The following is a 140,529-nucleotide window of genomic DNA, read 5'->3' on the forward strand; positions in this document are numbered from 1 at the left end:
CTGCCCAATAAAATCCAAAACGTATAAAATAAGAGGGATATGATATGATTCTGTATTTCCAAAATATGAATTTTTACGTTACACCAAGCAAAATGCTAAATAATAATTTTTTTAAAAAAATTAGGTGTATTTGAATGATTATTATTGTGATTATTATCATTTGTTTTGTTGTTTGACCACGTGATGGGTAAAGAAAAGAAAAAAAAAAACCCCATTAATAGATGGTCAAAAATTACACACAAACAGCCCTGGCAGCAAAGAAAGGAAACCAAATCTCAAGTTTAGGAATGGGACCCATGAAAGGAAAAGTATCATTGCCACGTTTACGAATTTTGTTTTGGGTAAAATTTTCATAATTTACAAACCTTGATTGTTCTGCAGTGGTGGAATTAGAGAGTTTAAAGGAAAGGAGAAGGAAGAAGAAGAATAAGAAGGAAGTGGGGTTGAAGGTATCCATGGCGGACATTGGGGGGCGGGTGTTTTAGTTTTAATATTCAGTAATTTTGTTGCGTGTTTAGTGTTTTCTCTTTTAAGGGTTTTTAACAAAGATGGAGACTTTTGAACATGAGGTCTGAGCCATTTGGTAAGCGGCCCAACAGGACACACACTTTTATTCTCTTTTCTTTTCTTTTCTTTTTTTTTCTTTTCGTTTTTTTTTTTTTTCTTTTTTGGTTGTTTTTATCTCTCAATTTTATTAAATTCTCTGTCTGAAGATGGGAACGCCTTGGCTTTGCCCTTCTGGCTATGGATGGACTGTTTACTCTAATCTCTCCTCTCTCTCTCTCTCTCTCCTTTTTAATATTTTTGTTCTGGGTTAATTCTTAAAATTAAAGATTACTACCCTTTTAATCTTGGACATGGTCTTTTGTCTACCTCACATCCCCCACCTTTCCCTCACCCATTACTCGGTGGGTTTTGTTACCTCCCACTTTCATCTTGTGGGAGATTGTCAAACTTAAACCTTTTCTTCTCCTTCACTTCCCATTTACGGATTACTTCTTGGGTTTTCTTCTCAGATCCTTCTTCATAGATCGACCCCTTTTTTTCCCCTTTTCAAATTTCAAATTTCCCCATCTCTTTTGGTAAGTTTTTCTTTTCTTTTCTTCCTTCTTCTTAGGTTGATCGGTTCTTGTTGATGGATGATTCAATAATCGAATGTTTGATCTTTGAGGTTTTCGTTTCTTTTTCGCCTGAGGTTTTTTAATGCGTTAATAGAATTAGAGGATAATATGAATACTGTTCAGACATCATATATGATATGTTCTTACGTTTTTTTAAAAAGAAATTTTAAAATTATATATCTTTTTTTTTTTTTGGATTTTGTTAAAGGGTATATCAAAGGGTGAAAGGGTTTGGCTTTGACTTCTTCAATCTGAATTTTGAACTAATCTTATCGGTGACTTCGGCGATGATGGTTCTTCTAACCACGCCAAAGTTTATGGACATAAGTTGAGCGCCTTTGATTTCTCCGCCTTCATCAGTGCTATTTTCTAGGTTGTTTTTGGTGTTGAAAGTTCTCATTTTTCAGTTTTTTATTTTATTTTATTATATATATAATATTGAGGCTGGGGTTAAGCTGTTTGCCTAATCTGTGAGCCCGATTTTTATTGATTCTGGGATTTAGTTCTGTAGCGTTCGATGCCTTTTCGTTTCTCCTCTTGTGGGTGGGATATGTTTTAGATGCTTTGTTGAGTTCTAAAACCACAATTTTTGGTTTCATTTCCTCCTTTGACATTTGAGCCAGTTACAGGACTTGATGAGATTTTGTACTGTTTCATGATGTCAATGTGACAATGTCGCCATTGTTGCCAGCCCTCTTCTACGGATAGGAATCTGTAAATGTGTAATTTAATCTGCAATTGATTGCATGTTAGAAATGTTTCGTTTGAAGTGAACATTCTGCACCACGTTATAACACCTCTGTCATTGGTCATTCTCACAAGTCGTTTCTGGGTGCTTACATTCTTAATTTGAATGGTTTCTCCACTTCATCTCATTTTCTTTATTTCGGTGATGAATTGTTGTATGCATTTCTATGCATGATATGGGACTGCGATTTCTCCAGGTATTAGAGATTTCTTCCAGTGTTACATTGTTACCAAATGCCAAAATCAGCATTTCTTTGGCATCTCTAAGTTCTAGCTGTTGATTTCTCCTTATAATTTAGAAGTTTCCTTGTTCTGATTAGGTTTCATCTCTAGCTGATATCACTCAAAGGAATTAGAGGTTTCAAAATATGTTAAATTTTGTAATAATCTTATTACATTTAGTTGTTTGTATGGGAAATGTATCGAAGGTTGATTTATAGGAAGCAAGTGTTGTTTAGTAGTATTAAGCTCTTAGCTTGCATTGTTGTTGCTAGCCATTAAACTGGATTAGAGAAAACGAGTACTGTTTGGGGTTCGGTTGTGCAGATTTTGTGATTTATTGTCAGTTTGGAATCTTTTCTTTTACCTTCATCTATTCTTGTTCCACATTCCTATACTCGTCTAGAAATTGCTTTGAATGCTGGCAAATAGTACTTGATACTTTGGTTTAAGTATCAAGAGTCTTTGTGCCAATAAAAATATTGTGTTCGATCATGGAGTTTATTTGTTTGACAGATCTAGCATGCTAACTTGTAATGTTGTATGAAGCTCTTTAACTTCTTGTTCTAATTGGCTTTTTGTTTCATTGGTTTCAGATTCAATCAAGTGTATGTGGCTTCGTTTGTTGTCTGGAAAACTTTTTTGACCTGGCTCATATTTGATAGAGAAATTTACATTTTCTCTAATGCAAGGGCAAAGGAGTAGTATTGGTTCTTTGTCAGAAACAATAAACTTTGAACATGGATCTTCATCAAATAATCCTGGTAACCAACCAGTATACTGGAATAATGTGTGGAATCCAGCAGAGAACCGAATACCAGATTATTTATTACCTACTTCTGATGTAAATTCTGGATATGTAAGCTCTGTGAGCCATGAGCAACGAAGTTTGAGCAGATGGAGCTTGGGTGAACCTAGCTCTTGTGATATGCAAACTGAGATGCTGCCTGATGAGCAGAAAGCTGAAATTGGATGGTCTTCAATGGCTCGTGATGCAGATGGTCCTGTTACTGAAAACCGACTCTGTGAGCCATCAAATAATCCTTCACTGGGTCATGTGAATCTGAGCCCACTGATTATACAAAATTCTAATTCTAATTCTAATGCTATTCCTCATAATCTCAACTTAAATTCAAGTTTTGTTAGTCATGGAGGTGACAATAGCAGAGTTAATGAAGGTACTAACGTGTATAAATCTAGTGGACCAGAGGAAGGGAGGATTTTATGTTCTAATGCGTCTGATCCTCTTCTACTTCCTTCTGGAAATAGTGGACTTCCGGTGGTTGGAAATGATGGTAGACCAGGCTCTTCCTTGGATGGCCGGCGAGCACCCTGCAAAAGAAAATCTATTGAAGGAAATGTTGCACAGTCCTCCCTAAGTGGAAGCAGCAACTACTCACAACATATTGAAAGTGGATCAGAAGCCCATCTTCCAGTGTTCCCTGGTCGCTACAACACAGGCAGTAGGTTAAGCATACCTCCTCCACCAGCACGAATGAATCAGGCCCCTGTACGAGGTGCAGGTGAACTAACTTCCAACAGCTTCTCTGAGTCAATTGTTGCTGAAAGCTCAGACAGTTCTCAAAGAAACTACCGTATAAGGATTAGTTCATCAAATGCACCAGATTCTTTTGCATCGGCAGGAACTGCTGTTAGGCATCCTGGGCCACCATCTTCCCAGCTGCCAGGTAGACTTCTACCTGCTGAGCATATACTAGACTTGAGGCCAGCACCAGCTGTAGACAATGTATCAGCTCAAGGTCAGCCAATTATGATACATGTGCCTGCTTTACCTCGAAGTTTGCAACCATATAGGTGGAATGGAAGCTCTTCTTCCAGAAGTGGCAGTTCATCAAGCTCTGCAGGGGAGAGGCAGGTGGTGCAACGTGAAGAGGTGAGACCAAGCAGCATGGGAAGAAACGTATCCGAACATCCTATGTTTGTCCCGGCAAATGAGCTGAGGGGTTTGGTTCGGAGTCCATCAAGTAGAGCTTTAGCATCTTCGAACTTGTCCATTCCTGGAAATGTTGCTTCTACATCCAGGGTTGGTTCAAGTTCAGGGGTACATCCCTCTTCTGGACCTTGGATTCCTCCTGAGAGTTCTCCTACACAGTTTCCCAGGAGGTTAACAGAATATGTTCGTAGGCAGTTATTTGCTTCTGCTACAAATGAGTCTGGAGGAAGGACAAGTAATTATTCACAGCGTTCAGGTTCTACTTCTGCCCAGGAGATGGTCCTTTCATCTGGATCTGGCCGCCGGGGGCACCATTTATTGCAACCGAGGTCTGCATTATGGATGGAAAGAAGAGGTGACAGTGGACTTGGTCTTCCATATTCATTACGAACTTTGGCTACTTCTGCTGAAGGAAGTGACAATAACAGACTTGTATCTGAGGTATGTTGAATTTTTTAATGGATTAACTGAATGATGACCCTAGGTTCATATGTGTTATATATGCATGCCTGTCTGCATCTGCAGAGATGTTCATTTTGATTGTTGAATCTTGTGAACATCTTTGCTTCCTGAATTCTTTTTAATGCCAATCCCTCCCGTTGTTTAATCGATCAATTTTTTTATTATATTGTCTCTTAAAAGTTGCAATACTTTCATGTCTACTGGAGAAACTTTAGATGTTGTGGGTGTCACGACTTTTATGCTTGGGACTGCATATCCGTGAATTACATATGCTAGTGTGATCAACTTTGCTCCTTCAAAAGCATGATGGGAATTTTTAAAATAAATTCCCATGTTCACCAACTCTGATGCCCTGTCAACAAGAAAGAGAGGGGGGAAGTCAGGGTGAGGGAGGAACTACTGTATGACTATCTAAGTACCTTCCTCATTTAATGCAAGCCCTTATGAATTGAAAATTGCTATTCTGAAATTGCTGGATAAAATTTTTCTGGGACCGCAAGCTTTTCTATATGACTATCTAAGTAACTTTCTGGAGATTGCGTCCACTAGGATGGTGTTTGCTGGACTACAAACTGCAGTCAAATTCTTTGGGAAATCCTTCTCAGCATAAGTTACCTTTTATTAACAATTTTTTTTTCCTCCAATTCTAAGTAATCTTACATTACAAGTATGTTGGGTTGTGCTGTAAACAAGATTTGATGGATTATGATGCTGTCTTCAACAGTTCAGTTTTCTGTTGGTATTCAAACTTTGGTTGATTCTTAGAAGCTCACATGCTATTGTTTTGTCTGCAGCACCTTCGTAATGTCTTGGGCCTTGTTCGCAGGGGTGAAAGCTTACGAGTTGAGGTAGGAACCTTATTGGTGCTGTATCATGGTCAGTTGATGGCAAAGTTGCATGATTGTATTGAGATACAGGCAGTCGTTTAGTTACATGTTTCATTTTTGTTTAGATTGGTTACAATGTGTAAATGGTGGTGAACAGCTACTTTGTTTTGTTCACATTCAGTTGCATTTGGGATAAAGCTAAATGGTTCACTTAGTTGATATGAAATAGACTTGATTTGATGATGGTCTAGGACAGGATCTTGTATTTCTCCCCTCCATGGCTTTGGACTTTCTCTAGGGCTTTTGATTTTACAATGTACCAATGTTATTGTAGCAATACATTTTTTATTATTATTGTTATTATTTGTTTGGAGTGGGGGGGGTGGGGGATTCTGGTGGCACCGACTGATACATAGTTTCGTGAGATTTCCCATATTCAAAAGTCCTTGAATTAATAATCGTGAATATTCTCTAAATTTACATGGCGGGGAGGAGGATTTGTGTCAAATTTGAGGAAATTGTGTTCTTCATGGAGACAACTTAGTTTTGTCAACGAGACTTAGTTGAAGTCATTGACTCGACATTTTTAACTCTTGTTTTATAATTATGGTCATCAATACTAATGTTGCTTTATAATTTCTCTTCTGTCAGGATGTGATGATCCTGGACCAATCACTATTTTTTGGGATGGCTGATATTTATGATAGGCACAGGGACATGCGTCTAGACGTTGACAACATGTCGTATGAGGTTTGTCTAAAATACAAACCAACCAACCGATGTATTTTGCACCTTTTTCGTGTTGCCTTGTTCGCGTTTTAACTATGTGAAAGTGCAGGAATTGTTGGCATTGGAAGAGCGTATTGGGAATGTCAACACAGGACTAAACGAAGAGACAATAGTTGCTCGACTGAAACAAAAGAAGCGGGTGAATGCTGTTGACTCACAGGTGGAGGAAGAACCATGCTGTGTTTGTCAGGTTGTAACAGATGTATCTTTTGAGCTGTTATCATTCTTGAAACTGCACAACTTTGTAATGTCTGTCTCCTTCCCTCATTAGCATCCGACTAACAACCCAGCTGATGATTTCCAGGAGGAATACGTGGACGGAGAAGACATTGGAACGCTGGAATGCGGGCATGACTTTCACACAGCATGTATTAAGCAGTGGCTGATGCAAAAGAATCTGTGTCCCATATGCAAAACAACTGGTTTAGCAAGCCGAGAATGAATGAACCTTGGTGTGGTGGTTGCTGCTTAAGAGACAAGGAGTTAAAAAAAAGCAAAGCAACTATGGAATGGAATCAAGGAAGGAAATGCTAGGATGTTGCTTGCCAGTTATCTACCTCTGAAGAACCACATTCAAGTTTCTCTATATACAAGTAGTAGTAAAATTTTTATATAATGCAAGCAATCATTTTTTTAAAAAAAATTTGTTTTGGAAGGGAAGGAAAAGGAAAAAAAAGAAAAAAGAAGAAAAATTCAAGGGTTGTAATTGGCAAGGAATTGTTAGCTTTAAGGTTATGATGGTGATGATGATGATGATGGTCGGTCAAACTAATTAATGTTTACTCCCATTGACATTAGAGATTGTTGGTCTTAATATATCATCGGATTTTTCCATATATTTATTTTATACCTCGCAAAACTTAGTGGTAGTAAGTAGTGAGTATTATTATTGTTGATTTCCAAATTGGAAAAATGGTTTATTATTCCTTCTTCTTTTCGGTAAATATAATGTGTTTGATTTAATTTTGTATTCAGACGCTATGTCCAAAGTCTCCAAAAGGCAACAGAAAAAGAGTAGAATATTTGGTGTTGGTTATATTATGGTTTTGTGTAATAAATTGGAAATAGCCAAACGGTGACGTTTTTGGTTAGGGATAAGACGGTGAATGATACATCATTATTATATCTTTGACTTTATGAATCTGCCATCCTCTCATTTACTTCTCTTTCCTCATCCAATCACTTTTATTGCTCTTTTATTCTCTTCTCTCTCTCTTTTTTCTTTTTAATTCAAATATACTATTACCTTCCCTTTAATTTTATTTTTTATTTCTTCTTTTTTCTTACAAAGAAAATATGTTTCTCCTTTCACTTTAAAGTTATTTGATGATTTCAAATGGAGAGTCCATTATTCACATGTATTCAATAACATCCAATATAGTCATTTTCCCATCAAATATGTATTTGTATACTGATCATATATATATATATATAGGATAATTGTTATGGATGCCAAAAATATTAAAATTATTTACAATTTATAGCAAAAGAAAAAAACATGAATATAAGAGTTTGATTAATTTTGTTACATTTGTAAATTGTTTTAATATTTTGCTATTTTTAGAAATATATATATATATATAACAAAACGATAATAAGATAACTATCCGGAAAATAAACAAAATCTTCTCATACAACAATGCCCAATTTATAGTTGAGGTAATGTTTTCAGTTTTTATTTTTAAATAGTCTACAAGATAACAATAAAAAAATCTCGTAAGTACTTTAAAATTCAACAAAATAAGTGAAAATAAAATGTTGTTTTTTTTGGTTAAATGGTAAATTTATTCATTTCACTGAACTAAAATTTAATTTATAATTTTTAGTTTAACATGAAAATATTGTCATTTGAATTTTGCAGAAGTAACACTTGAAGTCATAAATATAATACTTAAAATAATAAGTCCAATAAATAAGTTAAATTTGTTAATAATATTTATGACAATCATGTGAGAAAAATACAATTAAATGTTTTTTAAAATTCTACTTAAAAAAAATGAAAAATTCTTACAATAAAAACGAACACATGTAAAATTTTCAAAAACAGCTACCCATCCAAAAGTTTAAAACTCAAATAAGGTGATTAACTTCAAATTTAATTTAATCCCTATACGTTGAAGTTTACAGGTACGTGACTTAGCGTCTTAGGTTGGGTGAGGTAACACATCATTTGGTTCATACAACACTTTTATACAGTAATCAATATTGAGAATATCTTCTTGTTTGTCTGAAGAATGGGGTGAGAGAGTTTTGAGTTGTGTAGATTCTAATATTATTTTGTTTAAAAGAAAATTAGGTTTAGTTTTAACTTTCTAATTTGATGTCTATAATGTTTATTCAATAACATTTGAAAATTAGGAGGTGTAGGTACTGAAATGAAACACTTGGTTACGTGAATGAAAATGGTGATGAATGAAAGAAAATGTGAATTTGCATAAAAAAAGGAAGCAGTGAGATTAATTAGATTATTATTAAAAAGAAGACAAAAAGGGAAATTAGGTAAAAGACAAATCCTCTATTTTTGGAAAAGATTGTAAATAAAAGAAAGAATAGGGGAAGTTTTGAAAAAGAAGTAACTGATGGGTTTCTGTAAAGTATAAAAAGAAAGAGAAAAAAGGAAACGACAAAAAGATTAAGGCGGGAGGGGTGGGATTAAGAAGGAAGACGATAAGTTGAACCTCGGGACGCAGACCAGAAGTCAGCAACTTCACAAAAACACCATTAATGACAATCCTTAATCCTTGTTTTTGCTTTCTACCCAACAAAACTAATCATCCAACGCTAAAAGATAAGACGGAATCCAAGAAAAAGTACACACAAACTCAGACCAATACCATACAAATATATAATTCCTTCCACCCCAAACCGTTTCTGCACACAAAGCCAACATACCCAACGTAATCCTTCATTTTTCATCCTTACTTTCAACCCCTTTTGATCCTCAATCATGGCGGATCTCTACGGAACTTCCCCTTCTTCCGATGTTGTGGGTTTGCCCCATGACCCTGAAGATTTCTCTTCTTTCATCAATCACCACCTTCAAACCACTACTTCTTCTGCTTCTTCCCCTTCTTGCGTTTCCTTCAAGAACAAGTTCATGCCCTTGTTGCATTCTCAACCTCCTTGGCACTCTTCGCCGATGTTTTCTCGCCGGCCCGATTCCACCTCTGTTCCCGGTATGTCCTGCATGCTCGATTTTCCCGAGGATCGGCTTCAGTCCAGTCGTGTTTTGAACCACGCTTTGTCGGATTGTAATGTTAGGGATGTGAGATTTGCTGATGCTTCGTATTTGGCTGTGAACTCAACTTGCGGCGGCGTGAAATTGTCGGATCCTGGTGACTTTCTCAAAGAAAGTTCCGACAACGCCTTTTCTTCCTCCGGCGCTGTTGATTCCGATACGAATGCACCGTTGAAGAGAAGGGGTCTTTCGTCTGAAAATGATCTTGGGGATTTCAGTTGCGATAGCGAGGTAACTTCCTGTTTCCTCAAATTTCACCGTTTGAAACTTTTGCTTATCTTGAGTTAATTCGATTCTCTCAGGGTGGGGATTTGCCTGAAGTTCCATCTAGTACTAATCTGCCTCGAAATTCATCGAAGAGAAGTAGAAGCGCTGAGGTCCATAATATGTCGGAGAAGGTCAGTTTCATATTGGGTCCCCGATTTCTAAGCATTCTTGTCTTTAAGTTTAGACTAAGAGCGATTGATTGCTGATATTTTTGCTAATGGTTTCGGTGAGTGGGCCAGAGACGAAGAAGGAGGATCAATGAGAAAATGAAAGCTCTTCAGAACTTAATTCCCAATTCAAACAAGGTATATTTGTCAAATTCAAGACTATGGCGGTTTTGATTACTTTTTAAGTATTTAGAGTTACAATCAGATTGTGGTTTGACAGACGGACAAAGCTTCAATGTTGGATGAAGCAATTGAGTATTTGAAGCAGCTTCAACTTCAAGTCCAGGTGGGTGTCCTTTTTTTTTTGTTTTGTTTTGTTTTGTATGGTTATGTGCCTGAGAATTTGATCACGTTTTTTCACTTTTGTTTGCTATGGAATTATCTCTCTTTATACGTGTACTCGTTCATTTTTATTGGTTTCTAATTACAAATAGTCCATGAATTTGGGCCACAGAATCTTATGTGCTGATATATCAAAAAGTAATGTTCCTTTTGTCCTCATGATATGAGTCAAACGTGCCTGCACTTCGATTTCTGGTTGCATTTCAATCAGAGAACTTTGAATATTCAAACAGTTTCATCCTAATTTTATTTCTGGCCAAACCTTACTAGAGAAAAGCCAATTGATAGTGAAATTTTTTGAGTCTTGAGTGTTGATTATTTTCCAAACCCATGGTTCTGTAGGAGTTCTGTTACTCATTCTGAGAATTATTGGGACATTTTCAGCTGAAAAAGGCTGAAGATCTCCTCCTCCTACCGCCGATTAACACTGTGTGTTTGATTACTTTTCACTCTATCACTATAAGATTATGCTTCGTTTGAGCTTTTCCTAACATAACCAAAATTTTACTTCTTAAGAGAAGATGGTTCACGAAATAGAGGTTTTTTCTTAGCTAACTTACGTTTGAGACAATGATGTCAAAATAATAGATTTCTAGGACCTCATATTCTTTCTTATCACGAATTTGATGGGTGCTTATGAGGAGCAGGAATAATACCTCTCTTGATCATTGTTTTGTCGAAAATTTTCCCTGTTTTAGTTGCTCTTTTTGGGCTATACTAAATCTGATATTGAACTATAAACGAAAACGAAATTACAAGATAATTCAAGAGTCCAAGGTACTTGGACCCTCCGAATCTTGGCAGTACTCTCAGGCCGTAGTAGACTTCACCAAATATTGCCTATCTCCCATCTTCTCCACTCGCTGTATTTACTTAAAACATTCATAACAATCCCTTAATACTCTAATTATTTCCTTAAAACGTTCATAACAATCCCTTAATACTCTAATTATTTACTTAAAACATTCATTTCAAATAATGAGGTTTGGAGCAACTAACAGCTTGTTCCATTTTTTTCTCTCTAGTTGACAGAAATGGTCATAGTTTGATGAACATATTTAAACTTGTTATCAATGACGTTTGGCTTTGCAGATGTTATCAATGAGAAATGGCTTGAGTTTGCAACCAATGTGCTTGCCAGGAATGCTGCAGCCAATTCAACTACCTCAGATGGGGTTGGACTACGATGTAGGAAATGCATTTCTAACATCCCGAAGAGGAATAGATACATCGTCTACTAGGAACGAAGGATGTCCCATGCAATCTACATTCAATCTTACCAACAAATGTAACCTTTCAGATCAGTCAATTGCCATCCCTTCTGTACCAAACACCACAACCTCAGAAACTGCATTCGGTTTTGAACCCACAATTCAGGGTTATGATGGGGAGTTTAACCTGTCCTCCGATTTCAAGGTAACAAACAATATTAACCAGCTTCTTTCTAGGTTAGTGAAATTGGGACCAAATATTTTCTTGGAAATATGCAGGATGGGGAACCAGCCGCACAGTTAGATTGCGCTCAGACGGGGAACGAGTCAACAGACGCTTCTTAGCTGTAGTCCTTTGCAGGATGCTGGTCACTAGAGTATGGCCTTTTTAATGAAGCAATTTCTTTACTTTCCTTGTGGATTTTCAACAACAAACATTATAGAAACTACAAAAAGTTCTATTTTCACACTTACCAGAAAATCTATTGTAGAATAGGTTAACAACATAATCTTGATATTTATGCCTTTGACTCTATATTTTTAAGAAAAAAAACTTCAAGTATTAGTTAGGCAAACATAGAAATGCAGAAATCTACCTGATCTGCTTTGTTTGAAAAGAAAGAGGATAGAAGCTGCCAAATGTTTTTGGGGAGAAGCAAGAAAAAGAAAAAGAAAAAGAATACGGTGGTCCTTCCTTACCTTTACCAATTAGATGCTCTCTATCTGGACTCATTGATGTGAAGTAGATCAATTATTTTGCCTTGTAATGCTGTCAAGAAATGAAAACAAAAAATATGTTGTCTCTTTGCAGGATATTTTTGAGATAAATACCCATTCATAATATACGATAATATCAATTTAACTTTGTTCATATGCTGTTTGATTTTGGTTTAGATTGAAAACTGACCCAAAATAGGGACAAATTGGGCCAAGTTGATATGAAGCCATTTGGCAGAGGGAATATGTCTCATATGATATAATAACAAATCATATGAAATGATTAAAGATGAATTCGAAAGAAAAAGAAGGGAAAAGAAAAGTTTGGGGGTGCCCTTAAAAAAAGGGGAGGGTCTGAAACTTGTTCAGTGGTCAAACTCTATTTTATGGGGAGAGGTAATTAATTATGTAACATTGACTGACACTTCTAATTATTAATTATTACTTAACTAATGAGCTACCCATCCATTATTTTTAGTTAAAGCAGGCGCTGCAGTCAGGCAGACAAGCAGAGTTCTTTAATCAACAATAATATTGTTGGAATAATTTCTTCTCAAGTCTTTTTTTAAAGTTAAAGTTTGTGTTTAATAGGCCATCAACTTAATTTCTCAAGAATGACATTATGTCTATTGTTCAACAGGGTTCTTAGTTTTTATATTTGTCTATAATGAATATGTTGGGGTTCACAATTGAAAGTTTAAGGAATCTTTGATGTTCTGAGGACTAGTTGGACATTTTGCAAAGTTCAGGAACATCAAATAAAAAAATTTCAATTTAGGATCTACACACAAAGATGAGGGTTAAGGGCTAAACTGTCACTAAACATTTTTTAATGATTTCTTTTTTTGGGTGAATTTGATGGCAGCTAAATTATTAATCAGCAGGTTTCTCCTAAAATTCAAGATTATGTTCGTGTGTGTATTTGTATCGATCACATATCATACAAAGAAACAACAATAAGTCTAAAGAAAAAGGAAAGACAACAGCTATAAAGGTCGTATATTTATGTATGAGTCAAATAAACACTAATTCTGGGTTTAGAAAGTTGTTCTTTTACTATTACTGTTGTTATTATTTTACATGATTTTTAAGAAAAATTATCAATCTTGTTAAACTTTTTTTTGGACAAGGCAACTTTAAGTTATGAATGATAACATGGTTTGTCAACAAATTTTGAATTATTTACTTAGAATGTAGAAATCAATTCTTGGATGTAATAATTTCGTTCTGTGAAAATGAATTCTTGGATAGATAAATATATACGTACACACACAAATAAATGGAAGAAACTTTTCTTTTTGGAAAGGAAGTATAAAATAATTATAAACAAGGAAAGTGGTAGGAACACCTTGGGATGATTCTTCCCCCCAACTTTTATTTTTTTTATTGGGTTTTTGTTTGAATAATGTCTACTCTTTTTTTAGAAAATAAGAAAAACACAGATGATAATTCATGTTTTTAAATAGAAAAGGGGAAAAATTTTATTATTCAATGTGATCAAATATGTATCATATCTAACAACCAATTCTTTCTATATTGTATAATTAAAAGAAAAAAAATCGATTATTCTTTATGATCACAAAATAAAAAAAGAAAAAAAAAAGACAATTTATGAATAATTAAAAAATTGAACGCGTAAAAAGCAATAAAGGTATTACCAATTTTCCCCAAAAATCTAAACTCAAAATTTTAGAATATTTCTGTAAAGCCAAATAAAAAGAGGAATATGAATAAATAACTTAACATAGATATCTATTTTTCTAATGAAAAATGCTTTTGGGTACATGCCGACTTGTATTCATCTTGAGTTATCCATTCGAAACTCTATCACAAATTAGAGCAAAATTTATCTAATTCTCTAGAGTTCATTTAATTTTTTTTTTTTTGATATATTTTGTAAATTATTGTTATTATTATGAGAAAGAAAAAAAAGCAAGTTGGTTGTTAGATTTTGAGTCCAACACCTAAAAGAGAAAGAAAAGAAAATTAGAAATGAATAATGGTACTTTGGAAGTAATTATGTAGAGTCTATACTACAATTAATTAAACTCTAGATTTTTGGATTTATCCTTTTCTATTTTCTATTTTTTTTTAATACAAAGTCCGTGATGACTATATTTATATATATGAACAAATTACTTTCAATTAAAAGCTTTACCAATTACACTATCATTATTGTATTGTAGCAATAAGAATCATATACTATAAAAAGAGTATTTGTCACTCTATGTTGTCTTAAGAATTGGGTTAGTTGATTTGCATATTTTATATTATAAGGCTAATGATCTAACAAAGACAATTCAAGCAGTTTACTTACTGAAAACAGTGTATATAAAATAATTGTGGAGAAAGAATCTGCAACGAAAATGGATTTTAGTGAATAAAAATGAAAGAAGGTCGTCTCAAATTCAGAAATCATTTGTAGCTTACCGTGGAATTTCAGATAAAGGCTCACCGGGGAAGAGGGTTCAATAAATGGATGGGCTTTTGTAGGGTTGATTTTTCTTTCTTCTCTTCTCTTCTTCACCATTGTTGAAGATGGAAGTCCCATCATGCCAGCTCTTTCTTTCTCTCTCGCTGTGAACCCCACTGAATGAGTGGAATTTGCAGTTTAGTTTCTTGTCTTCATTTTCGAGATTTATTGTATCCTTTGCTTTTGCCACTCAGCTAATTGTCCTCCTTCTTCTGTGGTTGTCTCCGCCACAAAAACAGTCTTGAAAGGTTTGTAGAACAAGGGGAAGAGGAAAAATGTCTAATTATGCCTTCTTGAATGACCAGCTCTCGAAGCGGACCTCCATTTTCGGTTTGCGTTTGTGGGTTGTTTTGGGTATTTGTGTTGGTGCTGCCATTGTTATTGTTCTCTTCCTCATTTCCTTATGGTTCACTTCCAGGCGTAACAGTTCCAATAAATCTAAACCCTCTTTGAACCCCATTATCCCAAATGTGTCTAAGGAAATCCAGGAAATACGAATTGACCATTCTCGGAACACTACTCATTCTGACCCCAAAGTTCAGTTGGCTTCTAACCCTGAGCCTTTGCCGGAGGCAGAGCCTTTAGCGACGCTGCTTCAGACGGAAGAAGGAAGCCCACCTAGTGGACGCCATAGAATTCACATTGAAATTGGGAAGGACCATCGGATTTCTTACCCAGAGAGAGGTGGCGGTTCGTCCCACGGAAGTGGAGAGGCTCGGTCTGGTGATCAGGCGCCAATGACTGTGCCGGAGGTTTCGCATTTGGGTTGGGGCCATTGGTATACTCTCAGAGAGCTTGAGTATTCTACTAATAGTTTTGCGGATGAAAATGTAATTGGTGAAGGCGGATATGGTATTGTGTACCGTGGGGTTCTTGAGGACAACACCGTGGTTGCCATCAAGAATTTGCTCAATAACAGGTTCTTCTTCTCATTTTATTTCTTTTTTCACATGGATCTTTGTAATTTATCGCAGTTATGTCAATGCAGTACGAGCATTTATCTTATGTTACAAGAATCCACAACTGCAATTGATACATTATGTTGTTCCGCTGGAAGAAATTTTATGCACTATTTCTTGTGTTCAGAGGACAAGCTGAGAAGGAGTTTAAGGTTGAAGTGGAAGCAATTGGACGTGTTCGCCACAAGAATCTGGTGCGTTTGCTTGGCTATTGTGCTGAAGGAGCTCACAGGTATTCTGATTTTCCTCCAAAGTAATCCTGTAGAAGCTTAAGAAACTGTAAACACTCTCTTCTCTAGTTAATTTGAGAACGTGTGTGCATTCTGCTTGTCTTGTTGTAGGATACTTGTCTACGAGTACATTGATAATGGAAACTTGGAACAGTGGCTTCATGGAGAAGTTGGACCTTGTAGCCCTCTAACATGGGACATTCGAATGAATATAATTGTTGGAACAGCGAAAGGGTATGTTCTAAATTGAGTTTGCGTTCACTATTTTGGTTGTAGATAAGTAATATTCTTCAACATCTTGCCATAGTTTTGAGTTTGACTTCATAAAATCACAGGTTAACATACCTCCACGAGGGACTCGAGCCTAAGGTTGTTCACCGTGATATCAAGTCAAGTAACATTTTGCTTGACAAGCAGTGGAATCCAAAGGTCTCTGACTTCGGCCTAGCAAAGCTTTTAGGCTCAGAAAGGAGTTATGTAACAACTCGTGTGATGGGAACTTTCGGGTCAGTCTAAGTTGTAGAGTGAAATGTATTACTTGATTTCTAATTTTGAATTCATGAACTTGACGGAGTAACTTACACAATGCCGACTGGGGTTGTTTTGTAGATACGTAGCTCCAGAATATGCAAGTACTGGCATGTTAAATGAAAAAAGTGATGTATATAGTTTTGGTATCCTCATTATGGAGATAATTTCAGGGAGAAATCCAGTAGATTATAGCCGCCCTTCAGGAGAGGTGTGTTTCTCATCCAGATTATTTGTCATTGCATAACTTGGCCTATACAGGCCTCTGCTTTCACCATTAACTTTTCATGGTTGATTGGTGGATCAAACTTTCAGGTCAACCTAGTTGAGTGGCTTAAAACAATGGTTAGTAATCGAAATGCTGAGGGCGTTCTGGATCCTAAGTTGCCTGAAAAGCCTTCAACAAGGGCACTGAAGCGTGCTCTGTTAGTAGCTTTACGGTGTGTGGATCCTAATGTTCAGAAGAGGCCAAAAATGGGGCATGTAATTCATATGCTTGAAGCAGACGAGTTTCCTTTCCGAGATGTGAGTTAGCAGCATTTCAACTATTACTTAGACCAACTTGATGTGTGGGAATATTTATCTTCATTCCATAAAATTAGTTGCCTCTATAGTCTTGTCTTAAAAGTATTTTACAAAGAATAAGTTAATGAGTTACTTAAGTTAGAAATCTGGTTTATTTGCTTTAAACTATGTATCCGGTTTTTCCTCCTTCCATATCTCATGATCCATCATTGTCTCTCCTCAATATCTCAGGATCGTAGAGTGGGACGAGAACCAGGACGATCACTACTGAAGGAAAAGCTCATGGAAAGGCTTGTGAGTGAATCCGGAGAAAGCAGCGGATATGAAAGTGGAGCAACACAAGCAAGCCGACATCTATGGAGAAAGCAAGAACTTGAAGAACAACAGCCTCGCGAACCTCACACTTTAAGGTGATCTTGTATACCCAACCCACATTATTATCAATCAGGCTACACTCTAAAATGTAAGGATTATTTCTGCAGCCTCTCCCCCTTGCTGTACTGTATCAAACAATCTGTATAATGTTTTGTATCAATCTTTCTCAGTTTTGGGATTCATTCTAATGGTTTATAATCACCAAAATTAGATACCTGTAACTGTAAGTACAACATTTGGAAGGAAAGTTTTTAGTTAAATCTGAAATGCCCTGAATTAAGGATGGTAAAGAGTGAAGATGAGTACTTTTTAGGTTGAAGTTTGGTGGGTGTGATTAGAATCAAATCGGGTCCTACTGAAGTTTTGGTGGGTGTGATTAGAATTAATTGGGGTCCTAGTCTTTCACGAGCATTACTGTTGGGGTGGGGACTTGGGTTTGTGAAGTAGAAGGAAGGAGAACCTTTATTTTTCAGGTTTACAGTAAAGGAACTGTTGTGTGTTTGGATTTTAGAATCTTGGACCACTCTCTTTAAAGTTCTTCGGGTATTGTTACTTGTCAAAAAGTCATTAGATTTCTTTTTTGCTTATTACTTTTGGCATTTCTGTTTTCTACTTCTAAAACTCTGAGTTCTGGTCACTGTTTTACTCTCTCTCTCTCTCTCTCTCTCTCTCGACACACACATGGCATTTCCTATCTTGAATCTTGTTTTTCATTGGTTATGAATTTTGCATGTGCTGAGCATTTATGCTAGTAGGGCAGAAGGCTTATGCCACTTTCCCCTTCAATTGACTCGATGATTGTTCTTTCACTTTCTTAAAGGTTGTTAATTTAATTTTAAACATTTAAGAATGGAAAAGATGATAATTTTACTATATATAGTTTCCCTCTCTACTTTTGATAGTTAAACTCTTGTTAGAAGTAGGAATCACAAATGCACCTTTGATCTCTTTCTAAGACTTTGTTAGAAATAAGAATTGCTTAGCATCATTAAACTCACTTTTCTTATATTCAAAATCAACTATTTCAAAAATTACTCTTAAAAACATTAATATTGTCATAATTTAGACTTTTGCTTACAAATTGTATTCGAAAAGAGATTCGTACAATCTTAGATATGTTTGGTAGGCAAAATTCAAATATGCATTGGTAGGTACTCAAGATTTTGGAAACGATGTTTAAATTCAAATTTACATTTTTCTTTTGAGTTTATTGCAGAGTTAGGGCCTATATCTTAATTTGTTGGGAGGTGTGTGAATGAGCAATGAACAAGGATGCTCTTTTGGGTGAAAAATGAGAACTTAATCCTTATACTTCATCACATTGTCCATACAAAAGATTTTGATGATTCAAGAAAATTGTGAATTATATTGAAAAATTAATAGACTTGAGATGATGCAGAAACGATCTTTTAGAAAATACATCAAGTAAGAATAGCAGTGATAAATAAAACATAGTGAATAATCATCAATAAATAAAGTAAGAATAGAGTTATGAGTAGAAGTAGATATCAAGATATCATGATGAATTAAGCCAAAAAGGTGTATGACATAACATGAATATGAAAAAAATTTAGGGAAGATAAAAGCAAGTTGTTTCACAAGCTTACAAATGATACATCATGGTAGCAGTTTTGTTTTTTCTTTTTAGTATCTTTTTTCCCTTGAGAAATACCTCATGGTAGAGTTTTCATCAAGAAGTCAATAAAAATATTTCTCATGAGCCTCTAATGAATTATAAGGCATATATATCGCTATGAAATTTATATGATCTAGGCAAGAATTTGAGTTTTTTTTAAAGAGTATTTGTGCATTATTGAAATTTAATTGTGTAAAACGTGACAATAATTTTTTTTTTTTTAGAATATAGGCTTTATTATTACAACTTTTCTTTAATTAAAACGAGTTATTAAAGTTTTTATATATTATTAATTTTAAGGTTAAAACATGTGAGTGAATTAGTAAATCTCTGAATAAAAGACAAATATATCAGGTATGCTTTAAATGTTAAAATTGATTCAACTTGTCGAATTTAGATGTAAAAATGGATGCTTTCCAAACTATATTTAGAGTTGCAAATTACTCAAGATGGCCTCAATGTTTTTATTTAACTAGGTTCATTATTTTCTTCACTGTATACGAGCATACTCGTAATTTCATATTTAAGAAAAAACCAATTTACTCGGAATGTTAAAGGTAAAACTACAAAATTCAAACCATAATAAGCAATCAATTCAAATATACCTTTTTCTTTAAGGACGATTCCAATAAGAGAAAAAAAAACAAAGAGAGAAATTGGTTTCATATTTTAATACAAACACAAATGAGCATCCTGAGTTGCAAGTAATTGAAAGTTTAAATTGCGTAAATAAACATAATACAATTCAATCAAAATTACCCGAGAAGTTATTTTGAGATTCTAAAGGGGGTTCAATGTGAAACACATCTAAAAACTCTGCATCTCAGTCCAAAACTAAATTATATCCTTTAAAATGATAATTAATGTTCGGGAATTACTCCCTTCAAAACTAAATTATTGAAGGAAAAAAAATCGCCAGAACCAAGTCTAAAACTCTGGAGACATTTTCATCAACATCTGAAAAATGAATTAACCTTTGCGGTGAGGTTAACCACCTCAGCTTAAGCGCCACCAGATCCGTATTTCTTCCCGAAGACGATCACCTGCAACTTATCGTAACCGGCAAGCACACCAGCACCAGCAACGGCACGGAGAATGTTAGCACCAGCACCCTTGAAGAGAGACTTGGCACCTTCGTTCTTCAAGATCTGAGAGAAGGCATCCATTGAGCTCTTGTACTTCACTGCTTCACCAGATGTCATCATCATTCTTCTACGAACAGTGTCAATTGGGTAGGATGCAAGACCGGCACCGTTGGTGATGAGCCAACCAAGAGCAAAGCTAGCGAAGAAACTATCCTGCTCTCACATAAAAGGTAGAATATAATCAGAACATAGCAATTCAAACATTGGCATTCATTAATGAACTCAATTTATATAATCCCCACAGCAAACAACTAAAACCACTAGCAAACTGACCTGCATCTTCCCGGTCAACAAAACAGGCTTTAGAGAATCGTACATTCCGAAGTATAAACCACGGTACACAATGATACCAACGCAAGAAATGTTAAACCCACGATATAAACCAGCAACACCATCAGACTGCAATGTCTTCCTGTAGACATCAACCAGTCCATTGAATTGCCTTTCTCCACCCTTCTTGGCAGCTTTGGCATCATTTGCCAATCGGGTACGCGCATAGTCAAGAGAGTAAACAAAAAGAAGGGATGAAGCACCGGCTGCACCTCCGGATGCAAGGTTACCAGCAAACCATTTCCAGTAACCATCCCTGTCTTTCTTGAAGTTGAAAAGTCTCTTGAAGTAATCCTTAAAAGCAAAGTTCAATGCCTGGAGCATGTAACCATAAAACAATTAGCTCAAGAAAGTTTAAAAAAATGGAGAGATAAAATTATACAACAGAAGAAAACCACACACTTGAGTGGGGAAATAACGGATGACATTGGCAGTGTTTCCTCTCCACAATGAACCGAAACCCTCCTCTTGCATTGTGCGCTTAAAACAATCACCAATACCCTTGTATGGCTCAGACAAACGTCCAGATTTAATCATCTCATCTTGATTTTGAATTAAGAGTTTGACACGCTCAATCGGGGCAGCAGCTGTTTTGGACACAGCAGCAGACACACCACCCATAAGAAAGTCAAGCATAAAGTTTCCTTTCTCAGCAGGGGCAGCAACAAAAATGGGGGAAGCGGTTGAGGAAACCCTAGAAAGGTCAGTTGTAGCTACACAGGATTGCACAGCAGGATATTGAAAAGCAGCATTGGAATAATTGGTAATCGGTGCACGTCTCTGATAGAGTGCAGGATTTCTAAAGCCATCATCACAAGCCCGGAAACCCGAAGCAACCCTCGACTGAAGGGAGAGCTGACCAGCAACCTTCTGATAGATAGTGGGATGTTGAACCTGATCAGCCATGGCTACTTCTTCCCTGCAATAATTCCCAATGATTTCATCAGATGAGAAATACTCGTTTCAAATTTAGAACAAGAGATGACATTGAGACACCAATACGACAGTAGTGGGCCAGAAGTACAGTTTAGGTAAGGCAGATAGCTATTCAAGGAAAATGAGATCAATAAAGAATCGAAGAACAAAGTTAATATTTTATAAGCATCGTTCAATGTAGCAAATCAAGTACTATAAGTCTTCGTTGAAAACAGAGCTGTAATAACAAATGCCAAGGGTTGAAAAGTAGCAACATGGTCAAGAGTAAAGATCATTTACTAAAACATATAAACCTTAATTCTGTTTTATGAAATATCTAATCGCAATAACAATAACATAAGAAAAAAAAACGTACACAAACACACCAATTTAAGGGTCGGCTCCAAACACTTAAAAGTAAAGAGTAAATGCATCCGTAAGAGCGCAGATTCATAACAAAAAATTCGCTGATCCACAGTAAAACAATAGGAGACAACCAGTACGATAAGAGGTCTCATCAGTCATCGCTAAGAGGCCACACAGTCAGTACATGATGATAATATGCGAGTTTTATAAAAATACAACAAATGAGATTAGATCGGAAAAAATGGGAACACAACAAACCCAAACAGAAACTAGAAAATTCACATCAAAGATTCCGTTCAGAAACTTCAACAGCAGAACTTCGGAAATAGTTAAGGTGAACAGTAAACACTATAAGAGATATATTTAGGAAGAACAGATCTCAATCTAGAAGTAAATATGAGAAAACCAACAGACAAATCCGACAATCTGAAGTCTGTGCGATCAGAAATTTAAGAAATAGCCAAGGATCAGACCCCAGAAGTTTAAAAAATAAAAAATAAAAAAGGAAGCAGAATAAAGACGAATAAGGATCGTTTTTACCAAAGACGAACCGAGAAGAAAGTGAAAGTATGAAGAACTGCCGGATCTGAAGGTGAAATTGAAAGTGATCGGTAGAAGAATTGTGGATCTAAAAGAGAGAAAGAGGAGTATACCTTAGGAGAAAACTGATGGCCGCGAGGGAAACTGGGAGGAGTCTGCCGCGGCTACAATGTCGCGTAGGACGAATGCGAAAACTTCAGGAGAAGAGAGGGTTTCCCGCTGCACCATGGGTCAGTATTAAGGGTTTAAAATGGGCCCTTATTGGGCCTTTATTACCAAAGCCTTTACCATAAGATTTTATGTTCTCCTTTATTTTTAAAAAATCATATTTAAAATAATTACAAATATAAACCAATATTAATGTTACAAATCTATTATTAATAAACAAATATTCACTCATACATAAATTCTACCAAAATATAAATCTATCACTAATACATGCAAAACATAATAAAAATAAAAAATTTAGTGTGTTATTACTCAATAACTTCTTGAACATGTTTTTATTTTTCAAGGTTAGATGGAAGGTTTAAACTTGAATTTTAATTCTTCACATGTCACTTGGACATAGCACTAGAAATAAACTAAAAATTATTGACATAGATATTGATTTTATTCATTAATTAGTGTTGACACATTATTGTGTTTACGTGTCTGATTTTATTGATAAAGTATTATTAATAAAAAATGGTACAAACTTTCATTAACGACTTAGTATAAAGTTGAGAAAATTGAAAAATGGAAGGCCAAATTGATAATTAACTACAAAATTAAGGTTTATATTATATACTTTAAATAATAACAACAATAACAAAGTTGAATAAAATCGTGCTCACTTCTGCACGCCTTTTTTCTTTTTTTATTTTTTATATATTGGTCATAGATTAAACGAAAAGGCATTTCTATAACTAGCCATATGTTAAATTACAATATTAACAACTAGTGTCATAATCCATAATTTAATCAATATATAGTATGTGTTTTCATTATACATAAAAAGGCATTATCAGTTAAACTATAAAATATGTTAAGTTACAATATCAATCTCTAATTTTGTGTTAAGTTACAATATCAATCTCTAATTTTGGTTATTGGTATAATAAATTACCATTGAGATCTCTAAAATTTTGAAACATTTAATATGTTTATGAGCTTTTAATTTCATAACAGTAATGTATTTTTTTTCTAATTACACCAAATACGTATGACTCGTTAGACACCAGTTTTAAACTTTTTTTTTCTTTTTACTTTTTGCTTTTCTGTATAGACATTCACTTTGGACAATATCCATCCCTTTAGTTTCGCCCTCTCTCCCATCATCACTGCTCTTCCATTACACAAACAAACAAACATGAAAGCGAAATTACATATCCATCTTTATTTTGAAATTTGGGCATCACATTCCTCGGAGTAGGTGCAAGACGGACTCAACCCAACTCTAACAGATGCTGGAATTCCTTCGGCCCTTCATCGATTTTCCTCGCAAAAAAGTTGTCTTCATTTGCATTAGAGAGGCCTCCAGCTTAGACCGTGTACAATTCTCACTCCATCCTCATCCAATCCTTCTTAACTGCCACTTTGTTCCAATATTTTCCCATTATGTTTGGGTATTGTTTTGTAATTGAATGTTAAGCAATATGATTCATGATTTAGGGGAAAATATACATTTTTGTCTCTCGCTTTAGATTGAAATACATATATGATTTAGTTATGATTTTTGGAAGAAAAATAGGACACGGCAGAGAGTTTTATTCAATGTGACATAAAAGGGTTCTCATGGGCCGCTGATGAACTATAAAGCATATGTTTGGTATGAAAGTCAGAATTTAGGCGAGAATTTGAGGGGTTTGGCCACTTATTTGATGTGTTCATTGTAGAGCTTGAATGGTCTATTTTGTGCAAATTTGACTTTTATTCAAGTGGTGGCCGGTGGGTTGTTGAAGTTCTTATATATTATTTCTTTTGAAGTTCCAACTAAGTGGGCGAATTAGAAAATTCTGAATAAAATATAAATATTAGTACACTTGAACTATTCATGTTGCCAAATTTAGTGGTGAGAATGGATTAGTTGATTCGAACATTTATTTACATACATAATAATGTTACTTACCAGATTTATACATCTTTTTCGACGTGTTTGAGGATTGTGAAAATGGAATAGAGCTAGAGAATAACAAGGCAAACACAATACTTGTTTGAATGAAAAAAATCAATCATTTGTGCATCTAAATCATATATCTTTGCATTCATTTGCTAACAATTGTTACGTAAAATGCTAATTCTTGATCTCCTCATGCGTACTGAAAGCTGAATAAACTTTGTTGTATGGCTATTCTAAGAACTAAAAAAACAGAGTTAAAAGATTTAAAGGTAGATTGGTTTGATTTTGGAATTTCTAGATCGTAAAACATTCCGTCTACTACAAGCCCCCAGATGAACATCCTCAGTTGTAAAGTAAGTGAAAGTTTCACTTAAATAAACAGAATACAATTAAATCAAAATATCTGAGAAATTATTTTGAGATTCTAATGGGTGATCCCAATGTGAAACACTTCTAAAAGCTCTGCATCTCAGTCGAAAACTAAAGTATAGCCTTTTAATAACTGAAAAGTTTGGGAATTACTCCCTTCAAAACTAAATTATTGAAGGAAAAAAAATGGCCGGAACAAAGTCCAAAACTCTGGAGACATTTTCATCAACATCTGAAAAATGAATAAACCTTTAAGGTGAGGTTAACTACCTCAGCTTATGCGCCACCAGATCCGTATTTCTTCCCGAAGACGATCACCTGCAACTTATCGTAACCGGCAAGCACACCAGCACCAGCAACGGCACGGAGAATGTTAGCACCAGCACCCTTGAAGAGAGACTTGGCACCTTCGTTCTTCAAGATCTGAGAGAAGGCATCCATTGAGCTCTTGTACTTCACTGCTTCACCAGACGTCATCATCATTCTTCTACGAACAGTGTCAATTGGGTAGGATGCGAGACCGGCACCATTGGTGATGAGCCAACCAAGGGCAAAGCTAGCGAAGAAACTATCCTGCACTCACAAAAAAAGTAGAATATAATCAGAACATAGCAATTCAAACATTGGCATCCACTGATGAACCCAATTTATATAATCCCCACAGCAAACAACTAACACCACTAGCAAACTGACCTGCATCTTCCCGGTCAACAAAACAGGCTTTAGAGAATCGTACATTCCGAAGTATAAACCTCGGTACACGATGATACCAACGCAAGAAATGTTAAACCCACGATATAGACCAGCAACACCATCAGACTGCAATGTCTTCCTGTAGACATCAACCAGTCCATTGAATTGCCTTTCTCCACCCTTCTTGGCAGCTTTGGCATCATTTGCCAATCGGGTACGAGCATAGTCAAGAGAGTAAACAAAAAGAAGAGATGAAGCACCAGCTGCACCACCGGATGCCAGGTTACCGGCAAACCATTTCCAGTAACCATCCCTGTCTTTCTTGAAGTTGAAAAGTCTCTTGAAGTAATCCTTAAAAGCAAAGTTCAATGCCTGGAGCAAAAAACCGTAAAACAATTAGCTCAAGAAAGTTGAGAAAATGGAGAGATAAAATTAGCTCAAGAAACAATTAGCTCAACAGAAGAAAACCACTCACTTGAGTGGGGAAATAACGGATGACATTGGCAGTGTTTCCTCTCCACAATGAACCGAAACCCTCCTCTTGCATTGTGCGCTTAAAACAATCACCAATACCCTTGTATGGCTCAGACAAACGTCCGGATTTAATCATCTCATCCTGATTTTGAATTAAGAGTTTGACACGCTCAATGGGGGCAGCAGCTGTCTTGGACACAGCAGCAGACACACCACCCATAAGAAAGTCAAGCATAAAGTTTCCTTTCTCAGCAGGGGCAGCAACAAAAATGGGGGAAGCGGTTGAGGCAACCCTAGAAAGATCAGTTGTAGCTACACAGGATTGCACAGCAGGATATTGAAAAGCAACATTGGAATAATTGGTGATCGGTGCACGTCTCTGATAGAGAGCAGGATTCCTAAGGCCATCATCACTGGCACGAAAACCCGAAGCAACCCTCGACTGAAGAGAGAGCTGACCAGCAACCTTCTGATAGATAGTGGGATGTTGAACCTGATCAGCCATGGCTACTTCTTCCCTGCAATAATTTCCAAAATCCACGTCACATGAGAAATTCTATTTCAAGTTTAGAACAGAAATTAAAGAAAAACTATCCCGACAATAGGCCAAAAGTAGAGATTTTGAAAGGCATAGATAGCTATTAAAGAAAAATGAGATCCTGCAAACCGTGGACACTACTATAAATCTTCGTTGAAAACAGATCTAAAATGACGAATGCCAAGAACGGTTGAAAAATAGCAAGATGGACAAGTATTTAGAGATCGTTTGCAACATAACATATGAACCTTTAATGATTCATCGAAGCCCAATTCGGCAGAACGCAAAATGATTAATAAGATAAGAAAATAAAAACGTATACAAACACATCATTTTAGTCTCCGAATCAAAGCATATAAACCAATGAGGAAATACATCCACAAGAATACAGATTCATAACTAGAAATTTGCTGATCCAGAGTGAAACAACAGGAGACAATCACTATGAGAAGAGGTTTGCTCATCCCTTAGAGTCCACATATTCAATCTATCATGACAATATAAGAGGTGAAAAAAAATACAACGCATGAAAACAGATCGAAAAGAATGTAAACATAACGAAACCGAACCGATACCAGAAAATTCACATAAAATAAAAACAAAAAATAAACTCGTAGTTAAGGTGAACAGTAAACAACAACAGGTAATATATTTCGGAAAAAACAGTATAACAACCATAAATAAATAAACTTGATTTACAGATCTCGATCTAGAAATTAATACGATAAGACCAAGGCACAAATCCGACAAACTGAAGTCCATGGAATCAAAAATTAATGGACTAGCGACGGATCAGATCCCAGAAAAGAGGAGAAGAAAGACGAATAAGGATCGGTTTTACGAAAGACGAACCGGTAAGAAGGTGAAGCTATGAAGAACTAACGGATCTGAGAATGAAATTGAGAGTGATCTGAGAGAGGAGTGGTGTATCTAAAAGAGAGAAAGAAGATTATACCTTAGGAGAAAACTGATGGCCGGGAGGGAATTTTGGAGGAGTCCGCCGCGGCTACAATGTCGCGTTGGAATAAGGCGAATATTTCAGGCGGGGAAAGGCTTTCGCGCTGCAATATAATGTCGGGATTAGGGGTCTAAAATGGGCCGCTATTGGACAACGTTGGGCCTCTATAGGAAAGCCCTTACCCATGAGATTTTGATTATCGACTTTTATGGTTAATTAACGTGTGGACATCTTCTTTGAACATACCGTTAGAAGTTGTGTTAATTAGTATTTAAATATTAGGTTGTGTGTCTAATTCTGTTGATTAAGTGATAATTAAGAATGTTACTATGTTTTTATTAAGTTTTAAAATGTGATAACTAACTATAAGGTTCGGGTTTGTTTTTCATACTTTAAAAAAAACAAGATATTTTTTTCGTAACTAACAGAAAAAAATATAAAGTGAAAAACAACTATCATCTTTTAAAAGATGGTCCACTCATAGAGGATGATCTTCAAGCCAAATGAATATCAATTAATGTGTGTGACATGTGCAACAAAATCGAACAACTGAAGTGACATTGCAATTAATAAAGGCGAAACCTTTGATTTATCTACTCGAATGTAGCTCATATAAGAAGTCAGTAAAATACCTAATATTGTTACCATAGCATGGAATGTAGTCAATAGATTCCAAGTTGAACGAATCACACCATGGTGATAATAATATAAATCTTGCTCGTCCTTGCACACCAACTTTTAGAGCTTTTTTCCTTTCTAGTGATAGGTTAAACAAAATGACTTTTTTTTCTAGTAAAGATAAACATGTTAAATTACCTGTTTTGAGAATAGATATTCAATTTCTATTCCTTTTAAATGGTTTGATTTATCGTTTGCATTTGAATCTCTCACTATTATTCTACTTATGAAAATGCTTATTTTTATATTACAAGTTTAAGTCGATTATTGGACCGAATTATACTTTTGTTAACCGTATCAATATTTAATATTTTATGCAGCTATAAATATGTTGAATTACTATTTAGATGTCTAGAATTTTAAAATATATAACTTTACTTACTAAATACTGTTTAGAAAAAAATGTTAAATCATGCACAACCAAAAGAACTTACAAATGCTATAAGCACTAGCATGGAACTTCTAACATTCTGCTACTCGGTTGATTTCCAACATCGATGATTATAAGGCCATACTGCGACCTAAAAGTTGAGTTTTGTAACACTTGAATACTTTTTTCTTTTAATTTTTTCTTTGGTGGAGAATCAAATTCTTGCCATTTTTATCGAGTATATAAAGTCTCAATCAACTTAGTTGTACTCGTGTTGACTTTTAACATTTATGAGATATATGTCACTAGGACATGGATCAAACGCATAAAAATTAGAAACCTAATAATCAATATGCATGTAAAATCGAAGGTTGTAAAATATTATTGACCCTACTAAAAATAACACGTGAATTACTGTTTGATGCCTAAAAAGTCGTATTGTTAAGTTTTAAGTTAGAATCAAAATTAGTCACTAAATTTAAAAACGTAAATACTAATATACCAATAAAATGTGCACAATTGTAATGAAACTCAATTAATTGATCATCATAACATATTTCAACCATGAAGGTAATTGAACTATTTTTGTTAACACAGTTACATAAAATTATAAACTATCAAATCCAGTATTATCCATAACAATAATGACAGTAACAACAATAACCATGACAAAAAGCGAATTCATATAATTATATATAGAAAGGACATTTGGTTAATGATATAAAAAAAAAAGAGTTGAATTAGTAATAAGTATAGGAAAGTAAATGTGAAAATTGATACAAATAAGGGATAAAAAAAATGTATGTGTTTTAGTAAAAAATGTGAATGAGTGCAAATAATGGAGTAATGTAGGTAGTAAGAAAAAAAAGGAAAAGCAATATTAAAAGGCCGCCAAATAACATAAACGTTTTGATTTAAAAAGAACAGAAAAGAAAAAAAGGATTTTGGCAGCAGCCCACGCACATGGATTGGTTACACTTCACATGCTCCGTTTGCCCCCCTCTTACCACCGACGCAACCTAACGTTTAACATTAACTCCATAAATCCCAATTCTCAATTGCTTAACAACTCACTATCACAATATCGCAAACAATAATGATAATCTCTCTTCTATATATATATTTTTTTACTTATTTATACACACACATATATAATTATAAATTGTGAAGTGTCTGATTTATTACCAAAATCTATTCTATTTTAATTTTGTATTTTTTAATATTATTGTTTGTTTAATTATATATATATATAAAAAAAAAATGGAAGGGTTTAGGCTTTAGCGTGTTCAATAATGAAGATTCGTGTTGGCGGTGCCAACTGTAATCTAGCTGTCAGTAACTAAAATTCCATTGCCCAGAAATCTCTCCTTCTTCAGCCTTACGCCAAAATTTCATCTCCCATTCCCCTTTTTACCCTTTTCTTCCTTTTCTGTTTTTAATACTCACTTCACAAAACCGCGTCTCCCCTTCTTCAATGGCGTTACTCTTTACACTTTCACTCTCTTGAGTCTTGATCTCCATTCCAAACTCAAATCAACGCTCTACAATCTTCCATTCTACCTTAACCCAACTCCCATTTCTTCAACACCCCAATAACTCCCACAATGCACGCTAAAACCGACTCCGAAGTCACCAGTATCGCCCCTTCTTCTCCGACCAGATCTCCTCGCCGTCCTGTCTACTTCGTTCAGAGCCCTTCCAGAGACTCACACGATGGGGAGAAGACTGCCACCTCCTTTCACTCTACTCCTGTTCTCACTAGTCCCATGGACTCCCCTCCCCATTCTCGCTCCTCCGTCGGCCGTCACTCTAGAGAATCTTCCTCCAGTAGGTTTTCTGGATCTCTTAAACCTGGATCCAGGAAGATCACTCCTAATGACGTCTCTCGCGGCGCACATCGGAAGGGTCAGAAGCCATGGAAGGAATGCGATGTGATCGAAGAGGAAGGTCTTCTTGAAGACGAAGATCGGGGAAAATCTCTTCCTCGTCGCTGTTATGTTCTCGCTTTCATTTTGGGATTTGTTGTTCTTTTCTCTATGTTTGCTTTGATTCTTTGGGGTGCTAGTAGGCCGATGAAGCCCAAGATCACTATGAAGGTAAAACCACAATAGCAATGCAATACATTTTCTATATTAGGGATTTTTTTTTTCTTGTTTCTTGTTCGTTGAATTTCCGAATTTTTTACAGAGCATTACATTCGAGCAATTCAAAATCCAAGCCGGTTCCGATTTTACGGGCGTCGCCACTGATATGGCTTCCGTAAATTCTACTGTGAAACTCATTTTTCGAAACACCGGATCATTCTTCGGCGTCCACGTCTCTCCTACTCCCGTCGATTTATCATATTCCGAAATCACAGTCGCATCAGGAACCGTAAGCTCCCAAAACCCTAACCCCCAAATTTCTTCTCATTCAATCTCTAACAAATTGTCGGAATTTTCAGGTTAAAAAGTTCTATCAATCACGGAAGAGTCATAGATCTATGACAATCAATGTAATCGGTACCAGAGTCCCACTGTACGGAAGTGGAGCAAGTCTGAGCGGTTCCACTGGAACCCCCGAAACACCATTGCCGTTGAAACTGAGATTCGTGATCAGATCCAGAGCCTACGTGCTGGGCCAATTAGTGAAGCCAAAATTCTACAGACACATCGATTGCCCCATAATTTTCGATTCCAAGAAACTCAATGTCCCCATGTCGCTCAAGAATTGCACAGTCGTTTGAAAACGAAAACGAAAACGAAATCGAGAATCACTTGAACATTTATTAAGATCAGTACTTGTTTTTTTGTTCTTGAGGTGTCTAGGAAATGGCGGACTGCGACAACTGGAACAGAAACGGGGGACGCCAGAACGGGAAGGGTAAAAGTGGAATAAGCGACAGAAACGGGGTTTCGATTGGCTGCCCGTTTGCCCGACTAGTGCAATACAGGTCGGTTTCCGGGCAGCGACATGTGAATGAATGTTGGCTTTTATTTTAATTTTTTTTCGATTTTTAATTATCTCATTCTTTTAATTACCATATGTGTGAGTGATGATAATCATAATATATATAAAATCAAATTTTAGTTTACATATTTTTGCTCCATCATTGTACTATTTATTATTCTTAATAATGCTTTACTTAATACTTTTAGAGTTTGATTTGTTCATAATGGACGGTGGCTGATTGGTAAAATAATTGCGTCTGGAAGGCTGTGTTTGTCTTTTGGATGTTTGTTTGTTTATTGCAATTAAAAGTCAAACTTGATAACAATTCTTTATATATTCATATGCATTTCTTTAATCCATATTGCAAGGGATGCATGTGAAGTGATGTTCTTCATTTTATAATTAGTATCAATAAACCGACTTCCCAGTTTTATTTGTTTGTTTGATTGGGAACAAAATCTAAATTGGATCTTTGGTTAGTAGTAAAATTTATACTTACCATTCGAATTATGATGTTAAGTTTGATTAATACAGAAATCCTATAACATACCTCTTTGTTTGATAATCCGTTTTTGTTGGGGTTTGGTAAGAGCAGAGTAAGAGTGAAAGGAGTAAGGATGTTTTGATTTTGTTATTAGAGAACCCTTTTGACATGTCCTTAATTAATCAAACTCCTCTGTAATGTATTATAATTGTAAATGTAAATTAAGTTGCTCTAGGATTAGGCTCCTATAAATGGATCATTTGTACCTTGATCATATCCAATGTGTGAAAATTACACCCATTATATACTCAATCACTCTCTCGCTTTGAATCTCATAGTCTCTTGTGTCGATCCTTTAGGTTCATCAAATATAATTCACAATCCTATAAATATTGTATCTGATATTCAAAATTTATGAAGCCTAAGACTTTGATATACCAAACGAACAACTAATATAAGCTATCTCCTGACATAACTCTGATTCCACACAAATTTAAAATGGAAAAATTCCTTGTGTTACCTAATATCTTTAATCAATGTACTAATTATGCATATAAATAATGATATTGTACACCTTCAATTTAAACTCTTGTTATTTGATTTTGGAACCACAAAAAAAGTCGTATAGTTAGAAAATATACTTGTTCTCACTTTTATATACGAGTTTTCTCCTCAGCCAACATGAAACTGTGGTAGGGACAACGTATACTCTCTAAAGTCTAACATATCTATCTACAATAGTATTGTATTGTCTACTTTGAGCACAACTCTTGTAACTCCCTTCTTTTTTTTTCATTTTACGTAAAATTTCTTATACTTCTAGAGATAATTGTCATCTCACTGTATATCTACGAAGGTGGAACTAGCGATAAACAGCTATTTCAGCCAAGATTTGAAGAGTAGAGTTAAGATCTTCCTTCATTCTTCAAAAGCTTGTATACTCTAATCTCAACTTTGTTTTCTTTGTTCTTTTTGGGCCTTTCTAGCTCAAACTGAGATCACATCGTTCCTATCACTTTTGGGGGAAGATGAAACTGTGCCACTTTAATGTACAATGATCCCAGGGCCCAAAAATTGAGCCCATTTGTACCGAACCCATGAAATGGGTCCAACCCACACTAATCCCAAGTGTCTTAATGCTTAGGAAGCACAAGGCCCAACTGCACTGAAGAAGGTATCAACAGTTTAACGAGAGTATGAATTAATTCTGCTTTAATCTATCATATAATAATACTAATCTTCACTCTATGTATATTCCAATCATACATTAATGATAATACAGTACTACTAACCAATAATAACATAACGTGGGTGTAATTTCAAAGTTCCATAGCTCCATCATTCAAACAAAGAAAAAAAAAATGGAGAAATTGCTGAATGGGTTTTGGAATTAGAAGAAAAGTGAAGAGAGTGAGGGAGATAGATTTTAATGAACTTTGTTTGGCTTATGTAATGATGGGTTCGAAAGTGATGACAAAGAGGAAAAAATGAAAAATGGTTGTGCCATGATTATAAACTATATGTATAATTAGTGTTACATTAATTATTGAATCTCCACTTCCACTTTCACCACCGCAAATCTCAGCCCATACAAGTCCTGTCATACTCATACCTCTTTGCCTTTTTCTTTTTTCGACCTCTCTCTCACACACACACACAGTCTCTCTCTCTCTCTCTCTCTCTCTCTCTCTCTCTAAATAATAATAAGAAGAAGAAAAAGAAAAGAAGTGAAAAAATGTTGTTTTTTGTAATGTAAATCTGTAGTGGACAGACTGAAATTCCATTAAGGAATAAGGAGTGGGACTTTGGTTTCACTTCAATCATCGATCCAACACTCCTTATTCCCTATAAAGCTGCTTCTCTCATTTCCTTTCCTATCCTTTTTTTTCTTTCTTTTACTAACTTTCTTTTATTTTTATTATTTTTTTCCGTTCCTTCGTTCTTTGTCTTTGTGGGGTCTTTTGTGCCTTTCTTCCACTTTGTATCTATTTGTTTTTCCTCATAGATTTTATGCATCATTCATCTCTTTCAAAAAAAGAAACAAAGGGAAAAATTAAAATCTTCAAATCCCACTTTCCTTCTTCACTCATTCCTCCTTTTCTCTTCTTTCTCACACACAGAAACAGTCTACAAAAAAGACAAAAAATAAAGAATGATAAGTTTATGATCAAATGGAATAAAGAATATTTATATATATTAAGGTGTGTGTGTTCTGTGTGAGTGTGTGTGATATATATATAGGGTGTTGAAAAGACATTATGTTGTATGGTGATAATGTTCTGAAGTTTGTTATGTTTTATAGTTTTGAAGGAGAAATTATAAGGAGGAACTGATAAATGATGGGATTGGGAATTGATGGATAAGAAATGTGTGTATTTGTTATTATTTTTATTTTTTACTTTTTGGGGGATGGATCGTGAAAACAGCTTAGAGTTTCTTTAATTAAAGCCAACATCAGAAAAAAGCACCAGCATTGTAAGTTTTGGTTCCACTTTTGGTAACAGTAGACGTGATGCTATAAAGGGCAAAAATTTAAAAAACAAAAACTCAGATTTCAAGTCTCTACTCCTATAATCTAATTTACTAACTTTCAAGCTCTTTTCTTTCTTTAAAATAAATATATATCTATATATAATAAAAGTTTGATCATATGGAATTTAAACCAATTATTTCCTTTTCTTTTCAAAATGAATATAATTGATAACACAAGCACACACAACTCTTTTGTTGTGTTTTGTTTTTTTCTCTTGGAAAAATACTTTTTTTTTTTTTTTCATATTTAAAAATTCTACATTTTAAACTTTTTTCATTACATCTTCACTCTCAACCACTAACATAAATATCTAATAATTGATTTAAAAAGAATTATGAAGTGGAAATTTGAATTTAATTTTAATAACAGTGAAAAATAGTTAAACTTAATTAATTATAATTATTTTTAATTAATCAACACTAAGGATGAAAAATGAACCTTTAATGAAAATCTTAAACCTACACACAAAACTGAATGATTGAATGGGTAGCATTTTGAAAACATGTAAACCAAATGAAAACTATACTTAAAAATCAAAGTGAAATCAAAGTGTGTGTGTGTGTATAATGTTAAAGGAAATATTAAGGTCCCATAAGATTGGAATAGAAATAATGTGTAAAATGTAATATAAGATGGGGGGGACAGAGGTGAAGGGGAAAGGGTGTGTTAGTGTTACCCCAGAAAAGGGACCGGGGAAATTCTATGGCTTTAGCTGAACGATCTGCATCTGATGACTCAACATGCAATCCCCTTTTCTTATTGACGTGATTGAGCAGCCAAAAGTTTTTTTGTTTCCTAAGTGGATAATTAGGTGGTGGGTTTTATAAGGAAAGGAAAACACATATGATTAATTATTTTTTTACAAAGACATTCATACCCCTTATATATATTCATCTCACACACCCAAAACCAAAACCAAAAAATAAAAATAACTATCCTTCAAATCATTCATACATGATTCTATGACCAAGTTGAGGTTAACTTTGGCAGAATTATTAACACACACACACATATCTATATTCTTTTGTAAACTGGAAAAAAATGGCATAATTGACAATCATTTAGGGCAAAAAAGACAGAAAAGATTGAAACTTTAAGCATGAGGATAGAAAATGGAGGGACCCAAATGAATATTTAGGTTTTTGATATGGATCATATATACGACATTAATTACTCTGAATCCCTTGGATTGGGGGAAGAAGGGTTTTGGGTGCAAAGGCTATGTTATGGTATTAGGGCAAAGGGCAAAAATGAATGGGACCCTCTCTTTTTCAATCTATATATCCTTTTTCATTTTTAACATTGATTACATATATATATACACACACACACACATAGGTAAGTCATATAGTATAAAAAGAAGAGAAGAGGAAGAGAAGAAAAAGAATGTGATATCCATGTGATCTAACAGCCTTTATGTTCCCCTCTTCCATCCACATTCTAAAACATCTCTTCCTTTCTTTTTCTTCCCCTTCTTAATCTTTGATCATATTTGAATAATCAATGCACATGTGTGTTCATGTTTTGTACTAAAGAAAAAGAAGAAAAAAACCATTGCTAGGCCCCCATTGATTTTGCAAGCCTAGGGGTCGGCCATTACCTGGTCATTTCACCCATTTAAAGCATGTCATTAGTGGAATTCCAAGGCCCAATATCACATCAACTTGTCAGTTTTGATCATTCTAACCTTCCATCTCAACTTTGTGTTTTCTCTAAATCTACTCCTATCTTTTTTTTTTGGTTGTTGTAACATGTATAAGTCATTCCTGTGAAATCAACTATGATAAAAAAAAAATTAATGTGTAATTAAACTAATAGATAATATAATTACGTTCGTGAGTAGTTGAAGAAAACAATTTACCTATTAGAAAGACTAATTCAAATTATAGATCAAAGATGTCTTCATGGTCTAGAGAATTTATAGAGTCCACTCTTTAGACCCCTATACTCGACCGTTTGTGCACAACATAATATGTATACGTTAATACGAGAGAGTCGAGTATGAAAATGTATTTTGCAATATTAATGTGTCTAAAATATATAGGTTGGAGCTCAATTTAAAAAAAATATATTTTAATAACATATTTGGATTGGGTGGATCCATGAAGTGGAAGCAAAAAAACATGGAGTAAGCTCATTTCATATTCAAGTGATGTCCTACAATAGGTTCTAATGCTCACGGAAAATAATGAAGAAGAAAACATGCCTTTTCTATTATTATTTGTAGAAGGGTTTGTGGTTGGTGTCTTAGCTCTAGGGCTTCTTTAGTAAAAAGAAAAGGTAGAGAGGAAAAGGAAAGATAATGTGGGGGAAAGACATGAGACATTTATTGTATTTTCTATCCTTTTGATGATATACTCTTTGTAAAGTGACCTAAAATTAGCTTTATTTGTTGATAAGAAACCATTGGTCATATGAAAGTTCAATTTTTTAAATGAAAGTTTCTTTTGAATTAATTAGAGGGAGTGTATAGGTCTCAATTTGGTGGAAGTCTTATTTTCCTATTTTTTAATGTCTTTTGTTGGAGAAAATCAACTTTTGCATGGAAGTATATATATAGTCTAACCCCCTTTTTCTAAAGAGAAAATTTTAAATTGGCCTAACCTTCCTTTAAGTTAGGGTATTATCAACTTCCAATTATAAAATCAATTAGCATTACTAAAAAAAGATACCAAATCTTTTTTTGTATATACAAAAAAAAAAGATCTTAATATAAAAAAAAACAACGAATGTCATGTTAGTTTTTTTTTTATTAGTGATTAATAAAAAACTAATTGTGTGGATAAAAATACTTCCAAATCAAATTTTATGATTAAACTTAAAATTTTAGATACTAAAATACTATATATCGTACTCAAACTTTAATTTACAAAAAGTATAAATTTCTCTATTTAATTTTAGCACCTATGTATCTACGCCTATTGACCCTTGTTACTCCTGTGACTTGTTAAAAAATAAAACTATACACATGTAAGTCAATATTTGAGCCACTAGTCATAAAGTTAGAAAGTTAAGATTCTATTGGTTATCATTGCCATTGAAATTTTACTTGCACACTTCAATATATTTAATAATGGTTCAAAAAGAAAGATTTAAAAATGCCTACTAGTTTTTATATGGAAACAAGTCTATTAGTCAAATTAAGATAGTCATGTTGTGATAAGAAATAATACTCAAAAGCTTTAGTAGGTGAAATTATTGAACCTAGCATGTTTGAAGAATGCGACCGAAAGAATTCACCTTTAATTAAACGGTGAATCTAGAAAAATTATTGAATGATTGAAATGGTACTACGATTCTTGAAGCTTGGTGTCAAGGGAAGTTTAGAGGTAATGAGGTGGTCTTACCTATACATCTAGTGGGAATAAAACCTCATTATTTAAATTACAATGAAGCCAAAAATAATAATGAAGCGAAAGGGTTGTAAATTGATTCATGTCACGTTGGGAATACCATATTTTTTTGGAAGGGACATTTGATTGATAGCATACAATAAATATATAAGAAGAAATTATGTGTTCCCAAAAGGTAAGGTAAGTCTTCGATTTGCCTTCGAATTACAACCCGTCATTACGTTCTAAAAACCAAATATTCGGAAGGAGGTGAAGAAGTATATATACATAGTGGTTAATTAACATAAGATTTATATGCTTTCAACCAAAAGGCTAAAGTTACGTTTGAACCCACCTCTTCCAAATTTTTGTACTAAGAAAACCATTCATGGTTAATCAGCTTTCTTATACTTTATTTGTACAACATTTTTTTAAAATAAATTTTCTTATATATGTTTAAAGAATAATATAGTAGATTAATTTTCTTAAAGAAAGAAAAAAGAAAAAAGAAAAAGAAAAAAAGTTGAAGGTTTGAATATGGTAAAGGTGGTATGAATGGTGTCAACGTACGGGTACATTTGGTTTATCCTTTGATACTAATTTCTTGGAATCGTGAAATTGTAAAATATTTGTGAAGGAAATCCATACACCAAACCAAGCAAAAGAGTACTAAAAAAGATATATATATAGGAATAGGAAGAAAAACAAAGGGTGTGTGTGTGTGTATGTATGACTGTATGTGTGTTGTTGAATCAATTAGGCATTAATTAGGGAGTGTGAATTCTTTGTAGGATCCATATACCCCTCGTGACCCTTTAATTCATCTCTCTCTCTCTCTCTCTCTCTCCTTAAATATACACTTAAATATTACTCTCTTTTTCTTTTATTTTACCCTTTCTTAAGACATACCCTCCACAAAAATGCTTCTTCTTTTCTTTCAAAAAAGTAATTGATTATAAAAAGCTTTAAACTTTGTTAATTTCTTTAGACCAAACTATTTCCAATGAAGAAAACAACCTTTTTCTTTTCTTTTCTTTTCTTTTTTTCCTAAATGGTTTAAAAAGGTTTTGTCGGAATAAAATTATATAAAAAAAATTAGTGTTAAAAGACGTAACTTTCTTCCATGGTTTGATTAAAGTGTTCATATAATATAATATAATAATAAAACAATGGACATTATTGAAAACTTATTGTTGGAATAAGAAGAGGAATTTGGGAGTTGCATCTTTTAAAGAAAATAAAAGGAGTTTTGACGCAGATTGAGGTTCATATGATAATATATAATAATGATATTTGAAAAAGAGAGTGTATATGTGTGTGTGTGTGTGTGTATATATATATAGGAATGGTAGCATTGTTGGTCGCCGTTGACAGATATGGATATAAAGAGACAAAATAGTTAGGGCTTTTCTTTCTATAAAATTGCATAAAATGTGAAATTTTATTTCTTTATCTTTTACTACTATGGACCAAAGACAGCCAAGAAAAATAGAAAAAATAACACCTTTTTTTACCTCAGATTTTGGATTTACTTTCCGTTTCATTTATAAATTACAAAAACTTACCCATTTAATTTTACTCACTTTTGTTTCAATTTAATTTATAGAGTTTAACACTTACAATTTAAAATTTAAAATTCCATCAAATACTCAAATAATATACATTAATACTTAACACGAAAAATAAACGTTTAGTAAAAAATTAAGATTAAAAGTAAGAATCAAATTGAAACAAAAATACAAATTTTTGTACCAATAGGAATCCAATCACAATTATTATATTAAAAAAGCGTAAGTGAATATACATGTAACAAAAATGGTACAGAAATAGGTAGGTGCAATAATTTAAATGGAGCACATAAAAGGGAAGAAGAGTAAGTTTTTTTCTTTTTCTTTTGTGGTAAGGTGTTTTTAGGGTTGAATATAAAAATGGGAGATGGTGTAGAGAAGAGAGTGGGGGAATGGGTTAAAGAAATTAGAATAGAATCTTCTTAGGGTTGCATATTGCAAGAACAATATATATAAGAGAGAGACATTTTGGTAGAGTTTTTCATATATATATATGTATGTATGTATGTTTATTGGTACTGGTGGGCTCAGTACGATCATCTCCCATCATTTTTATTCATAGATAGATAGAGAGATGAGTGGTGGTGTTGGTTTGATTTTATCATACACATTTTATTATTTACTTACACACTTTTTTCTTATGGACCCATTTCCAACCTTTTTCTAGTGAACAATTCTGTCTTATATGATAATTCTAACCAAAAAAATTCCCCTTCCTAACACAATTATATATCTATATGTCTTGGTTTCGCTCGTTTTTTCTTACTACTTTGATTAGTAACTTCAAACGGTGTTTAAATTAAACCAGTATGACAAATGTTTCTTTTCTTATGCTCTTGCATTTCTCTTTCATACTTGTCAAAACGATAATAGAAAGTACTATATAAAATATTTCATGTTCTAACAAGTAAAAGAAATTTTTTAGTGGAACAAATTTTTTTATCACTGATACAATGTAGTACTACGAACGGTTTGGTTTCTTCTTAAAGAAAATGTGGTACTACGAGCTCTTTCCATTCACTGTTTTAACAATAGATATGTTTGGTTGTTACATAATTTTAGAAAGAATAGAAAAAAATTTAAACTAGTAAGAAACCATTTTTGGGATCTTTTGAGCCTCTTTTAACAAATTGTTGAATAAATGTTAAGAACTCAAAAATCCAAAATTGGAAAGATATATTTTAAAAATTCAATTATCTAACACCTGTATTCTTCAAATTTGAATGACAAGAAATGTAAATTTTCTTTATTATTTTATCTCATATTTTTTTAAAGAAAACATACTAGGTACACCATGACATTTTCACTAACTAGACACATGTTTAGCACCCTTATCATTTTTGTTTCATTAATAATAGATCGGTACAAAAGCAAGGAATACAAACAATATTATCTTCTTCATTATTATTTTATTTTATGAGTCCTACATAATTTTTAGATGTTTCTTTTTACGCCAACCGAATAAATGAAAAGTAATGCTACCTTCATTCATTGCGTTGAAAAATGCAACAAAAGTTTATGTGTTTAAGGGATGAAAACTATTCCCTAAATGGAATCGGACCTTATTGCGTGAAATAAAAAAATTCAAAATAGTTACACAAATAAAAAAAAATGGTTGTTTACAACATACAGCAACCACATTTGAATGTTTTTCATCAATAAATTTTTTAAAAAATTATGTAAATTAGTACATTATTACAATGATATATAAAAATTCACCTATTAAATGTAGTAATAAAGAATGACATAGTAGTTTTATTGAGAATAAGGAGAAGGTACTTGCAAGTTAATCAAGACACTTGTATAAATGGAGAGTCCCACCATAGGATTAACAACTCATATAGTATTGATTGAGTGTATGATCGAGAGAAAGAAAAAGGGTTGATTAATTATGTAACGTAAGATTTAGCTAATCCAATCCTTTCTCGTCTGTAGTGGAGATAATATTATTGCCATGTTTACGTTAAACCTTAAAAGGGGAATAGTTTTAATTGGTGTTCTTGGTTTTTTTTTATATATAAAAAAATGATGATGAATAGGGTTAAAAGAGTGGGTGAAAATAGGGAAGATTAAATAGTCACACGTACACCAGATGGAAGAAAAAAAAAAAGGAAGACAAACAAAAAATCACGAGAATGGTATACAGAGAAAAGAAAGCAGAAAGAAAGTTATAAAATTTTAAAAACATTGTCGTCATCCTCATTCATTAATTCATATATATCTTTACAAATATATAAATATACATAACAATGTCAGTCTTCTCTGAAATGGTTCAGACAGTAAAAACGTCAGAAATGGAAGAAGAAGAAGGAGAAATATATTTGTGTGTGTGTATATATATGTATAAAATTTATATTTGTAATAAATTACGACATTAGAAATTTAGAACACAAGAAGAAACAAGAAAAATTGTATCATGAGCTCCTCCCATTTTCCATTGCACTTCTCGGGAATTGAAATTTTCTTATGGCTTTATCTTCTCCCAAATCACATTTCAAGAAAAATTATGTATGTTTTCTCAACATAAATCAATGAAAAATATGTTTTTCAAATGCATCTCATTCCCAAAGGTTTTTCATAAAACTCTCATTCTCTTTTTTCAATAACAAAAAAACATAGAAACTTGGGTTTTCTCTCCCTTCTTTCTAGAGAAAAAACACTACATCGTTTAACTTAAGTAATAAGAAGGGAGTCCATTCAAACCTTTGCAGTGTCAAATGCTTAATTTTCTCTAATATATATGACTTGAAATCATTCTTACATTAATATGCATACTGTACACATACTCAAATTTATATCGTTAATTTATTATTTTATTTTAAAATAATGTAAGGATAAAATTGATTATTTTTTAAAATTCATTTTAGATTTTCAAAGTTCAAAATAAATATTTTAAAAGTTTAAGAGAAAAAATAGAATAACTGAGGGAGAAAAAAAAGATTTAAACAAAAATTAAAATCACTAGGCCAGTAAGTTATCAAGGAATAATTTAAGTTTTTCAATGTAATTTTAAATAAAATGTTGGATGAGCTAATTTATTAAAAAATTAAACACTTAACTTTTGGGTATGTAATCATGTAAGTATTAACACAAAAATATAAAAGAGGATCCTAAATGATGGATGGAAAAAAAGAAAAATTAGTAAGAACTAAAGTATGAGAGGATATGGTGTTTTTTCTTTTTCTTTTAAAAAGTATTATTTATTTGATGAAAGATTTGTTTTTCGTTTTCCAATAATGATAGAATCGTAGAGATAATCAGGATTATAATCATTTTGAGTATCTAATTGAAATAATTAGGCATTATCGTTTTTGAAGCTAATATCTCTATTCACTTTGGGTTGCCTTTTATGTATTGAAATGATATGATCTCCCACTTTTACTTTGCATAGTCATTCATCATAACAAAATATGAAACCTTTTTTTCTGGAGGATATTGATCTCTCAGTTTGTTCATAATTAATATCCACTAATTAATTCATTATTTAATTAGATGGAAGATTTTCCATGCAATCTTTGTGCTAATTATCACATTGGAGATTTTGCATGGGTGCCCTTCACTCTTTGTTCCTTTTCCAATTATGTTGTCTTACTCTAATTTTGCTTTTGATTTTTTTTTTTTCCTTAGTCAAGTGAAATGAAAATTGTTATATTTGAGAATTATGAAGTTGTGGAAAAACTTTTGGGGCTAATAATTCACTCACTTGGGCAATTCATAGAAGGAGAGACATCAAATAAAATATATGCATGGCATTTAATTTTTGAAAGGATTACATTATTATACATATGGTCATAATTAATCAAATTGTAAAGAAGCTTTTTTTTTTTTTTGTTCTAGCTTGATCAATTAATTAAAAGAGCTATCTCACTGTATGTATTAAATTTATTGCACATACATTTTAGTTGGAAAAATTATATAAAAATGAATAAATATGAATCAACAGTTTTTATAATAGGAAAAAAATCACCAAAAAAAAAGTATGTAAAAAAGGGTTACATCAATTATGTCACAAAGTTGATGTATCATAATTTTAAACAAACAATTAATCAATTAAGCAGATAAAAGAGAAGAGAAATGAGTTGATGAATTGACCACGTTGATATTCAAAATAAAAATATATAAAATAAACCTTTTTGGTGGCTAATTTTTGTTTCCTCGAACCACTAAATGAAGAAAGCAACACTCTCCTTCCTTCCTTTCTTCCTTCCTTCCCTCTTGACGTAATAATTCCACTCTTAGATTATTTGATTTATTTTTTCTTGCTTGCAACTATTTTACAACAATTTCTTTAACATAAAACAATCAATTAAAAGAACACACAACAACAACAGAACGTTGTTGTTTTTATGTCAAATAACTGTCCTGCAACGAAGAGAAAAAAAGGAATCCATCTCACCATTTCATTGGAGATTATATGAAGAAAGAAAAAAAAGAAAAGCTTCCATTCCCATGATTGAACTCCTCTTCAAAATAACAAACTGATAAACAAAAAAAAAAAAAAACTTTTTTTTTAAAAAAATAGAAATCATGGTATAGACATTTCTTCAATATACAAATTAAGAAGCAACCATTCTTTACTGTGCCCAACTTTAAGTAAGTGTGAGAGAGTTCAATGTCAGAAAGAGGAAAAGAGAGAGAGAGAGAGAGAGAGAGAGAGAGAAAGAAAGTGAGAGTCACGGGTTTGTCTTGAAATGCCCTTATTTCCACAGTTCTATACAGACAGACACATATTCTCTCTCTCACTAACCGAGGAGAGAGAATTTCATTTTTAAAAAAAACAATAGGAGTTTAACACACTGATTATTCCAGCAATAATACCAACAAACTACACATATCTTTATGCATATTTCTCAATCACAAAACAAAAGAAAAAGAAGTATTAAAAAGATACTTTGTGTTTTAAAAAAAATTAAAATGTTTGCTAAACATTTAATATAGATACTTGAAGATGAGTGGAATCGAAGTGTTTTTCTAATAACTATAAAGTAAAAAAGAAAAACATATATGTTGAGATTACAGTTAGAGATTTCCACAATAACGTCACATCCTTTTTCTCTTCTATGTGTTACCAAAATTCATTTATTTTATTCCACACACTCAGTCCCTCTCATTCCTTAACTTTTGTTTTTGTTTCTTAGAAGAAATTGCAAAAGTTAGAGTTTCCATTCCAACTTCTTTCTTCTTCTTCTTCTTCCTTCATCAAACTATGTCTGTAATGCTTGACAATTGTGAAGGCATCTTACTTTCTTTGGACTCTCACAAGTCTGTACCTGCCCCTTTCCTCTCCAAAACCTATCAATTAGTCGACGACCCCTCCACCGATCACATTGTCTCCTGGGGCGAAGACGACACCACTTTCGTAGTCTGGCGTCCTCCCGAGTTCGCTCGCGATCTCCTTCCTAACTACTTCAAACACAACAACTTCTCTAGCTTCGTTCGTCAGCTCAACACCTACGTATGTAATTCACAACTTCACATTCTTCTTCTTATTTTTTTTATTAGATGAAAGAGAATATCTTGACTGAGTTGATACATATTTAACACCCACGTCGTGCCTCGTAGCTCAACAGATCATACAACGAACATTGCTCAATTTTGGACTGTTTCTTAACATGTTCTGTTTATTATTATTTTTTTTTTTGGATTAGGGTTTTAGAAAGATTGTGCCAGACAGATGGGAGTTTGCAAATGAGTTCTTCAGAAAAGGAGAAAAACATTTGTTATGCGAGATTCATAGACGAAAAACTGCTCAGCCACAACTGCCTTACACCCATCACCATCTTGGAAACATTAACGGTCCTAGTTTTTTCCCATTTTCGACACGAGTTAGCATCTCGCCGTCCGATTCAGATGAGCAAATCAATTGGTGCGACTCACCGCCAGTGCCACCGAGGGCTACGGGGACAGGTGGATATTCGGTTATGGGAAGTGGAATTATTAGTAACAATAGTAGTACGAGTAATTACAATATGATGAGTTCGGTGACAGCTTTGTCTGAGGATAATGAGAGGTTAAGAAGGAATAACTCTATGCTGATTTCGGAGCTTAGTCATATGAGGAAACTTTATAATGATATTATCTATTTTGTTCAAAACCATGTGAAGCCTGTTTCTCCTAGCAATTCTTTCCCTTCTTTACTTCTCTCTCATCATCCTTCTACTACTAATTCCCAAAAACCCCTTAATCATTTTCTTGGGATCTCTCCTCCTAATACTACTTCAACTACTACAAATCACTTTTCCGTTCCTGGTACTATTGTTACAACTCACTTTGTGAGCTCTCCAACTGCAACGTCTAAGAGTGCAGTTACGGAGCTTGACGTTGGAGAAGCTGATAACAATAGTTGCAAAACCAAGCTGTTCGGAGTGGCGATTTCATCATCTAAAAAGAGGATGCATCCTGATACTACTACTAATTATGTTTCTATTTGTTCCAATGTCTCAGATACCAACAAGAATTCTCGCTTGATCTTGGAAAAAGGTGACAATTTGGGGCTCAATCTTATGCCTCCTTCCACCTCCTAGTTGTTCCTCATCCTATCCAATACTCTCTTTTTTATCTTTCTTCAATTCTCTCTTAAGATTATTCAATTTTTTATTATCTTTTTTTATTATTCCCTTTCTTTTTTGTTATTTTTGAGCGGATCATATCGGTTCGATTTGAGAACTGTTGGAGTATTTCGTGTGGGGGAACTTGTGAATGGTGTATGTGATTATCTTGTACATCTCAATCTTTGTTATTCTAATGCTCACGAAAGATAATTAATTAAATTTGTGGGTGGGTTTTTTCAGTACAGAAAGTGAGATCAAACTTTTGACTTTTAGAAAATAAGGTTACAGTAGGATATGGAATTCTTTTGAGTGAACTAACAAAAGGAAAACACAAAAAAAGTCGAACTAAATTATTTAAGCTGCAGTGGTTTAAAGCACAAATTAGAAAATTGGGATAATAATCAATTTTGATTCCTTTTTCTTTTGTTAACATAATTTCTTGATTTCATTCTGTGGTCTTCCTGATACAATCTCTGAAAGTTTCAGTTTTCCATTAGTAGGGAAAGAGAGAAAAAAGAAAAATAGTGGAGATTTCATACAATTCTTAATTACCTTTTGTTTCTCTGATGGAAAAAAAAGATACATTACAGAAGAATTAATGATTTAATAAGTATAATATCCTTAAGTAGTAAAGATATGTGACCTCAAGGAGATTTGTTTATAAAGCACATGCGGCTCACACCTAATTTTCATCACTATTTTTTATGAGTTATATATATATATATTGGGATTTAAATATATACACAACAATAATATTAATAAATCACGATACATACATCATATGCTCATTATTGTAAAATAAAAAATGGGAAAGTTTTACTTGGAAAAGAAAAGTGTTATGATAATTGTTAGTAGCTATGATTTTCTTCCAAAAAAAAGGAGCAAATTGGATGAAAGTGAAAGGAAGAAAGAAAAAAAAGGGTAAAATGGGAAGTGAAATAAATGTTAGAGATCGGGGTTTGTGTATCTTTCAAATTGTTCTTATTCTTCTTAGCTTCCTCAGGGACCAAGAACTTCTGTGTCTTTTACTTATACTTTTCAAGTATATATTGTTTGTACCAAATAGATATCTGAGTAATGGACCAATATGTCCTATTTTTTGGTCCCTCCTTATTCTTTCACAAATTTCAATAGCCTCACTCTTCTCCTCCAGGTTCTCTTCTTCCCATATTTTGAACCACCTAAAAAGGAATCATTGACTGTTAGATGAGTAAATTTAACATAATCAAACTCTACCTACTTTATAGTATTTCAGTAATATATATCATAGGATGATGGGTTTTATATATATATATATATATATATATATAATTCGTGCCCTATAGTTTATTTTCATTTTTCTATTTGTCTAGTATATGGATGCTACTAGGAAAACAAAGGATTTATGGCCAGTGATGGTTTGAAAACCCACATGGAAAGAAAAATCGTTTTAGTAATTACCACAAAAAGTTTGTTTTTAAATTTCTTTTTCAGCAATAGGTTTGATAAAATCGTACATCATGTTCAACTTCTTCATCTACTTTTTTGAAGTTGAATACTAATATAGGAAGTTTAAATCTTTGATTTCTAGATCAAAACTATATGTATTATTCGTTTGACTTTACCCTTATTTTGTTGATATAATTATCACATTTCCTTGAGGTTAAAAACATGCATGTTCATGTAGACAAATTTTATTGAAACAAAAAAGTAACTTTACCATAATACGTTAATAATCTTATAAAGCAGATTATAGACGTACTTTTTTGTTACCGAAATATTCCTTTTTAATATATAAATAAAACAAAACATTTGTATAGTATAAGAAGGCATCTAGCTTCTGAAGAAGATGCTGAGAGAAGGCAGAGATTTAAAGATGATGTCAACAAAGTATCTACAACCCTTAACTATCAACATTAAAGAAAAGAAGAAAAAAAAGGCCATCATTGGGAAGTATGATTAAAATTAAGCTGATTAAGTTGGCCTTTCAAATTATTTTTAATAAACAAGTCATGAGAAACAACAAACTAAATTAAACAATGCTTAACTCCAATGGAAATAGTGATCGAGCATAAGTAAAATATATTTAACTGTTTCTCATGATATAGGGATTATTTTATATATGAGAGCATTTGAAGGAGCAGTGTATGGTATTAAAAATGAAATGATAAAATTGTAAAGGAAAAGAGAGGGTATAGTTTGAAAGGATGTGAGGGGAAGTAAGAAGAAGATGAGATGAGTATGGAGGTGCAGAGAAAGTGAGAGGAGACAGTGTGTGGTGAAGAAAGGTAAAGTCAAAAAAAAGATCCAATTTTATTTTTTATTTATTTTTTTGAAATTTTGATATGAAGAAAGACATAAAAACAAAACGAAAAGAAAAGAAAAAGAAAAAGGAAAGAAAATAAAAAGAAAAAGGGTTAAGTTTCAGAATATCTTTGTCGTGCAATCATTTCATTTCGTACTATAAATCCCTAACCTTTTTCCAATAAAACCCACCATCTTATATTCTTCTTTTCTTTTTATTTTTTCCTCTCTCTCAAACACTCTCCCACGTGACTCCTTTTCTACATACGTGTGAACTATTAACCCACCCGTGTGGTGCGTGTGGTAACTCTCTTTTTCTCTTTCTTTCACTCTTTTAAAACAAATAAATCAATTATAAAAAACCCTTTTCTTTCTTTCCACTTTGCTTTTTTTTTTTCCTTCTCTTCTTTCTTTTTGCTTTCTTCCATTTTTTTCTTTTTTTGTGGAACCACTTCATCACAAATCAAATTTAATCACTTTTCTATTTTAATTCCACCTAATCATTATCAATCTAAATTTCACATTATCATCCTCCTACTCTTTTCTAACTCTTATTTCTAAACTTTTCTCCTCTTTTATTTTACTATACTTTGTTTTAATTGCATGAACGATTTCAATTTCATATACACTGTGTTAACAGTTAATTAAACACTAGTTGTTTCTTTTACTATTTTGTTATGTAAATCATTTTGTATTCCAATTAAAGTCAATTGTATATTCAATAACATATAAGAAGTTCACCATTATATATTAGTCCAAATTAATATACTAACCTAAATTAAAATTTAAACTAATTTTATTATTTGCAAACTAAGTTTGCACTAACTCTCAATACAATTTCAAAACTTTGCCTAAACATAGCCAACTATCTTTTTAAAACTATAAAGTAAATGGTCTTGAAACAAAACTTCAACACTTCAAATTATATATATATATAATTTTGTCCTTTTTTGAGATGATAAAATATAAGTATTTCCATAAAAATGATTACCTAGTGATAGTGGATGAAAGGTAGAAAAGAAAAAGAGAAAGGAAAAAGAATGGATTAGACACATCTTTTACGATAGTAATTTTTTTTAAAAAAATGATTTTAAAATAATTTGATATAGTTTTTTTTTTTTTTAAATACTTTTTATGAAGGCAATTTCTGATCTCAGTCAACGGATTCCTGAACCTCACTTTAGTTTCCTCATGAATAATAAAGAAGATATATGATAATGGTAATAATGTTGTATGTGTGTGTGTTTGTATACACACATATATGCATATATTGCACATTACATAAATAATTATGTGCTATTAATTAATTATATTCTTCATGAATATTCAAAAAAGTATGACATCGTGGACAGTAGATGATTATTAAAAATTGAAAGGTATAGAAGAATGGTCTTTTCTATTTCATAATCAAAACAAACATCTATCAAATATTTTTACAAAAAGTATGTATAGTGGTGTTTTTTTTATATTGTAGTTTATAATCATGAAAATTTTCAAGTTTTATCTCTAACCTTTTACAATTTTAATTCAATTTTTTTGTAGACTAATTTTTTTTCTTCCAATTAAGCCTATGTTGTATCAAAATATCAATTTGATGTCGAAAGACTTTGATAGAGTTGAAATAATTATATAAATCTTCTCGTCTGAAGAAAGAGAGAAAGGATTTATGAGCCTTCAACTTTGAAGGAAAGCCCACAGGGCCCAATACAGGAAAGACCCTTTTTTGCATGTGGGTTTGTAGCCCAACTCTTTTTTTTTGTTTTAGAAATTATAATTATTAGGGTTATTGTATATATTCAACATATATGTATATATATGAAAGATTAGGTATATTAGGTATTCTAGATATTCAATTAAATAGACAATCAAATGAAAATGTAGCTTTAATTTGATACATTTGAGAGTTTATTGAAATTTCGACGGTGAAAAATAAAACATTCAATGACCGAAAAATACAAAACTTATTCGACAGAATCTAGCTAGAAATTTCGTGCTTAATATTATATATATTCAAAACAAATGAAACATTTGGTATATTAGGTATATTTTAGATTATATTCAAAACATATGAAACATTTGGTATATTATGTACATTTTAAATATTCGATTAAATAGACAAACAAACGAAAATCTAGTTTTGAATGTGATACATTATAGAGTTTATTAAGAATTCAACGTTGAAGAAGAACGATCACCCTATAAAAAAAATTAATAGAATTATATGTCAGTATATTTTATTATTGCATATAATATGGAGTATATATATACTAAAACATAGAACATATAATATAAGATATATATACTAAATAACATATATAAATTCTGTGTATATTTTATTAGTGAAAGGTTCTTATATCAATTTGTTTATGTATTTTATTTAAATATTCATATCTTATGTGGTAAATAATACGTTATGTTTAAAATAATATTGATTATGTATTAAAGTTGTTTATGGCTACAGGAACATGAATGAGAAATAATTATGACGAGTATATGTAATATATGTCATTAAAACATTAATTGTTTTATAGTATATGTAATGTTGAGAAAACTTAATATGGTTGTAACGTAGGGAGTTTGATGAAAGAATTGAAAATCTAAGGAATTGTATGGAAAAAAAATGAATTATTCAGTAATATACATGTAAGAAATATCATCAGCGTTAAATGCAGTAAAAAAACACATAACATAAAAGAAAAAGAGTTTATTATTGAATATATGCAGTGATATATATGTAACGAATCACAAAACATAAATGAATTATTCAGAAACATATGCGTAAGAAATATAAAAAAGATAAGGAATGAATATATAATCCGTGTATATATTAGTATAAAATTACTCATATTATAATATATTTTGATTTAGAGTTAATTGAAAAGATAATTAAAAATTATTATTATATTAATCAATCACATTAAATTAAGGAAGTTATAAAATTTATATTAAATTCAAATATTTTCAAAAAGGAAATATTTCAAATAATCACATTAAATTAAGGAAGTTATAAAATTTATATTAAATTTAAATATTTTCAAAAAGGAAATATTTCAAATAATATTATGAATCAAAATATCTAATTAATAATTATTGAAAGGTTTGAATTTGTCCTTAAATAATATCTTTTCAATTTAAAAAAATAATTTTTAAATTATGACATTTGTCAAACTTTTTATTGACAAATCTTTCCAATTATTATTATATATAGACGTGTTTATTTATGTATGCATGTAATGTGAGAAATTAATAAATGGATAAATTATTTTTTGGTTCTACCTAGAGGCAAAAAAAAAAAAAAAAAAAATTTCAGAATTGATTTTCCAACGACTTTGTGAAAGATTCTTACATATACCATAATACTTAGGTTTAAAATTAAATTTCTTTCGTTTTAATACCTAAATTTCTAATTATATATATTATAACTTTATTATGCATTCCTCTATGATATCCATTAACTTCAGAAGTGAAAAATAAATCAATTAGAACAACTAAACCCACCAAAAAAAAACATAAACATATTCTCACCATGATTCCAAGTCAGAAAATTATTTTGTTTGACTTAATTTTTTTATAAAAAAAACTATATTTGAGATGGTTCAACACCATCAACAGACTACCAGAGCTTAATTTAATGGTAAAGAAAATATATGATCTCTAAAACAAAGTAAGAAATCATGAGTCTAATTTGTACGGTAAACATCTACTCTAGAATTAATTATTTACGAGTTCATTTTACATTTGATTTTGCAGTCAAATTAGACGAAAAATTTGAAACCCTCGTATGAATGTTTAAATGAAAGTATAAAAAGACCATGCATTAAAACAAAGAGATATGAAATAGTGTTAGAAAAGAATTAGATGTATGGAGATATATATTCTGTATCTTCTTCAAGTTTATTCACCTCCACCCCAAGCCAAAGCACAAAAGCTGGTCATTAATGGCCGCTTCTCTTTACTTTGACTATCTGTTTCAATGCATTAAAACATAAATAAATAAAAACATAAAAATGCTTTTATATATATATATATATATATATATATATATATATATAAAATGAGAAATTGAAGAAGATGATGCAAAGAAGGGAAGAGAGGGGCCGTTTGTGTTAGTAAAAGAGTGGACAAACCAATTGTTTAATCTGAACCGTACCTGCACCAATTTGGATGTGCCAATGGAAAAATCACTATATTATTTTTTTAATCTCAATAACCCTTTCCCCAATTCATTGTATATTTCATTATTAATCATTTATAACGCACACTCTTCGTTTATTTTATTTTTAAAATTTTTGAAAGAACAATACAAGTGGGGTGTGGGGGATGAAAAAGATAAGGTTCTGTAAGTGATAATGTTACGTGTTGTTACTTGTTAGAAAGAAAAAAGAAAATAGGAAAATGGGTTTTTCCAACAGCAAAATTTATAAAATTGCAGTTTCTTTTTCTTTGTTTTTTCTTTTGGAAAAAGGTTTGATTTCAATTGGTTATGTATTGCATTTAGAGATTGATGAAGTGTTGAAGAACATATGTCTGTTTATTCACGTCTTGTTGTTGCTTAAAATGTCTGTGTTAACTATATTATATTATTCTAGAGGCATTTTTGGGATAGGCTGTAAATTTTAAATTAGGTAAAGCCCAAAGTGATATGAGACAAAGGCAACTTGGGAAAATCTATGTTAGATTGTAATAATAAATGTATTGTCTTTTAGTTAGCCTAGAGTGTCTACTGCTGCCTTACTACCCAACTAAAAACAATCTTCAGGACTAAACCCCCAACCTTAACCATCTCAGCAATTTTGTAAGTAACATTACAGTTTCTATCATAACAATTACAAGAATAATAATCACAAAACACCCCCACCTAATGTATAATGTTTTAACTTTTTGGTAATTTTAATTTATTTTTATTATTCTTCTAACTATGCATGCATGTTGACAGAGGTTTCAACATCCTACTCCAAGAGAATAAACGTTATTAGCTTTAACTATATAAATGAGTTATGTACTCTCATTTTTTGTTAAATCATTACACTTTATTTTACCATTAATGACATATTATATACGCGGTAAGGTGTGTCGGTATAATTACATTTATAATAATCTATTGGTTTCAAGTTTTAGGTCAGTTAATGACTTAATTAACTTGGTATTAGAAATGCTATCAAACAAATGCTACACTTTGTTGTGAACAAAGTCTAAACTCCTTTTGTAATTGTCATATGCTTCTCCTTATCTCTTGAATTGGAAAGGTTTTCTTTACTTAGCCTTCTTTTCTTTATGTTTTCTTGCTATATCAGCGGAGTTACTGAAGAATGATCTCTTAGAAAAGTAACTATAATAATAATAAAGTAAACTTTAAGAGTACATGATATTATGAATGATATTAATTACACAGATTTTTTGGAAATGTGGTCTCCAGTTCTCCAACCTATTTTAGTTCATCTTCTAAGGGGAATTAGTAGGCATAGCAAATTGATGCATTCCATTTTTCTTACAAACTTGCATAAACTATGATTACATTTTTAAAGTTTTAATTTGATCAATTAACCTCCTAGACTTTATTAGGTGTTGCAATAAGCACTTGTGTGAATTGATGTGTAATTTCATACCTAGTATTTCTCGAGAGTGTACACCTAACGAAGATGTTCTAATGTTATCTTCTTATTAAAAAAGGTAGTGTTCATTCTATTTACTTATATATATATATATGATATTATTTGTACCTTATTAACTTTACCTCCTAAGCTATACTTGAAGTTGCAAAATAATACGGGATAATGTTTTAGGATTTAACGCCAAACTTAACACAAACCCATTATATAGCACTGAATTGAAGCAAATTATAAAAAAAAAAAAGAGAGAGAGAGAGAGAAGAAATGTATATAATAACCCATAAACCATGAACAAAATCTTAATCCATTCATTAAGTTATTTCCATAATGTTCTAATTAAACTTATGAAGTTAAATCAATACCATTTTGGGTGGTGGTGGGGGGAAAATATAATCAAAAGTGATGATAGAGAAGAAGAAAAAGTAGGGTTTGTTTCAGAAGAAGCTAATCCTTCTCGAATGGCGTTCCAATGAAAGCAACCAAGAAAGAAAAGGATGCATGAAATTTAATGATTCAAACTGCAAAAGAAAGCACACACCATAATAAAATGAAATGATGAGGATAAATTATAATACAAACTCCCTGATATTTCTGACCCTTTTCATGTGGGTGTCACCCCTAATTTAATTTTACCCTTCTAACCTATTTCTTCGTCCAAACATATATTTAAACCCCCTTCTCTCTCCTCATATTCCTTCTTATTTTTATTATCCATATCCCTATCCCTTCAATTAATTTTCTTCTCAAATCCAATTCCCATTCATTTAATTAAAAGGATGTTTGTGAATTAAATTCAACATGTCACCAAATAGTACTTAATATTGGCTAACTAAAAGGATGTTTGTGAACACATTTCTTAGTATGAGACACTTTCAAATGAAATTAAAAATGTAGTTAGATCGTTTGTTGTTCTTAACGATCGTTTCCTAATTATCTTAAGAATAGTGGTTTTTTTAAAGATTATATGAGAATAAAATTTCTTAAAAATTAAAATAAAACAAGTTTTATTTAATACATGTATATGTAAAGTGGAGGACGCAAAGATAACTGTGGGGGAAAAGTATGTGTCTTCCCTTAACCATCTCTTAATTGTTATTTTTAGTAAAGAGAATAATTGCTGTATATTAGTTCGTACATTATTATCGATGTTTGGGAATTAAATAGCCATTGTTTGCATTACGAAGAATTTAATGAGGTATAAAAATTAATTGATCACTAAATGAATACCGTTAAGTGCATTTATGAGATGTTTAAAGAAAGAACAATTGCATTTATGAGAGAGAAGAGCACCTTCCAAACATCCTTAAACACCACGACCACGATAGCCTTAAATATAATTTAGAACACATTTATGATATTCAACAATCAAAGGTTAAATAATATTAATCACTAATGAGGAGTAATATCTTTAGAACATACTACAACCATCAACCGTTCGGGTTTTAATTTCAATTCCTCTAGAAAAGTTACACACAAATCACCATTTCCTTCAATGCACTAGCGTCTAATACATGTAAAAATCAGATCGGGAAACAAACAAATATAAAAGGTTTTTTTTCTTAAGAATCTCATTGTTTATTCATATTATGTTGGTTATTTGAGTGTGAATCATTGGAAATTTGAAAAAGATTTGGAATATTATTGAGAGAGAGAGATTTAAAATAGTTTTGAAAATTAAAAATGCCAATGAATTTCCAGCAAATTGTTTTCTCTCAATCATTTCAGCTGAATGCAATGTCAACAATCTCTTTATCTTCGATTTTTTGATACATCCAATAATTTAGAAACAACAAGTACAAAACCGGATATTATTGTTAAATATCCCAAATTATTGGTCAATTAATCAAATTAAAAAAAAAGAAGAAAAAACCCTTAGATATATGACACATGTCTCAACATTACATTATTGCATATATATATTATATGATATTAAATTAATATATAAATAAGGTTTCACAAGAAAAATAATATTGGTGTGTTCCCCCCACCGATACCAACCTTCTTTCTCCTTCTTCTCCTTCTGAAAATTTCTATAAAATTGGAGCCTTTTGTACTTGTTTAATTGACTTTTTTTTTTTTTTTGGTAATAATTAATTGAGAGAGGGATTTAGTGATGGATATTGAGGAGATGGGAAAGTTTGGAGAGAATTTTGAATGTAATGAAATTGCAACTAGTTTGGATTTTGGTTTTGGTAGTTCCAATATTACTTCCACTTCACATCCTATTTTTCCGTCTTTTAACAATATCCCACCAACCACTCTTTCTATGAATAACGCCACTCACGCTGTTGCACCGCCGTCTTTTCCGCCCTATTCCGCCGCTGCCCGGTGGAGATCCCATTTTCCAGCCACCCGAAATTCCCGCATGGTATGTATCATATATAACTCTTGTATACTTTGAGTACTTTTTAATCACTTTTGGTACTGTATAACTAAATAACCTAATATTCCATGGAGTGAGGATTTGTTTGATTTTTAGTTCTTTGTTTTTCTCGTTTATGTTAAAAGTCTTAGAATTTCTAATTAAATTTTAACGACAAAACATATAGAAGTAAGTGTAGTATTTTGTAAAATGAAGGTAGAAATTTAAAAAATAGGAGTGAGGGTTAGTGGCCGATTTATGAAAATGTTTTTAAGAAGGCAGGGGAGGAGGAAGTGGAAGGATCAGAATCAGAATCAATGGGGGGAGGGATGAGAGAGATGATATACAGAATAGCAGCAATGCAGCCAATAGAGATAGACCCAGAAGCAGTGAAGGCACCAAAGCGACGGAATGTTAAGATTTCAAAAGATCCACAGAGCGTAGCGGCAAGGCATAGACGAGAGAGAATTAGCGAAAGAATCAGAATTCTTCAAAGAATAGTCCCAGGTGGCACCAAAATGGACACCGCTTCCATGTTAGACGAAGCCATTCATTACCTTAAGTTTTTGAAAAACCAACTCCATTCACTCCAAATCGCCGCCGCCTCCTCCTCCTCCTCCTCCTCCTCATCCTCCGCCTACGCCTTTCCCACCATCGCTCATTATAATAATAAACAACAACACTTGATCCACTTTCCTCAATTGCCAACCCATCCACATCACCACCTGAACCAAGATGCCTGATTTTCTTTTTTCGATCATGATGATTGGCCGGTAGAGTTCCAAAATTTGATAAAAATTGTAAGATGGTCACTCACATGCAGTGCGAAGGTTTTATGAAAGAGACATCTCTTGTACTCTACTGTTTGAGGAACTTTTATGTCTCATGACAATTTTTGTTTCGCTTTCCTTAATTCTTTCATCGATGGACAAAGTAGTTGTTGTGCTTATTACTTCTTCAACCTAATAGTATTAATTATTAATTGCTTTAATCAAAAGCCAAAATGAGTTTGATTTCGGTTTATTACGTGAGTTAGCCATAACTAAAATTCCTATACAATCAATATATTTCCCACCAAATATATCGTAAAAAAATACGCATAATATTTTACAACAATAATATTAGAATGGATTTATTGGGTATGTTAGAGCTATGAAGGGGTTGCAGCGATTCAATTTTATAAATAATGTGACACCTGGAACATTATACATACAAATATTAAATTGAAGAAAGAAGCACGTGAAGTGCACATGAATAGTCTGACAAGGAGGGGTGGGTGGCTTACGGCTACTTTTACTTTTTTTGGTTTACAATGATGACGTCGTCTCACCTGAAAGCCATTCCTCCCAACACGTGTACGGCGTTTTCCGACGCTCCGACGTCTAATCATCCAAGAAGCTTTCTCACACCTCACTTAATTGCCCACGTGGCACTGCCATTCAACGCATTTCATTTAACACCGCTCTCTGTGTGACTTTCCACTTTCCAGTGTGGAAAATATAATTACATGCCCAACTTTATTCATCTTTTCTTTTTTCATGTCATTAAAGACCTTTTAAGTAGTCGAAATTTATTAAGTAAATTAAACTATCATATGAATCCTAACATATTCCCATACTATATTGTTATTATTAGGATGAAAATTAACAAATTGGATGTTGTTGAGAATGGTATTAGTAAAATACATAGATTAGATGGTATTTAAAGATAGAGTAATAAAGTCACATATATTTCAATTCTATTTTAAATGAAATGACATATATTTGGTTATATTTTAATTTATTTTTGTTATATTTAAAATGCTTTTTATATGTAATAAACTTCTAAATGAATATATACAAACTTTAGAGGAAAATTAGGAAGTGAGTAAAAACTAGATAGAAAAAGAAGAGAGTAATACAAATTTTATGGATATTATAGGGATAAATAAAGTGAAATCGGATGAAACCAACCTCAAGTAATCAACCAATAATCACTTTCTTGTCAGGGCCAAAAATCATTAGAAGGAAAGTGATTTTATTTTTAGGAATGTAAAAAAAACAATTTTGATCATTTTAACCTATTGGATACAATTTTTTCCAATGAATTTCAAATTGTAAAAGATTGTTGCTTAAATCTTCTCTCATATGCATAGTTAAAGTCAATACACTACTTTCAAAAGTACTTATTTGCATATTGAGAGTTACCCATCTTTGTGGTGACAATTTTTGTATTTTGTTTTCTTTTTAAAAGTATTATAATATTTTACATTCAAGTATATGTTCTTTCTCTCCCTTTTGGAAAAGATCTCAACGTTTCTTACTTTTTAATGTTCCATATTTGAAAATGTACATCAGAGGGAATAATAAATGGTGAGGCTAAAAGCGTAGTAATATGCTCTAAAGTCAAATCTACTAAAAAAAAAAAAAAAAAGGACGCACCGACGCTAAAATGGATATTTGCATTAAACCACAAATCATCATCTCAACAATTGAAACTTCAATATCTGCCACATTATAATTATTGAATTAAAATATAAGATTGTATCTCTCCCAAAATTAGTAGCTTATACCAATTATGGAAGCTACAAAAAACTTGCCAATCTCTGGGACTGTTTAAGATTTGCTTTTGCACGGATTATAAACAATTATAGGATGATTTAAATGTATCATGTAAATAACCTAATATAATTATCAAACCAATTTAAATCAGACAACTTCAGTATAATTATCTTGTAACAAATTAGTATAAAGAATCAAACTAACGTTTAATTTGTTCACTATATATCACTGTGACCCTTCAACAACTGAGATGTACACAGCCAGCAGTTATTCGATAATTTTTTTGTGCATATAACACCATCAAGCCTTAGACAATATAGTTTAGTAGAAAACAAAACCTGTTGAGAATTAAACAGATTAGAGAAAAGGGGTTACTTTAGTTACAAACATTGCACCAAATCTCGAACTTTTGTCTACATGGAAGTTGGCTACAGAAAGTTTCTGATATTTCACCTCCCATGAAGTTGGTTATGAATGTTTTACAAGCTCATTACGAATCTCTAGTAGAATAATTAACCACACCACGAGAAAACTGCATCGACGCCACATTCGAGTGGAAGTGGCAGCATCTCTTCATCTATACAATGTTGTTCCATGTTCTTAAACGCCAATTATCAGTAAATATAAACTCTATCTGTCAAAACAAGATCCATGACTGCCTTGATCAACATTAACGCTAAATTTTTATGAAAACGAAACTTTTGTTCCAGAACAAACTGCAGACATAGGGAGGCCCAGCACTTCAAGTATTCCTGTGATAAAATCTTAAACCTATCAGTACAAAAGATTGTGATTTCAAGTAGGCAGATCTTCTCAAGAGCACAAATGAAATCTATTCCGACGAGTAAGAAAATTAGACAGTGAAAGTCTAATCACCTGGTTGAACGGCCATATCAGGGAATTGGTAATCAACGGAGCACTAAAAAGCATGGCAGGTGAAACAACCACTTAGGGAACCCATAGGACGGGCTCGATAAAAAGATAGAGACTTGATAGATGTCCTGTTATCTTGGGGGGACTGGTTTGCCATCACTGAGCTCCTCATTTCTTGGGCTCTCTTCTGAGCAGATTTAAGTTTATTCATGATCTTATCCATTGACGTTGCTCTCTTCTTTTCCAGCTTCATCTGATGCATGAGTCTCAGTGAGTAGGAGCAAAAGGAAAAACTATATATTGTATCTATTATCCATCATTTACCAAATGTTAAAAATCATAAGAAATGCTAATTATGAAAAAGAAAAGTATGAAATGACGTATCAAGAACTATATAAGGCCAGAACCTCTAGTTTCCGTATAGCTGCATCAGCTTTTGCTTTCTGTAGATTTTCCCATGCAGTTATTTTGGCTTCCTCACGCTTAACCCTGCAAGAGTCAGAGTTGGAAAAGAACACCAAGTCAGCGAGTTAACTGCTGGCATAATTTTTCATTCAATGTGCATCTTTCCTTGGACTGGTAATGAATTGTAGGATTTATTACAAATCAGATGCATGTGACATGAGCAGGACGAACGTACTTTGAAATACTTTTTCCTATGTGAGGAATGTCTAGATCCGAACATCGAGAAACCGCATCAACATCTTTCTTCCTCCTGTCATCAAGAGAGTCTTTCCAAGGAAACGAGCCTTTATGTTTCTTAGACCATCTTGTCATAGTAACTTGATTATCAACTTGTACATCCCTGATCTCCAACTTAGAAGTGACAGCTCCCAGCTCAAACATATGCATAGCAGATGAACTTGAGGCAGAGATTGACGGTCTCGTCTTGGGAGATGAATGGACACTACTCTCTGGGCTCATTTGTGTAGCCATGTCCCTTCTTGAAACAACACGAGAAACATCCGTCCCTGAATCCTTGACTCTAGTTAGAATGTCGCCTGATTCTGCAAAGAATTTTAACACAAACTCTTTAGTGCTACAACTGTGTAATTGGTAGTCTGCTCAATTACAGACCATTTTCTCAAGCAAGATATCATATTTTCGTATATATCAATAGGTCCAAAGCAGTCTTATGTAGTTGATACAAAATATGCGATAGCTATTATATAACCCTGCGCTAGAATCAGGATCCATTATAAAATTGCTAAAAATATGAACAGAATGATTAAAGTGCAATAACGAAGGACCAATGATCCTTCTTTAAATTTATGAAGCAACTCATGTTTAAGCAAAGAAGAATAACTCAGAGCGGCCTTTACCTTCTTGTAAGCCTGTTGTTGATGACAATTGACCCAACATTTCAGAGCATCCATGAACACTAAGTGATCGCGCCATGGAGGGCTCTGTTTGTCCATGAAAGGCCACTTCATGCCCACCGGAATGAATCCCCAAGCTATTAGCTGATATCACTCCAGCTGAAAATGGTGACCCTGTAATGAAATTCCCAAAACTCCCACCTTCGTAGGCCGGAACTGCTGGCGAATATAGTGAATAGTATGCAGAACCAGGAGGGCCAAGTGGCCCACTCTTTGACTTCGGTCGCCGTTGAGGAAGTGGAACTGAGTTCCTCACAACCCCATCACCGGATATGGGACTAAAGATCCACCTTTCAGCATCTTCCCACTTTGATGGCAATGTTCTGCCGCTATTAAGAGTCAGCAATGCAGGGTTATTAGCATGTTTCCGACCACCATTGTTGTGCAATGGCACACGCTCTGAGCTCCACCCCTTTTGCATACCAAAGCTATTGTGCCGATAATTCGGCGTCCCAGGGCTTGGAAATGTTCCAGTTTTGCGCGTTGATACAACAGGGTTCTTCTTTACAGCTGCCAAACGAGGTGAGGAAGTTGTGGTAGCGTTATTTAGATCCAATGAAGCAGGTCTCCTTCTGTCCAGTTTCCTGGATTGAGCTTCAGATCTGGATCTATGATCTTGACACTCTGTAAAACCAACCCCAATTCAAGTAAATATTGCTGATAAAGACTTAGAAAATGAAATGGAGCTGGTTCTGTAATACCTTTCAGGGCAAGAGAAAAGGAATTCCTCGCTGAATCGACGGTTCTATTCTCATCTTCTAAATCGACATTGCTGTCATCCTTTTGATTTGCTGAGCATTAAGTGTGAGAAAAAACAATTAGAATCAAATTTGAAGTATGCAAAAATTTCTGTGGGTGTTTCTTTGTGAGATTCTACTTTTTTTCCCCTTTCTTTTTATTCTTATGCCACGGAGCTTAAAATCTAGCTGTACCTTTCGCTTTTTCTCCCTTTGTATAGAGACGACTGTGTTTGTTGCTTAGTGCAGGTTTGTTTGGATCTGGATCTGGACCACCGCAACTCTCGTGGTTTCCTTCATCATGCCCTGCCAAATGCTGCAATCAAAATCACAAAACAAAAAATTTCAATCCCAGCACCCTTTTTTCCATCTGATCAATCATCTTCACAGCCCTGTACTCGCCTCCAAATCCCCTATTTCATTACAGTGTTTAGACAAGGAGACTTCCCGAATTCGTTGCCAATATTTGGTATGTAACTCAAGAAAGTAAAAAAAAAAAAAACCCACGAAAACAAACTACGAAATGAACAACCCCAATTTTCCAATTCGTCTCTAATCTCTAACATTACTACACAAAATCCCCATTGAAACAATGCACGAAATAAACAACCCCATTTTACCAGTTCACCGCTAATCTTTGATACCATTCAGAAAAACGAAAACCCCACAAAAACAAACTAGAAAATAATCAATCCCATTTGAGTCAATGCGACAAGAAAACAGAGAGAAGTGAGATTTACAAGTGAGATTTCAGAGATGAGAGAATCGCGGTCGTGTGCCTCCGACGCAAAAGAGCAGCGCTCCACACTGGCAGAAGCAGAAGAAAAGAGACTGAAACTCGACTCAAGAGCGTAAATGACAGAATCGGGGCTGGAATCACGAGCTCTAAAGCCTGGCCTGGACGACGCAGTTTGGTCCTGAAACCCCATCTCCGGCACCTTTCTCCCTCTACTTCCCTGCATACATTACAGTAACACAGTCCCTAGAGAAATAGAAAAAGGATAATGGTTGAAATGGCGGGCAGTGGAGGGAATCGCTAAGAGCCTTATGATTTGCCAGGACAATCCGTCCAAAGTTCTACTTCCTTAGAAGAGAAATTAAATTAATAAAATGTTCTATTTCTGGGGATAATGAGATTCCTTCCTTGGAAGCAACCTTATTTATTTAAGAACTTCACCGTAAAAAAAGACAGAACAACCACTCTGTTTCAATCGACAAGAGACATATTTGTTAACGCCTGTAAGAATACAGAGTTGATAGTTGTTTGAAATGAAAAAGTTTGGATCAATAGAATAGAAACGGTAAAACTATAATGGGGTTAGAGAGATTTGTAGGTTTAATTTTTTTTGTAAGTGTTGAGGTTCCTTCGAGCTCCCCGTTTGAACGGCGAGCAAAACTGCATCACCCACATATCAATCACTGCCATTGCAGCACTGCCACCGTTTCTGTCCCACTTGTCTACTTCTTACTAGTCTAAGCTAATTTGATTCCTTCTTTCTTTTTTCTCTCCTTCAATAAAAAAGTTTTACCCAATCATTTTACTATTAAAAACCTTACAATTTTACAACTTTGTTTCATTTTTGTTCTTTATTTAATATCGTTTAAGGAAAGGATTAAAATACAAATTATAAGAAACAATATTGATAGTATAATAATGAATTAAAAAAAGGAAAGCTCGTGGGTGGTGCATGTGATGGGGGGCAGATTAAACAAATGTAAATCTGCAAAATAACATAAAATTGTTAGTAAATCTGACCAAAGAATCAACCAAATGCATGCCAAGAGATTGACCTTGAAAATGTGAAGCCCTCTTTCATTTTCCCTCTTCTATAATAATTGTCATGATATCTATTTTCAATGTCTGACTCTGACCTCTCATTTATGAACATCAACTCAGGGTTCCACCTAAATTTTCTACATTTACCCCCCCAAAAAACAACAATAATAGAGTACAACTCAACATACAAAAGTACAAATTTCACATAACGATATAAACATAACTTAAGAGTAATTAGCATGTAGTTTTTAGATTTCAAAAGGTTAATTAAAATATGTGTTTTATGACCAAGGTTTTTGTTCCAACTCTTACAATCTCAAAGATAATAATTAGTGTGATAATATATAGTTAGATAAATATTATAAATTTTAACTATTGACTTAATAGAAGTTTGTAACACCTCTACTCATTATACAAATACAAGAGAATGTTAGTAAGAACATATAGAATATGTGAAAGAATTGATTAGTTGTATTGACACCAAATAAAATAATAACTACAATTTAAAAATGTTATTCATATGAGATCTACGAGAAAGCATCGGATAAAAGTTGGAGAAAAGAAAAAAGTGAACCCCTAAAAAGAGGAGATCACATGCATTTAAAAACAATCATAATCTTGAAATAGTGATATTCAATTGATTGCACTAATAAGCTTTAAAAGAAACAAAAATCAACACAACCCTATTTTTCCACTACCTTTTATTGAAGCATCGTTTTCCTATACCCTTACTTTGCTAATTTGCTATATGCATTAGCCTTCCCCCCTATGAAAATTTACCTCTTAATTGCCTATTTTAATGCACTTCAATTGAATAGGGGTATGACTATGGAATGCTACAACCACTCTTATCATTCTCGAAATTCATTGAAAATAAAGGAAAATGACAATTATTAGATGATATATATCTCTCTCTATGTGCTTCAAAACAAATAAAGGGAGAAGTCCATTGTCGGTGAAGGGTAGAGAATTAGGATATGAGATTTTGGAAGGGAAAGGACCACAAGAACACAAGAAATAAAAAGGGTTGGTTTTGGTTTCCTTCTCTCAAATTTCACACTTCACCAATCTGTCGGTTTGGATGATTATTGATGAACAACCCCTAACAAATTCTAAATTTTAATTTCATATTTTTCCACCTAAAATTGATTCATTTTGAATAAAATAAGTTGTAGTCAATGGAATAATTGGGTTTCATTATGACGTTTTTATAAATTTTGTGTATACGTAATAGATAGGTTGGATATATATTGTGTAATAAGTGAGAGAGAGTGGGTATGAGCATATGAATATATAAGTGTACCTCTTTGCGTAATCGTGAAACTAAGTACAATATCCTCATTAATGTCATACCTGGATCAACATTTTTCTTGTAAGTCATGTATCTTATTAATTTCTCTATGTAAAGCATTGTGATGTGCTAGTGTTTGAAAATACTCATTATTGATACGTGACCGTCGTCTATATTATGATTATTTTTTTAAAAAAAGTTCATTTGAGAGTTTTGATGTCAATTGATGCAACATTTAGAGGTATTAATATGAATCACGCTTGAACGAAGAGAAAAATTGTCCTTGTATCAAGTTGAGAGAGAGTATTCTAGAAATTAAAAAAAAAAAAAATCATGTATATATTCAAATATTCAAATTGATTCAACAAGTTTCTTCATAATTTTGAATGATTTTTTATATAGCATTACAAGGAATAAGACGTTGATTTAATTATTAATTTCAAATTATGACTAAACAAATATTAACTAAATTATGTATGTCAATAAGTAGTGCATTGACAAGTAAACAATTTATTTACTACGAGAAAGGGGTCTTGTAGTGATGGGACCCAACTTCTTGCATAACACTTCAACTAAGTTCTTCAACTAAGTTCTTCAACATCCAACTCTTCATAAACCATACTCATCACTCATCCATTTATGTTTGGGACGGACTTAATTTTGATGGTCTGAGAAATGTATATACAAGCGTGATTTTTAAAAATGATTTTGACAATTTCAAACACCCTCGTCAACATTCTAAATCTATAATATTATGAATTTACTCTTTGAAAGAAAAAAAATGTCCTAAAGATTTACAACCCGTGGCTTGTGGCAAAAGGAGTTTGATGCATTACAAATAAACGCGTCTCGAATTCTTGATGGGGAACCAAAATAAGAGGGTGAGAAAGAGTCAAAAAGTGGGGCATTCCAGTAAGAGAATCAAGATTTTTATAAAATAACGGATATGTATGTTTTTAGTTTGGCTAATCTAAACCTAACAACTTAAGAGGCAGAAGTCAAAACTGAAAAAGAAAAAAAAAAAAACGCATCAAGATTCAAACAAAGGAAAATCAAACGGCATTTTCAGCCATTGACATGCCAATGAATTGAACCTGATGAATCCTGCATTTAGGATTGGCATTTACTCACAACAACCCCAGCAGCAGCAGTAGGGCCACATCAGGAAATGCCACAAAAAGAACTTATTTCTCTCTCCATGGCAGGAGGGTGGAGGAGGAGCTGTATGAAGTAGTATTTCAAGAAAACGAATCGATCTTTATGTGCTTTGCTTCCACTTAAAAGCTACTGAACTACTGATGATCCACTTCGAAGCCAATACAATACCCAGCAAGCAAGACACCCCAAGATATATGCTACCACAGCACCTACAGCAGAACAATTATATGTACACCTCCATTTATGACGTTAGTTTTTTGGTCTGATATCAGATTAACGTCCTCCGAAATCACCATGGGCCAGTCTGCGTTCGTCTTAAACATCGCTTCTTGATTCCTTGTTGCTTATCCATTACTTCCAATGCCTATAACCAAATCCCATCAAGAAAATATAAACCAGACATTGCCAAAAAGAGAAGATTGCGGTATCAAAGGGATGTGGTCATCAATAATCATTGGGAATCAAAGATAGAAAAATGGTTTGATGAGGGGAGGCAGAGAGAATGTTTTCACAATGAATTAACCAGCAGTCCTCACCAGTTAAAAGACCAATATGAAAATGTAAAGAGCTTAAGGCGAGGTGCAAAATGAGCATGCATGACTTCACAAAAAATACAATGTTAGAAAAAAGTTCCATCACCATCGAGGTATTATAATATACAGCTGAGGAAAAAAAAAACTTGAGAAATAAAAGATACAAGAAAACTGTGATGTCTTTGAGTTGTGTATAGATCTACCCTTAAAACAAGAATGACTCGTAAGAAAAGATTGTTTTAAGAAAAGTTCTTTTTATTTAAACTCTTGGTAAAATAACTGTTTAAAAGAAACTTTAAAAGTGATCCAAAAGCTATGTTAAATGATTGTCAAACACTCCAATTTTTTTTCAAAATGATTTATTTTCAAAATTAAACACGTGAAAAGTTTAACCAGAAACACCCTAAGAAAATTCCACAGTGATGGTAAAATGCACAGACAGCCATCTAGTTCATAAAATTATCAATCAGGGAAGCATACCCGGTTCTTCTGCATTTCCATGATTTCTGCCTGCAGCAACCACACAAAATAATGATTGAGAATTGGTGATCCCCTTCATTTGATAAACAAGCTCACTGTTTTGAGCTAGAGACACTTATTTACCTGTTTCTGCCGGAGTTCTTGGTTCTCCTCTTTTAGCTTTGCAACTTCTGCTTCCAATTCCATTGTGTAAGCCTAGTGGTAGCGAAGAAAAAGTCATGGACCAATGAATATCCATCAAATATAAAACTAGCATCAATCTCGAGTTACAAATTTCAGCATGATGTGTGGTTCAAAAAATTGTATCATAGCTCAAAACATCATATAGACTCGGTGAAATTTGGTAATGTAGCACTCACGAAGAAATAATCTAGGGGCAGAAGGTTAGAGTCTTGCAGATTCATTTTTTCATAACCACAGGCATTTGACCAGTTTGCATACACATCTCAACTAAACGGGCATACAAAGTATTTAGTATTTTTGATAGATGGCCACTAGTTTAAACTTACAAGTTAAAAGACAGTCCTAAACACCTTGTATTGTAACAAAACTATGTGGCCCAGTTTTTCCTCTTAGGATGCCTTCAGATATCAAATGCTTTTAATCCTATATTTATAATATTTAGCAGCAATAAAATATCACCCGAGTTTCAAGGAGAACCATTCGGAAATGTGTAATGGCAGATGTGCTTTTCTTCATGGTCATAACTACATTTGTAAAATGGGACGGCCAGAACTAATAGAGAGATATAAACCATGGTTTAGGTTTATTATACCATTTACGAGCGCATCTAATAAAGAATAGATCAGCACATGGATAAAGCATATTGTATGACATGCTTAAGTAATTGAGGATACAAATGCATCAAACAGTTGGTTTCACACAATGTTTTTTAGTGTAACTAAGCATTTTTCACAATCCAGGTGCACATGACAACATAGAAGCAAGTCAACAAGAACTCAAGTTATATGGTTTAGAACAGTTAACGCAGTTAGGGTGAACATCAGATCACCTGCTTTCGCGCCCGAGATCTTGCAGCGGACTCTCTGTTTTTAATCATTCTCCGTTGCCTCCTCTCAACAACTTTGTCGACAATCCCATTACCTCTCCTCCCCCTGATTCCACCATTAAGGGCGTAAGGCACAGGAGACACTGAAGAGGTATCACCATTGCTCTTTCCGATTCCATCAGAGGATAGTTGGTTCCCTGGCGATTCTGTGGCAATAGGTAACGGAGCAGCTGCTATATTGACCACTCCCATTCTTCCACCCTGCAGTGCGGTGCCTTGCATCAAATTTGTATTCAGCCCTTGATCTGCAATCCCCATAATTCCACCTCTAATTCCTGGACTAGCCAGCTGAGCATCACTGGGTAAAGTCAACTGAGATCCATATGTCAAAGTCGCCTGCTTTGGAAATATTGGCTGCGGCTGATGTGCTCGAACTCCATTGGCATTCAGCGATAAGTTGGACGATTGAATCTGAATGTGATTGTTATTCTCAGGAACTTTCGGCTGCCGCTGAAAAGCAATTCCAAAACCGGTGTTATTGCCGAAGAACCCTCCATTGTTGGGGTTTGCAGTTACTTGAGTATCCTCTCTCACCACTCCAGCTCTGAATAAAAACTCTTCGAGGGTCACCTCCCCGAGAGTTTGCTGCCTCTGTTGCAAATTAGGAGCAAGGGTAGCCCCGTCTTTAGCACTAGCATGTTCATTGATTATGTCCTTCCATACCTCATCCACCTTCTTCTGGCTGAGTGTTCGAGGCAGCGTCAAAGACCCCTGTCTCTGCAAATAACCACTACTACCACCAGCACTACCACCCCCTTCTTTACCAACAGCAGCAGCAGAAGATGCCATTGTTTGCATTTCTTCAGCGCTCCAAATGTTCTTCAACAGCTCATCCATGTTCATTGACCCAAAATCCTTTCCTATACTCCCCATGCTCTGAAACTCATCGAAGGTCATTGAGTAGATCGACGATTGTCGCGCTAATGGATAGTTCGCCGGAGGTCTTCCACCTCCGCCTCCGTTCCCGCCAGATGGGTCATTCCCAAAATCTTTGAAATTCATCTCCTCCCAAGTACCAAGGAATCTGATTCAATAAGAACCAGTATCGGATCCAACCACCAAAATATCACTCCAAATTCAAGATCATTCGACCTTGGAAACAAAAACCAATCACTACAAGACGACTTCAAAAAACCTCACGCGCAAAGATAACTCAAAATCCGTAGAGTTTAGCTTGGCTATTCCATTCAAACCAAAGTGTTCCCCCAATTAAGAGCTCATACGAATAGAACTCCTCAAAACAGATTCCATCAAACCAGAGAACACAGAGATTTCAAAACCCAACAAAAAAAAAAAAAAAAAACCCACTGCTAAAATTCAAGTTCCCACAAAATTTACACAGAAAACTCCATAAACAACAAATTCAGAAAGCAAGAAGTGATCGAAATGCAATCCAAACAACAGAAATCAAGCAAGAAAAATTGATGAAAAACGCAATCCAAAAAGAAAAAAAAAAAAAAACAAAAGAACAAAGGGGACCCGAAATTGACGTATATAATACTTTAAAAATTGTTTATAAAAATTCCTGCTGTGAATTACACTTAAAATAATTTTGTTTGTTGTTCTTGTTTTTATTTCTGGTGGCTAATTTGGCTGCGTACCTTCTTCTTCTCTATATTAGGGCTTTGTGAAGGCGCCAAGTGTCGGCTGTCGCTTCCCATCTATCTCCATATTTTATTATTATTATTATTATTATTCATTTTCTTTTCTCACTGATTTTCTTTTCTTTTAAATATTAGGTTTGAAGACAATGAACGATCTTTGCGTTTAAATTACTTTAAATACTTTGAATATGGATTTAAAATAAATGGAAAAGTGGGCCACCTCTCCTCCAAGATGATGAGCCTTGACGTGAAAATCATCCAATTGTTTCTCGCAACGTGTGTTCATATCCACCGTCCACGTTTTTTGGCATTGCAATCCCTCTCCCCCTTTTTTCTTTCTTTCTCAGTGGGTATGCTTCGTACAGTGCACATGATCCACTCGAGAATAAATCCCCTACTCCTCACACCACTCCATGACTTTCATGCTCCCCACCCACACCCACTCTTTCACTCTCCTTTTTAACTTTATCCTTTCTTTTATTCATTTTATGCCCTAAATTTCCCTCTCTTTAATCTCAACAAAATATATGTCTAACTAAACTACTCCAATTAATGCGTGGAGTTTATGATACAAACGAAAGAGATTGATTGTATTTATAAAATAATGAATAAGTTATTTCATTGTACTAATTCAAATCAACATTTTGAATGGTTGCCAACGCATTTTATTTTTTGAGATGGGAAATTGAAATTGTGTGCACCCATAAAGTAGTGTTAAAAAGTATAGTTAAAAGAATAAAATATAGAAAAGAAAGGTTGATGGTAATAGTATATATAATTCAAATGTGGGGTTTTAATGTTGCGTGGAAGAGTATGGTTGGTTAAAATATAATAATGGGAAAGGGAAGGGAATGGTGTGTGTTAGTTTACGTGATTATTTTTGTCCATTTGTGCGTTTGGAGATCCCGATAAGCTTAAAAACCCTAAATAAATAAAAACCCACGCAGTAACGCACACTTTCCTCTAAATTCCAAATCCTTTAAATCTTCTCCTCTCTTTCTTTATATATACTTTCTCGTTCACATACAAAAATACTTACTTTCAAATTCATTAAATTTGTATACAGATAATATGAAATTATTAATTCTATAAATTAATTTCACTTTATCATAAATTTCATTAGTATTTTGTTGCAACTCAAACAAATTTCTATGACATTAGAGGAAGAGCTCTCCAACTATTTTATTGAATGAATATGTTTTAGTTGTGACTTAATTTGGCTAACAATCTCATAATATCCATCAAACATGCAGTTGATGAACTTGACAACTATACTATATATAGTAAAAAATGTCAACCATTATTTTTTCATATTAAATTCTTTAGTTTAAATCATACATTCATTTTTATATTTGTAAGTTTATATCATTTTAACTACTTTTCCTCTTAAAACATCAAATTTGGATTTTTTTTTTTATCAAATTTTAAAAAATTACAAATTTGGTATGTTTTCTCTTAAGAACCTACCTTCAAGTCCTTCATATTCTTCTTCACCCCATTTATGTCTCTCGTAGAAATTAAATTTGGATTGAAACATGTTTTAATCGAACAAAGAACCATGTCAGTGTTTAGAAACATAGCAAATTAAAATGGATGAAAACAAAAACAAAAGCCTCCATTTTAGCTAAATAAAAACTTGGTATTAGATCTCCCAAAATTGATAATTGTTTTTGTAGAATATTACAAATTTATGCATTAAATAAGTTATACAGTGGGAATTAGAAGATTTAGTTTATATTTTATTTTGATATGTAAACCTCCATAAGGTAAAAGTTAATGATACGTAGAATAATTAAACTAAAAACCATCCATCCATCTTGATTCTAATATAGATATAGCTAAAAGAAACTATCCTACTGTACTACATTAATTGTGAATATATAATGAGTTTGATACTTATGACAAACCATTACATTACTATAGACATATTGAAAACAATATATTATGTATTTGTTTGTTTAAATAATTAACAACACTAACCAATAGTGAATTATGAGTTAAAACAAAAAAGAAGGGGGTTAGTGGGTTGAAGCATAGGAGTAGGAAAGTGAAATTAATTAGTTGGGAAAACTAGAATTAGGAATGAGATTAATAATAAAAAGAGTGATAAGTTAATGATTGGATGAATGGGAAAGATGATATATATATATATATATAAAGAAAGGGTTTGAAGGGAAGAAAAAATAAATTAAAAAGAAAGAAGCATCTTCCAACCTAACTTCTATCTGTAAATGTGCATTGGGTCCTACCTCCCACCTATTAATTAAATATTTATTCAATTACTCTTTTTCTTTTTTCTTTTTTCCTTTTCTAAATAGTAATAATAATAAAGAAAAAAAGGATTCATAATGAATGGATTAAGTTGTTACTTACACGACAGTGAATTGGGGGAAAAGAAAGCAACGTGGCAGGCATTAATTGGTCTGTGAGGCTGTCTACATTTGGTATGAAAAGGGAAAGTAATAAGAAGTCAAATATTTATAAGTATTTGCTAAAAAACCCTCTAATGCTCTTTCACCTTTCCATTCCATTCCCACCCTTTATTTTCTAATTAACAAATTAATTTATTATTATTATATATATAAATATATATTTGTGTGTGGTAATAAATTACTGTTTATTAAATGGTGAAAATATTCTTATTATTATCTTGTTTATTTAATACAATCAATAAATTAATAAGTTAAACATAAGATTGTGACACATATTTTGATTAGTGTCAAAATCATTATGCAAAGGTATATAATAACAACCACCATTTCAACTAATATGTGTTTCTTTTTTTAATGAGGAAAAAGGCAAACTTTTCTCTCTAAAAGGAAGATTTTCGAAATTCCGTTGGTTAACGGAACCAACAAAACGGGATATTTCAGTTTTACCGAACAATTCGGCCTGCTTTTAATTGGATTACCATTTATTTAAAAACTTTTGGGCTTTTATGGGCCTCTCTATTCATAACGGAAATTGACACCAATACTATCAAAAATTCACAATATCATCCATCCTTTGTTCTTAATAATTTGTATATACACCTAATAAGTTCTCTCTGTGTAACAAAAATTAATAGGTTTTAGATTATATGTGATTTGTCAATTAATAGGATTCACCTATTCTGATTATTCATCGTGTAGCTGTTAAATTAAAGTTAATAATAGCTTAATTATTAACGATTGAAAAACTATTTAGTCAAATGAACGTTACATTTTCTGAATTGGTGGGATGAGATTATATCAATTAACAACAAAATGCAACAATTTCCATGCATGCATGTCTACTTTTGGCAATCTTAACTACATAAAATATATTGAAAGCTTTGATTAGTTGTAATTAATTAATTTAATCAAATCTTCCACAGCTCAAACAATAATACTTGTACCTCGAACTCACCATCAACGAAAGACCAACATATATAGAACGAGAAGAACGAATTAATTTCTACGTAACCTTTTTTAAATTACAAAAAAACTTTATAATTATTATAATTCGTATTTTCTGGCATGACTTTTCACTTATTATTTAGATATAGTTGCTGAGATTTGTGTCTTGGAGCCCTTTGTATTATTCCTTAACCCAAATTTGAAGGCATGCATGGCTAATTTGAGCAAGAAAATAAAATTTAAAACATTGGTTGAGAAGCTCTCATAGTTTACTTCCCTTTCTTTAATTACAAGAAATAAATCGTAAGCAATCTTAGCGTAGGTTATTTTGTTCGGTATTCTTTTCCATGTAAATATATTTGTATATTTTGTGTGTCAATCACATAGGCTTAATTATTATTATTTTCAAGCCTCAAATAGAGCTTACATTAATTAATGGACAATGATTGATTGACTGACTTGAAAAGCTTTATTCTGGCTAAGTCAAATATGTGAAATATGTAACTTTTCATTAAGATTCTAATGTATGAGAAAAATACTAGAACAAAAATTACAAAAAAGATTAATTAAGAGTAATAGAAAAGGAGCTGTTGTAATAATGCATGAGAGGATGACCATAAAAACAGCTAACATCTTTCCAAATCTTGGAATTATTGCTACTTACATGATGTTCTTAAAACTTGTAATTTATATAATGATTTCATAAGGTTTGTTTGCATTGACTTGACAAAAAATATATGTTTAAAAATTAATCTACACATACATACAAAAGGTTAGTTTATCTCTCTTCCCTTATTACTACTGTATAAAAATATATAGTTTGATTAGTAAGCTAAAATTGTTACAGAAACATTGAATGTTGTTTTCTATTTTAAAAAAGACTGGACATGGAATGTTCTATTAATTAAATATTATATTGAGTTCAAATTAAATGAAAAAAATAATCTAAGATTTTATGAATAAAAAACAATTATCTGGAGTACAGAATTGGACGAAGCTTCCTCAATATGCAGTGAAACCTTTCTACATACTTAATTAAGTCGAATGTAATCTATGAAAATGATTGAAAACTTTATGATTTAGGTTAAAGTATGTAAACTTTGTGTGATGTAAGTCTCTCAAATTTATTGGTTTGGACCTAGAACACTTGATGTTAGACGCTACAAATTTATAAGTTTAACACACATTTCATTAATCTAAATTTCGAACATCGTACATATTTATAGATTCGTAAATTTTCACTTTTTATTAGTTGGATAGATTTTGTACTCGATGAATTTGTATTATAAAATTTAAAACTAGGCATGAGTCTCGTACAAGTTCTACTCCTATTAGATACTATATATATATATATATTAAAGTTTGTTATAATTTTTTAAATAGGTTTAAAAAATTAAACTTTATGTTTTATGAGAAATTCATTATAGTTTTTATGAATATGTTTGAAATTTATTGGATACAAAGTTGTTGGTAGGTTATATATATATATCTATTATTAAAAAATTTCCAAGACATTGTTAGTTTAAAAAATAAAAGATACTATTTCCAAAATTTAAAAACTATTTATGTTAATATAAGTATGTATGTACGTATGCATAGAGGTCATTTGCTTTATACTTTTATTGTTTGTGTGGAAGAATTGCCTAAGGAATTTATAGTTGCTTAATTAAATGCAATAATGGTTCAATCAACTACAACTTTTCTTAGTTTAAAATATGTGTGTGTGTGTGAGACGGTCATGAAAGAGAAAGGTAAAATTCCTATCTTTGTATGATAATCTATATGTTTAGTTGATCATCCATAACCTAAATTCGTTACTAATTTTTCTTTTCAAAAGTTCTTAGTCTTATTGATTCATCCCTAAATATTTTTAGTTTTCTTTGTAAGTTTTTATTAGAGAGATGAGAATCATGACTTACCATCTTGACTTATTTTTTTTTAATCTAAAAAGACATCTTTCCCGTTTCTATTTTCAAAATTTCTTTCTTTTCAATATTTGTAAATATAGCAAAAATAAAATTGAAACTATCTACAAAATATAACAAAAAAAAAAAAAATCAAATTTGCTTAAGTCAATTTAGTTTTCTTTCTACGGTAAATAGTTTCAATATTTTTTTTAAAATTTGTGTTTATTGGAAAAGAAATTTTGTAGAGGAGTGAAGGGAGAAATCTTCAATGATGGACGATCTCGAAATTGGTTTTGTAGACAATGAACATCACCTAAGAATTCATTTGTATTGATTTGAGAAAAAATAATATTTTTTAAAAAAAGACTCGATGTTAATTTAGTATCTCAAACTTACAACTAAGAACTAAGTTTGTGGAAAATTTAGTAAGTATGATTGAAAAACGGTTTGTTTCAGATTGATTTTAGAAATCAACCTAAGCAAATTAAACTATTCACGTAAAAAAATGTGAACTCCAAATTTATTATATATTTTTGTCAAACAACTAAAAAATTGTCACGCCATAGATATAAAATGTACATTTTTTCTTTGGAAGAAAACAAGAACTCCACATATAGGGAAAAAGATTACATTTTTTAAGAGAAAAATTGGGAGAGAGAAAAAAACAAATTTTGTAAAGCAGAATTCTTGCTTAGACTACGCTACAAATTTTTTTACAACCATCATTTTCTTTTCTCTCTTTTGTTTTTGGAAAACGAAAGTCTCTCTTCTTCATGCATCAAACTGTAACTTACATTGTAATATACGATCTGTTAGCATATGAAATATCATTGGCAGATTCTTAGTTCATCCATATACCTACCTGTGTATATACTCCAGTCCCTCTTCTTTCAAGTTGACTTCGAAAAAGACTAAATAAATGTTAATACAAAGGAAAGTGTTTGGAAGTTTCACATTATACATATCCCCTTCTTGTTTTTAATTAACAACCACTGTCAAGCTGCAGAAATTTGCATAGATTTGCTTTCATTCACACCCCCTCCCGACTCTCTTTCTTTCATCAAAGTCATTAAATTTGAAACTTTCAAGTTGAAATCAAATACTTCAATCTCAAGAAATGACTAATTCTTTAATTTAATTGTTTTTACATGACTTTCATTATTTCTATATATGTGTATTATTATAATTAATTATATGTCAATTTCACAGCTTCCATAGCTAAATTGACTTCCATTTTGATTCAGTCAATCTTTCCCATTAGTTCTATAAATCAAATCATACCATTCACTGATCCAATCTGATCGATCTCCCCACACACTTTTACTGGGAAAAAAATAAGATTAAAAATGGCAAAATTTGTTCATCCTTATAGCTTTTGCAGTCTTTTCTTCTTTCTTGGATTATTGCTCTTGTTGGGCTCATCTCAAGCTTATACAAGCAAAAATGAATTCAAATGTAAAACGAATTTGGCAACTAAGAGCACAAGAATTGGAGTGGTTTTTGACAGTGGGTCTCAAATTGGGAAGCAACAGATTGTGGCAATGAAAATGGCTTTAAGACGTTTTCATTTTTCTTCATGTGCGAACAGCTTGGAGCTTCTCCTTCATGATTCTCATGCCAATTTCAACAATTCATATGCTTCTTCTTCTGGTAATAATTAATTTCTTCATTTCTTTTTGAAGTTTAGTTTCCTTTACATACTGCTCATAATTACTAGAAAATGCTAGTTACATTATGTATTATATATATCATCCTTTACTCTTTCTAGCCTTGCTTTTTCTTAAGCTGGGCTTCCTTCTAAAGAATTATTCATATTTCACTAGTGATATTTTAATGGTAAATTTGAGAGGTTTCAAAGGGGCACAGTACATTATTTTACATTTGCAATTACAATTTGGTTCTCTCTTTTGATAATGGTAACAATTTAGTTGTTCTTATACTTAATTAATTAAACAGTCTCTATTATATGGAGATTTTTGTAAGATTTAATGGGGTTTTCTACTTGATCAATAAATGTAGTTGATGACGAAAATAAAGTGTTTGAAATTAAACTTCAAAAATGAAATAATTACATAATAAAAATTACACCCTTTACGTGAGTTAATTGCTAAGCACTGATATTTATAAATTAAACTGAGATGCTTCTTCTATAATAACGAAGAAATCAAAGTGGTTTTTCCATCCTTTAAATTTCATTTTCTAAAACTTTAGAATCAGTAAGAATGATTTCATCTCAAAGTTTTGAAAATATCTTATCTTGTTAAAAAAGATACATAAGTTTTTTGTTGAGGTCATATTCAAGATGATGAGATGTTGCAACGTTTTAAACAATATATAAGTTATCTTATTCTGCACCAATAAATTATAAGATAAAACGACATATATATATATATATTTAATCTAATTTTAATTCTAAAATTATAACAGATAGTACTATTATTTTGGGTATAATTATGTGATCAGATGAAAGCAAAAATGAAAATTATTAATAAAGTAACATATTACGTGGAAAGAAAAAAACTCCATCTATGTAAAGAAAATCATGGATATATCTAAAAGAGAAGTACTTGGACGGCTAGAATAATTACACGATTTTCTAATTGAAATTGACTCTTCATTTAAATAATTAATATCTGCAAATAGAAAGAAAATCATCAAGTGGGGGCATAAAAATCTACATAATATTTAATAACCTTAGATTTTTTCAAAATGATTTTTTTAGTACATCACATATCAAGTTGTTAACATTGCTTCTTTTATCATGTTAATTACGTCACAGTTATTAATTCTTTTCTTATATATTTTATGTAAGTCAATCGATTGGATGATGTAAAGAAAAAGTAAAATGGTAACTTCTTTTCCACAGCTTTGGATTTGATTACGAAGGGAGAAGTCAAAGCAATTGTTGGATTAGTGAAAAAACAAGATTTGACTGTCATCTCTGACCATGAAATTTCTGTCGAAATTCCCATTGTTTCAACCTCACATGAACAATTACAAACACTAAGAATCCCATATTTGATTCAAATGGCCAATACTGACAATGATATCACCTACCCCATTCACTGTATTGCTTCAATTCTCTCCCATTTTCAATGCCTCCCGAAGGTTACGATCTTTTATCAAATCACAAACGATCCTTCACTCTCACTCCATCGTTTCTTCGATTCGTTTTTACCTGCTGGCGTAGAGGTTGAGCACCGTCTCGCTCTCTCGTCGGCTTCCAATCAAGAAATAGTGATTGAACAGGAATTGACAAGGCTTATGAACAACCAAAGGAGTAGGAATTTTATAATTACACAGCTTTCTCTGGAGCTGGTTGATCTTCTTCTAACAAAAGCAAAGAAATTGAACATGGTTGGAAATGGGTATACTTGGATTATCTCACATGAAGTTTTTGACCTAATTTCCTATTTAGATTCTTCTTCTTCCCTATTGAGCAAAATGGAAGGGGTTATTGGGTTTGGTACTTATTTCAATGACTCAAGAAAGTCCTTTAAAAGCTTTGAAACAAAGTTTAAGAAGATTTATAGATTAGAATATCCGCAAGAAGAAGAGCCAACAAAAGCAAGTATCTTTGCCATTCGAGCTTATGATGCAGCTCGTAACATTATCAGAGCCATGGAAAGGTTGGGAGATGAAAATTTAAGATCAAGTAGTAAACAACTAATGGATAAAATTTTAGAGAGCAATTTTGAAGGGGTTAGTGGAATGGTGAAATTCTCCAAGAAAAATGGGATGTTAATATCTGAATCACCAAACTTCAAAATCGTTAAAGTGGTGGATCAAACCTACAAAGAGGTGGGTTTTTGGACACCCAACTTAGGTTTTGTTGAGAATTATGTGGAAATTATTAGTAAAACCACCACTAAATTAGTTAAACACAGCAAGGGAAATTTGAGAAAAAATTTGAGTGTTGGAGATTTGTCAAGGCCAAAGACATCATCGAGTGAAAATTTCGATAATCATCATAGCAAAAAAAAGTTCAAATTTGCAGTTCCTGAGGACGCAGCATGCAAAGAATTTGTTAAAGTGAGCCAACATTTGAATGGAAATTACATCACTGGATTTGCCGTTACCTTATTTAGGGCTGTTATGAATAATATTAACATGTCAGAATTCTCGGACTATGAATTGGTTCCTCTTAAGGGCACATACAATAAGATGATAGAGGATGTCTCCAAAAAGGTAACCAACTCAAAACCTTACACTATATAAATATAATTCATTATTACTCTTATTTAATGAAATGCATTCGACGTAGTTAGTCTCGGGAGTTGTGAAAGTTTTATTTTCTCTTTCATATTTTGTTTTTAACATTTGGTTTCAGTTCTTTTTTTTAAAAAATTGTGCTTATGTTATATTGTCGTCGGTAGATTTTTTTTGGAGCTGTTGGAGATATCGGTATATTAGCACAACGCTATAAACATGTGGATTACACGGTATCATATTTAGAGACAGAGATTGTGATGGTGGTGCAACAAAAAGATGATAAATGGAAAAAGATATGGGCTTTCATGGGGGCTTTTCAACTTACAATGTGGCTCTTAATACCCACAATGCACCTTTTTATTTCCTTCGTTATTTGGTTGATTGAACGCCAAAATAACCCAGAGTTGGAGGGTGTTGGAAACATGTTGTGGTTTTCTATTTCCATCGTATTTTACATGCACAGTAAGTTCTCTACTCATCCACTTTCCCTTTTAAACTATAACATCGATGATATTAAATAAAATTCATTAATGATTTGATCACATTTGACCCAATTGAACTATTTGTGAAACAATAGTTTTTGGAATGTCATAATGCAGGAGAACCAGTGAAGAACGGGATGGCTCGATTGGTGTTAGGGCCATGGTTGTTTGCGATACTAGTGATAACGGCAAGTTTCACTGCGAGTTTGGCCTCGATGATGACGAACTCTTGGCTTCGACCATCAGTGCCGGATGTCGAAACGCTGAGAAAGATGGGCCATAACGTAGGGTGCAACACCAACTCTTTCATATGCAGTTATCTCGCTGATACCCTAAAATTTGACCCTGAAAAAATAAAGAAGATAGACTTGGTAGATGAATACCCAAAGGCATTTGAGAGTGGTACCATTAAGGCTGCTTTCTTCATAAGCCCCCATGCTAGGGTATATCTTGCAAAAAACTGCAAAGGGTACACCAAAGGAGTTTCCTCTTTCAAGCTAAGCGGCATAGGCTTTGTGAGTTTGTTTTTATTTGTCTCTAACTTACAAAAAATCTGAATTTTATATATTTTTAGTCCCTCAAATTTGGAATGATCGAACTGTAGGCTATGGAAAAGGGGTCGGAGCTTGCTTCAAGGGTTTCGGCATCAATTGTGGAATTAACGGAAACGAACGAGATACCACAATTCGAATCCAACGTGCTTGCCTCTTTCAATTGTTCTTCAAATGGCAAAGGAGATGGGGTGGGATTAGGACCTGAGCCTTTCATGGGCCTATTCATCATTTGTGGCTCTATTGCCTTTTTGGTTTTGATATATATGGCCTCTCAATTCATGAGAACGATTCTGAAGTCCGTTTGAGCTTAGTTTTTCCTTTTCTTTCGTTTCTCCACCGTATGTAATCAAAAGTTACATTCACAATGTATATGTCTATGTTAAGTTGAGCTAAACGATTATAAATAAACCTTTTGCAATTTTTTAAATGAAATAGTTATCCATATAACAATTAGATTTAAAATGACAAGTATATAACAATATCTATTAAAGTTTCTAAATAATTAAAATATATCACTCATATATCATGTTAGAAATATTGATAGATCATAATAACGTAAGTCTATCGTTAATAGATTTTGTTACCTTTACAATTTTTTTTAAAAATATTGTTATATGCTCAATTACTATTTCTAAAATTGCCATCAATTATACATTTACGTTAATATTAAATTTATAAAAATATTAAATATTAAAATATTAAAGAAAAATATCAACAAAAGTCTAATGATGTGTTTGTAATTTATGTTTAGGTACTCCTAAGTTATTCTATCTACGTATGTGTTTTTAGGAGTTTTAAAAAATAGCAAATGTGACCAAATATTTAAAACCGATAGAATTCAAAGTTTTGTAAATATTTAAATTTATTTTACTATTTAAAAAAAATATTTTTTTTCTTATATAAACATAGAATCGTTTAGATTTTTTATATATAAAACTTTTCAATTATACCATAATTTTGTAAATAAATCAATAACCAATTATTTTTTTTTTACTAATTTTGTTTTAAAAGGCCCTAATTGAATAGTTAATCACATAGGATGAACTTAGTATTAATACACCATAGTTTAAAACATATTTTAATTTAGGAAAGTAAATATTTTTATAGCGACAAGACTTCAATGATCACTTGGTTCTTAGTTCTAAATTGCCCCCAACACCCAAGCAAGGATTCAAACCCTAGCTTGAGAACGAGGGCAGCAGCAACACATATCTATAAACTTACCTACGCTAAGTCAAGACGATCAAGGTTTGATCTTTTCAACTTAAATATATTAAAATTTGCTAAAATAATAGTTTTGTTAATGTTATTCCTAGTACATATATTAAAATTATATATATTAGAATTAGCTAGGAAAATATGTATGCACCCATTTGGGTCCATGCATGTCCATCTCAGCCTTTCCCACATTTCCAAAACCCCTCTTAAATTAATAGTTGACTTAGGAAGTTAAATACAAATTACGAAACCCCTTCGAATTTTCCTTCTTTAATTCTATATATAATTACTGTTAAATTTACAGAATTGACTCATTACTATGTTTTCATTTGAATTATCTCTCACTCTCACTCATTATCTCTTAACAAGTCATGATTTTGAAATTTTGACTAGTCTTTCAAGATGTTCCATCAAAATTATATATTAAATTCAAGTCCGAAGATTTTACGAATTTTATATGAATAATTTCAATGCATATATTAATTGAATCCCAAATTGGCATTTAATAATACAGCTTACTAAATGCTGATGGAATTTAGAATTTTATCTGCCCCAACTTCTCATATAAACTACTATAAAATATCTCAAGTTCCACTGTGTATGTATCCTTCATCATAAACTGCTATACTTGTAACTTGACTCAAAGAAGAAAAAAAAATGGTTGGTAATGGCTTCTGCTGTTCCTCCTTCTTTCTGGGGTTGGTGTTCTTGGTTCTGTTTTTGGGCTCAGAAGCTCATAAGAACCAAAAAGAACTCAATTATTGTCAAAGAAACTTAGCAATAAACAACGGAACTGCAAGAATTGGAGTGGTTTTTGATAGTGGGTCTCAAATTGGGAAGCAACAAATTGTGGCAATTAAAATGGGTTTAAGGGATTTTCATTTGGCTTCTTCTTCATGTGCTAAGTTGGAGCTTCTCCTCCATGATTCTCATCCAAACTCTACTTCATCACCTTCTTCTAGTAATCCCTCCTCCTTCAACTCTCTTTGAATTAATTACTTGATTTAATTTACATGTTTCATAACTTTTTTAAAATTAAATGATTGTGCTTTTTGTCATCATTTTAAAACCGGTTTGAATTCCATTTCTCAGATATTTTAGAACACCTTTTCTACTAAAATTAAATAATTTTATCTAAGCAAATCCTTATCTATTCATTTCATTGATCACTTAATCTACTTTCTATATAACTCAGTGTTTAATTTATTTACAAATAGCTACCGATTATAGCTTGTAAATTATCCATAGTGAATTTTAATGTTATATATCAACATTCTAATTGTTACTGTATTTTCACAATCTTCATAATTATCGTTTTTGTTAAATTTGTACATATTGTTGAATAATCAAGAACCTTTACAAGTTAACAGTACACTAAATTAATGAATAAATAGACAGAAGAAACCTAACGAAGGAAAGAATCATAAATGGAAAACATATAAAAGGAAAAGATACCGAAAAAAAATAGATTTTAATTAATACTATCCCAGTTTCCTTCCGTTATTATTTGAAGGAAAATAATATTTCCCTCTTGATATATATATATACACACATAGGAATTTCTTTTATTTTTGTTTGAAGAACCATGAAAGTTTCCTTCTTGTGAGCTCATTTTTGGGTCGGGATATAATGAAAATATGGTAGACCTCTCAACTTAATTGAGATATTTTGATATCTCCGGTATTATATTTATCTCTATTCTCTCTCCCTTGGTTAAAAGAAGTTTTCTACTAAGAAAATAGAAAAATTAAGAATAATGGTAAGTGATGGCTATTTTAAAAATAATAATTAAATATATAACAAAATTTAAAAAACTTGTAAATATAGCAAAACTATCATTGATATACTTGTACCGGTTGTAGACTTGTACGATCTATTAATGATTGACCAATATCTGTAATATGATCCATTAATGTTATATCTATGATAGAATTTGACAAATTTTACTATATTTGCAAATTTTTTAAAATGTTGTTATATAATTAATTATTTTATTTACTAAATTTGTAAATGTGTCCATCGTACTAATGGATTAGAATGGATTTTGCATTTAATAAAGAAATAGAGAATAGTACATTACGTGGACAAAAATATTTCACTCATAAATTAACGAATAAATAGAATAGAAAAAATAATAAATATTTTATTATTTATTATTTCAAAAAATAATAAATATTTTATTATTTATTATTGCATTAGAGATATTTTATGAAATAATAAATAATAAAATATTTATTATTTTTTCTATTCTATTTATTCGTTAATTTATGAGTGAAATATTTTTGTCCACATATATATATATATGTGGACATAAAAAAAGTAAATGAATTAAATTCACATTTTAAAGATTTTCATACTTTTGTGTGATTATATCTAGAAAGAAGATATTTATTAAAATTTGTGATTTTTTTCTGAATTGAGATTTGTATGTTTTGATAAATTTGATATAAATGATATAATATTAAATTCTATATTTACCCACCAATTGAAGGGGTTATTATTTAACTAATAGTAACATTAGAAGTAGTAGAATGAAAGTTTATATTTATTTGTTTCTGAAAAATATATACGAAGTAAAGAAACATATATATGTAATCTAATGGAACAAAAAAATGTATTTTTCCGCAGCTTTGGATCTGATTACCAAAGGAGGAGTGAAAGCGGTAATTATTATTGGATCATTGAGAAAGCAAGATTTGATTGTCAATATCTCCCACCATGAAATTCCTATAATCTTCATTTCAAATAATCCCCAGTTATTAGTAAAGCCTATCAAAACCTCTTCTTTGATTCAAATGAAAAATAGCAATTCCAACCATTTTGACTTTTCTTCACTTTTGACTCATTTTCATTTCCAACAAAAAGTCTCAGTCTTTTATGAATTGAACTCTACGACGGACATCTCAGCCCATCGTCTCTTGGTCGATTCGTTTCAATCTGTCAATATAGAGATCGATTACCTTCTGGCATTACCTCCCTCCTCCAATATCATTCAAGCAGAAGTATTAATTGAAAAGGAACTGAAAGGGCTTATGAACAGCCAAAGGAATAGGGTTTTTATAGTTACACAACTTTCTCTAGAGTTGGTTCATCTTCTTCTTACAAAAGCAAGGAAAATGAACATGGTTGGAAATGGGTATACTTGGATTATCTCACATGAAGTTTTTGACCTCATTTCCTCTTTAGATTCTTCTTCTTCTTCTTTTTCTCTTTTGAACAAAATGGAAGGGGTTATTGGGTTACAAACATATGTCAATGACACCAAAAAGTCCTTCAAAAGCTTTGAAACAAAATTTAAGAAGTTTTACAAATTAGAATATCCACAAGAAGAAGAGCCAACAAAAGCAAGTATCTTTGCCATTCAAGCTTATGATGCAGCTCAGGCAATCACAAGAGCCATGGAAAATTTAAGGTCAAGTGATCATGAACTAATGGAGAAAATTTTGAAAAGCAATTTTAAAGGGGTGAGTGGAATAATGGTGAGATTCTCCAAGAATAATACTAACAACAATGGAATGTTAATATCTTCTCAATCATTGCCAAATTTCAAAATCATTAAAGTGGTGAATCAAACCTATAAAGAAGTGGCTTTTTGGACACCCAAATTAGGTTTTGTTGAGAAGTTTGTGGAGGTTAGTAAAAATTATATGAGAAGTTTGTCAGAAATGAGGGCTCCCGAATCAGAACAAAGTAGAAACAGACAAAGAAAGCTGAAATTTGTTGTTCCAGGACAAGGAGCTTGTCAGGAATTTGTAAACGTGAGCTACTATCCCAATGGGACAATACAAAATATCACTGGATTTTCTGTTGATGTGTTTAGGGCAGTTATGAATAATATTAATTATGATACATCGTCCTATTGGATGCATCCTTTTCATCATCGATCATATGATAGCATGATTGATGCAGTCTCCCAAAAGGTAACACAATTCTTATCACTTCTCTAATTACTCATGTTTGCTCCTTATTTTATTTTGCAGTTTCTAAAAAAGTGTGAATGTATTTTAATTAACGTGTTGGTGGTGTTAGAAATACGATGGAGCAATAGGGGACATAACAATATTGGCAAGAAGATTTAACAGTGTTGATTTCACAGTGGCATATTTAAAGACGGACATTGTGATGATTGTAACCGAAAAGCAAGAGACGTTGAAAAAAGTTTGGGCTTTCATGGGCGCTTTTCAACGTCCAGTTTGGATCATCTTACCCACAATGCATATTTTCATCTGCTTCCTCGTTTGGCTAATTGAATATCCAAATAACCTAGACTTGAGGAGTTTTGGAAACATGTTATGGTTTTCTGTTACAGTCATCTTTCACGTTCACAGTAATTTAAATTCTACATTTCATGCAGCACATTCACTTTAATTTACTCTCTCTTTATTATATTACTTTAATTATAATCCAACAAAAACTGTGTTTTGAATTACGAAACAATAAAATGCAGGAGAGCAAGTGAGGAATGGGTTGGCTCGCCTAGTGTTGGGATCATGGTTGTTCGCGTTGCTTGTCGCGACAAATAGTTTCTCGGCGAGTTTAATATCATTGACGGCATACTCGTGGTCTCAACCATCGGTGGTCAATGTCGAAATGCTAAAGCAGATGCCATACGCCAAGGTTGGGTGCAACGCGGAATCATTCATATACGATTACCTCACCACTACCTTGGAATTTGACAAGTCAAGAGTTAAGACGATGAATTCAATAGACGATTATGCAGAGGCATTAAAGAATCGTAGCATTAATGCTGCATTCTTTATAAGCCCACATGCAAACATTTTCTTGGCAAAAAATCGCAAAGGCTACACCAAAGCTGTTTCATCTTTCAAGCTCGGTGGGATGGGGTTTGCTTTTCCTAAGGGATCAGAACTTGCAACGAAGGTTTCTAGTTCCATCGCGGAACTAACTCTTGCAAATAATATATCGACAATGGAAAAGAACTTACTGGACTCTTTTACATGCTCTTCATGTGAGAGAGATAGTGGGCCGGGCTTAGGGCCTGAGCCTTTCTTGGCCTTATTCGCAATATGTGGATCTATTGCTTTCTTCGCCTTGATGTATATGGGCCTACAACTCTGGGTTTCATCCAAGAAAGATTTAAATTTTAAAAAAGAAGACACTCCTGAGTCTAAAATCAACATGCCATTACCTTTACCATAAAAAAGCAATACTTAGATTTGCTGAAAATGTAATGAACAAAGATTCAAGTATTTGTTACGAACTACCAATCTCATTGTTTGGTATTGGTAGAAAGACTTGTGTTCTTGGAGAAGATGTTATTGATTTATGTAACATGCGAGAAGTCCAGACTTCGACATTAATGGCATATATGACGTATGTATTCATTCATCTACTCTAGACTTTTTATATAAGTACTCATTTATTGACTTTTTCATCTTTCTTTAGGTATTTGCATTCACAAGATGTTTCAAATTACATCTTCGTTGACCCATCCCTTATATCTATGGGTCACAACACCCAAGAAGTTAGAGCTCGTAACCTACACAATAGATTAACGGCTTCAAAACAAAATCAACTCGTTCTGGCTCATTTTAATCAAGCGTAAGTAATATTATACGAATCAATTCATCAAAATGTATTGCTTTTTCTTTCATTGATATTGAAACACATAACTCATACTTTTTTGTACTCTCGGTTTACCTTTTGATCATATATTATGTGATTTGCTTTCTTGAATTGAACCTTAGGGTTTTGGATTATGTTAAGGCATTCTTGGGTGGTTCAAATTTTATTGTTGTCGTCTACTTTTGATTTAGCATAGAGAAATTGGTTTGTAGAATATTTATTGTCATTAAAGTATATTGCATTTACAGTGAAAACAATCTACTTGTATATTCTTTCCATGTAGTAGTCATTGGGCACTTCTGGCTATCAATGTATACAATGAGACAGTCTATTATATTGACTCACTTCGAACAATATCAAGAGTAGATATTAGATATGTAACCGACATGTAAGTAATGAGACAATGATATTAACACATACGATGAGACAATCTTTCATATATGTTCTTTTCCATCTTAAAGCTCACTTTATGGCTAACGTGCAGTTGTTTCTTTGCAATAGGGCTATTACTATCTTTCGATCTCAGAAAAATATTCAAACAAGTCGAAAACAACCAATATGGAAAACTATGAAGGTAAGTTTAAACATATTTATTCATTAATTAAAAGTATACGGTATATGAGTTATTTGCACTACTAAAGTATTTTGGTAATTTATGTATTTACAGTGTCCTTTGCAAGTTGGAGTAGTTGAATGCGGGTACTATGTGATGAGATACATGAGAGATATAATCACTAATGGGAGCATAGTAGCCACAAATTCAATATGTTGTGTTTAAATGATTGTTTGAATTATTTTATACAATTCAAGTAATCAAAATATTAACTTCAATATTTTGGGTTTTGTATTCAGATTGATACAATAAGCTCATATAGTCAATTCGAGTTGGATGAAGTGCGAATGAAGCTTGTTGATTTTTTGGGTGACCACATATGATTGTGATGATTATATTTTGGGTTAAATAGACAAATTTTGTTGATATTATATCATAAGTGTGATATTTTGTTGATACTGGAAATAGTTGAAATAGTTTTATTGATATTTTGTTAACACTGAATATAAATGAGAGACAAGTTTTGATATGATACACTTTTAGGCTAAATATAAATGTAAAGTTTGGGCTACACCTTTAGGCTACACATAAATGGAAAGCGTTTAGATTACTATCAGAAGTTTGACTAACTATATATTTAAGGTTCATTGATATATATATATATATATATATATATGAAATTTGTTAAAATATTATTACTTTTTTGATGAAAAGTTTGAGTTAATTCAATTGTTCAATTAATGTACATTTTAACATATTTGTGTACTCTCTTGCTTTACTTATGTTCATCATTGTTAAACTTCAAAACATGTGCATGACAAATTATGTGGATATTTTAAAATATATAATTTTTCATTTAAAAAAAAAACTTGACAAACAATTACGTAGAAAATGTAAAAAAATCTTATATACTCGACGTTTATAAACTGTCAAATATAATTTTACTTAACGCATAAAAACTGTAAAAAAAAATTATCTTATTCTTTATCCTAGATTACTTGACCCGTCAAATTTTTAATATTTCAATTTATTTTACTATTTTTAAGTCCTTATATATTATTATCCATTTTCTCCATATGTTCCAGATATAGCTTTCAAAAGCTTGTTTTTAATTTTAGAATTGAAGTTAGAAGCTCAAAGTGTCTATTAAATTTTAATATAAGAGTGTTTATTACAACTTTTCAAGTATTTAACTATGAAAGTGATTCATTTTGAAAAAACAAAATTGTTTGACAATTACTAGACATGGATTTTGCAACAATTTCAAAGGTTTTTTTTTTTTTTAAAAAAAGAAAATTTCTTCTAATGAATCCAAACACATCCCTAACATTATATAAGGATGAAATTTAGAAGAAAAGAAATATGAAAATTGAAAATTAGAAACATATATATTACCAAAGAAACAAGGGCTATATTAATTCAAACTAAAGAATAGAAATGAATTTTCTTGTTGTGTGTGTACAAATTGTTCAATTCTTCTGAATTAACTGTTTGCTACTTCACGTAATTGAAGTCAAAGTAGCTATTAGTCAGAGTCGATATTTCATGAAATGTGAATTTAGATTTTTTCTTAATTTTTATTATTACATGCATACTATTACATAGAAAAATCGTTCCTCTTTCCTCTTCCCTTCCCGTGGAGTTGAAGATCAGATCGGAAGTTTCAAAGAAGATATGAATAAATTAAATAAGCCCCACCTCTATTACAGATTAATTATATCATCTCCAAACTAGCTAGGTTAGAACGACGACACATATATCAATTCATTATGTTTGGAAGTGATATTTACTTGTTGTATTTTGTTGGGGCCGTTCTGTTGTTGGTCGGATCATGCTCGGAGTCTGCTAATACTAATGAAACAGGCAACTTGAGATCATGTTCCGGCGAAAACCTAAAAAGAGTGGTGAAAATGGGAGTTATTGTTGATAGTAGCTCAAGGCTGGGGAGGGAGCAGCTTGTGGCTATTCAAATGGCTTTTCAACAACAACATCATCTTCATTTTTCTAATTCATGCCAGAAGTTTGAGCTCCTCCTCCGGGACTCACCTGACAACTCCGCTCAGGCAACCGCTACCGGTAAGTATTTTTTCCCTTCTTCCCTTAGCCGCTTAGTTGGTCTTCACCATCTTAAAAATTAAAGTTAAAGTTTATGCATGGAAACTACAAGAAAAGCTTTCAAAAAGTTTATTTATTTTTCGAATTCGACTAAAAATTCAACTATTGCTTTAAAATTTAAAAGTGTTATGTCTCAACCTTAGGCTAAATCATTGTTGAATAACGCATTGTTAATTTTGTATGTGTTTCTTCTTTAACAACAGCTTTAAATCTAATTACGCACAAACAAGTGAAAGCCATATTGGGAACATTAACAAGGGAGGAAGTATCTTCAATCTATGAGATCCACAAGCCCTCCAAAAATATCCCAATCATATCCTTATCTTCATCTTCCTTATTACTACCAAATTCAAAATCAAATCATCAGCTTTCGTCATTTCTTCAAATGGGTAATGATATCACCCACCAAATCCGTTGCATGGCAGCCATTGTTGGTGAATTCCGATGGCGAAGAGTCACCGCACTTTATGAGATTAAAAATGAAGACTTTACCACCAACAGTATCGCCATTTTAAAACTCCTATCCGATTCACTTCGTGATGTCAATTCAGAGATTGAAAATCACATCGGTTTCTCTTTATCTGATTCTAAATTACTCATGGAAGAGAAGCTCACGAACCTTAGTAGTCAAAGCAATAGAGTTTTCATATTGGTGCAATCTTCAATGGAATTGGGTATCATTCTCTTCAAAAAAGCAAAAAAATTAAACATGATGACAGATGGGTATGTGTGGATTGTTGGGGATCAGATTGCCAATCTTATGGACTCTTTAGATTCTTCTGTTTTCCATAACTTACAAGGCATAATTGGGTGTAGGATTCATTATGAAGAAAAAAAAACGCGTTTCAAAAAATTCAAAACCAAATTCCGGAGGAATTATATATCTGAATTCCCAGATGAAGAAGAAGACGCTAACCCAAGTATCTTCGCACTTCGAGCATACGATGCATATAAGGCAGCCATCATCATTGCCTCCACCAACAAGAACTATAATAGCATGGAGGGTTATTTGAAATTTGAAGGAGTGAATGGGGAGGTTAGCTTTAAAAAATATGATGGCATATTATCAAAGTTACCAATGTTTGAGATCATCAACGTGGTAGGTAAAAGTTATAAAGAAATTGGAAATTGGTCCCCGGAAATTGGATTTTCTGAAAAATTATCACAAAAAAGAAGCACAAATAATAATAATAATAGCGACGTTATTAGCATGAAAAATTTATGGAGTAGTACATTGTTGTGGCCAGGTGAGAGTAGAAGGGTACCAAGGGGATGGGATTTTAGGGAGGGAAATAAACTAGTATTGAAATTAGGGGTTCCAGCTTCGGCTACCTTTCATGATCTGCTACATGTGAAGTATAATAATCAAACAGGTGATGGATCAGATGGGCCGCCTCATTTCTCTGGATATTCCATTACTGTGTTTAAAGCAGTTGTGGATAATTTGCCTTACGAGTTGCCTTACGAGTTGGTTCCTTATAATGGAAGTTATGATAGTTTGTTGCAAAAAGTGGGGAAGAAGGAGTTTGATGGGGCCATAGGAGACTTTGGAATAATTGCATATCGATTTAAGTACGTGGAATTTTCTGAGCCATATTTGGAAAATGCAGCTGTGATGATAGTGAAAGAGAAGCCACTGAAGTGGACAAAATTGTGGCTTTTCATGAGAGCTTTCACTCCAGAAATGTGGTTCATTGTGTTATCCATGCATTTGTTTGTTAGCTTTGTTATTTGGTTGATTGAGCGTGAACATAATGATGCCTTGAAGGGATTTGGAAACATGCTCTGGTTCTCTGTGTCTGTCCTCTTCTATGCTCATAGTAAGTATTTATCTTTTCTTTCTTTCTTTTTTCTTCTTCATGCACTAAAAAAAAAAAGTAAAGAATTTCTGTTTTAATATGGAATGAAAATTTTGAGATTGGATTTTGGAACACACACACACACACATAATTGATTAATATAATTAATGACAAGAATGCATATATTTGGATTGAATTAATTTGGTAGTCGGTGAAATAGGGGAACCAATAAAGAAGGGGTTGGCTCGATTGGTGTTGGGGCCATGGCTATTCGGCATACTCATAATAACAGCAAGTTTCACAGCCAGCCTATCTTCCATGATGACAATCACCATGTCCAAACCATGGGTTTATGACATTGAAACCCTTAAGCTTAAGAATGCGACAGTGGGATGCATTACTGACTCTATATTGATTCGATTCTTATCACAAGCTTCTATTCCTCCACAGAATGTCAAACAAATACCTTCGTTGGATTTGTTCCCAAACGCATTGGAAAATGGAGACATTCAAGCTGCCCTTTTAACAGCTCCACATGCGAGAGTTTTCCTCGCTAAATACTGCAAAGGTCTCACCAAACTCACCCTCTTCAAGCTCCTCGGCATGGGTTTTGTAAGTTAAATTAATAATTTAATTACCTTATTTATTTTAACAAAGCTAGCAGAACAGATATAATATATATATAATTTTCATAATTAATCTTAGGCTTTTCCAAAAGGATCTCCCCTGACTTTGGACATATCGTCGTCAATGGGTGAGCTGATGGAAAGAAAAGAAATGCCGGATTTGGAGGCCACATTGCTATCTACGTATAACTGCTCAAATAATAATATTGATGGGTTGGGATTAGGGCCCGGACCTTTTGCTGGGTTGTTTCTCCTTGCAGCTGTTGTTGCTTCCATCGCAGTATTATTCACAGCTACTCGTCTCGTATTGCTCAAATATCAATACCCCAATCCTCAACTAAAAACTCCCTTCCCTTTCCCCAATTAATTTGGCTTTCAAACATATCATCATTCTTTTCCATTCAACTCTTCAATATTTTGACTTTTATTATTCAAGATATGCTTGAGAAGTAAGTAAGAGAAATGGACAAAACTTTGGGCTTTCATGATGGAGGCTTTTCAACTTCCCAGTTTGAATCACAAACAACCCCTCCTAATGTCTAGTCAATAAAAACATTAGTATATATATAATATGTTATGACTACTATATAGTACACCTAATGACTAATTTAGTGGGGTCAAATATCCAAATTGAGCACAAACAAATACTTATGAGGGACAATTAATGAGTATTTTCAATTGAATTTCTTGTATGTGTTCATATATCTCTATATTTCCCTCCCTATAACTAGGGGGGAATCTCTCTTCCACCTACTTTCCCTTTTCAGCTTTCACTTAAGTAATCTTACATGAATATTAATAAACATTGACATTATTTTTATATTCGTGTTGCCTAAGTCTTACTTAAATTATTTTTTTCTTTAGACAAGTTTATTTATTTATTCTTTCTACAGACTACACATTTGTTCACTGGGATATGCAATATTATACTATAGTTATATGGATATGGATGGGTTGAATTGCTTAAAATAAGTAAACAACCAATGGATGGCGTTTCTCATTAGTTACGATTATATTTAAATTAGCATAATTAAAATAGTTTAGTCTGCACCAACGTTATTTTTGGAATTATTAATCTAGTTTAGTCTGCACCAACGTTATTTTTGGAATTATTAATCTAACTTCCACATTATATCTTTACTTTAATTTTCTTCCACAATTTCTTTTATTTGAAAAACTATTTCAAATAACAAATGTGATGAAATATGTATACAAATATTACAAAATGTCGTAATCTACCAACTATACAAAATATAAATCGACATTAATAAATTTTCTCTATTAATATCTAAAACAGAATTTTACATCTTTAAAAACGCATAAATATACTCGAAAAGATTATTGGAATCTCCATTTCCAAAATGACCCTATTATTTTAGTATAAGATATATAATTTCGTATTCAATTAAAGTTTGTATATTTCATATTATGTATATAAAAAAACTCAAGTGTGGGTTTAGATATTGGCTCAGCATCCTCTGATCATCTCCTTCCAAGTCAAAATTTTGAACCTTCAAGCCTTGAGAAATTTAGTAGAAAGATACTGAAAATCTAATACGTAATATATATTAATATTAAATATGATTCAATTTTTGGATTTTGAAGGAGCCTATAAATATAACTATATGGTGTGGTGGTTAGAGTCTTAATTATTATACACATGTAAAGGGAAGATAAGGATCGTATAGTTAATTAGCAAGAGAAAAATGGGTGGAAGAAAGGATTGGGTTTCCTGTTTCGTAAGGTTTGTATTTGTGTTGATTGTAGTGAAGAATTTGGAAGAAACCAATGCAATAAGTGTAAGTTCATCATATAGGCATGTTGATATTGGTGCTGTTACTGATCAAAGCTCAAGAATGGGAAGGCAGCAGAAGATAGCCATTGAAATGGCTTTCCAAACCTTCCATTTCTCAACTAATACCTTTCCAAAATTGGAGCTATCACATAGGAATTCAAATGGCAACTCAGCTCGAGCTATAATTTCTGGTAATTCAAACTCATCCTCTCATCTGTTTTTCTTTAACAAATACCAAATAGAAATTAAACATGAATTGAGGGACAATTTTTTCCCCCTCTTTTGTCTTTTAAGCCCATCATGAATCTTTCACTTTTGTGTTATTTATTTTCAAAGTTGACTTCCCTATTACTAGAAAATCATTATAATCTTAGTTTTACTATAATCTTTAAACAGTGTTTTCAAGATAATTAAATATTGAAAAGTAAAAAATAGCCCTTTAAAAACTTCTTAAATTTTTTTTTTTCAATCCAATCCAACTAAGGGTTTTTCACTCTTGTCAATTTATCAATTGGATTCAAAGGCCGAAATATTAATTATTATTTTGTTAAAAATGACATGTGTTTTCTTCTTGTATTATTATAAATGACTTTAACTCACTTGATTGGTAATTACATATAAAAAAAACTATTGTTCTACGGGTTGTAATTATTCCCATGCAAGGGACATATAGTTGTCTAACAAAAATTTGTTTAATAATAAATAACTTTTGGACTATTTTCAAATATACAGTAAAATGAATAAAAAAATATTACAATCTATCCCAATAGAAATAGTTATATAATTATTTGGGTCTATTCACATAGATAAAGATAATAGTCCATTTGTTTCTATATGAATCTATCATATGATATTTTGTTATAATTGTAAATATTTTTAATAGTTTTGTCATTTAAAAATATATTTGTTTTATTTATTTATTTTTAAATAAAAAAAGATGTAGGATTTAGATGGAATTATTGACTATACCTGATTATTGAATTACATAAACATATGTCTTCTGCATGCAAAGCTGATATATAAATCATCATATTTGAATTTTAATCTCACTTTCGAACATCTTAACTCTAAAAATTTAATTAGGATAATATATTTTTTTTCATATTTACCGTCAACATTTCCTTATCTATATATGGGGCCACTAACAAAAGAAGAAAAAAAAAACTCAATTTCGTCGATATGGTTATTTTAGATGACATAATATCATTTAATAATCATAACGTGACGTGAATTTAAGTTGTTTAAAAAGTTTGTGTATTTTGATTAATTAATTGCAACTAAACATACAAAAAAAAAATAAAAAATTATGCATAACATCAACGTATTTGTCAGCTCTTAATTTCATTATGAAAAGAAAGCTAATAAACGAACAAAAACAAAGAAAAAAACTTATAAATTAAACACAAATTTAATTGGATAAAACGAAAATCCAAAATTTTTATTTCTTTCGTTGTCATGAACACATAGACACATCATGCCCACATTTTATAAGATTCATGGACTTGATTTAAGTTTGAATTGAAAGTCTACAGTGTTCTGTTAGAAAGAATTCAATACATTGATTAAAATGAACATAGCACTCGATTTAAAACTATCTTCCCTCCCTTATGGTGTAATATTTTCAAACAAAGAATTTTAGTTTAACCACAATACCATACATGATGTTATTAAATATTTATATTGTCCATTACAGCTTTGGATCTGATTGGCAACAAAGAAATGAGCACAATTCTTGGGGCATTTACTTTGCAAGAAATACAATTAATGTCCGAAATTAACAAAAACTTCATTGATATTTCCATAATATCCCTACCAGTTGCTGCTTCTCTTCCTCCTCATAACAACAATCTATTCCCACTTCCTTCCTTTATTCAAATGGCTCACAACATCACATTTCACATCCAATGCACAGCCGCCATTGTCGCCCATTTCGAATGGCATAAAGTTACTCTCATCTATGACAACACAAACGACATATCCTTCAACATGGAAGCTTTGACTCTTCTCTCCAACCAACTTGGAGCTTTCAATGTAGAGATTGACCAAATATCATCCTTCTCTTCTTCATATACAGAATCTATGATTGAGGAAAAGCTCAAAAGCCTTGTGGGCGGTGAGAGGAACAGGGTCTTCATTTTGGTGCAATTCTCTATTGAATTGGCCAAACTCCTTTTTCACAAAGCAAAGAAAATGAATATGATGGATAATGGGTTTGTTTGGATTGTTGGAGATGAGATATCAAGTCATCTTGATTCTTCGGATTCATCCACTTTTAGTGACATGCAAGGTGTCATTGGTTTTAGAACTTATTTTGATCATAACAAAGATTCCTTCAAGAAATTTAGAAGCAAATTTCAAAGGAAGTATGCTTCGGAATATGATGATGAAGAGGAGGAGATGAAAAATGGGGAGCCCAGCATCTTTGCACTTAGAGCTTATGATGCAGGATGGGCTGTGGCACTTGCGATGCATAAATTGCAAGCAAATTTTAGCAACAAACAGTTATTGAAGGAAATTTTAAGGAGTGAATTTGAAGGTCTTAGTGGGAAAATAGGATTCAAGAATGGTGTTTTAAAGGAACCACCCACTTTTGAAATTATTTATGTGGTGGGTAAGAGTTACAAAGAGATGGGATTTTGGAGAGAGAATGTTGGATTTTTCAACAATATGATTGAAAATAATGATCAAGAAATGAGTAGTAGCATTATTATTCATGAAGGAAGAAGTAGAAGTAGTAGTAATAATAATGATGATAATAAGAATGGTGTTTTGGAATTACCACGATTTGTTTTGTGGGAAGGAAATGCAGGAACAGGATTAATTAAACGACGGATGATTGATGTTGAAAATTCTAACTTTGGAGTCACAGGAAGGATACTAAAAATTGGTGTTCCAGCCAACAATACATTTCAAGATTTTGTGAGAGTTTGTTACAATCACTTAAATGGAATGTACATTTCTGGATTTTCCATTACTGTGTTTGAAGCTGTCGCAAAAAACCTGCCCTATCCATTGTTGTATCAATTGGTCCCCTTCAATGGCTCCTATGATGGATTAGTAGAACAAGTCTACACAAAGGTACGTGGGAAGGGAAAGATATATACATATGTACATATATATATTAGAAAAAAAATGTTTTTATAATGCACTTTAATTTTTCATTAAACAAAAAGACTAATTTCTTAACTTTCTGATTTGACTTATTTTTTATAGTGTAGATTAGTATTTCTTAAAAAGGGATTACTTACCTCAACGTCAAAGTTGTAGCTATTTCTTGCTATAAGTTTATATTATATTCAATAAACTGTTGGTGTAACACCCGTTGGTGAGGTATTATCTTCAAATTTTAGAAAACAAAGATATAGATGTCATTTTGATTGGACTAAGAACATTTTTTTTTATCTTTCTCTAAAAAAAAAGAGTTGATATTGACTAGAATAGACCATTTATTTATTTATTTTGGGCGAGATAATTGAACTTCAAATCTTGAAGAAATGAGTGAATGGATTCCTAGTATAAAAACCATAAAAAAAAAAAAAAAAAAAGTGATGCATTTTATATCAATATGTTTTTCATTAGGGCTTGGATGGTGCGGTGGGGGATATCGGAATATTTGCGGACCGATTTCGATATGTGGATTTCACAGAGCCATATTTGGTGTCTGGACTTCTTATGATAGTGAAAGAGAAGACAAAGATTTGGAAAGAAATATGGGCATTCATGAAAACATTCACAACCACAATGTGGATCATTTTGCCAATCTCCCATATTTTTATAATCTCAGTTGTCTGGCTGGTTAAAGACGATAGTGGCGACGACCCATCAGGATTTGGAGAAATGCTATGGTTTTCAATAACCGTCATCTTTTACGCACAAAGTAAGAATTCAAGACCCCTATTTGATAACCAATTGTGTCTAATTATTCTCAAGTTTTCAAAAATGAAATAGTACTTATCAAACGAGACTAATTTGATACAATATAAATTATAAACGAATGCAGAAAGAGAAGTGAAAGGGTTTTTAGCTCGGTTGGTGTTAGGGACATGGTTGTTTGTAATTCTTGTGGTAACTTCAAGTTTTACTGCAAGTCTTACATCTATGATGACGGTTTCGAGATTTGCTCCATCAGTTGTTGATATTGAAACACTAAGGCAAATGAACGCAACTGTGGGGTGTAACTTCAATTCTTTCATCATAAGATATTTAAATGATGTGTTAAAGATTCCACTTTCTAATATTAAGGCCCTTTCTGGGCTTGATGAGTATCCAAAGGCATTTGACAATGGAGAAATTGAAGCAGCTTTCTTCATAACTCCACATGCTAAGGTCTTTCTTGCTAAGTATTGCAAAGGCTACACCACTGCCGCTACTTTTGATCTTGGTGGCCTTGGTTTTGTAAGTTCAACTAACTATCTGCTTTACTTTTTTTCAATGAATTATTTAATGATAAAAAAGTAGTTTTCTTCTCCGTCTGATTTTACATTGTAATACACAAGAAAAACTAAATATAAACGCATAGACCAATCTGCACCTAAACACAACATTTCCTAATGAAGAAAAAAATGTTGGATATATGTTGCAGGCATTTCCAAAAGGGTCAAGTCTAGCGGTGGACGTATCAACATCGATCATTGAGCTAATAGAGAGAAGAAAGATGCCACAATTAGAAACAACGTTGTTGTCCACCTTCAATTGCTCTCCATCGAGCCAAGTTGATGGGTCCTCAAGTTTAGGGCCTTGGCCTTTCGCAGGTTTATTCTTCCTTTCGGGAAGTATTGCAATTTTAGCACTCATATATATTCTTCTTAAATGGCTTATAAATTGGTGGCGCAATAATGGACGTTCACAAGTCAAGCCCATGGACGATGCCGATGCCGATGCCGATGCCGATGCCAATGCCCATACCCAACCCAATATTGTAATTCAATTTTCAAACGTATCCAGGTTATAACAATTAATAAATACTAAACTTATATTTACCAATCTCAAACTAAATCGAATATAACTTAATAACTTAATTAATTGACATTAACATGTGAATTACCGGAATCTTTAATTTGAATTTCTTTAATTTGAATTCATCTTTCCTAAAGAAAAGATAAGAGACAATACTTTTCTACTGGACCCTAAACACTAAATCATACTTTGGTTTCAAAATATTACTTCAAAAATTATGTTTTTAACCACCTTAATTTAGCATTTTAGATGTCTGGATTCGTAGGGCTTCACTCTCCTCCTTTTTGTATCTCCCGCTTCTTGTATTCAAGTCATCATTATTTAATGAAGCAGAAAATGATGAGGGTGCTAAGGAAGTGTCCACGTACTGAAAATGTCATGGTGCACCTGTTGATATACAATATCTTTCTCTAAAAAACAACTTTAATTTAGCATTTAAACCTTTCTTGATCTATAGTTTATCTTAGTCCATCACATTTGGACTTATTTTGTTATATTTAAAAATAGCTAAAATTTAAAATTCTAATTCAAAGAGGCGAAAGGGATAAGGTGAAGCAAGAAATCAATTAATGAAAGTCAGCGTTACATCTTGAAGGATATTCCATCGAATATATATTATATACTTACGCGCAATTCCTTGGTCCCTTCTCTAATTTGTACTCTTTCCAACCTTATAGGTCAATAGAATCCATACAAATATATGAATATTTAACTTTATATTATAAAATGCCAATGTTAGATAACTTCTCAATTTTAAGCATATAGTTTTTTTGGTTAGAATCCAATACTTTAACATTTGTTTAATTTTAATGTATTTATTATTTTAGTCTTTGTATTTTTTAAAATTGAAATCTAGGTGGTTAAGTTTTGCTGAAGTTGACAATAATTTTATGGAAAGAAACATCATATGTGAATATATTTTTAAAATTATAGTGAAAATGAAAAACAAAGAATAATTTAAAAAATGGTAGTAAGAACTAAATTTAAGGTTTATTAGAGGTGTTTACAATTGTTTATAACCTATAATAAATTTTGTCATACTAAAAAAAACTACAATAATAGCTATCTGTTTATAATTATTTATAATATAGAGTTAGCTACTGTAAAACTATTTAAAAATGATTGTTTCATTGCGGTGTTTACTCTATCGTATATGGACTAAAATACCCTCGTGATTGCTCGAGTCTAGGTGGCTTTTAGTGGAATAAAATATGATTAAAACCAATCCAAGATGGGGAATAAAATTGGAAGCCATTGGCCTTTGTCTCCAATTAAAATCAACGTAGAAAAAATGGAGAAGTTTCCCTCTCGGCCGTCCAAATCATATATTTATAACTTATAAATATCCTTCCCTTTCAAACTAAATACTCATATATATATATATACACATAATATCATGTCCTTGTCCATTCACTTCAATATTTTTCCCATCTCAATTTTCTAATCATATTAATTCCTAATTAAACTCCAATAACCATATGTCCCTCATTAAATTACCTTATAATTTCTTAGGTGAATACCCATTATCTTATAACATGAATATTATCAGTTTACGTTTGACTATTTCCTTCCTCTCCTTTTCCATATAATTTCTCAAAATTTAAGGCTTCTTCCCTTCCCTTCTTCTGTACTCATGTGTGTAGATCAATTTGCCTCATGCATCTTCAATTGTTAAAAATTATGTTTACCAAACTTTGGTTCTTCTGTTTCTTAGGGTTTCTCTTGCTCAATGGTTCATCCTCTAAAAAAGATGCCAACTTCCAATGCTCTTCTGATGAACCGAAAACAGTTCTCAACGTCGGAGTTATTGCTGATAATAGCTCAAGGGTTGGAAGAGAACATATAATTGCCATTCAAATGGCTGTCAAAGATTATATCTTCACTTCATGTTATAAGGTGGAGCTCCTCCTTCTGGATTCGCCTGAGAACTCCGCTCAAACAACCGCCACGAGTAAGTTCGATCGCTCTCACTTGTTTATATTGAAATTAATTTGAGAGAAAATATAACATTACATGAACTCAAAATGTAACCTATGTCCCTAGCTAGATTTTATTAGGTTTCGGTTTTGCTCTTTAATTTTGAAATTTGTTTCAATATAATCTTTGTTTGTTGTAAATATGTGATGTTTTCTCACAAGTTTAGTTCGTCAAAGGCTTTTGATCTCTATCATATCTCGTGTTGTTTATATTTCCAAAAATTTTAAAATTTGTTTGAAAAATATTTCCTTAGAGAGTTTTTTTTTCGTTGAAATAAAATGAAAACCAACAAAACAATTGAAAAACACAATTTAAAGTTTAAACATTCACATAAATTAAAATGCAACTGATGCTTGTGCAAAAATTATGGTGTAAATAGAAAAGATATACACATATATTGAAACATTTCAACATTCAAAAGTATATATTTTTTAATAGATTCCAAAGTATAAGATTAAAATTTAAAATAAATCTTTTTCAAAGTCAAGAAACTGTCATAACATGTGATTTATTTAGAGTATAATTTAACTTAAATTTAACAACTTTATAATAATAATTGTAACAGGTTTGGATTTAATTAGCAACAAGGAAGTGAAAGCTATGTTTGCAACATTGACAATGGAGGAGGTATCTTTAATCTTCGAACTTAATAAAACCTCCATGAACATCCCTATTGTATCGTTATCTTTAGCTTCCTTAGTACCGCCGCCGCTGCCACCAAACCAGCCCCCTCGGCCGCCGTTCATTCAAATATCTAACGATATCGCCCACGAAATGCAATGCATTGCAGCTACAATTGGCAATTTCCAGTGGAAAAGAGTCACTGTGATTTACGAACAAAAGAATGGGTTCCCCACCAATATGGCCATTTTAAACCTCCTCTCCAATTCTCTTGGAGATGTCTATTCAAAAATCGAAAACCATCTTGCTTTCTCTTTACTAGATCCTGAGCCTTTAATTGAACAAAAACTGATGAATCTTAGCATTAATAGCAATAGGGTTTTTGTTTTGGTACAATCTTCAGTGGAATTAGCTACCCTTCTCTTCGAAAAAGCCAAAAAACTAAAAATGATGACAAATGGTTATGCATGGATTGTTGGGGGTGAGATAGCAAATCTTGTTGATTCCTTATATTCATCTACTTTCAATAATTTGCAAGGTGTTATTGGGTGCAAGATTTACTTTGAAGAAACTGAAGATTCTTTTAAAAAATTTAGGACTAAATTTAGAAGGAATTATATGTCTAAATTCCCTGAGGATGAAGGACAAGGTGATCCAAGTATCTTTGCACTTAGAGCTTATGATGCATATTGGGCCATTGCCACTGCCTTGGATGAAATTGTATCGAAAGGAAACCCTAATCGAAGAATTAAAGAGTGGCCTAAAAAAGTTTTGAGAAGTAAAACTGAAGGTTTGAGTGGGGTGGTGAGCTTTAAGAATTGCATATTGTCAAATTTACCTACTTTCCAAATCATTAATGTTATTGGGAGAAGCTATAAAGAGATTGCATTTTGGTCACCTAAGTTTGGATTTTTTGAGGAGATCAATAATACAGGTTCAAGAAATGAATCGATGGATTTTTCCAGCTTAGTCAATTGGCCAGGTTAGTGTATATATATATATACCCTTAAACATCTCTTTAAAATAGAATCTTTAGAAATGTTTAATATATACATGCATCATTGGATGATTTGAAGAGGCATATTCCTATAGAAAAAGCATAATGCCATTATTTGCATAAGAATTAACAACTAAATAATTATTATAAACTAATGCTAAATATATATTTTAAGTGGGTAACATTGGAGTGTTCTTAGATTCAGAGTTTGAATTCAGTTTTTTTAATTAAGTTCTAACATTTTTCAATTATACTTTTTGTTTAGATGAATACTAAAATTGATTGATGATAATGTAATACATGTGACATGACAATTATTAGGTCTCATCTAAAACAATAAAGTTTTAATTCTTCTTCTAAATTTCTAATTTAAAAAAAAAACATTATACCCTCATTCAATCAGTGATTTGATAGGTACGTTAATTGAGATATTATAAGGACTCTGGGTCAAGTTTCTTGTGTTTTTATCTTGTTGTTTGGTTACCTTCTAACATTTCAAAAAGTAGAAGTATTTTACAACCACCTGGAATAAATTTTGAAATACTTTCAAATTTTATTTTCAGTTGTTTCTATTCAACGAGTTGAAACAAAAGTTGATAGCTTATTCAAACGACGACTTAAAATGAAAGATGAAGATAACAATCTAATTTTGTAAATGAGGTAGGTAATGCAAAAACGGTGCCGAAAGGATGGGACTTTAGCTACGGAGAGAAAGCATTGAAGATTGGAGTTCCAACAACAGCAGCTTTCAAAGAATTTGTAAGCGTGAATTACAATCACACAGATGGACCTCATGTTTCTGGCTACTCCATTAGCGTATTTGAAGCAGTTGTAAGCAATTTACCTTACTTCTTACCGTATGATTTCATCCCCTTCAATGGCTCCTATGACGATTTGCTCAAAAAAGTTTATACCAAGGTAAACCTTAATTATTAGTTTTTCATATATGTTATATGTGTGGTAATGATAATAGATAACGACACTCTAATACTAATAACTAATAAATTTATAACAGTGTTTTTTTAAAGATTTTCAAATATAGCAAAATTATCAATTATAGATTGTTATTAGTAAAGGACTTTAAGAACTAGGGTCTAGGGTCTGAATTCTGTTATATTAAAACCACAAAATTATCGATTATAGATTGTTATTAGTAAAGAACTTTAAGAACTAAGGTATGAATTCTGTTGTATTAAAACCTATATACATATATTCTATCTTTAATTTCTTGTTTTATTGTGTAACTTTTTACCAATATTTTCAAAAAAAATCATGACAATTTTCTATTTGAAAATGATAAATAGACTTGGTTTTTTATGGTGTACTAATAAAGTACTTCTGTTATTGGAAAACGAATATTGCAGGAGTTTGATGGGGCAGCGGGAGATTTTGGGATATTTGCTGACCGATTTAAGTATGTGGATTTTTCGGAGCCATATTTGGATAATGCAGCAGTAATGATAGTGAAAGAGAAGGCACTGAAATGGACAAAACTGTGGCTTTTCATGAAAGCTTTCACTGCCAAAATGTGGCTCATTATGCTTTCCATGCATGTTTTTATATCTTCTTCCATATGGCTCATTGAACGTAAACACAACGAAGCATTGAAAGGAATTGGTAACATGTTATGGTTCTCCGTTTCCGTCATCTTTTACGTCCATAGTAAGTTATCATCAATTCATTTCATTCAATATACTCTCAAACTCCTGCTAAGTTATATTAGAGTAAATTTAGTAATTATACCAATACTTAACTTCCAATAACTGACGTATATATGTTCACAGGAGAACCAGTGAAAAACGGGTTGGCTCGAATGGTGTTGGGGCCATGGTTATTTGCAATTCTGATAATAACAGCAAGTTTCACAGCGAGTCTATCGTCGATGATGACAATCTCGAGGTCTCAACCATGGTTTTTAGACATTGAAACGCTAAAGCTAAAAAATGCCACAGTGGGTTGCAACAAAAACTCAGTAATGGTGAGATTTTTGACACAAGTGTTGTTAATTCCTCAAGAGAAAATAAAGCAAATACCATCAGTAGATATGTTCCCAGACGCATTGGAAAAGGGAGAGATTCAAGCAGCATTCTTTTCGGGTGCTCATGCTAAAGTGTTCCTTGCTAAACATTGCAAACAGTACACCAAAGCTACCATCTTCAAGCTCGTCGGCATGGGTTTTGTATGTACACGCTTAATTATATATCTCTCCCTCAACCTTTATAGTAATTTAGGTAAAGTTTATATGAAAAAAAGAAAAAAAGAAAAAAAGAAAAGTGAGTTAATGTAATGAATGTTATATGGTTTGGTGACAGGCATTTCCGAAAGGGTCACCCCTAACGGTGGACATATCGGCGTCCATCGCAGAGCTTACAGAAAGAAGAGAAATGCCAGACTTGGAGTCCACATTACTATCTACTTTCAACTGTTCTTTGAACGATAATGACCCGGACGGCTCGGCTTTAGGACCCGAACCCTTCGCCGGTTTATTCCTGATTTCCGGTTCGATTGCGCTTGGAGCTCTTCTATTTACCGCCGGTCGTCTCATCTTGCGCAGTTTGGGCTGGATCAAACAACACCCGGCCACTAAACCCAAATCCCATTTTCCGATTTACACTTCCTAAGAAGACTATCCATTTCTATCTTCAATTTTTTAATTATTATTAATTACTTTTTTGTAAAAAGAAGGTGATGTTGATTTCTACGTGTGGGTTATTGAATCAATAAAGTATATATGGAGACAAATAATGTTGAAAAAATCAAATACTTGAAATTTGATCCAAAGTGTATTATTTGGTAAGTATACATTGTAGGAAGAAATTAGAAGAAAGTCTTTGGTTCTCAAACCCGGGAGGGACCCACGCAAGTTCCACCTGTCCCTCTCTTATCAGTTTCAACACCCATTTTCATTGACGTCGCGTCATCCCCACCCACCAATCACCATACGCCAAACCCCCCTCTTCTGACGGCGCGTGGCTCCTTACATCATTCTGATCCCCACGTTTTAGGCTTCCATTTGTATAGATCTCCGCCGACAAATATGGCTTTACTGTGCCTTTTTCTTTTTCTTATTCCCCAATTCTTCCCCTTCCTCTTCCATTTCTGATTTTTCATTCATTGTTTTTTTGGGTGTCTAAAAGTTTGAAATGATTACAATGCTCCAAAGATTCCAGTAAAATTTCTGACGAAAACGATGGCGTAGATCCCACTCAATTCCCTAGAAAAGAAATTTTGTTTTAAATCTCATTTCCAAAACCCCACCACCCGAATCCTATAAATATATACGACAGCCTTGCAATCCATATATATGTGTATATATATTCTGTGTGCCAGTTCATACTTCATTTTTTTTTACTCTCTTCGTCTCTTGCTTCCTAGTTCTTCCCCCCCAGATCTCCTTCTCTTTCGCTTTCTTCAGGTTCCCCAGAAAGAAGCTTCTTCTACTTGTATAGATTCCGAGGTTTTTGGTCTAATGGGGAGCTTAACGGTTTAATTGAAGTTGGTTTTTGATCAAAGGGGGAGAAAAATGGACGGTGGTGATGGGACTGTGAGGCTTGGAGCTGTGAACTTGAAGCCGGATCGGAACGCTTTTGATTTAGGTCCTGATGTCTCTGTTTCGTCTCCGGTGACACGGCAGAAAGCCGCTGCTGCTAAACAGTTTATTGAGAATCATTACAAGAACTATCTCCAAGGTCTTCAGGATCGCAAAGATAGGTATGATGTTTCTTTTAGTGATCGTGTCCGTGATTTTAATTTTAATTTCAAGTTCTGTTTTATGTTCTGCTGTGAATTTTTGTGGAGACTTTGAGAGGAAAATTGTGGAAAATGTCGGTTTCGTATTGGAATTATTCCGAAATTATTGGCTAAACTTTATGAATTTATCCAGACGGAGAACGCTTCAACGACGAGCGCAAGAAGCGCAGATGTCGGTTGAAGAACAAGAAGAGATGTTGAGGAACTTGGAACGCAGAGAAACAGAATTTATGAGACTGCAAAGACGTAAAGTTGGAATCGATGACTTTGAACAATTAACAGTTATTGGCAAAGGTGCATTCGGCGAGGTATAAGAAAATTCTATCTGTAGGAACTTGAACTATTTTCATTGTGCTTGAATATAGGACAATTGCTCATTTGCTTGTTTATTAAGCTTAAAGATTCAGTTCTACTAAAATTGGTACAGAATTGCCCTAATAATTTTGTGGTATATTTCTTATTTATGATGTCTATGCAGGTTAGATTGTGTCGTGCAAAAGGAACTGGGGAAATTTTTGCCATGAAGAAGCTGAAGAAATCAGAGATGCTTAGCCGTGGGCAGGTGAATTTGGAATGTTATGAACTTGTAACTGTACTCTGTCGAACATACACCTCTCCTCAAGAAATGCCTTTGCGTTGACTTCCTAATAGTGCAATAATAGTATTATCAGCTTGTCCACATGAAGAATTAGATAATTGAGCGCGGTAATTTAATATACTTGTTACTTGGCTTTAACGTGAGATTTTTTGATGAGATTATAGACAGAATTAGACCATCAAGAATATGAAATAGATTTTTAGCCACTGCAACACCACTGCAGATCTTTCAATGTTTATACGTATCGGTGGCTACTGGATATTAAGAAGAAATGAACTTGCTCATGAGTTTGGAATTTATTTCATAAATTATTAGGACCCTAACATTTCTAGTGTATGGAAGCCTTTTTGTAATTTCCAATTTTTGATGGGTTCCTATCTTTTGTATATTTCATCATACGAAGGAAGTATCTATCCTTTTCTATGCAAAAAGAAAAGTAAAAAAGAAATCTTATGGAGCGTTATTTTTTTCTTTTAACACGTTCCAGGTTGAGCATGTTCGATCTGAGAGGAATTTACTTGCAGAGGTTGATAGTCGGTGCATTGTAAAACTCTTTTATTCTTTTCAAGATTCTGAATTCTTGTACCTTATTATGGAGTATTTACCTGGTGGTGACATTATGACATTGCTAATGAGAGAAGACATTCTGTCAGAGGATGTTGCTCGGTTTTACATAGCAGAGAGCATTTTAGCTATTCATTCAATTCATCAGCACAATTATATACATAGGTAATCCCTTATATCTTTCTTTCTTTCTCTGTAGATCTGCTCACCTGTTTTCTTAATGTGTAAAAACTGTATTACAGGAAAAATAAGAAAAATGTAGAAAATAGGTCCTCAAAATGGAAGTTGTAGTCATCCTCTGTAAACTGCCCAACAGTTTGCTCCTAGAGTCATTCCTCTTCCTGGGTTTCAGACCACTACATGCTTCTTTATTCAAGTGTATACTGGACCTTACTCTTACTTAAACAGTACTTCACTTGCAGGGATATAAAACCAGATAACCTGATACTAGATAAAAATGGCCATCTCAAGCTTTCAGATTTTGGCTTGTGCAAGCCTCTGGATGATAAGTATTCAAATATACTTTTGAATGATGAAGACCTAACCGCCCAGCAGTGCAAAAATGAAGGTCAAAGTCAGTCTGACTCTAATGGATCCCATTGGATGATGCCAAAAGAACAAATTCAGCAGTGGAAGCGTAATCGCCGTGCATTGGTATTGGATTTAGCATCTGTTCTACTATTTCTTAGCATTTCTTTCTCTGCTCAAACTTGACTATCAGATTAGTAATTACGTCATTATGTCTGCAGGCCTTTTCAACTGTTGGGACTCTGGATTATATGGCACCTGAAGTACTCCTTAAGAAAGGATACGGAATGGAGTGTGATTGGTGGTCATTGGGGGCAATTATGTATGAGATGCTGGCTGGTTATCCTCCTTTTTGTTCTGATGATCCAAGGATGACTTTCCGTAAGGTAAAATCTGCTCAGTATCTTGACTATTTGTTTCTGGTTTATAATTTATTAAGTCCTTCGTGTGGATCTCTTTCAGATAATAAATTGGAGAACTTGCCTGAAATTTCCCGAGGACCCAAAAATCTCGGAGGAAGCTAAGGACCTGATCAGCCACTTGCTTTGTGATGTTGAAACAAGGTTGGGAACAAGAGGAGTAGAAGAAATAAAGGTAAGCCTCATGAAAGAAAATATTTCCTTTTAACTTTGTCAAGGATAGAAAATCATAGCTTTTATTTATTCTATTACAAAGGACAAATAAAGCCGCCCATTGAGTTTTCTCCAATTGAACAGGAAAATATAAATAAATAGTTACTACAGTCTACAGCTATACAACGCAGTTCCAAATGCTTCTGGAAGTGAACTGTTGTTCTGTTGTCACCTTTCATTTTTAGCAGGTCATGTTCATCTAATTAATTGTTCTTACAGTCACATCCATGGTTCAAAGGCATTCAGTGGGATAAGCTGTATGAAATGGAAGCTGCATACAAACCAACTGTCACTGGAGAACTAGACACTCAGAACTTTGAGAAGTTTCCTGAAGTGAGCATGACACTAAACCTTGCACCCGATTGATAGTTTGTTTGTGTCAAATTTTGTGATCTCTTTAGATTTTTTAATGCTTCTATTCATTTATATATTTATAGTTCTTTCCTTGGACCACACCTAAATTTACTCCATTTAAACCTACATTTCTGCTGTTGGTTACTTAAATCCGACCCTTTCACTTTCTAGCTCCTAACGTGCATTTCCTGTTTATTTCTTTGGAAACTCCATACCAAATATTGAAGAATTATTACTGAACCATAACGTATCTAGGTGTTCATAATGCTACTATTTACAAGTAGTCATAGTGTGAGTCTGTAATTGGTTTATGTGCCATCATTTGTCATAATTTACAGATACTGTGAAATTTGTTCCTTATCTTTACATAATTTTTTCAACCTCCATTGAGGTGTAGAGATGAACTTTGAAGTCCTTCCCCTTGCCACCTTTATTCCTTCTTACTCTTTTGCTCTGAGTTTGTTGTACTAAAATTCTTCTCCTTTTCCTCCCCCAATAACAGGTTCAAGACCCTCCCTCAGAAATGCCAACTGTTGGACCTTGGAGGAAGGTAATAACATACTCTTCCAGCTAGAATGATAGTGGAATGGTGTTTCCTTTAAAATTCATAAGCGGGTTGTTTGTGTGTGTTAGCTTGTCACTTGGTGCCTTGGACTCTACCGGCTGTTGTAAGTGTAGGGTACTTTCATAACTTGTATGTTTCTCTTGGATTTTAAATGAGGGGACTTCGGTGGCTTATTCAAAATTTTGAAACTCTTCATTTCTTATAACTTTTCTATAAATCCCTAACTAAATTCTAAGATGATATACAAATTGTTTGATTCAAATTTGTTGTGTAACAATTTGCTGTAGCGCTATTGATAATATGAAATTTGGCCGGTGGGTATATTTGAAAGTTGTATACCTTCACTTCCTATTATTCCTTGAGCTGCTCACTATTGCTTGATTGTTCATTTTATGCCATTGGCACTTTCCTTCAACATCGTTTTTTCTTTACAGATGCTTACTTCGAAGGATACCAATTTCATTGGATTTACTTTTAAGAAATCAAACGTCAAATCACTTGAGACTACAGGTACATTGAACAATACAATGTCATTTCTTTAAATCACTTCCTCTTCACATATTCTTAAGCTTGTTAGCTGAACAATATATGACGCTATCATTTAAAGGATATCTCGATCCATATAAACACAGTACTCTAAATCTGATCTCTGATATTTCTTTTCAAATTTAGCGATGTGAAGAAGAAGATTGGAATATACTTTTGGAACAGATGTTTAATATTTTAACTAGCTTATCTATGATCAAGTTTGGTAATCGAAGGATTATACTTTCACTATTAGAATTTTAGAATATTAAACAGAACTTTAATTTTGCAGGTACAGATATACATTCAAACACGTCATCAAAATCACCATCTCTAGTTTCGTTGTTGGGTATGGCATTCTTCTCCTGAATCTCCCCTTTTTCTTTAGAAAAAAAATAAACTTGTAAGCTGAGGGAGCTTTGGGTTGTATTACATGTTTAACAAGCACTTTCCATTTTGGTTCAGATCGAATAGACTTGCAAGAGACTGTGATACCAGAAGTTGAACAAAAGCAGGAAGCATAAAAGTCTTGATTTCTTCTGTTGCCCACTGTTTGGTATATGAAGGTTATGATCACTTTCTAAAATCCAGCGAAGATGGTTTGCTTCCCTTTTGTATTGTTATATTTCGTTACAACTGTAAAGCAAAAATAAGCAATTGAGTTCAAATAGGATCAATTTTTCTTCTTGACATCAAATGATTCCCATTATTTTCTTTTAAACCTTGTAAACATTTGGTGAATTGATGCAATTTTGTCAGTTAAAGTGGATCTAATGCTTGTTCATGTTATTCCTTCATATCTGTTTTGTGATTCCTAAACTTGGGATTGGGAGTACTCAGTAGCTGCTCTCTCCAGCTGTGTTCTCGAATTTGTTAAAATTCCAGTGAAATTCTAACAAGGGCAAAAAATACTATTTACTAAAAGAAAATGTAGTTTTGCCATTTTTCAAAAGTTGCCATATCTCTTATCATTCCTACAATTTTTCTTAAAGTCCATCTAAACCTTAATATTAGTCAAATTGATCATTCCACCGTCTCAATTTTTCAAAATATCAAACTAAAAACGTGTAGAAAAAAAAGTAAATCGTTTCTAAAAGAAAAATTATCATAAAAATATATAGTAAAATTTTAAATTTTATTAATGACGTTGTAAACAGCTGTAGACATTTCAAATAAAAGTCAAAAGGAAAATCTCTGTTTTTGGTAGAGCAAAAATTAAACGATTAAGTTTAAGTTTGTGTGATGGAAACATAATTTCTTTGTCATTTTCAATATATGTTTTCCATTCTGTGTTCCATTATATCATCCAGGCTTGTGTTTTTCCTCTTCATTTGAACGAACTACCAAAGTACAAGAAGCAGGACAATTTGTAGACCTTCACTTCCAACTAAACGACCCTCCAACAAAAAAACAAAAACTTCAACATTTGGATTTCTCTATCATTAATAACCATGCATCATAATGGATCCTTTTTACATTTATGCATTTATGGAATCCATTTTTATCCTTAAACTTTGTCAAGTTATAGTATATCAAATTTCAAAAGTTGGATTCATACAAGAAAATTTAGGTTGATTAATGAAGAGTGAGTGATTTGATGAGTAAAATTAACTAAGTTCGAATGAGTGGGGAAGAAAGCTAGGAATAAAGGGAGATAGATTCTTGTGCTCTTTTAAGAAGAGTGGATGAGTTCTTTTGACCCAAAAGATGAAAGAGAGGAAAAAGATAAAAGAAATTTTAGGATCATACCCTCTCTCTTTTTTAATTTCTTAACAAAAAGAATATGTTCATTTGACATGGTGGATAGGAAGAACATGAATCAAACACTTGTCTCTATTTAACAATAATCCATTTTTACATTCAAATATTAAATCTTACACAATAGTCATTATTCTTATAATTAACTTCTATAAATATTTCTTAAACTAAGTTTAGCTTTGTGAGTAATGTTTTTCACTTGAGACTAAATTATAATTAATTAATATCTAAAATTTTCAACAAAAAGAAAAAACCCCCTAAAAAGTTAACTTAATTTCATATTCCAAATGCTTTTATCACTTAAAATTGATTTAAATCTTTATTCATTTTTTCACTTTTAGATGCTATTTTCATACCATCCAAGAAATTAGTTTTCAATGTTTGATTTTGAAAATGATAAATATGGTTCTAATCATATCCATAATTACATTCAAATATAACTTAAATGATCAAGCATTTTCAAGATAGTAGTGAATGTGCACGGAACGATTAGGACACTCATAAGATTAAGATTGTTTTGGACCACGTTAGAAGCAGATGATTTTTGACTTACCCAAAGAGACGTTTTCTAATAGGTCCCACCATCAAAGAGTTTAAATCCCGATATAATATATACCACATGATACCATAAAATTTATACATATGTAGGAAGAAAAGAAAATTTTCATTTTTATACAGTGTGCGTGATAGAATTTATTCTCTCTCTATATATAATGAAAAAAAGTAAGCACAAACATAAAATAACAAATATAGTTTGAAAGATCCTCGAGTTGTAAGTTTGACGCAAATGTAATATCAAAATTGAAGAAGATGCATCGATTTTCTTTTTGTTTTGTTTGTTTTTGGTTTGAAAATATTTGAGATTGGTTGAATTCAGAATTTTGTACACATAAACACTTACCCTTTTTTCTTTACTTCTACTTTAGAATAACATTCTCTTCCTCTATCTTTCAATCCAAAAGCTAATAAAATTTGTCAAAAAAAAAAAAACAACTTTTTACTCCCTACATTTTAAGTTTAATTTCTCTTGTATTCTAGTTTGAACTTTGAGCTTAATATAATATTTATTTAGTTTTTAAATTTTGAAATGTTATGTTTTACAATAGAGTTTTTAGTTTAGTTTTCATTCCATAGCTAGAAATGAATTCTTTTAAACTAAATAATATGCATTAACCATAACAATGATAATCGAATATTTAGGAAAAAATCAAGGTTAAAAGAGTATTTCAAAATACTTAAAAACTTAAATAATAAGTAGTTTTTAGGGGAAACTTAAACTCAAAATTCATGTAAGATTTTGAAGTTATAAACTAAATGAAAACTAAAACCCAGAAAGAATTTATTATTTGGAAAGAAAACTTGTTTTTGTGCCACTAATTAATCAATAATTAACTGTGATGGTTTGGCCCATCCCATCACTTACCCTTTCCAATATCATTTTTACCCTTCGAGAAGTAGATTGTGTATAATTCATATCAAGATTTGAAATATAGATTCAACATTTGCTTTTAAAATTCTTTTATGTGTAGTTTGTGAATGTCTTCAATTATTTTATAACATAGTAGATTAGCCCTCTAACATTTCTCTCTTATGTAATACGTGACATCTTTAAAAATACACACACACACACACACACACACATATATATATATTAACCCATTTTTACAATTTGTTATATAAATTGCAGTGTAAGGGGTTTCGGACATGAATCTGGGCAATAAAAAAGAGTTTGATCTCAATGTGTATTATATAGTTGTATGAAGTATTATTATCAATTTAGACAAATAATTAATAAGATTTGGACGAAGATTGAGGACAGATTTAAGATCAAAATGAAGAAGCGTATTTCCAATATAATCTTCATCCTTCAAATTAAAAATGTAATTGATAAGTTCATGTGCAACACCACCATACATTTTGAATTTTGAAATGAAGAAACCCTAAACCCTATAGAAGTAGGGCTACGTCTTGGATTATTCCTAATATATAATACTATCTTATATCTTAGAGATAACATATACATTATATCCCCCACAAATTAGAATACACACTTTTGTCCAAAACACATTAATTATTACGCATTAGTGTACCATATAATAATAATAATAGCAATATCTACTGTGTCAAAAACACATGTGTATCAAGCAACTATAATCATATACTTAATTAGTTAATTGAGAAAAAAAAATATTCTTTTGTATAGTTGTAATTTGTCGATGATTATGTATGCCTTCTTATTTTTGTATACATCAATTCACATTCTAATTTTCATCTTATCATATATGTTTGGGAAAACTTTCAATGTTCAAAGTCTAAAGGCATAATTTAAATAAATAGAGAAAAAAATTCATTTACTCCATAAACGTAGGGCTAATATACAGAAGTTTAATTCTTTTAAGATTTTTACTAAGATACAAAACTTTGGAGAATCATATGTCAATCAAATTAAATAAATCTGCCTTCAAAATGAAACCATTAAAAGAAATCATAAATTAACACCAAAATGTGTAAATCTACATCAATTTGGAAACTAACAAATATTGTGTATATACATATGTATGTATTATTCACAAATATTGTAGAATTTGAGAACTTTAGAAGAACTATATCAGTGTTTATTTTTCTCTCTCTCCACTTTATCTTAGGGAATTTCTTGTTCTTCTCCTTATTGCTGCTCTCTTGTAATTGAAACACTTATTAAAGTTTAAAAGCTAGTTTAAAGTAATTATTAGTTTGAATTTTAAATTAATACAAATTTAAAGTTTTGATATTTTTCCTTTTCTTAAAACCAAGAATATCAAAAGAGTGAAATATTGACCAAGAATTATTACAACTGTCATGTGATGATAATAATTTCCTTTTTTTCTAAATTTCCATAATGATATTATCATCCGATTTCTAAAACTGGAACCATCCACCATCTGCCACTTGTCACATCTTATATCAAACTACGTAATGCAAAGGTCATTTCTTAATTAATTAATTTTTTTTTCTTTTTCATCTTCTTCATCCTTCCAACAGTAGTTTTCAGAATGTCCAAAAAAAAAGAGAAATAATAGGTCATTTTTTTAATTGATAAAAAATCATTTGTTAAAATACTTACCATTTTGGTCCTTCTTTTCCTACTTTCAAACGTCCATTTTTATTGGAAAGAAAAACTTAAAATCTTTGGTAATAGTTTTTCTTCTTCTTCATATATGGTAGTAATGGCTTTTAAGTAAGAAAACACAATATTTAAAAATTTAGATTTAGATAAATTGAAAATAAAAAATAAAAAAATGTTTTATGTGAATATTGTGGGATTCAAAAAGGATTTTGTAAAAACATATATGCCAAACACATATTTCTTATACCTAACGTAAATTAGAAAACAGTTGATACAAAAAACACAAATGACCCTTTGAAATTCATTTCAACCCACCACAAATAAGTAACGTAAAGTATAAACTATAATATAGATTTGAGATATAAAGTATTTTAATTTAAGAAGAAAATAATAAACTCAAAGTGTGATGAATGTAAAAGGTGTAGAGTAGTATTTTGAAAGAAGCAGGCAGGCAGAGTGTAAATAGAATAATAGAAAGAGAGGGGCAGGAGAAGGTCAGTAATCCCCTGGCTCCAGCGAGTCCCACGTGTCAAGAAACTCAGGTCACGGGGTCCCACAAGAATCAATTTCTTACACCACATTTTATCTATTTTTTTTGGTGAGCTGGATGCCACTTTCACCATCCCCAAGCTCTCCCCTACGCCTCAAACTCATTTTTCTTTTAAACTAAATTATCTTCCACTTTTTTTCACCTCTAAATATTATTCAACTCTCAATCAACTTTTTTATACAGTTTATGCAAAATTTTGGCTATATCAATTTTGGTCACTCACAAGTTCAAATGATAATTATAAATTAGATGAACTAATAAAACGTGCACACAATTTTAACTTCAACATGTGTCACATTCATCATAAATACTATAAATATAATTAAATTAGAAACAATGTAAGATCGTACTAAAAGTCATTTACACAGACTTTCAATTAAAGAGGACGGTGCCGTCTTATTGTTCACCTACTATAACTACCATAAAAAGAGTGTCCTTCTCCGGTCCAAATGAATTGTAAGTAAAATTTTCCTCTCTAAATTGAGAACATATATCAAATGCCTTTAGTTCACATCATTCAATATCCTTCTTTTAGCATGTAAATAAACAAATGAAAATTTTTGGAAGAAAATATTTGTCTATCATTCATGTGCCCAATAATGTAGCAAAAATTTTATAAAGAATAAAATAAAACGGAACGAAAGAATTTTATTTAAAATAGTGAAAGAGATGTGTGTTGCATACCTCAAAGAGATATAGTTTGTATTCTAATATCTACCCAACAACTTTTTTTTATATATATATAATGTTTTTTTAAGTAGTTGAGTATTTTTCTAGTATTGAAAAATCCTTTCTTTTTTTTTTTTTTTTTTTTTTGTTAATGAAGATACTTCAAAATTAGTTCTACAAATGAAAATGAAAAATAATGTAAAAGGAATTTAAGATTTTTAAGACTTATTTTGTATGGAAAAAAATAACGGGTGAAGAAGGAATTTTGTAGTGTCTTTGTCACGAGTGAAAATGAATGTGTAGTTAAATTAACAACAAAGAAAAACATAGATTTTCTTTTAATAAATCCACTAATTAAAATTTAAAAATGATAAATTGATGAAGGCAATGAAAATCAGGAGGGATTCATGTGCAAAATTTGAAATGTAAAGAAAAAGAAGAGACGAGCTATTGGATATTCCCTTTTAAGATATTAGAAAGGTTAAAGTAAAATAATACTAAATTATGGAAAGGGGGTACGTGGCTTAAAGGGATTGGGTGAATGAAAGGCATTGCAAGTTGGCCGCAGCCGAGAAAGTTGACTCTATTATTCCTTATGTTTTATATAATCTTTAGGACTTTGTTAATTTGGAATATATATTTCGAAAAATTAATACTTCTTTAAGTCACAAAAGTCTGTTTGAATCAACTTTCCTTAATTATGTATTTTTCCAAGTGTTTCCTAAGTGAAAAACAACAAAAGTGTTTTTCACCTCTTAAAATGCCAATTATTCCAACATCTACTCCTAATTGCTCTTTTTGTGCTACACATCTATTGGAGTGAGAATATTAAAAAAGGTGAGGTTGAAAGTGACAGACAATTTCATTGCTTTACTTGAGAATATCATAACGAGCACAACAAGTTTGCATTCAAATTATATTTTAGAGATTTATATATATTTGATAATGTCCCTAACTTTATTTTATATCCTACCTAGCTAAACCCAAGGTATTCGTGGGTTGTGCTCAACTACTTTTTAACCAAACCTAATAATTCAAGTTTTACATAACTCAAATAAACTATGGTTTAAACAATAAATCCAATATTACCCAAGTGAATGGTGACAAATTTAATTAAATAATGTGATTAATTTTAAAAAATATATTGTAAATAACAAAAGTATAAATACATCTAGAAAATGGAGCAAAATTTTAAATTAAGATAGGAACAAAGTTTTTCTTAAAAAAGTAAAAACATGAGATATTTATTTAAAATGAAGAAAGAGTGTGTATAACCAAAAGTGGTAAAAATTAAAGAAGAGAGAGAGAAAAAAAAAGGGAAAATAAAGAAGATGTGGAATCCAATTTGTTAGACGATGTGTATGAATATTAAGCTCTTTCTCTCACTCTCCCATGCAATTGCATACATGTCACCAAATCTTTGGACGACATTTGTTGCTTGTCCTCTCTCTTTTCCTCTCCCCTATATAAACCCACTTTCTCTCTTCACTTCTCTTCAATCTCCTTTGCTTATTAACACAACACAACACAAAAATGGCTTCAATTTTTCTACTCTTTTCCATCTTCCTTCTCCCCCTTCTTCTTCTATTATTCTTCCTCCAAATTCATAACAACAATAAGTTCCTTATCAACAAACTCCCTCCGGGTTCAATGGGTTGGCCTTTAATCGGGGAAACCTTTCATTTTTATTCCCAACATCCAACCTCCTTTTTCCTTGGAAAGCAAAAAAGGTGGATTTCCCACCTCTACTTCTTTTACAAGTATTTAAATTTAAAACAAACACACTCACCTTGAATTCAATAATTGTTTCATACAGATATGGAGAGATATTCAAGACCCACATTCATGGGTGTCCGTGTGTGATGTTAGCGACGCCCGAGGCCGCTCGGTTCATCCTAGTCACACAAGCTCATCTCTTTAAACCTACATATCCACAAAGCAAAGAGCGATTAATTGGACCATCGGCTCTGTTTTTCCACCAAAGTGAGACCCATTTGCGCCTGCGTAAGCTTATACAAAGCTCCCTCTCACCGGACCCTGTTCGAGCCTTGGTCCCTCACATCCACGCCTTAGCCATCTCTGCATTGCCCTCATCGCTTAATAATGGTCATCTCATTGACACTTACCATCAAATGAAGAAGGTGAATCTCTCTTTTTTTTTTTAAAAAAAAAAGAAAATTATACATATATATTATATAAAAAAAAATCTAAATCACAATTGGAGCAGAGATGCTCTGTATACCAATGCTAAAGATTTTCAAAAAGTACCGATGGCATTTTCAATTCAAGTACTTTTGAATGTAATCATTTAAATAATGATAATCAAATGGGGACCAATTATTCCTTATCAAATAGTTTAATTTTAGTATATAATTTCTTTTCTTTTCTCCCAATTTCTTTCGCTGACTTTCATAGCTTTTGTTTTGTTGTCGTCGTCCCTTTTTCTTCACTCTCGCAAACAAGATTCTCTTTTGGTAAGTCGGAATTAAATTGGCAATTTCGTTGTCGGACAATATTGGAACAACACCAACTACAGAGAAGAACTAAGGACAAACTATTCCATAGTGAACAAAGGCTATAATTCTTTCCCCACCAACATTCCGGGAACGCTTTACAAAAAAGCAATTAAAGTAAGTCAATTATATATATGTATATAAAAAGACATTCTGATTCGGAAATCAATTATTTTATGTTTTTCTTAGAATCTCAGTGTTCGCACGAGATTTCCGGAGAAATTTAATTCGTGGACTTGAACTTGGAGTTGATGTTGTATTTTTGTTGATTTGATGCGATGCGGTTCAATCTCTAGAATTTGATCCTCTGATTCTCTCTCAACTGTATGTCTACGCTTGATTTGGAGGAAGCGGAGCACGTGATGTTCTTGAAGTTTGTTGAACGTCTACGCTTGATTTGGAGAAGCGGAGCACGTGATGTTCTTGAAGTTTGTTGAACGTCTACGCTTGATTTGGAGAAGCGGAGCACGTGATTTTCTTCAAGTTGGTTGAATGCCTTACGCTTGATTTGAGGAAGCGGAGCACGTGATGTTCTTGAAGTTTGTTGAACGTCTACGCTTGATTTGAGAAGCGGAGCACGTGATTTTCTTCAAGTTGGAGTCTTGGAAGAAAGTTTGTATCTTCAAAACAGCTTCAATCTTCGAGGATGGTCAACTTCAGAAGTTAGGGAGTCTTCTAGCTTTTGGAAGAATTCTCTCTGGATCTTCTAGAGTCAAAATTTTCCAACCCCTACAAATGAGGAGAATTCCTCTATTTATAGAGTTCACTTATGGGCTTTATGGGTTTGAACCTGGTTGGTCCATGGACCAGACCCATGGGCTCAACCATATGGACTTAGGTTATATTTAGTCTTTGGGCTCAATTAAGCTTATTTTTTTGCTTAATTGAACTTAGTCCAAGTAAATAATATTTAATTGAACTAAAATGATTAACTTAATCCAACGATTAATATGAAAACATGTGGCATTCTTAGAATGACCAATTTATTTATTTTAACTCTTTAATTTGGAGCATGTGTCAATTTTAATTAGTCCCAAATTTAATTATTTGTACTTTTCATCATTAACTTAATAAATGATGTGGCAACTTGTGATTGGTCTCAAAATTTCTTATTCAACAAATGCCCCCTTTTCGAGATTTATGCACGTATATGGGTGAATGAATCTCGGAAAAGATAAATTTGAAGTCAAAGTACGAGCCTTCTTTTTTTTTTTTTTTACTCAATTCAGCATATCAAATTAATCAAACTATGAATTTAGTACGTGAGTTTGATTTAAATTTAAAATAAGGGTTGGAATATGGCCAAACCTTAAAAAAAATTCAAAGTTTTATTTCCCACTTAATTTTATTTGAGGGGAAAAAAAAAAATTTAATATGATGATTTTTTTTTTTAAAGTAAAATTTGGAATATAACCAAAATTTTAATTTTGAAATAAGGATAAGGTTTCTACCGTACCTTAATTTATCTTGGGGATGCATAAGAATTTGGAATGACCAATTTTAATTTGAGATAAAAAAAATCAGGTCCTCAATCTTAGGTAAAGTTGGATTTATGGCTCCGATTTAAATTCATGATAAAAAGGAGGTCATATATGCAAGTTAATTTAACTTGAATTTTGAAATTGAGAATATTTATATATATATATATTATATTTTTTAAAAATGTTGAAATTTTTAAATATTTTAAATATCTCAATAAAAGTTAAACTTGAGATTTATCCAAAAAAAAAGAAATAATTTAAAATAAAATAAGATAATTGGATTATCTTTTCTTTATATATATATATATTTTTTAAAAATCATTCCTATTCCTTTTAGGAATTGGATTTGTTTTTTTTTAAAAAAATAATTAAATATCATTCCTAATCCTTTTAGGAATTGGATTTGTTGGGCTTATAAATAGACTCATACCCTACTCACTTATACCTCATCCAACGCTTATTCCTCATCCAAATCGGCAGAAAGGTATAGAAAACTTTTCTTCTCCCTTTCTCTTTTTTTTTCTCTTTTTTTTGTGTGTGTTTTTTTTTATTCTGTTTTGTTTTGTTTGTTTTTTTGTTTGTTTTTTTTTTTGTTTTTGTTTTGTTTTTTTTTTTTTTTTTTGCAGGAATGACTTTGTCGAGCTTCTTCTAGGGACGATCGGGCTTCTGCCGTCAGATCTATCGCCCTAGTAGGAGAGATCGACTCTGTCATCGTCGGGCTTCGATCTTCGTTTGCAGAAATGACTTTGTTGAGCTTCTTCTAGGGACGATCGGGCTTTTGCCGTCAGATCTATCGCCCTAGTTGGAGAGATCGACTCTGTCATCGTCGGGCTTCAATCTTCGTTTGCAGAAATGACTTTGTTGAGCTTCTTCTAGGGACGATCGGGCTTTTGCCGTCAGATCTATCGCCCTAGTAGGAGAGATCGACTCTGTCATCGTCGGGCTTCGATCTTCGTTTGCAGAAATGACTTTGTTGAGCTTCTTCTAGGGACGATCGGGCTTTTGCCGTCAGATCTATCGCCCTAGTAGGAGAGATCGACTCTGTCATCGTCGGGCTTCAATCTTCGTTTGCAGAAATGACTTTGTTGAGCTTCTTCTAGGGACGATCGGGCTTTTGCCGTCAGATCTATCGCCCTAGTAGGAGAGATCGACTCTGTCATCGTCGGGCTTCAATCTTCGTTTGCAGAAATGACTTTGTTGAGCTTCTTCTAGGGACGATCGGGCTTTTGCCGTCAGATCTATCGCCCTAGTAGGAGAGATCGACTCTGTCATCGTCGGGCTTCAATCTTCGTTTGCAGAAATGACTTTGTTGAGCTTCTTCTAGGGACGATCGGGCTTTTGCCGTCAGATCTATCGCCCTAGTAGGAGAGATCGACTCTGTCATCGTCGGGCTTCGATCTTCGTTATCACCAATTGAGCTTCTTCGTTTTTTTTTTCTTCTTCTTCTTATTCTTCTTTCTTTTTGTTTTTTCTTCTTTTGCTTCTTTCTTTTTTGTTTTCTTCTTCTTCTTCTTTCTTTTGTTTTTTTTTTTTTTTTTTTTTTGTTTTTTTTTTTCTTTTTCTTCTTTCTTTTTGCTTTTTTTTTTTTTTTTTCTTTCTTCTCTTCTTTCTTCTTCATCATTTTCTTCTTTCTTCTTCTTGCTTCTCCCTTTTTTTTTTTCTTTCTTTCTTGGTTGTGGTACTAGGGAGAAGATGAAGATGAATCATCTAGCTTGCGACACCTTAGAGCTGATGAAAATGAATTCCATCGGCCGGGTTGCGACACCTGTTAGATGATAAAGATGAATACTCTCAGCTACGACATATAGGAGAAGATGAAGATGAATCCTCTCGGCTATGACATATGGGAGGAGATGAAGATGAATTCTCTTCAGTTGCAGCACTTGGAAGAAGATGAAGATGAATCCTCTCAGCTATGACATATGAGAGAAGATGAAGATGAATCCTCTCGGCTATGACATATGAAAGGAGATGAATCCTCTCGACTATGACATATGGGAGGAGATGAAGATGAATCCTATTCAATTGCAGCACCTGGGAGAAGATGAAGATAAATCCTCTCGGCTATGACATATGGGAGAAGATGAAGATGAATCCTCTCGGCTATGACATATGAGAGAAGATGAATCATTTTCGATTGCAGCACCTGGGAGAAGATGAAGATGAATCTTCTCAGCTATGACATATAAGAGAAGATGAAGATGAATCCTCTTTGATTGTAGCACCTAGAAGAAGATGAAGGTGAATCCTTCCGGCTACGACATATGAAAGAAGATGAAGATGAATTCTCTTTGGTTGCAACTCCTAAAAGAAGATGAAGATGAATCTTCTTTGGTTGCGACACCTGAAAGAAGATGAAGGTGAATCTTCTCGGTTGCGACTCTTAGGAGAAGATGAAGATGAATCTTCTCAGTTGCAATTCCAATGAGAAGATGAAGATGAATCCTCTCGGTTGTAGCACCTAGAAGAAGATGAAGGTGAATCCTTCCGGCTACGTCATATGAAAGAAGATGAAGATGAATCCTCTTTGGTTGCAGCACCTGGAAGAAGATAAAGATGAATCTTCTTTGGTTGCGACACCTGAAAGAAGATGAAGGTGAATCTTCTCAGTTGCAATTCTTAGGAGAAGATGAAGATGAATCCTCTCGGTTGCAACACATAGGAGAAGACAAAGATGAATCCTCTCACTTGCGACACCTTAGAGCAGATGAAGATGAATCATCTTCGGTTGTTACACCTGAGAGAAGATGAAAATGAATCTTCTTGATTGCGACTCCTAGGTGAAGATGAAGATGAATCATCTCGGTTGTAACACATGGAGGAAGACAAAGATGAATCCTCTCACTTGCGACACCTTAGAGCAGATGAAGATGAATCATCTTCGATTGCAAAACTTAGAAGAAGATGAAGATGAATCCTCTTCGGTTGCAATAAGCTGAAGATGAAGCAGAGGTTAAAGCTTTAGCATTGCATGCATCTTCTTCAAGAGGCAGAAACGATGTTACACTGTCGTTTTCATCTTGGAGAGGCGAAGGCAGAGCTGCCCGATCGTCGTCCTATCAAAGTTGTACCATCGTTATCCTCTCAAAGAGCTGGAGCTGCAGCATCGATGAAGCCTTCAAACTTGAATATAAGGAATCATCAATGAAACTTTTATGCTTGAATTTGAGGGATCATTAATGATGCCTTTGAGCTTGATTTTGAGATTCTTTTTTTTTTTCTTTTTACATGCACTCAACTTGTACATAGTCTTTGCACGGAGTTTGTACATCTTCAATTTATTTCATCTCATTGTTACTAAAGATGAACATCTTGAATTTAGGGATTTGCCCCCAATTTGTTATGATTCCTTAGTAGAGATGAACACCCTTTGAAGAAAAGAATTAACTCACGACGTAGTTCAAGGTTTTTTTTTTTTTTTTTATAATGGTGGACTGAACTTAAAGTTTTCTTTAAGTTGCCTACGTACCCTTTATAATGTAGGGATCAAGTCATAACGTAGTTCAACTTTTTTTGCTGGACTGGGCTTAAGGTTTTCCTTAAGCTGCCTACGTACCCTTTATAATATAGGGATCACGTCATAACGTAGTTCAACTTTTTTTTTGCTGGACTGGGCTTAAGGTTTTCCTTAAGCTGCCTACGTACCCTTTATAATATAGGGATCAAGTCATAACGTAGTTCAACTTTTTTTTTTGCTGGACTGGGCTTAAGGTTTTCCTTAAGCTGCCTACGTACCCTTTATAATATAGGGATCAAGTCATAACGTAGTTCAACTTTTTTTTTTTTGCTGGACTGGGCTTAAGGTTTTCCTTAAGCTGCCTACGTACCCTTTATAATATAGGGATCAAGTCATAACGTAGTTCAACTTTTTTTTTTTTTACCTAACAAAATTAAGCATAAAATTTTTTAAGAAATTTACCATTGATTGGGCCAATTCGTAGTCCGTCTTGATCAACGATCTTGTATGCGCCATTTGTATAAACTTCTTTAACAATGTAAGGTCCATCCCATTTAGGTGTGAACTTATTTCCTGTATGCCTTGTTGTGATGATCGGTCTCCTTACGGCAAGTACTAGATCACCGACTTGAAAGGAGCGAGGTTTAACGTGTTTATCAAAAGCTTTGGACATTCTCGCTTGATAACATTCCAATGCTTGCTGAGCCTCTAATCGCTTTTCGTCAAGTGCTTCTAATTCTTGAAGACGTAACTTCACATTATCTTCGGTAGTCAATCCCTCTTGTACTGCCATTCTTAGTGACGGAATTTCCCTTTCGAGAGGAAGGACAGCCTCCACACCGTAAACAAGCGAATATGGTGTAACCCCTGTAGGGGTGCGATGAGTCGTCCGATAAGCCCATAATGCCTCGCCGATCTTTTCTTGCCAATCCCTCTTTGACTTGGAGACAATTTTCTTTAAAAGATTACACAATGTTTTGTTGAATGCTTCTGCTAGTCCATTCGCAGCTGCGTTGTACATGGATGACTTATATTGCTTGAATTTGAATTTTTCACATAACTTGTCCATCATACTATTGGAGAATTGCTTTCCATTATCCGTCACGATTCGATGTGGAATACCGTATCGATAGATGATGTGTGTTCGAATAAAGTCTGCCACGTTCTCCTTCTTGGCTTCTCTCAATGAAATGGCCTCAGCCCACCTTGAAAAATAGTCTGTTGCTGCTAGGATATAAGAATGTCCTGCTGATGATTTTGGTGTAATGGGGCCAACCAGATCGAGTCCCCAAGCCTCAAAAGGCCAAGAAGCCACAGTTGGATGAAGAGGTTCTGGAGGTTGGTGTATGAAGTTTGCATGGTATTGACAAGGCTCACACTTCTTCACATAGTCTATTGAATCTTGGATCATCTTAGGCCAGTAGTAGCCCATTCTTCTTAGCTGGAATTGAAGCTTTGGTCCCGATTGATGTGCTCCACAAACACCTGCATGTACTTCCTTTAGAGCTTTTACCGAATCTTCCTTTCCGAGACATCGAAGGAAGAGCCCTTCAAGAGAACGGCGATATAAAGTTCCCTTGTAATAAATGAAGTGTGCTGCCCTTCTTCGTATCTCAATTTTATGACGAGAATCCTTTGGAAGCTTTCCATGTTCAAGATACTCTATGATGGGTTGACGCCAATCTTCTTCATCAATCAAATAGGATGTTGCCATGTTCACTTCCTGACATTCAGGCCTAACTGGGGGTATAATCCATCGTTGACAAAGTGGTATGTTCAGAGTTACATCATCTGGCATGGTCAAGGCCGTGGCTAAATTTGCCAATGCATCCGCTCTCTTATTTTCTACTCTAGGGACATGTTCTAACATCACATTATCAAACTTTTCCATCAATTGTCGAGCATAAGCAAAATATGGCTTCAAGTCTTCATGTTTCACGTCATATTGAAGCGAGAGTTGATTGATTATCAATTTTGAATCACCATAGACCTCTATGAATGACACTCCGATTTCTAATGCTATTTGAAGGCCAATTATCAAAGCCTGATATTCAGCCACATTGTTTGAACACAATTCGGAAAGTGCAAAGCTATAAGGCAACATATGCTTCTCAGGAGAAATGAGGACAATGCCTGCCCCCGCACCACTTCTTCGAGCTGCACCATCGAAGTACATAGTCCAAGGTTCCATAACTTCTGTGAAGAAAACCTCATCGTCTGGTAGGTCATCACATAACTTCCAATCCGAAGGAATTGGGTGGTCTGCTAAAAAGTCTGCTAGCGCTTGTCCTTTTATCGCCTTTTGGGGAATATAGACAATGTCATATTGTTGGAGTAGAACCGCCCATTTGGCTAAGCGTCCAGCGATGATTGGCCTGGATAGAACATACTTTATAGGGTCTGCTTTTGCCACTAGATGAACCGTGAAGGCCTGCATATAATGCCTCAACTTATCAATGGCAAAGAAAAGTGCAAGACACATCTTTTCGATAGGAGAATAGTTAACTTCAGCCCCAATTAATGTTCTGCTTAGATAGTAGAGAGAACGCTCCTTTCCCTTTACCTCTTCTTGTGCCAGTAATGCTCCTAAGGACCTTTCTTGTGCAGCAATGTACAATATTAGTGGTTTGTCAGGTACTGGAGCTCCCAGCACTGGGGGAGTAAGCAAGTATTTCTTTATGCTATCAAAAGCGTTCTGACAAGCTTCATCCCACACAAAATTTTCTCCTTTTCTCATCAACTTTTGAAAAGGTTGACACCGACCGGCCAAGTTAGAGATGAACCTTCGGATGTAAGCCAGTCGTCCTTGGAGACTTCTTAGGTCATGCAAACTTTTAGGTCTTGACATCTTCTGAATGGCATCAATCTTGGACTGGTCTATTTCGATCCCTCGATGCCTTACAATGAAGCCAAGAAATTTTCCTGAAGTTACACCAAACGCACACTTGAGAGGGTTCATCCTTAGCTGATATTTTCGCAAGCGATCAAACACGACTTTTAGATCCTTCAAATGGTCTTGTCGTCTCTTTGTTTTGACTACAAGATCATCAACATAACATTCAACATACCTGTGCAACATATCATCAAACACTTTCTGCATGGCACGTTGATAAGTAGCGCCGGCATTTTTCAATCCAAAGGGCATCACCTTGTAACAGTATATTCCCTTTGGAGTTCTGAAAGCTGTCATTTCTTCATCTGAGAGGGCCATCCGTATTTGATTATATCCAGACGACCCATCCATAAACGACAACGCCTCGTGTCCAGTAGTTGCATCAACCATGATTTCGGTGATGGGCAAGGGAAAATCATCTTTAGGGCATGCATTATTCAGATCGCGAAAGTCTACACAAACGCGAAGTTGTCCATTTTTTTTTCTAACAGGGACAATGTTTGCTATCCACGTTGGATATTTGACCTCGCGAATGAATCCTGCTTCGATCAACTTGTTGACTTCCACCTCGATTTGAGGGATAAGCTCCGGTCGAAAACGTCGTTGTGCTTGTTTAATCGGTCGATATCCAGGTTTAATTGCAAGATGATGGACTGCTACTTTTGGGTCAAGTCCTGGGCATCTCCTTGTACGACCACGCAAAGATGTCCCTGTATTCGGTGAGCAAACTCATATATTTATCCACCTCTTCATTAGAGAGGGACGCACTAATGAAAGTCGGACGTGGTTCCTCTATTGTACCAAGGTTCACCTCTTTTAGCTCGTCTACAGTAGATTGGCCACCATCCTCTAAACTTTGTGGGGCATTTTCTGCGTCTTCTTCATGAGTTCCAGTCTCTGATTCCTCAATAATGGTGATGTGATGACATGAAGTTTCACATTCCCCTTGTTCCGACCCTTCTTTTTCAGGATTCGTTAGTATAACATCATGTCTTTTTACCTTTAACGAACCTTGACTTGTATTGAGAGTAACAAAAGTTTTTCTTTTCATGCGAGAAGGAACGTTGCTATGAATTTCTCCATTTTCCTTTGTCTCGCAAGGAAACTTCTTACTACGATAATTATCGACATCTGTATGCTTAATTCGACGCCAAACTTTCACACGAGACATTGGTTCCTTCTTCTTTGTATCTATGTTGGAATCAATGTTGTCGTGTGATCCTTTATCCCCGAGATGATTAAAAATCGGAGCACGGGGTGCTTGTACATTTTTCTTTTTAGACACACCTAGCCTTTCAAAGGCTGATGGTCTTGTAGTTGTCAAGGCATGGCATGTGCTTTCTTCCTTTATGGGAGTCGTAGTTAGCCTTCGAAAGACCGAATGTCTCTCAAGGTTTGGTACTGACTGGAGCCTTTCTCTTTCTGCCTCTGTCATGCTTAGCCTTTCAAATACTACGGGACGTGCAACAGATGGTCTAATTCGATCAAATACTGAGATTCTCTGATTATCACCTTCTTTTACGTCAGTATTGTCATCCTCCTCTATAGTTATATGATTGATGTCAACCACTTTTTCCTTCCCCTTTTTAGTTATACGGATCGGTTCTGGCGACTTGTATCCGAGTCCTTTTCTCGACACGGGTATAGAATGTCCTTCCCGTAGAAGCTTCTTTTGAGTTGAGGAGAGCTCAGGTCGGTCATGAATTTCCAAGCTTTTAAACTCGGTGTGAGCTGTGAAGTCATAACCTGCTTTCGCCATCAATTTGTAAGCCTTGGGGTCGAATCCGTCTTTCGTTCGCCTTTGGGGCAAGTTTGCTTCCACCAGATCTACCTTTACCTCTGCTTCGCTATCTTAGTTAGTGGTGTAGTGAAGCTTTCTTTTATGATTTCGATGTCACCAACTTTCAAACCTTTTGGAGACTCCATGAATGGTGATTCGCCTTTCTTGCGCCTTGACAGAGGGACATAACGCAAAACTGGTGTGTTTGCAGCATTTTCATCCTTCAAGATCATACCCTTTGTGCTGCTAGTGTATGCTTCACCCTTTCCAGAGTTAAAGGTTCTCGCACTTTCATGTGGTTCTGTGGTTGCGAGTGATTTCAGTTGTGAATTATCTTCTCCTTTTGTAAGAGGGGTTTCTGCAGGCAAAACTTCTAAAATATTATTATTCTTTGAATAAAACTTTGCATCTGCGAAGTGAGACTCAGCTTCTGAGAATGGATTAGAGTCGGCTTCAACCTTCTTTACACCGTCCTGATAAAATTTGAAGCACTGATGCAGTGTTGAAGTTACTACTCCGTTTCCATGAATCCAAGGACGCCCTAGTAACAACTTGTAAGTAGTCCTTGAGTCTATGACATGAAACAATGCACTGGCCTTTAGGTCGCCAATTATGAGTTCTAACCGTATCATGCCTATTGCTCTTTGGCTACCTTGGTTAAAACCTTGAATTACTAGCTTGCTATTTGAGAGCTCGTCCATCAAGATGCCTAATTGCCACATAGTCGACTTTGGCATTATGTTGACAGCTGAGCCATTATCAATGAGGATTCGATCGACTCTCTGTTCTCGAACGTATCCAGAAACATACAAAGGTCTATTATGAAGTTTAGATCCCAACAACAAATCCTCATCTGAGAAGTCTATAGACATACAATAAGAACCACTCTCATATGTCATAGTCGGAGTACTCGAACTTGATGCTCTTGAATTTAGCAATGCATCAATAAGGATGGTTTTGGTCTCTTGAGGAAGTGATAATAGATCCTCTACATTAAACCTTGAAAGGTCTTTTGATACTCCCTCTCCTTCTAGTGATCTTGGAGGGATTATTTCTTCCTCCGTTGTGTTGATAGCATGACACGCAACGACTTCTGGGTCTTCATCCTGATGATCACAAAGGAAGCTTTTTGGAAGGAAGTCTGCCAAGGTCACTAAGCGTTGAGGTCGAGAGAAATTCATGTCTTCATTATGTACGAGCTTAAGCTTATGAGTCTTCTTCTTTTTCTTATTCTTTTGAGTCTTATTTCCTCTTCTATAGTTTTGGTAAGAGCGAGACTCTCTTTGGGTCGGGATCGACTGTCTTTTCTTTCGGTGGGTCACCACTATCCACCCTTCATCGTCTTCTTCGATTGGTCTTTTCTCTCCTTGAGGATCCTCGTATGAGATTTCCTGAAAGAATTGGACAACTATAGGCTCAAAGGTCCCGAACTGGACCAAGCTTTTCCTTTGCTCAAAAATCAATCTCGACGAAGAAGCCTCAGACATTATCGTCACTTCAGCGTGGTTTGTTTGAGCTACTTCCTCCAAATCTAGCTCAATCCTTTTCTCACGAGCCAACCTTAGAATTAGCTCCTTCAGCACGAAGCATTTCTCTACTGGATGACTGATGACCCGATGATACTTGCAGTAATTGGGATCATCTACCTTTCCTGCTTGCTCAGGTCGTTTACATTCTGGCAGCTGGATCAGCTGCTTCTCTAGTAGTTGCTCTAGCATGTCAGCGATATCTGAATCAGGAAATGGGTAAACTTTTTCCTGCCTTTCTTTTAAAGTCAGACGTCGCCTTTCGCTTCCATCATCCTTCTTTTCAACCCTCGCTTCCTTTCCTTTGGAGAATTTCAGCGGGGTTGTGTTTACGACCATAGATTCTTTCGAGGTGCTTTTCACTATCTTTTCAGCACCTTTCATCTCTTTCTTATCTTTCTTTACTTCAGGAACAAGAAAATCTTTAGTTCCTCTACTGGCGATGCTCAACTCCATATCATGAGCTCGAGTTGCCAGTTCTTCAAATGTGCGGGGCTTTATTCCCTGCAAAATGTAGAGGAGTCCCCAGTGCATGCCTTGGGTGCACATTTCTACAGCCGACAGTTCGGTGAGCCGATCTTTACAGTCAAGACTTAGAGCTCTCCATCTATTGATGTAGTCGATGACTGGTTCTCCCTTTCTTTGTTTCGTATTTGTAAGCTCCATCATGCTTACAGTACGCCTGGTGCTGTAGAAGCGATTGAGAAACTCCTTTTCTAGTTGTTCCCAACTCTCAATGCTTTCTGGCTCCAGATCAGTATACCATTCAAAAGCATTTCCTTTCAAGCTTCGAACAAATTGTCTGACTAGTTGATCTCCTCTTGATCCTGCATTCTCACATGTTTCGACGAAGTGAGCAACGTGCTGTTTTGGATTGCCCTTTCCGTCAAACTGCTGGAATTTTGGAGGCTGATATCCAAGCGGCATTCTCAAGTTGTCGATTCTTTTGGTGTATGGTTTAGAGTACATGAAAGAAGTCTGAGATGGGCCTCCATATTGTGCTCTGATGGAGCTTGTGATCATATCTTGTAATTGTTGAACCGAGAGAGAAGCCACAGAAGTTGATTGTTGTTGTGGCTGATTTTCTTGTACCACGTTCTTCCCTTTGTCATCAACTTTAACGACAGGAGTTTGACTCGATTCAGCAGTTTCACGAGTCTGCATCTGCTCCTTTAAAGCTGCAATTTCGTGGTCTCGTTCATCAACAACCTTCATCAGGAGATTAATTTTTCTCTCCATCTCCGCCATGGCAGTCTCGACTGCTACATCAGCCATCATGACGGACATCACATCTGGGTGTGCTTCTTTCAGTGACCTGCTAGAGGCAGAATCATAATCATTATATAGAGGATTTTCCTTGATGACAATTCCAGCTTTAGGAGATTCCATCAATTGCTTCAGGATGCTCTGCGCGATGGCGGAACCTTGGTCTTGCCCTTGGATGATCCCCTTGGAACGACTACGGGTGATAGGTCCCGTGTAGGTGTCGCTTGCAGCTGAAGATTTGGATGCAGCTTTCTTTGATGCCATTGATTTGCTTGTAGATCTAGATGATGAGAGAGAGATGAGAGGTAGAGATGGTCCCACTGGGCGTGCCAATTTGTTCGCACGAGATTTCCGGAGAAATTTAATTCGTGGACTTGAACTTGGGTTGATGTTGTATTTTTGTTGATTTGATGCGATGCGGTTCAATCTCTAGAATTTGATCCTCTGATTCTCTCTCAACTGTATGTCTACGCTTGATTTGGAGGAAGCGGAGCACGTGATGTTCTTGAAGTTTGTTGAACGTCTACGCTTGATTTGGAGAAGCGGAGCACGTGATGTTCTTGAAGTTTGTTGAACGTCTACGCTTGATTTGGAGAAGCGGAGCACGTGATGTTCTTCAAGTTGTTGAATGCTTACGCTTGATTTGAGGAAGCGGAGCACGTGATGTTCTTGAAGTTTGTTGAACGTTACGCTTGATTTGGAGAAGCGGAGCACGTGATGTTCTTGAAGTTGGAGTCTTGGAAGAAAGTTTGTATCTTCAAAACAGCTTCAATCTTCGAGGGTGGTCAACTTCAGAAGTTAGGGAGTCTTCTAGCTTTTGGAAGAATTCTCTCTGGATCTTCTAGAGTCAAAATTTTCCAACCCCTGCAAATGAGGAGAATTCCTCTATTTATAGAGTTCACTGGTGGGCTTTATGGGTTTGAACTTGGTTGGTCCATGGACCAGACCCATGGGCTCAACCATATGGACTTAGGTTATATTTAGTCTTTGGGCTCAATTAAGCTTATTTTTTTGGCTTAATTGAACTTAGTCCAAGTAAATAAATATTTAATTGAACTAAAATGATTAACTTAATCCAACGATTAATATGAAAACATGTGGCATTCTTAGAATGACCAATTTATTTATTTTAACTCTTTAATTTGGAGGCATGTGTCAATTTTAATTACTCCCAAATTTAATTATTTGTACTTTTCATCATTAACTTAATAAATGATGTGGCAACTTGTGATTGGTCACAAAATTTCTTATTCAACAAATGTTCATCTCTAGTAACAATGAGATGAAATAAATTGAAGATGTACAAACTCCGTGCAAAGACTATATACAAGTTGAGTGCATGTAAAAAGAAAAAAAAAGAATCTCAAAATCAAGCTCAAAGGCGTCATTAATGATCCCTCATATTCAAGCATAAAGGTTTCATCGATGATTCCTTATATTCAAGTTTGAAGGCTTCATCGATGCTGCAGCTCCAGCTCTTTGAGAGGGTAACGATGGTACAACTTCGATAGGACGACGATCGGGCAGCTCTGCCTTCGCCTCTCCAAGATGAAAACGACAGTGTAACATCGTTTCTGCCTCTTGAAGAAGATCATACAATGCTAAAGCTTTAACCTCTGCTTCATCTTCAACTTATTGCAACCGAGGGGATTCATCTTCATCTTCTCCTAGGAACCGCAACCGAGAAGATTCATTTTTATCTTCTCTCAGGTGTAGCAACTGAAGAGGATTCATCTTCATCTTCTCCCAAGTGCTACAACCGAAGATGATTCATCTTCATTTGCTCTAAGGTGTGGCAAGTGAGAGGATTCATCTTTTTCTTCTCCCATGTGTTGCAATCGAGAGGATTCATCTTCATCTTCTCCTAGGAATCGCAACCAAAGAGGATTCATCTTCATCTTCTTTCATATGACGTAGCCGGAAGGATTCACCTTCATCTTCTTCTAGGTGCTACAATCAAAGAGGATTCATCTTCATCTTCTCCGAGGTGTAACTGTAGGGGTGCGATGAGTCGTCCGATAAGCCCATAATGCCTCGCCGATCTTTTCTTGCCAATCCCTCTTTGACTTGGAGACAATTTTCTTTAAAAGATTACACAATGTTTTGTTGAATGCTTCTGCTAGTCCATTCGCAGCTGCGTTGTACATGGATGACTTATATTGCTTGAATTTGAATTTTTCACATAACTTGTCCATCATACTATTGGAGAATTGCTTTCCATTATCCGTCACGATTCGATGTGGAATACCGTATCGATAGATGATGTGTGTTCGAATAAAGTCTGCCACGTTCTCCTTCTTGGCTTCTCTCAATGAAATGGCCTCAGCCCACCTTGAAAATAGTCTGTTGCTGCTAGGATATAAGAATGTCTTGCTGATGATTTTGGTGTAATGGGGCCAACCAGATCGAGTCCCCAAGCCTCAAAAGGCCAAGAAGCCACAGTTGGATGAAGAGGTTCTGGAGGTTGGTGTATGAAGTTTGCATGGTATTGACAAGGCTCACACTTCTTCACATAGTCTATTGAATCTTGGATCATCTTAGGCCAGTAGTAGCCCATTCTTCTTAGCTGGAATTGAAGCTTTGGTCCCGATTGATGTGCTCCACAAACACCTGCATGTACTTCCTTTAGAGCTTTTACCGAATCTTCCTTTCCGAGACATCGAAGGAAGAGCCCCTTCAAGAGAACGGCGATATAAAGTTCCCTTGTAATAAATGAAGTGTGCTGCCCTTCTTCGTATCTCAATTTTATGACGAGAATCCTTTGGAAGCTTTCCATGTTCTAGATACTCTATGATGGGTTGACGCCAATCTTCTTCATCAATCAAATAGGATGTTGCCATGTTCACTTCCTGACATTCAGGCCTAACTGGGGGTATAATCCATCGTTGACAAAGTGGTATGTTCAGAGTTACATCATCTGGCATGGTCAAGGCCGTGGCTAAATTTGCCAATGCATCCGCTCTCTTATTTTCTACTCTAGGGACATGTTCTAACATCACATTATCAAACTTTTCCATCAATTGTCGAGCATAAGCAAAATATGGCTTTAAGTCTTCATGTTTCACGTCATATTGAAGCGAGAGTTGATTGATTATCAATTTTGAATCACCATAGACCTCTATGAATGACACTCCGATTTCTAATGCTATTTGAAGGCCAATTATCAAAGCCTGATATTCAGCCACATTGTTTGAACACAATTCGGAAAGTGCAAAGCTATAAGGCAACATCTGCTTCTCAGGAGAAATGAGGACAATGCCTGCCCCCCGCACCACTTCTTCGAGCTGCACCATCGAAGTACATAGTCCAAGGTTCCATAACTTCTGTGAAGAAAACCTCATCGTCTGGTAGGTCATCACATAACTTCCAATCCGAAGGAATTGGATGGTCTGCTAAAAAAGTCTGCTAGCGCTTGTCCTTTTATCGCCTTTTGGGGAATATAGACAATGTCATATTGTTGGAGTAGAACCGCCCATTTGGCTAAGCGTCCAGCGATGATTGGCCTGGATAGAACATACTTTATAGGGTCTGCTTTTGCCACTAGATGAACCGTGAAGGCCTGCATATAATGCCTCAACTTATCAATGGCAAAGAAAAGTGCAAGACACATCTTTTCGATAGGAGAATAGTTAACTTCAGCCCCAATTAATGTTCTGCTTAGATAGTAGAGAGAACGCTCCTTTCCCTTTACCTCTTCTTGTGCCAGTAATGCTCCTAAGGACCTTTCTTGTGCAGCAATGTACAATATTAGTGGTTTGTCAGGTACTGGAGCTCCCAGCACTGGGGGAGTAAGCAAGTATTTCTTTATGCTATCAAAAGCGTTCTGACAAGCTTCATCCCACACAAAATTTTCTCCTTTTCTCATCAACTTTTGAAAAGGTTGACACCGACCGGCCAAGTTAGAGATGAACCTTCGGATGTAAGCCAGTCGTCCTTGGAGACTTCTTAGGTCATGCAAACTTTTAGGTCTTGACATCTTCTGAATGGCATCAATCTTGGACTGGTCTATTTCGATCCCTCGATGCCTTACAATGAAGCCAAGAAATTTTCCTGAAGTTACACCAAACGCACACTTGAGAGGGTTCATCCTTAGCTGATATTTTCGCAAGCGATCAAACACGACTTTTAGATCCTTCAAATGGTCTTGTCGTCTCTTTGTTTTGACTACAAGATCATCAACATAACATTCAACATACCTGTGCAACATATCATCAAACACTTTCTGCATGGCACGTTGATAAGTAGCGCCGGCATTTTTCAATCCAAAGGGCATCACCTTGTAACAGTATATTCCCTTTGGAGTTCTGAAAGCTGTCATTTCTTCATCTGAGAGGGCCATCCGTATTTGATTATATCCAGACGACCCATCCATAAACGACAACGCCTCGTGTCCAGTAGTTGCATCAACCATGATTTCGGTGATGGGCAAGGGAAAATCATCTTTAGGGCATGCATTATTCAGATCGCGAAAGTCTACACAAACGCGAAGTTGTCCATTTTTTTTCTAACAGGGACAATGTTTGCTATCCACGTTGGATATTTGACCTCGCGAATGAATCCTGCTTCGATCAACTTGTTGACTTCCACCTCGATTTGAGGGATAAGCTCCGGTCGAAAACGTCGTTGTGCTTGTTTAATCGGTCGATATCCGGTTTAATTGCAAGATGATGGACTGCTACTTTTGGGTCAAGTCCTGGCATCTCCTTGTACGACCACGCAAAGATGTCCCTGTATTCGGTGAGCAAACTCATATATTTATCCACCTCTTCATTAGAGAGGGACGCACTAATGAAAGTCGGACGTGGTTCCTCTATTGTACCAAGGTTCACCTCTTTTAGCTCGTCTACAGTAGATTGACCACCATCCTCTAAACTTTGTGGGGCATTTTCTGCGTCTTCTTCATGAGTTCCAGTCTCTGATTCCTCAATAATGGTGATGTGATGACATGAAGTTTCACCTTCCCTTGTTCCGACCCTTCTTTTTCAGGATTCGTTAGTATAACATCATGTCTTTTTACCTTTAACGAACCTTGACTTGTATTGAGAGTAACAAAAGTTTTTCTTTTCATGCGAGAAGGAACGTTGCTATGAATTTCTCCATTTTCCTTTGTCTCGCAAGGAAACTTCTTACTACGATAATTATCGACATCTGTATGCTTAATTCGACGCCAAACTTTCACACGAGACATTGGTTCCTTCTTCTTTGTATCTATGTTGGAATCAATGTTGTCGTGTGATCCTTTATCCCCGAGATGATTAAAAATCGGAGCACGGGGTGCTTGTACATTTTTCTTTTTAGACACACCTAGCCTTTCAAAGGCTGATGGTCTTGTAGTTGTCAAGGCATGGCATGTGCTTTCTTCCTTTATGGGAGTCGTAGTTAGCCTTCGAAAGACCGAATGTCTCTCAAGGTTTGGTACTGACTGGAGCCTTTCTCTTTCTGCCTCTGTCATGCTTAGCCTTTCAAATACTACGGGACGTGCAACAGATGGTCTAATTCGATCAAATACTGAGATTCTCTGATTATCACCTTCTTTTACGTCAGTATTGTCATCCTCCTCTATAGTTATATGATTGATGTCAACCACTTTTTCCTTCCCCTTTTTAGTTATACGGATCGGTTCTGGCGACTTGTATCCGAGTCCTTTTCTCGACACGGGTATAGAATGTCCTTCCCGTAGAAGCTTCTTTTGAGTTGAGGAGAGCTCAGGTCGGTCATGAATTTCCAAGCTTTTAAACTCGGTGTGAGCTGTGAAGTCATAACCTGCTTTCGCCATCAATTTGTAAGCCTTGGGGTCGAATCCGTCTTTCGTTCGCCTTTGGGGCAAGTTTGCTTCCACCAGATCTACCTTTACCTCTGCTTCGCTATCTTAGTTAGTGGTGTAGTGAAGCTTTCTTTTATGATTTCGATGTCCCAACTTTCAAACCTTTTGGAGACTCCATGAATGGTGATTCGCCTTTCTTGCGCCTTGACAGAGGGACATAACGCAAAACTGGTGTGTTTGCAGCATTTTCATCCTTCAAGATCATACCCTTTGTGCTGCTAGTGTATGCTTCACCCTTTCCAGAGTTAAAGGTTCTCGCACTTTCATGTGGTTCTGTGGTTGCGAGTGATTTCAGTTGTGAATTATCTTCTCCTTTTGTAAGAGGGGTTTCTGCAGGCAAAACTTCTAAAATATTATTATTCTTTGAATAAAACTTTGCATCTGCGAAGTGAGACTCAGCTTCTGAGAATGGATTAGAGTCGGCTTCAACCTTCTTTACACCGTCCTGATAAAATTTGAAGCACTGATGCAGTGTTGAAGTTACTACTCCGTTTCCATGAATCCAAGGACGCCCTAGTAACAACTTGTAAGTAGTCCTTGAGTCTATGACATGAAACAATGCACTGGCCTTTAGGTCGCCAATTATGAGTTCTAACCGTATCATGCCTATTGCTCTTTGGCTACCTTGGTTAAAACCTTGAATTACTAGCTTGCTATTTGAGAGCTCGTCCATCAAGATGCCTAATTGCCACATAGTCGACTTTGGCATTATGTTGACAGCTGAGCCATTATCAATGAGGATTCGATCGACTCTCTGTTCTCGAACGTATCCAGAAACATACAAAGGTCTATTATGAAGTTTAGATCCCAACAACAAATCCTCATCTGAGAAGTCTATAGACATACAATAAGAACCACTCTCATATGTCATAGTCGGAGTACTCGAACTTGATGCTCTTGAATTTAGCAATGCATCAATAAGGATGGTTTTGGTCTCTTGAGGAAGTGATAATAGATCCTCTACATTAAACCTTGAAAGGTCTTTTGATACTCCCTCTCCTTCTAGTGATCTTGGAGGGATTATTTCTTCCTCCGTTGTGTTGATAGCATGACACGCAACGACTTCTGGGTCTTCATCCTGATGATCACAAAGGAAGCTTTTTGGAAGGAAGTCTGCCAAGGTCACTAAGCGTTGAGGTCGAGAGAAATTCATGTCTTCATTATGTACGAGCTTAAGCTTATGAGTCTTCTTCTTTTTCTTATTCTTTTGAGTCTTATTTCCTCTTCTATAGTTTTGGTAAGAGCGAGACTCTCTTTGGGTCGGGATCGACTGTCTTTTCTTTCGGTGGGTCACCACTATCCACCCTTCATCGTCTTCTTCAATTGGTCTTTTCTCTCCTTGAGGATCCTCGTATGAGATTTCCTGAAAGAATTGGACAACTATAGGCTCAAAGGTCCCGAACTGGACCAAGCTTTTCCTTTGCTCAAAAATCAATCTCGACGAAGAAGCCTCAGACATTATCGTCACTTCAGCGTGGTTTGTTTGAGCTACTTCCTCCAAATCTAGCTCAATCCTTTTCTCACGAGCCAACCTTAGAATTAGCTCCTTCAGCACGAAGCATTTCTCTACTGGATGACTGATGACCCGATGATACTTGCAGTAATTGGGATCATCTACCTTTCCTGCTTGCTCAGGTCGTTTACATTCTGGCAGCTGGATCAGCTGCTTCTCTAGTAGTTGCTCTAGCATGTCAGCGATATCTGAATCAGGAAATGGGTAAACTTTTTCCTGCCTTTCTTTTAAAGTCAGACGTCGCCTTTCGCTTCCATCATCCTTCTTTTCAACCCTCGCTTCCTTTCCTTTGGAGAATTTCAGCGGGGTTGTGTTTACGACCATAGATTCTTTCGGGTGCTTTTCACTATCTTTTCAGCACCTTTCATCTCTTTCTTATCTTTCTTTACTTCAGGAACAAGAAAATCTTTAGTTCCTCTACTGGCGATGCTCAACTCCATATCATGAGCTCGAGTTGCCAGTTCTTCAAATGTGCGGGGCTTTATTCCCTGCAAAATGTAGAGGAGTCCCCAGTGCATGCCTTGGGTGCACATTTCTACAGCCGACAGTTCGGTGAGCCGATCTTTACAGTCAAGACTTAGAGCTCTCCATCTATTGATGTAGTCGATGACTGGTTCTCCCTTTCTTTGTTTCGTATTTGTAAGCTCCATCATGCTTACAGTACGCCTGGTGCTGTAGAAGCGATTGAGAAACTCCTTTTCTAGTTGTTCCCAACTCTCAATGCTTTCTGGCTCCAGATCAGTATACCATTCAAAAGCATTTCCTTTCAAGCTTCGAACAAATTGTCTGACTAGTTGATCTCCTCTTGATCCTGCATTCTCACATGTTTCGACGAAGTGAGCAACGTGCTGTTTTGGATTGCCCTTTCCGTCAAACTGCTGGAATTTTGGAGGCTGATATCCAAGCGGCATTCTCAAGTTGTCGATTCTTTTGGTGTATGGTTTAGAGTACATGAAAGAAGTCTGAGATGGGCCTCCATATTGTGCTCTGATGGAGCTTGTGATCATATCTTGTAATTGTTGAACCGAGAGAGAAGCCACAGAAGTTGATTGTTGTTGTGGCTGATTTTCTTGTACCACGTTCTTCCCTTTGTCATCAACTTTAACGACAGGAGTTTGACTCGATTCAGCAGTTTCACGAGTCTGCATCTGCTCCTTTAAAGCTGCAATTTCGTGGTCTCGTTCATCAACAACCTTCATCAGGAGATTAATTTTTCTCTCCATCTCCGCCATGGCAGTCTCGACTGCTACATCAGCCATCATGACGGACATCACATCTGGGTGTGCTTCTTTCAGTGACCTGCTAGAGGCAGAATCATAATCATTATATAGAGGATTTTCCTTGATGACAATTCCAGCTTTAGGAGATTCCATCAATTGCTTCAGGATGCTCTGCGCGATGGCGGAACCTTGGTCTTGCCCTTGGATGATCCCCTTGGAACGACTACGGGTGATAGGTCCCGTGTAGGTGTCGCTTGCAGCTGAAGATTTGGATGCAGCTTTCTTTGATGCCATTGATTTGCTTGTAGATCTAGATGATGAGAGAGAGATGAGAGGTAGAGATGGTCCCACTGGGCGTGCCAATTTGTTCGCACGAGATTTCCGGAGAAATTTAATTCGTGGACTTGAACTTGGGTTGATGTTGTATTTTTGTTGATTTGATGCGATGCGGTTCAATCTCTAGAATTTGATCCTCTGATTCTCTCTCAACTGTATGTCTACGCTTGATTTGGAGGAAGCGGAGCACGTGATGTTCTTGAAGTTTGTTGAACGTCTACGCTTGATTTGGAGAAGCGGAGCACGTGATGTTCTTGAAGTTTGTTGAACGTCTACGCTTGATTTGGAGAAGCGGAGCACGTGATGTTCTTGAAGTTTGTTGAACGTCTACGCTTGATTTGAGAGAAGCGGAGCACGTGATGTTCTTGAAGTTTGTTGAACGTCTACGCTTGATTTGGAGAAGCGGAGCACGTGATGTTCTTCAAGTTGGTTGAATGCTTACGCTTGATTTGAGGAAGCGGAGCACGTGATGTTCTTGAAGTTGGAGTCTTGGAAGAAAGTTTGTATCTTCAAAGCAGCTTCAATCTTCGAGGGTGGTCAACTTCAGAAGTTAGGGAGTCTTCTAGCTCTTGGAAGAATTCTCTCTAGATCTTCTAGAGTCAAAATTTTCCAACGCCTGCAAATGAGGAGAATTCCTCTATTTATAGAGTTCACTGGTGGGCTTTATGGGTTTGAACTTGGTTAGTCCATGGACCAGACCCATGGGCTCAACCATATGGACTTAGGTTATATTTAGTCTTTGGGCTCAATTAAGCTTATTTTTTTGCTTAATTGAACTTAGTCCAAGTAAATAATATTTAATTGAACTAAAATGATTAACTTAATCCAACGATTAATATGAAAACATGTGGCATTCTTAGAATGACCAATTTATTTATTTTAACTCTTTAATTTGGAGCATGTGTCAATTTTAATTAGTCCCCAAATTTAATTATTTGTACTTTTCATCATTAACTTAATAAATGATGTGGCAACTTGTGATTGGTCT

The 140,529-nt window shown here is 33.8% G+C and overlaps 16 protein-coding genes across 19 annotated transcripts in view; 10 read left to right on the top strand and 6 right to left on the bottom strand.

Moving 5' to 3' along the window:
* Positions 1-696: 696 nt before the first annotated feature.
* LOC101203243 (probable E3 ubiquitin-protein ligase RHG1A) lies at positions 697-6,961 on the top strand. Of its 2 annotated transcripts, XM_004142820.3 has the most exons (6): positions 697-1,082; positions 2,684-4,482; positions 5,298-5,351; positions 5,982-6,080; positions 6,169-6,309; positions 6,424-6,593. In XM_004142820.3, the coding sequence occupies exons 2-6, from the start codon at positions 2,773-2,775 to the stop codon at positions 6,559-6,561; spliced, it is 2,142 nt and encodes a 713-aa protein (XP_004142868.1). In that variant the 5' UTR covers positions 697-1,082; positions 2,684-2,772; the 3' UTR covers positions 6,562-6,593. The 2 variants fall into 2 exon arrangements, with proteins under 2 accessions (XP_004142868.1, XP_031736574.1); XM_031880714.1 differs by lacking the exon at positions 5,298-5,351 and having other exon boundaries at positions 6,424-6,961.
* Positions 6,962-8,733: 1,772 nt separating this feature from the next.
* Positions 8,734-12,215, top strand: LOC105434642 (transcription factor SPATULA). Its single transcript, XM_011651277.2, has 6 exons — positions 8,734-9,588; positions 9,660-9,755; positions 9,864-9,929; positions 10,012-10,077; positions 11,226-11,549; positions 11,624-12,215. The coding sequence occupies exons 1-6, from the start codon at positions 9,067-9,069 to the stop codon at positions 11,687-11,689; spliced, it is 1,140 nt and encodes a 379-aa protein (XP_011649579.1). The 5' UTR covers positions 8,734-9,066; the 3' UTR covers positions 11,690-12,215.
* A 2,194-nt stretch (positions 12,216-14,409) lies between these two features.
* On the top strand, positions 14,410-17,448 carry LOC101203008 (probable serine/threonine-protein kinase At1g01540). The gene is made up of 7 exons (XM_011651276.2): positions 14,410-15,453; positions 15,621-15,725; positions 15,835-15,957; positions 16,059-16,229; positions 16,333-16,462; positions 16,567-16,776; positions 17,008-17,448. The coding sequence occupies exons 1-7, from the start codon at positions 14,810-14,812 to the stop codon at positions 17,188-17,190; spliced, it is 1,566 nt and encodes a 521-aa protein (XP_011649578.1). The 5' UTR covers positions 14,410-14,809; the 3' UTR covers positions 17,191-17,448.
* A 1,985-nt stretch (positions 17,449-19,433) lies between these two features.
* Positions 19,434-22,351, bottom strand: LOC101203733 (ADP,ATP carrier protein 1, mitochondrial-like). The gene is made up of 4 exons (XM_031881532.1): positions 22,197-22,351; positions 20,665-21,181; positions 20,206-20,577; positions 19,434-20,085 (listed from the first exon to the last, which is right to left on the bottom strand). The coding sequence occupies exons 2-4, from the start codon at positions 21,166-21,168 to the stop codon at positions 19,789-19,791; spliced, it is 1,173 nt and encodes a 390-aa protein (XP_031737392.1). The 5' UTR covers positions 21,169-21,181; positions 22,197-22,351; the 3' UTR covers positions 19,434-19,788.
* Positions 22,352-24,438: 2,087 nt separating this feature from the next.
* Positions 24,439-27,366, bottom strand: LOC101203484 (ADP,ATP carrier protein 1, mitochondrial). The gene is made up of 4 exons (XM_004142821.3): positions 27,214-27,366; positions 25,722-26,238; positions 25,247-25,618; positions 24,439-25,126 (listed from the first exon to the last, which is right to left on the bottom strand). Exons 2-4 carry the CDS (start codon positions 26,223-26,225, stop codon positions 24,830-24,832), a joined length of 1,173 nt encoding a protein of 390 aa, XP_004142869.3. The 5' UTR covers positions 26,226-26,238; positions 27,214-27,366; the 3' UTR covers positions 24,439-24,829.
* A 2,294-nt stretch (positions 27,367-29,660) lies between these two features.
* LOC101203977 (hypothetical protein) lies at positions 29,661-31,352 on the top strand. The gene is made up of 3 exons (XM_004142823.3): positions 29,661-30,360; positions 30,452-30,637; positions 30,708-31,352. The coding sequence occupies exons 1-3, from the start codon at positions 29,869-29,871 to the stop codon at positions 30,987-30,989; spliced, it is 960 nt and encodes a 319-aa protein (XP_004142871.1). The 5' UTR covers positions 29,661-29,868; the 3' UTR covers positions 30,990-31,352.
* Positions 31,353-44,121: 12,769 nt separating this feature from the next.
* LOC101218781 (heat stress transcription factor B-4) lies at positions 44,122-45,905 on the top strand. The gene is made up of 2 exons (XM_004142965.3): positions 44,122-44,567; positions 44,761-45,905. Exons 1-2 carry the CDS (start codon positions 44,319-44,321, stop codon positions 45,634-45,636), a joined length of 1,125 nt encoding a protein of 374 aa, XP_004143013.1. The 5' UTR covers positions 44,122-44,318; the 3' UTR covers positions 45,637-45,905.
* A 9,633-nt stretch (positions 45,906-55,538) lies between these two features.
* Positions 55,539-56,908, top strand: LOC105434749 (transcription factor HEC3). Its single transcript, XM_011651880.2, has 2 exons — positions 55,539-55,923; positions 56,196-56,908. Exons 1-2 carry the CDS (start codon positions 55,669-55,671, stop codon positions 56,658-56,660), a joined length of 720 nt encoding a protein of 239 aa, XP_011650182.1. The 5' UTR covers positions 55,539-55,668; the 3' UTR covers positions 56,661-56,908.
* Positions 56,909-58,724: 1,816 nt separating this feature from the next.
* LOC101202771 lies at positions 58,725-62,962 on the bottom strand. The gene is made up of 8 exons (XM_004142818.3): positions 62,187-62,962; positions 61,642-61,762; positions 61,411-61,500; positions 60,653-61,333; positions 59,971-60,337; positions 59,738-59,819; positions 59,334-59,583; positions 58,725-59,209 (listed from the first exon to the last, which is right to left on the bottom strand). Exons 1-7 carry the CDS (start codon positions 62,406-62,408, stop codon positions 59,377-59,379), a joined length of 1,770 nt encoding a protein of 589 aa, XP_004142866.1. The 5' UTR covers positions 62,409-62,962; the 3' UTR covers positions 58,725-59,209; positions 59,334-59,376.
* A 2,459-nt stretch (positions 62,963-65,421) lies between these two features.
* Positions 65,422-69,501, bottom strand: LOC101223043 (ABSCISIC ACID-INSENSITIVE 5-like protein 5). Of its 2 annotated transcripts, none has more exons than XM_031880999.1 (5): positions 69,356-69,501; positions 67,698-68,778; positions 66,809-66,880; positions 66,686-66,715; positions 65,422-66,036 (listed from the first exon to the last, which is right to left on the bottom strand). In XM_031880999.1, the coding sequence occupies exons 2-5, from the start codon at positions 68,754-68,756 to the stop codon at positions 65,962-65,964; spliced, it is 1,236 nt and encodes a 411-aa protein (XP_031736859.1). In that variant the 5' UTR covers positions 68,757-68,778; positions 69,356-69,501; the 3' UTR covers positions 65,422-65,961. The 2 variants fall into 2 exon arrangements, with proteins under 2 accessions (XP_031736859.1, XP_011649580.1); XM_011651278.2 differs by having other exon boundaries at positions 67,698-68,846; positions 69,356-69,497.
* An 8,028-nt stretch (positions 69,502-77,529) lies between these two features.
* On the top strand, positions 77,530-80,322 carry LOC101218548 (glutamate receptor 2.5). The gene is made up of 4 exons (XM_031880740.1): positions 77,530-78,830; positions 79,019-79,316; positions 79,454-79,851; positions 79,941-80,322. The coding sequence occupies exons 1-4, from the start codon at positions 77,670-77,672 to the stop codon at positions 80,193-80,195; spliced, it is 2,112 nt and encodes a 703-aa protein (XP_031736600.1). The 5' UTR covers positions 77,530-77,669; the 3' UTR covers positions 80,196-80,322.
* Positions 80,323-81,642: 1,320 nt separating this feature from the next.
* LOC105434750 (glutamate receptor 2.5) lies at positions 81,643-87,651 on the top strand. 2 transcript variants are annotated; one of them, XR_004214327.1, is made up of 7 exons: positions 81,643-82,069; positions 83,737-85,028; positions 85,138-85,435; positions 85,556-86,442; positions 86,515-86,670; positions 87,196-87,268; positions 87,362-87,651. XR_004214327.1 is itself a non-coding variant. In XM_011651882.2 (4 exons), exons 1-4 carry the CDS (start codon positions 81,766-81,768, stop codon positions 86,266-86,268), a joined length of 2,607 nt encoding a protein of 868 aa, XP_011650184.1. In that variant the 5' UTR covers positions 81,643-81,765; the 3' UTR covers positions 86,269-86,461. The 2 variants fall into 2 exon arrangements, 1 of the variants encoding a protein (XP_011650184.1); XM_011651882.2 differs by lacking the exons at positions 86,515-86,670; positions 87,196-87,268; positions 87,362-87,651 and having other exon boundaries at positions 85,556-86,461.
* Positions 87,652-88,909: 1,258 nt separating this feature from the next.
* On the top strand, positions 88,910-92,588 carry LOC105434751 (glutamate receptor 2.7). The gene is made up of 4 exons (XM_011651883.2): positions 88,910-89,323; positions 89,566-91,182; positions 91,382-91,773; positions 91,867-92,588. Exons 1-4 carry the CDS (start codon positions 89,017-89,019, stop codon positions 92,152-92,154), a joined length of 2,604 nt encoding a protein of 867 aa, XP_011650185.2. The 5' UTR covers positions 88,910-89,016; the 3' UTR covers positions 92,155-92,588.
* Positions 92,589-105,193: 12,605 nt separating this feature from the next.
* Positions 105,194-110,446, top strand: LOC101222805 (serine/threonine-protein kinase tricorner). The gene is made up of 12 exons (XM_004142816.3): positions 105,194-105,844; positions 106,017-106,191; positions 106,362-106,445; positions 106,969-107,210; positions 107,468-107,699; positions 107,795-107,959; positions 108,036-108,167; positions 108,425-108,538; positions 109,062-109,109; positions 109,559-109,634; positions 109,942-109,998; positions 110,115-110,446. Exons 1-12 carry the CDS (start codon positions 105,657-105,659, stop codon positions 110,171-110,173), a joined length of 1,572 nt encoding a protein of 523 aa, XP_004142864.1. The 5' UTR covers positions 105,194-105,656; the 3' UTR covers positions 110,174-110,446.
* A 13,146-nt stretch (positions 110,447-123,592) lies between these two features.
* Positions 123,593-127,835, bottom strand: LOC116402136. The gene is made up of 2 exons (XM_031881192.1): positions 126,878-127,835; positions 123,593-126,786 (listed from the first exon to the last, which is right to left on the bottom strand). Exons 1-2 carry the CDS (start codon positions 127,833-127,835, stop codon positions 123,617-123,619), a joined length of 4,128 nt encoding a protein of 1,375 aa, XP_031737052.1. The 3' UTR covers positions 123,593-123,616.
* Positions 127,836-138,299: 10,464 nt separating this feature from the next.
* The window catches only part of LOC116402138, a 4,873-nt gene continuing 2,643 nt past the window's right edge, over positions 138,300-140,529 (bottom strand). Inside the window, exon 2 of the mRNA XM_031881193.1 lies at positions 138,300-139,231. Within this exon, the coding sequence (XP_031737053.1) occupies positions 138,300-139,231 (932 nt within the window). The remainder of the gene's footprint in view (positions 139,232-140,529) is intronic.

This window comes from Cucumis sativus, chromosome 2 (genome assembly GCF_000004075.3).
Source record: "Cucumis sativus cultivar 9930 chromosome 2, Cucumber_9930_V3, whole genome shotgun sequence".
NCBI lineage: Eukaryota > Viridiplantae > Streptophyta > Magnoliopsida > Cucurbitales > Cucurbitaceae > Cucumis > Cucumis sativus.

What these genes read in the sequence shown, in the direction of transcription:
- LOC101202771 (XM_004142818.3), bottom strand. Translation starts at nt 62,408, where the DNA reads ATGCAGGGAAGTAGAGGGAGAAAGGTGCCGGAGATGGGGTTTCAGGAC. An exon ending in AAAGGGAGAAAAAGCGAAAG is followed by an intron (nt 61,501 to 61,641) that starts GTACAGCTAGAT and finishes CTTAATGCTCAG; the next exon opens with CAAATCAAAAGGATGACAGC. An exon ending in CTTTTCTCTTGCCCTGAAAG is followed by an intron (nt 61,334 to 61,410) that starts GTATTACAGAAC and finishes TTGGTTTTACAG; the next exon opens with AGTGTCAAGATCATAGATCC.
- LOC101203243 (XM_004142820.3), top strand. Translation starts at nt 2,773, where the DNA reads ATGCAAGGGCAAAGGAGTAGTATTGGTTCTTTGTCAGAAACAATAAAC. An exon ending in GTGAAAGCTTACGAGTTGAG is followed by an intron (nt 5,352 to 5,981) that starts GTAGGAACCTTA and finishes CTCTTCTGTCAG; the next exon opens with GATGTGATGATCCTGGACCA. An exon ending in AACCATGCTGTGTTTGTCAG is followed by an intron (nt 6,310 to 6,423) that starts GTTGTAACAGAT and finishes GATGATTTCCAG; the next exon opens with GAGGAATACGTGGACGGAGA.
- LOC105434750 (XM_011651882.2), top strand. Translation starts at nt 81,766, where the DNA reads ATGGTTGGTAATGGCTTCTGCTGTTCCTCCTTCTTTCTGGGGTTGGTG. An exon ending in TACTTCATCACCTTCTTCTA is followed by an intron (nt 82,070 to 83,736) that starts GTAATCCCTCCT and finishes ATTTTTCCGCAG; the next exon opens with CTTTGGATCTGATTACCAAA. An exon ending in AGTCATCTTTCACGTTCACA is followed by an intron (nt 85,436 to 85,555) that starts GTAATTTAAATT and finishes AATAAAATGCAG; the next exon opens with GAGAGCAAGTGAGGAATGGG.
- LOC105434642 (XM_011651277.2), top strand. Translation starts at nt 9,067, where the DNA reads ATGGCGGATCTCTACGGAACTTCCCCTTCTTCCGATGTTGTGGGTTTG. An exon ending in TCCATAATATGTCGGAGAAG is followed by an intron (nt 9,756 to 9,863) that starts GTCAGTTTCATA and finishes TGAGTGGGCCAG; the next exon opens with AGACGAAGAAGGAGGATCAA. An exon ending in TAATTCCCAATTCAAACAAG is followed by an intron (nt 9,930 to 10,011) that starts GTATATTTGTCA and finishes GTGGTTTGACAG; the next exon opens with ACGGACAAAGCTTCAATGTT.
- LOC105434749 (XM_011651880.2), top strand. Translation starts at nt 55,669, where the DNA reads ATGGATATTGAGGAGATGGGAAAGTTTGGAGAGAATTTTGAATGTAAT. An exon ending in CCACCCGAAATTCCCGCATG is followed by an intron (nt 55,924 to 56,195) that starts GTATGTATCATA and finishes GTTTTTAAGAAG; the next exon opens with GCAGGGGAGGAGGAAGTGGA.
- LOC116402136 (XM_031881192.1), bottom strand. Translation starts at nt 127,835, where the DNA reads ATGGCGAAAGCAGGTTATGACTTCACAGCTCACACCGAGTTTAAAAGC. An exon ending in GCTAAAAGAGGTGAACCTTG is followed by an intron (nt 126,787 to 126,877) that starts GTACAATAGAGG and finishes CACCGAATACAG; the next exon opens with GGACATCTTTGCGTGGTCGT.
- LOC101203977 (XM_004142823.3), top strand. Translation starts at nt 29,869, where the DNA reads ATGCACGCTAAAACCGACTCCGAAGTCACCAGTATCGCCCCTTCTTCT. An exon ending in AGCCCAAGATCACTATGAAG is followed by an intron (nt 30,361 to 30,451) that starts GTAAAACCACAA and finishes AATTTTTTACAG; the next exon opens with AGCATTACATTCGAGCAATT. An exon ending in TCACAGTCGCATCAGGAACC is followed by an intron (nt 30,638 to 30,707) that starts GTAAGCTCCCAA and finishes CGGAATTTTCAG; the next exon opens with GTTAAAAAGTTCTATCAATC.
- LOC101203733 (XM_031881532.1), bottom strand. Translation starts at nt 21,168, where the DNA reads ATGGCTGATCAGGTTCAACATCCCACTATCTATCAGAAGGTTGCTGGT. An exon ending in TCCGTTATTTCCCCACTCAA is followed by an intron (nt 20,578 to 20,664) that starts GTGTGTGGTTTT and finishes TACATGCTCCAG; the next exon opens with GCATTGAACTTTGCTTTTAA. An exon ending in TGTTGACCGGGAAGATGCAG is followed by an intron (nt 20,086 to 20,205) that starts GTCAGTTTGCTA and finishes ATGTGAGAGCAG; the next exon opens with GATAGTTTCTTCGCTAGCTT.
- LOC101222805 (XM_004142816.3), top strand. Translation starts at nt 105,657, where the DNA reads ATGGACGGTGGTGATGGGACTGTGAGGCTTGGAGCTGTGAACTTGAAG. An exon ending in CAAGGATGACTTTCCGTAAG is followed by an intron (nt 107,960 to 108,035) that starts GTAAAATCTGCT and finishes GATCTCTTTCAG; the next exon opens with ATAATAAATTGGAGAACTTG. An exon ending in ATCTCTAGTTTCGTTGTTGG is followed by an intron (nt 109,999 to 110,114) that starts GTATGGCATTCT and finishes ATTTTGGTTCAG; the next exon opens with ATCGAATAGACTTGCAAGAG.
- LOC101218548 (XM_031880740.1), top strand. Translation starts at nt 77,670, where the DNA reads ATGGCCAATACTGACAATGATATCACCTACCCCATTCACTGTATTGCT. An exon ending in CATCGTATTTTACATGCACA is followed by an intron (nt 79,317 to 79,453) that starts GTAAGTTCTCTA and finishes GTCATAATGCAG; the next exon opens with GAGAACCAGTGAAGAACGGG. An exon ending in AGCTAAGCGGCATAGGCTTT is followed by an intron (nt 79,852 to 79,940) that starts GTGAGTTTGTTT and finishes ATCGAACTGTAG; the next exon opens with GCTATGGAAAAGGGGTCGGA.
- LOC101203008 (XM_011651276.2), top strand. Translation starts at nt 14,810, where the DNA reads ATGTCTAATTATGCCTTCTTGAATGACCAGCTCTCGAAGCGGACCTCC. An exon ending in AAGAATTTGCTCAATAACAG is followed by an intron (nt 15,454 to 15,620) that starts GTTCTTCTTCTC and finishes TCTTGTGTTCAG; the next exon opens with AGGACAAGCTGAGAAGGAGT. An exon ending in ACGAGTTTCCTTTCCGAGAT is followed by an intron (nt 16,777 to 17,007) that starts GTGAGTTAGCAG and finishes TCAATATCTCAG; the next exon opens with GATCGTAGAGTGGGACGAGA.
- LOC101218781 (XM_004142965.3), top strand. Translation starts at nt 44,319, where the DNA reads ATGTCTGTAATGCTTGACAATTGTGAAGGCATCTTACTTTCTTTGGAC. An exon ending in TTCGTCAGCTCAACACCTAC is followed by an intron (nt 44,568 to 44,760) that starts GTATGTAATTCA and finishes TTTTTGGATTAG; the next exon opens with GGTTTTAGAAAGATTGTGCC.
- LOC101223043 (XM_031880999.1), bottom strand. Translation starts at nt 68,756, where the DNA reads ATGAATTTCAAAGATTTTGGGAATGACCCATCTGGCGGGAACGGAGGC. An exon ending in GATCTCGGGCGCGAAAGCAG is followed by an intron (nt 66,881 to 67,697) that starts GTGATCTGATGT and finishes CGCTACCACTAG; the next exon opens with GCTTACACAATGGAATTGGA. An exon ending in TGGAAATGCAGAAGAACCGG is followed by an intron (nt 66,037 to 66,685) that starts GTATGCTTCCCT and finishes ATTTGGTTATAG; the next exon opens with GCATTGGAAGTAATGGATAA.
- LOC105434751 (XM_011651883.2), top strand. Translation starts at nt 89,017, where the DNA reads ATGTTTGGAAGTGATATTTACTTGTTGTATTTTGTTGGGGCCGTTCTG. An exon ending in TGTCCTCTTCTATGCTCATA is followed by an intron (nt 91,183 to 91,381) that starts GTAAGTATTTAT and finishes TCGGTGAAATAG; the next exon opens with GGGAACCAATAAAGAAGGGG. An exon ending in AGCTCCTCGGCATGGGTTTT is followed by an intron (nt 91,774 to 91,866) that starts GTAAGTTAAATT and finishes AATTAATCTTAG; the next exon opens with GCTTTTCCAAAAGGATCTCC.
- LOC101203484 (XM_004142821.3), bottom strand. Translation starts at nt 26,225, where the DNA reads ATGGCTGATCAGGTTCAACATCCCACTATCTATCAGAAGGTTGCTGGT. An exon ending in TCCGTTATTTCCCCACTCAA is followed by an intron (nt 25,619 to 25,721) that starts GTGAGTGGTTTT and finishes TTTTTGCTCCAG; the next exon opens with GCATTGAACTTTGCTTTTAA. An exon ending in TGTTGACCGGGAAGATGCAG is followed by an intron (nt 25,127 to 25,246) that starts GTCAGTTTGCTA and finishes TTGTGAGTGCAG; the next exon opens with GATAGTTTCTTCGCTAGCTT.